Source organism: Pleurodeles waltl, chromosome 6, assembly GCF_031143425.1.
Source record: "Pleurodeles waltl isolate 20211129_DDA chromosome 6, aPleWal1.hap1.20221129, whole genome shotgun sequence".
Taxonomy (NCBI): domain Eukaryota; kingdom Metazoa; phylum Chordata; class Amphibia; order Caudata; family Salamandridae; genus Pleurodeles; species Pleurodeles waltl.
Genome location: NC_090445.1, coordinates 153979758 through 154101653, shown reverse-complemented (window position 1 = coordinate 154101653; position 121896 = coordinate 153979758). Strand labels below are relative to the sequence as shown.

Here is a 121896-nt window from a genome sequence, read left to right as displayed (position 1 = left end):
ACCTTCATGTCTGTGATTGCTTTTTAATAACGGGATGTCTTTTAAAAAATAAAATGAAAAGTTGACATTTCATTTTTTAAGAGTAGTCCCGTGGACCACTGCCTGCTCTTAAAAAGTATTTTTGTCAACATTCACAAAGGGGAAGGGGATCCTTACCTTTTTGCGAATGGTTACCACCACCCTTGAGGTGTTGGAAACAAATAAATGTTTTGCAACCATAAGATGAACATCTTCCAACCATAATTCGGTCACAAAATATTCATGCATACCACAACGATTCGGTATTAGGAAGGGACGCCCTAAACATGCCCCTTGTAAATACCTAGTCGCTAAACACAAACTGCGATCCAGTCACATATTACTGAATCACAATTTGTGTTTTATACATATGAAAAAGCATTTTTGGTGGTCGCTAAGGATCCAAATCTCAAAAATGCTTTTGTACATATGCCTCTCCTAATTTATTGCCTTGTCATTGTAGAGGGACCGCTAGCTGCACGTCGCAAACCCCCTTTTCAGGGGCTACTTGGAAAAACCCTCTGCTTCTTAGAGTGGCAAGAAGGAAACAGACTCGAGAAAAAATCACAAGTGCATTTTAAAACCGGGAGAGACCTGCGTGCGCCTCAGAGTGCTGGGAGTCTCACAAGCAAAAGCGACGGCGGGCTGAAGAGGTGACAGGTAAGGTACACTCTTTATAAAGCGCTCATTTCAAGAGACACAGCGAATGGGACACTAATTCTGCAGACGAGCAACATGGGGCTGGCCCTGCTGAACTGTGTGTAAAGCGGGCACTTGGGGACCTTATCCCAAGCTGTCGCTGGCGGGAGTGTGGGAGAGGAGCGCTGTTTCGCCCTGTGAAACGCAGTTAATGGTTGACTATGAAAGTACAACGTGATCAGCTGGCGCTGCAGGCTCGTGTGAGGAGCTGTCACCGCTATTTACCTGACAGTACATCAGCATTTCAGTGGTAGTTACAAGCAGCTGCAGCCTGACCTATGAAGCCCCGGTGACTGGGGCAGTGAGTGTGGTAAAGCACTAGTGTGGATGGTGGGAAGTGTGCACTTGTGTGAAGGCGCTGACGGACAGGTTGAGAAGCCGGGAGTGTGAGGGGACGGCAGCAGTTGTGGCTCATAGAAGGACTCACCGGTGGGCAGTGTGAGCTGATAACACATAGATAGGTTCTTTAAACGTGAGGATTCTCTTCACGTGTGACCATGCTCTTTAAAACGCGAGGATGCTGTTTAGATCTGTCCATGCTCTTTAAAACGTGAGGATGCTGTTTAGATCTGTCCATGCTCTTTAAAACGCGAGGATGCTGTTTAGATCTGTCCATGCTCTTTAAAACGCGAGGATGCTGTTTAGATCTGTCCATGCTCTTTAAAACGCGAGGATGCTGTTTAGATCTGTCCATGCTCTTTAAAACGTGAGGATGCTGTTTAGATCTGTCCATGCTCTTTAAACGTGAGGATGCTGTTTAAACGTGTCCACACTCCTTAAATGTGAGGATGCTCCTTAAATGTGACCATGCTCTTTAAACGTGAGTATGCTGTTTAAATGTGAGGATGCTGTTTAAATGTGAGGATGCTCTTTAAACGTGTCCATGCTCTTTAAACGTGAGGATGCTTTTTAAATGTGACCATGCTCTTTAAACGTGAGTATGCTGTTTAAATGTGAGGATGCTGTTTAAACGTGAGGATGCTGTTTGAACGTGTCCATGTTCTTTAAACGTGAGGATGCTTTTTAAATGTGACCATGCTCTTTAAACGTGAGGATGCTTTTTAAATGTGACCATGCTCTTTAAACGTGAGTATGCTGTTTAAATGTGAGGATGCTGTTTAAACGTGAGGATGCTGTTTGAACGTGTCCATGCTCTTTAAACGTGAGGATGCTTTTTAAATGTGACCATGCTCCTTAAACGTGAGGATGCTCTTTAAACGTGAGGATGCTGTTTAAATGTGACCATGCTCTTTAAACGTGAGGATGCTTTTTAAATGTGAACATCCTCTTTAATTGTGAGGATGCCTTTTAAATGTGACCATGCTCTTTAAATTTGACGATGCTTTTTAAATGTGAGGATGTCTTTAAATTGAGGATGTTTTGGACCCTCAAGGTAACTTGCTCAGATGTAAAGATTTTTGGTATTATATGTTTGTTTGAATTTTTTGACCTTGTATTTATACATAAGTGAGCTCCGTTACAGTGTTATATTCCAGGTCTTGTAGATTTTATTCTTGACAATGAAATATGTCAGCAACAACACATGGGCAGTGTGAAAACTAAAGCTGGTACTTCTGGGCAGACACCGACGTTGTAACTGAGCCAGGGAATATGGAACCCTAAATCTAGGGCTCGGAAATAGTAATAATGACTGCAAAACAGGGCCAGAGAGGGACACAGAGGCGGTGCCTGCCACCTGTGCTGCAGAATGTCGAAGTTGCTGAGACGGTCTAGTCTTGATTCCACCTCATGCCTTTTGTATCTAGCACAAGACTCTTGACGCTTATTTTTCATCCCTGCTTTTCTCCTTTGATCCCTCTTATTCCACTTTTCTCTTATTCTCTTATTCCTTCCTTCCCCCTTTTTTGCCTTGCTTTCCTTTGTTCTCTGTCAAAAGTCCGATGAGGTTAAGTAAGTCTTGGTCCCCAAGAAAGAGCTTTGCTGACGGGACCCACCCAGTGTTTATTTAGTCAAATAATGAGGGTGGGGCCCAAAGCCAGAGCAGAACAGAGGCGGCACCCCATTAGAGCAGAGGAGCGTCGCCAATCCCCTCCCCCCCCTTGCCAGTGCAGCAAATGTGAAAAAAAAGGTAATTACATGAATTACCATTTTATTTTTCGCTGCTCCCAGCTTGAGCAGTGTTTGGGGGGTGGGGCATTGCTGCTGATTGGCAGCAGGGGAGTGGCTCTCACTCCCAGTTTACACTGTGCATGGCAGTTTTCCCGGCTGTCTAGAGACGGACAGCCTCACATGCAAAGTGTAAACCTCTCCACTCATCTGTCTGAGACAGCGGGGTGGTGAGCAGAAACCGGCCCCGTGTGCCTGCTGGATCGTTGAGGCAGCCCGCTCAGCCAGTGCTGGCGCTGCTCTCATGCTGCTCGTCTGTAGCATGAAAGCAGCGTTGGGATTTGGAGAGGGGAAGTGCCCTCGCGCTGACTGTACGAGGGGCAGGAGAGTGGGTAAGTACATGTTTCCTTCTTTGGCTCACTGACAGGCACTGTGAGAAACTCACATTGCCTTCAGCTTTAATTCCAGCGCTCTCAGTCACAGCCCGTTATAATAACGAGCCATGATTAAGAGCTTTGGAATTTGAGCCTAAAGGTATTGTGTTTTTTTGTTACCGTGTCTGCCACCAGACTATAGCTCGACGGGCTCAGAAGCCTTCATCCGGGCGCTATTATGATCTTACACCTGCTGATGAGGGCCATACCAGTTGTTAAAGGCCCTGAACCCCAGTTGGAGGCCCAGGCAGGGGCCTATAATGATGGCAGAATGTTCTAAATTAAAAAAGAAGAAACAGAAAGACAAATATTGGCATGTTGGAGCAGAAGGCTAATACCAGCCATTATAAGCTCAAAGATACTTTTAATTGAGCTCTCAACATTCCAATGTTTTAATATCAGGACATCCAGTTATCCTACACTCTTCACATAACAAACTCTCCTCCTGTTTCGTAATAATGAAGATCATGAAAAAGATACTCCCCTTCCCACTCTGCAAAACAGTGGTTCAGGCACCGATCTCATCTTGCTTAGACTGCTGCAATGTACTTTTTCTTGGTCTCCCAGGCTATTCCCTCTCCAGGTCTCAACATATATAGAATGCCACTGCACACCTTACTCTTGGCATAAAACTGAGGTCCCAAGTCTTAGGGCATCTGACAAATCTATGTCAGCTTCTACAGTATATTTAAGCCTTTTGTGATAATTATGTACATGCACACTTCCCGAGCTATGCCAATTCTTATTTCACCAATTATTTCTCTCCTAGACCTCTCTGCTCCAGTTCCAACAATCTCTTGCCCATTCCTCCTTTTACTAAAACTCAGATGGTCCAAGTCTTCTCATGGTCACTAGAAACGCCCTCCCTGCTGACCTTCGATCATCCTCCTCCGTCCCAAACTTCAGGGAATTACTAAAAACCCACCTCTGCTCCGCCAAAGTAAGCTTTCTGCTCACCGCCAGGGAAGCCTCTGAGCGCCTAACAAATTTCCAATTAATTAATCAATAAGAAGTGATCATCTTTATTGTAAGAAAAAAAAAACATTTGCAACTAGATTAAAAATTAAATGGTAAATGCCTTCTGAACTGTGGCCATATATGAATAAATACAACAATTAGGTAATGTAAATTGTTGATCATTTGGAATTATGCTGCCGTATAAGGGTGTCTGATCAGAGAATCCATTCTACTTCTTTATTTTGAAAAAAAATGACAATAATAAGGGCAATTCTGATACTTTTTTTGTAACCATTTTCAGTCTCTTGTAATGATGGATCTGTACGATTACCAATGGGAGGTGATCCAGCCGGCACTTGAGGGAAAAAACATCATCATTTGGCTCCCAACAGGTTCCGGGAAGACCAGAGCAGCGGTGTACGTGACCAAGCGGCACCTGCAGATGAAGCGCAATGCCAAGGTGGCAGTACTGGTGAACAAGGTATCTTATTTATGGTGCTATTGTGGGGCAGTGAACAGTCGGTGTAATTTACCACTTCAATAGACCAGTGTTAGCTCGTGGATTACGAAAGTGATGGGGTGGAAAATATTAGATGAGTGTAATGCGCAAGTGCACCCAATGAGAAAACAACTTGTGTGTGGGGGCAAATTGGTTCTCCCCTGCAAGAAAAAATTGAAAAAAGTAAATTTGAGTGATGGATTTCCAAGGGAGAGACAATGGGGAATTGCACTGCATAAGTGCCAAGGAAACATTAGAAGCAGGTCAAAACGTTGCCCCACCTCCAAGCGTAGCACACATACCCACACATGGAAATAGGCACCCCAAGTGTTTCCTACCTGTAGCTTTCACCTCAGGGTGCTTTACGGCATAGAATACTTCAACCATGTTTGCTCCATATATGATAGGAAAATAAATAGAGGAATCATGGCCACTGGAAACCTAAACTGCACATCCTTAAATGAAAATGAAAGCCAAATATGGCTTCCATTCCCTTATGCATGCAGCCCTTGCTCTGTCCTTTATGGCACATTTTAATTGAATCATTATGATATTACATAACATAATATAAAAGATCTACTGTATCTTCTCAGAATATCTCAGCTAGGTCATCTGCTTATCTCAACGAGAGGGTAGGCGAGAGCACATAATACACAAATAAACAAACACACATAACCACAATGCATCACAATAGATTGCGTAACTGTTAAATGTTTGCATAACATTAAATGAATTTCCCCTTATCGAGACATAAGATGGAAGGAAATGATACAACTGTGATAAGCATTTGAATTAGTTTATGAAATGAAACATTATATTTAATTTTCAATGCAATTTAAATTATTTCCTAAAAATCAACTGTCCTCGTACGTAAGTTCTAAAGTTAACTTCATTACGAGGGAAAAAAACCGAAACAAATAGCTGCTGGTTGTCTATGGAAAATAAACCAGATCAATTAATAATTTCCTTCTTTTGATTACCTTCGTTTTCTATTTTTAAATAGCGTCACAGTTTCTCAGGTTCCTCTCTCCGAGGCTATGTTGTATTTGTTGTTTAACAAATAAAGATTTAGAAACATAAATCTCAAAAAGGGGAAACCTAGTTGAGCATGAAATCTGCAAAACATGATTTTCCATCTCTAGGCTGTGATGGAATCAATGAGCGGTTGCTCTGCGGTCTTGCTAAATTTTCTGTAGATGTGTGTGCATCTTTTATGTGTGTCATACTTCTGAATGGGCAACCTTTAGGATTTTGTGGATGCTGAGGGCTGATATGACCCCCTACCCAACTGCACCCCAAGAACCCAGATTTGTTCTTTGCAGTGATTGAAGCCTTGCAGAATCAGTGCTGTGTGTGGACTCCATGGATGCATCTGTGGCACTGTGAATTTACTGCTCTTATTCTTCATTTCCACAGCACAAACATCTGGCTAAATTGTGGGCGGAGGCTTAAACAGCACTACTCCAAGTGTGTTGTGCAAGCGTTTCTGAACTCGGGGGACGCCAGGTTTAGAAATCATTATGGGTTTAAAAGCACCTGCAGTAGGCTGCCTTGGTGTGCAGAAGTTTTCAGGCAACACGACTCAGTCTCTCAATCTCTCATCTCTCCTACATGCCAGCTACCGGCAGAACCTCCTCTCAGAAAACAGCCTTACACCTCCTGTCACTCTTGAACATCACCCATCCTCACCCCCTCCAGCAACAAAAAAAGGACATTCTCACCAAAACGCGGCCATTTCCGGGGAGCCCCCTCACCCCATTCAGTCCATCAGAGAGCCCACTGATGGAAAATATGTTTTGCAGATTTTCTTGCTTAACTAGTTTTCACCTTTTTGAGATGTTTGTTTCTAAATCTTTATTTTGTTAAAAAATAAATACAGTATATATTCGGAGAAAAGTACCCGAGAAACTGTGACACTATTTAAAAATTGAAAATAAATCTAATTAAAAGAAGGAAATTAGTAATTGATCAGATTTCTTTTCTGCAGACAACAAGCCGCAATTTTTTGGGATAAAATTAGTTTTAGAATTTACTAACTTGGACTGTTGATTTTTAGGAAATAATATAAATCACATTGATATTTTTCCAGAAAATTAAACGTAAAGTTTTCGATAAGGCAGAATTCATTTAATGTTAATCAAACATTTAATAGAGTTATGCCGTTTATTGTGATGCAATGTGGTTATATGTATTTCTTTATTTGTGTATGATGTGCCCCCTCTCACCCCCTTACTGAGATAAGTATATGGCCTAGTGAGAAATTGTGATTCTGAGAACATACTCTTTACATTATGTTACGTAATATCGTAAGATTTCAAGTAAAATGTGCCATACTGGACAGCGCATGGGGTGCAGGCATAAGGGGTTGGAAGCTAGTATCTGCTTTTTTTCCAATTGCATATTGCTGTTGTCATTTTGTTTTTTTAGATATGTTTTTAAAGCACAAGGACAGACACTTCCATTGGCAGTGCTCCTTTAGAAGACACATTTCAATATGGCTTTCATGTAGGAATGTGCAGTTTAGGTTGTCAGTGCCCATGATTCCTCTATTTATTTTCTTATCTTATGTGGATCGAACTTGGTTGAAGCATTCTATGCAGTAAAGCACCTTGAGATGAACGTTACAGGTAGGAAACACTTGTGGTACATATTTTCATGTATGGGTATATGTGCTTGGCTTGGGAGTGGTGAGACATTTGACTTGCTTCTAATGTATTCTAGACACTTGTGCAGTAATATGTCCCATTTGGATCTCCTCTATTTTCAAAAATTTGTTCCGAACATAGGCTATAAAATCCATTGCTTGAATTAATTTTTTTCAAAATGTTCTTGCAGAAGAGAGCACACACACTGTTTTCAGTTCGAGCTTGTTTGGTGTGCTCGCCCATTTCACTCATCTAATTATTTCCTGCCCCACCACTTTCACAATCCACCAGCCGCCACTGCAAGAATTTAGGGCCAGATGTAGAAAACTGTTTGCGAGTCGCAAACGGTGAAAATCGCCGTTTGTGAGTCGCAAACATGTGTTTGCTATGCAGAAATGCATTTTGTAAGTCGGAACCGACTCGCAAAATGCATTTCCGACTCGCAAATAGGAAGGGGTGTTCCCTTCCTATTTGCGAGTCACAGTGGTATGCAATTCCATTTGCGACCGCGTACGCAGTCGCAAATGGAGTCGCAGTTACCATCCACTTGAAATGGATGGTAACCCACTCGCAAACGGGAAGGGGTCCCCATGGGACTCCTTCAACTTTGTGACTGGACCCAAAATTATTTTTTCAGGGCAGGCAGTGGTCCAAGGGACCACTACCTGCCCTGAACAAATCCGAAACTAAAGGTTTCGGGGTTTTTTTCTAAGTGCAGCTCGTTTTCCTTTAAGGAAAACGGGCTACACTTGGAAAAAAAAAACTGCTTTATTTAAAAGCAGTCACAGACATGGAGGTCCCAGCAGGCCTCCATCCCCGTGAGTGCCCAGAGTCGCTATGGGGGGACAAATTGCGACCCACCTCATTAATATTAATGAGGTGGGTCTTTGCGACCCCATAGCGACTCGCAGAAGGTCTCTGAGACACCTTTCTGCATAGCAAATTGCGACTTGCAATTTGCGAGTCGCTCAGACTCGCAAATTGCAAGTCGCAATTTGCAACGTACCTACATCTGGCCCTTAGTCTATTCTGAAGCAGGCAGAGGTCACTAACTCCATACTCATTCAAATCAAATCATTAACATTTATAAAGCGCGCGAGCCGTGCGGGTCTCAAGGCGCTAGGGGAAAGAGGGGGTTACCGCTGCTCGAAAAGCCAGGTTTTTAGGAGTCTCCGGAAAGTGGAGTGGTCCTGGGTGGTCCTGAGGCTGGTGGGGAGGGAGTTCCAGGTCTTGGCCGCCAGGAAGGAGAAAGATCTCCCACCCGCCGTGGAGCGGCGGATGCGAGGGACGGAAGCGAGTGCGAGGCCAGAGGAACGGAGGAGGCGGGTGGGGACGTAGAAGCTGAGGCGTCGGTTGAGGTATTCCGGTCCCTTGTCGTGGAGGGCTTTGTGTGCGTGGGTGAGAAGTCGAAAGGTGATCCTTTTGCTGACTGGGAGCCAATGCAGGTGTCTCAGGTGTGCGGAGATGTGGCTGTTGCGGGGTACGTCGAGGATGAGGTGGGCCGAGGCGTTTTGAATGCGTTGCAGGTGATTTTGGAGTTTGGCGGTGGTCCCAGCGTAGAGGGTGTTGCCGTAGTCCAGGCGGCTCGTGACGAGGGCGTGGGTCACGGTTTTTCTAGTGTCGGCGGGGATCCAGCGGAAGATCTTGCGGAGCATGCAGAGGGTGAGGAAGTAGGCGGAGGACACGGCGTTGACTTGCTTGGTCATGGTGAGAAGAGGGTCCAAGATGAAGCCGAGGTTGCGGGCGTGGTCTGAGGGGGCCGGTGGGGTGCCGAGGGCCACCAGGAGTCATCCCAGGCGGACGGGGTGTTGCCGAGGATGAGGACTTCCGTTTTTTCAGAGTTCAGCTTTAGGCGGCTGAGCCTCATCCAATCTGCGACGTCCTTCATACCATCTTGTAGGTTGGTCTTGGCGCTGGCGGGGTCCTTGGTGAGGGAGAGTATAAGTTGGGTGTCGTCGGCGTAGGAGGTGATGATGATGTCGTGCTTGTGTACGATGTTGGCGAGGGGGCTCATGTAGACATTGAAGAGTGTCGGGCTGAGCGATGAGCCTTGAGGTACACCGCAGATGATCTCGGTGTGTTCTGAGCGAAACGGAGGGAGGTAAACTCTTTGGGAGCGGTTTGAGAGGAAGGAGGCGATCCAATCCAGGGCCTGGCCTTGGATCCCGGTGGAGCGGAGGCGGGTGATTAGGGTGCGGTAACAGACGGTGTCGAAGGCAGCCGAAAGGTCGAGGAGAATGAGGGCGACTGTTTCACCGTTGTCCATCAGTGTTCTGATGTCGTCTGTGACTGAGATGAGGGCGGTTTCCGTGCTGTGGTTGGTTCGGAATCCGGTTTGTGAAGGGTCCAGCAGGTTGTTGTTTTCCAGGAAGGTGGTCAGCTGTTTGTTGACGGTCTTCTCTATTACCTTGGCTGGGAAAGGCAGGAGAGAGATGGGGCAGAAGTTTTTCAGGTCGCTCGGGTCAGCCGTAGGTTTCTTTAGTAGGGCGTTGACTTCGGCGTGTTTCCAGCATTCGGGGAAGGTAGCAGAAGAAAAAGAAGAGTTGATGACGGCCTGGAGGTGTGGGGCGATGATGTCGTCGGCTTTGTTAAAGATGAAGTGAGGGCAGGGGTCCGAAGGGGCGCCGGAGTGGATAGAGTTCATGGTGGATTTGGTTTCTTCAGTGTTGATGTGGGTCCAGTTGTTGAGGGTGATGGCCGGGGGTGCGGGTTCGGTGGTGTTTGGTTGGGTCTGGTGCCCGAAGCTGTCGTGGAGGTCGCAGATCTTGCGATGGAAGAAGGTGGCGAGGGATTCGCACAAATCCTGTGAGGCCGTGACGGCGTTGGCGTTGGGGTTGGAGAACTCCTTGACGATGCTGAAGAGTTCTCTGCTGTTGTGGCTGTTTTTGTCCAGTCTGTCGGTGAAAAAGTTCCTTTTAGCAGCGCGGATCAGGTGGTGGTGTTCACGGGTAGCGTTCTTGAGGGCGGTCATGTTGTCAGCGGTGTGGTCCTTGCGCCAGGCCTTCTCGAGGGCGCGACAAGTTTTCTTTGATTCTTTGAGGGTGTCAGAGAACCAGAGAGGTTTTTTGGTGTTGGTCTGTCGATGCGTGCGTTTGAGGGGAGCAAGGTTGTCTGCGCAGTTGGAGATCCAGTTTGTGAGGCTGAGGGCTGCGTCGGTGGTGAGGGTGGGTTGGTTGGCGGCGAGTGCGGAGAAGAGTTGCTCTTCGGGGATCTTGTTCCACTGTTGACGAGGGATGGGTTGAGTGCGGAGGTGGCGGGTCTCGCGTCGTAATGTGAAGTGGACACCGCTGTGGTCGGTCCAGTGTAGAGCGGAGGTGTGGCTGAAGAAGATGTGTTTGCTGGCGGAGAAGATAGGGTCAAGCGTGTGTCCGGCGATGTGGGTGGCGGTGTTCACCAGTTGCTTGAGGCCGAGGTTGGCGAGGTTGTCGAGCAGGGCGGTGGTGTTGGGGTCGTTGTTCTGTTCCAGATGGAAGTTGAGGTCGCCTAGGAGGATGTAGTCCGGCGAGGCGAGGGCGTGCGGGGAGATTCCAATATTCAATGTCTCAACCAGCCCCGCCCTCGGCCCTTTTGTTTAATGCAGCCTTGTAATCCTGCCCTGTGCCATTGTTGTTAATGCCAGAAGGTAAATCTCATAGCTAACAATAAAATCCACCGCACCCGCCACTGTGACATCCTTGCTCTAGCTTATGATTCATGGGAAATGTCACACGGCCAGTGGCAGTGAATGCACAGGAGGCCATCCCTCCAACCAATCCCCCTTCTCCTACATCCCAAAGACCACACTTTGCCTCCAGTTGCTTGTGTTCCGTTTCAACCTCTTGTTAGTCTCCCAGGGGTGTAGGACGAAGCCCCTCACGCTCATTAACACCAGCCATCCCAGGATTCTTGATACACTTTGCTGCCCAAGGTAAACTCAGTAGGCAGAGCAGGTAAGGCCAGACCCTCGTGCTTGTGCTGAACTGTTTTATTCATGCGTACGAGTATCTGGCCCTTGGTGGCTCGCATACACAGCTTATCCACCAAATCTGAAGTTCTCCCGCAAGAAGTCATGGCCCTTCAAAATGACGTGAGCCTCGGAGCACCAGCCAAACCACCTCACCACCTTTCAGCTGTTTGTTGCTGCTTCATGTAATTACTCCACAATCTCTTTCCGCCTCCCCCCAAGCATTCTGTCCATGTGACAGAAGACCCTGGTCCTAGCTACTTTGGTTCATTCTTCATCTTCTGAGCTCTGCTATCATCTATAGTCTGTAGCAAAGTGCCACAGTGATGAAATGTCATGCTTGTGGAGATTAGAGTTCGTAGTCAGTGTGCTGCAGTCGTGTGTTTCCTGTCTGTTCCCACTTCTGCTAAAGAAGGTCAGAGTTTAACTGACTTCTCATTTTTTGTTGTGACTTCTCCTACTTTCCTGGACCATTACTCCCCTAATTGGCAATTTACTGATGGGCTTTAATCCCAGTACTGTGTAGAGACCTTGAAACGAGTACTTGTTTATTAAGAATAATTTTATTGTGAAGACACTGACATGCTTATGATAGCGCTCCATATTGCAAACACAGGAGATGTAAACCCCATTTCCTCAGGCGTTTTACGCAGAGGAAAAAGAGGTGCACTTCAGTTTTGTTTACCAGTGAAACACTTGCTGTTCTATGTTTGTGAAAAAGCAATTTCTCTCTGCCACCTCTCTTTGTTTTCTTAGGTTACCCATTCTCCTTTTTACCTATGTTTTAGGGTCGGCTCCTGCTGTTTAAACAGACAGCGGATTCTGAGCACTATAGGATTAGGAAGGCTGATGACAAGGTGATTAAGAAGGCTAGTATGTCGACCCTCTGGTGTACAGCACCATGCCAAAGAACACTAGATCAGACCTAGCATCCACATTATAAGTGCAGGCAGTCAGATATTCTGTCTAGAATTTGCCTTTCTTTAATCATTGCTAATGTAGGGCAGCAAAAATGAAGCACAACATTATTCTTCCGGAATATTTCCAATGAAACATCCTCCTACAGAAACACTGTGGACAACATATTGATTACCAAAATACTGTGATGGCAATTATACATAGGTTAGTAACTCCACTTCTATGTACATTGCCTTGAAGGTACGGAGAGTTAAAACAGTAAATCAATACTTACCTTCATTATTTATGTACCTTCATCATATTTTGGTTTTCAATATTTAGGCCACAGTATTTGCCACAGTATATTTGTGGAGAAATGTTTATTTTCTCCATGCCACCAGCACAACCCAAAATAATTGGAAACTCTTAATATCTGGGGATGAGGTTGGGCTGCAAGCAGCTTATGTAGAACTTTATCACTAAGATGGTACATTCAGAATAAGATTCACATCCATAGACAGTATTATCCTATGGACAGTGATCCCAAGTCTCCAACAGTCTCTGGAAAGCTTTGGGCAATGTTACAAATTGATTAAAGATACTATACTATGTTTTTGCCTTTTCACTACTTTTTTCAGCTGGCCTGAGTTCAAATAAAGGGAGTTCAGTGAGTTTGAGGCAAGTTGGGTGACATTTTGCAAAGCGTCTACACAACTCCATTCACCACAAAAAAGTGAAATAGGATTCACAGACCACAAGAATAATCATTTCAGGTTGGCACAGAAACCGGTTCCAAAGTCACCCATGCAGTATCTAATCAGTACGTCCACTGGACAGCTGGTAGCTGTGACTCCGGATGCATTTCTTGAGGACCAGTTATACCTCAAAAAGATGATAATTCATTGGGGGAACGACTGGTGCTGAAAGGGACTGAGAATCCAAAGTAGGCTTCTGAAGGAGTATTAGGCTCTACAAGCTGATATTCCTTTAAAGTTTGGCCATGGGCAGACATTTTCAATGATGGGAGCACCCATGCGACCACTGCTCTAGGTTTAAGTCCCTTCCACTCATTTCAACCACATCATCTATGAAACCTCATGTCCTAGACACAAGGATCAAACTGTTCCAGAATCAGATTTGGCTGCCCCGGATAATGGGCTGTACAACAAGAACCTAAAGTAAAGGGAAAATACCACATGCCTTCTTCAGGCTTGGAGAGGATTACTCTGAGTCTGATCTCCCACTTTTCCTTCAGGCCACATATCCGCCCAAAGTAATTATTTTCCTTCTCCACTTCTTTACCATGTATCCTTTTCTATGTAAAGTCTTGGAGAAGGTTGACTTTAACCCGTTCATCCAATTCCTGGACCAATATTGTCTTCTGTCGCTTCTACAACCTGAATTTCACTGTGTGCATTCTACAGAAACTGCACTCCTCTGGTCATTTACCTCACTTCTGCTCTCCATGCCAACAGTGTTGTCTCCTCATTTTCCCAGCACTCTGTTGCTTTTGACTTAGCGGATCACTCTGGATTTCTTTGTGTTCTCCGCTATCTTGGCCTTTCTGAGTCTGCAGTATCTTTGCTCTCATCTTACCTGTTTGTACGCTCCAGCATCCTTATCCTTTCTATCTCTGCTGTGGGTCCACACGGCTCTGTCCTTGGCCCTGTTTTGTTACCTATTTACACTGTCTTGCGTCTCCTCATTTGGACTACCACTTCAACCCCAGTGGCTCACAGATTTATATCTGTTTTCCCTCCTCTCGCTCTTTCTTCCCTCCATCTCAGTCCCACTAAAGTTGAGATTCTTTTTTGTTCTCTTAACCCCATCTATTCCCTTCCTGCTTCTCACTCTTGCCTGTTCCCTACTGCCCTTCATCTTCATGTGCTGGTCTTCTCTTTCCTGCTGCTCTCAGATCCCATCTGCTCCCTGTACCTATCGCTTCTAGCTGTACAATCTTCATATAATCCACTTCCTCCTCACTTTACATGCAGGTAAAATTCTCTTCTCAACCCCTTCATTTTAATGGTTATTCTACTGCTCCTCTTGCGTTGTTTAATTTAGTGTGTTCCCTTTTGCTCCCACGCCATCTATCAGTACCACTTCTGTCAGACGTCTTTTTCTATCCACCACTCTCTTAAGTGATTAACCCTTCCTTAGCTTCTCTCTGCCAGCTTCCAAAGTTTCTTACCCTCAGTAAGAGTCGGCTCAATATATTGTGTAATTTGTTACTGCCCATATTGCACTTAGATTTGAGCACCACACCCTGCATTTTAACAATGGTAATTTTTGGCAGGTCACGTCTGCCGAAATTTACCAAGGACAACATCACAAGTAAGTAAAGGGGCAGGTGGATTTTGGTGCAGTATGCACCTAAATTCCCATGTCATTCCCCATTTTGAGGGCAGTAATGGTAATTGGTGCTATTTATCCTACCCAATAAACTCCGAACTCAGCGTGTTGAAATATAAATGGTGCAATATGTAATGCACCAAATTCCAGACCGACTATAATCAGGGCCTCTATATCCTCTCTCGTTTTCTAAATATTGTTTTTAAATATACTTCCATTGTGGCTTGTCCATAGTACTAACCTCTGCTTAACTTACAGTTTTTGCTTGTGCCCAGTGCTTAGTTTACACAAGTGAATGCCAGATGAGACAGCCAGCATTTATTTATGAGAACCAAGATATTTTCTGATAACTGCAAACAACACAGTAGTTAATAATGTATGTTCGTTTTATAAAGAATTGACTGCCTCAACGAGGAAGCCCATACAGCGGCTGTCTCATAGAACATGTCACCAGTGTACTTTTCTGTGGTATACATCGACTTCCTTGATCCGTGTGGCGCTGGTCTGTCCACATCTGCCTCCAACTGACTGGTCGTGATCCAGCTGGCTGGTTCAGTTATTTTGCCCACGTATGACCAATGCTCTTGGGATCAGCCAAAAACGCCAAGTCAATCATATACAGACCTGTGGCAGTGTCAGCGCCACCTTTGCCACTTGTTGAAGCAGGACGGAAGTCACATAAATCTGCATGCACCACATCCTGAGATGATGTAGACTCTATAAACTATGACCTACACATATAAGAGGACTACGTGCAAGGGATGTGGCAGGCTTCAGATTCATGTTATCAGGCTAATGGGAACACCATCCGGAGGATCAATGTGCCTGCCCGCTTCATTCTCCTGTCTAGGACAGGCTTGTACTCTGCCCCAGCATACTGGTGCCAAGTGTTTATGTCACTATGTCTTGCAGAGCAGGTGATGTCCTTCCTGTCACTACCTTTCCCAAAGTCATGCCTCTGGACCCAGGAATTCACTCAGAGAGTGTGTGTGAGAGAGCGCAAGACAAATCTCAGGGGACTTTAAGTGGAAAAAGAGGATTGTGGCTAGTGCATTGGGCACACACAGCCCAGAGCCCCACTGTGGATGCAACATTTGCAGTTCCTGTTAAAGAATTAAGCAGAGGACACAAATATTAGGTCAGAGCCCCCATGTAGTCTGCGAGTGGTTACCCACAGTCAGGAGCAATGGGGTGTTCTTTGTCCTTAGCCTGAATCCATGTTCTCCTTCCCCAATGTCATATGCTTTGTCATCGTCTTTCCTCTTTGAGATGCTGTAGGGGGTTAGAGAGTAGTTCTTAGTAGCTGCTTTAGATGCATTGTTTCTCCAACTTCGACCCTGCATGATGTTGTTCTAGATCAAGGGGGAATAGATGGAAAAGCCCAGCTACCTTTTTTTTTTTTACACTTCTTAGTGTGCATTCTAATGGTGTTCTGGCAGTGGGTGTGCCAAGATCCACCAAAGAAGGCGAGCTCACCTGCAAGATTAGCCGGGGTGTTGGTTGTGATGGTTTTGTAAATGATGCAGATGGTTTTAAAGATGATGGTAGTGGCAAGTAGAGCCAATGGAGTGTCATCAGGACGGGAATAATGAGATCATGTTTCTTCAGGCCCTGGATATGCTGCAGCATACAGGATGCCCTTAGGGGGTGCCACTGTAGAGTCTGGGAGGCCATGAAATGGGGCATTGCCACCATCTAGATGCAAGAGCACTAGAGCTCGAACAGCAGTATTGTAGTCTCCTGGTGATCGCACTGGTATCCTGGCAGTGGATGGTGCCAGACATGTTAGCTTCCTATAATACCTAGAGCCCCTGCAATTACTTATTTAATAATTCTATTTTTACAAATTAAGTACTGCTGTTGTAGTTGGATGGCAGGGGCTTCACACTAGAGTCTGAAGCTGCTCAGTAAGTAAGTTCTTAATTTTATGTTATGCCATTTGGTTATAGAAAAAGCCCAATAGGGCTCCTTCCTCACTCTAGGTATGATCATCCACTGGGCTTCGCCCAGCACACATACATTCCATGCCTCATCACATTCTCACAGAATCACACTCAACATTCAACAGCATACCTGTGGAAGTAGAGTCGAGGGAAATGAAGGCTTCAGTTGTGGAAAGTTGGGAATAAATAGTAGATGTATTCACCGACAAAAACTCCAGCCGCAGGGGTAAACAACTCCCTGCTATTCATCCATCCAACATTTCAAATGGTAACATTCTCAGATAGAACTAAGGGAGAATAATACAATACCGGGTAAAATAGAAGAGGGGAAAAAGGAACATACCCTCATGGAGACTTTAACAAAGATAAAATAGTATGAGAGATACCACACTACCTATGCAGCCCATGTACACAGACACAATACTTCACAATTTCATCCATTTGCTTTACACGCAGGACAGACAGATATGCCACCTCACTACAACTGCTCCTTGCCCTTCTTATGCCTAGTCATGTTTTCATTCTTTCTAACTATTAGCTGCTTAACACTGGATCGCTTTACCTCTTCTTATTCAATCTACTCCCACTCTTTGTCCCTTTCATCACATTCTAGAGGAACATCTTGTGTTCTCCTACTTGCTATTAGTCATCGAACTGTCTACCTACTTAATATTGGAGCCTTTGCTTATCTCGTGCTCAATGCTTTGGCACAACAGCTATGCATGTGCAATAACATTAAAATAACATTTGGAAGTGAGGCAAGTGTGAATCGCAGTATAATGTCCTGCTCCCTGTGCCACAGTCTCTTTTGTAATAAGAATGCAGTAGCTTCTCTCGTTGATTGTAAGTTTCAGATGTTGAGTCATTTACCACACCCAATAAATACCCTAACACTGGGATAACGATTGTATTTATGAATTGCAGGTTTGATGGAACAAGGTGAGGTGTTCACCAGAGTTGGTAAAAGCAGTTTATTAAATATAAAGTATTTACCAAGCCTGGTAAATACCTCCTATTTCGAGTTTTCTACTTGAAAATGACACACAGCACGCAGAACTCTGCATGTTTTGCCTTTTTACACGTATTTTACCTCGATATATTTTGGCAAGTTTTACTTGCCATCATCTATCCGAGGAAAGCTGCAAGGGTGTAAAAATGATCACACGATTCACACACAGATCTGAACTTTGCCCTAAAATTGTAATAGGGTCAGGGATAGTAAGCAGTGCATAAATGCAATTACAAAATACCACAACACAGTACACTGAGGAGTGCCAAGGTGTGGTAAGTAGCACTACATTTTCTGACGGCATTGGGGCTGTTTGAATTACATAGATTGATGCTTGTGTGATCCAAGACTGGCATCTTGTGGCCATACATGGGAAATGTGTCATAACTGCACTGAACAGAATTCTAGGGTTAACTCAAACTCCCTGTCCTTTGAGGATAGGGTTCCAAAGAAGGAGTCCAGATAAATTCTCATATTCGAGATATGCTCTTAGAAGACTGATTTTTCTCAGCAGTTGACAGCTGAAATGCAAAGGCTTCGCTTGGCTTGCATGTTTTTTACAGGCCATTCAAAGTCAATTAATATGCACCATTATGTGCTAGAAAGTTTAATGTAAATATTCTTTGTAGCATTGAGACTGCTGCCTTAATTTGCGCTTGAAAGCTTCAGAGTGGGTTCCGCTCGGCAGAGAGCAGACGCAAGCATGGTCAAAACTGTCTCATCGTGAGTATTCCTTTAGTTACTTCTATAGCGTGGACCAGGGCCCGTGGATGACGAAGTGCTTCATCAACGATTGGTGGCCTGTAATATTGATGGTAGAAGCCAGCAAAGCCTCCAGGTCCAGGCTCACTCCAGCCCCATTGGTGGGCTTGTGACGAAGCCATGTAGATTCCTGACAATTCATGTCTGCAGCAGATCATAGCAGTTGGGGTCACTGTCCAGATGTATAGGCCCCCAGCAGGCATGTGTGACTCCATAGCAGTAACAGGTGCTGACCTAACTTGGTGAACCTTGTAGCGAAAGCTACGATTCCCTTGCTAGGTGGGCGGGAGATGACAAGGCCCTCGAGGACCGGGGTGTGGATAGAGGGGCTCTAAACCACTATTGGCATGAAGAAATCATAGCAAGCCTTGGGATCTCTCACATGAGATTTTATCAGCATAGATGCCAAGTTCTCCGCATGCATATGTGTGCTAATTCTATATTTGCAGTGTGTGTATGCGTGATTTTTGTAGGAGTCATCTGTGACATTTGTAGTGACACTTTACCGTAAGTGGTGCAATCATTGTATTGCATGGATTTTTTTTAGAGCATTCAATGGCGTTGTTTTGGATTCATATGGAAAACATCAAAAATACATGTCCCAGAATGCAAAGGAAAAAGTAATAGCTGGATGAACTGTTCACTCCTGATATGGGTCAACTGTGCTGTCTGGAGTTGTGCTATATCAGAACCAAGCCTACTGTTTTCTTACTTAGACACATATGTTTCAAGCAAACCTACTTCCTTGTACTTTTTTTAAAAAAACATGTACAACCACGAGGCCTCAACTTGCTCCATGAGATGAGTGAATCGTTCATCCAGTCACGTTTTCCACACCTTCTCCTTAGAAATGCAGAACTGCTAATGCTAGAATGCAAAGTAAGAAAAAAAGACGTAAGGCCTCATTTAGATGTGGGCAGTAACAGGTCATATACCAAAAACTGGTGGCCGTCCTGTTCGCCCAACTCTCGTTTCACTTATTGACTGACGTTGGCAGAGATGGTGTCAGAGGGCTGTCCTTTCGGGAGGAGCCCTATCCATGACTTATCGGCTGTCGTGTTCTCGCCAGGCTATGGCAATCCCAGACACGAAAGCCCTTACATTTTCCCCACACACAGGATGACAACACCCTGTGCATGTGGGGCATTGATTAAGGCACCTCCAAAGGTGGACCCCTGCTTTGGGGGTCTATCTTCGGAAATTGTGAAAGTGCCAACAGGTCTGTTACACTGTCATGGCATGGGAGACCTGCCAGAACTCTTTTGTCCTCCGAAGCGGCTCCTGACATGGAGGTAGGTGCCACTTCAGAGGGAAAAAAGCCAACAGCTCTTCAGTAAATATTGTGAGCCGGCAATGGTGGTGGAGGTAGTTACATTCGCCACTGCATCCATTTTGCTCTGTAGTGTACTTTCTCGTGGCAAAGAGGGCTCAATTCATATATGGACTGATTTCTACTTATGTTTGTAAACGTTGAAATCCACTGAAAACCTATTTTATTACTCTAGCATATTAAATGTGCACATTCACACACAATCCTGGAGTCCTGTTATACTGCATTGATACGTTAGTTAACTTGTTAATCCTTTTAAAAGAACATCGTCATGTATTCAAAGATGTGGTTTAATACTCACTTTATAACTTTCAAGCCCAAAGTATCTAAATATTTTGAGAAATATACACTAGGGTGTTTAGAGGAAAATAAACATTCTCAAAGTTTTCATTAGCTTTTTGCCTAAACTATGGTGCTGTCAGCGTGAACATTTCTATTTGAACTCTCACTTTCAAAACACCATTCATAACATTCTTGAGTAAAACAATGACAACTTTAAGCACTGTTTGCAAGCTAAACTAACTACAGCCCTCTTAATAGCGAGTTTTAAGATTAGACCTTTAGCTATAACTTGATCTTTGAGTCTCTGTCTTTCTGACAAAACTTCCAATGTTGATTACTAAAACACGAGAAGAGATAAATTGCAGGAAGAGCAGCCTAGGAACAGTACTCCCCAGGAGCACAGAGACCTCTAGTAGAGAAGTTGGTTCCAGCACACCTCAAGCTGACTCAAATCTTGAAAACAATTGTGACAAAACCACTGCTCTCCGGGGATGTGGGAATGTTATGTTATGCTAACAGTGTTTTTATAGCAGAGTAATCACCTTTGAGGGTATCCAGGTGCTCTGTAGTGGGTGTGTGAGACCACCTCTGGAGGCTTTACTCAAAAAGCCAGGTCTTCAGCTTCTTGTGAAAAGAAAAGAAAAGAGGAGGAGTCTCTGACGTGTTGCGGAAAGTGGTTCCATGCTTTAGGAGTCAGGTCACTGGTGTAACAGAGGCCCCGGCAGCCGCTGCAGTGGAAGGTTGGGGGGAAGGCTTACCCACGCTGGAGGGGGCTCCCTCAAGCCCTACTGATGAGTGTGGGGAGCCCCTTCAGCATATCTTGTAGGAGGGGCCCTCACATTTTGTTATGCCACTGAGCCAGGTATGAGAAGGGGAGTCCCTCTGCTCTGCTTTAGTGTGTGCACGGGGTGTGATAAAGCAGAGGTGTCTGGAAGGTTGGTAGAAGGGAATGCTTCTTTTCAGATAGGCCAGTGGAGTGCTTTGTAGGTGTGTGTGAGGAGTTTGAATTGTGCACACTTGTGTAGCAGAAGCCAGTGTAGGCCTTGAAAAATCATAAAAATGTTACTAGACCTGCCGGTCGACTAACTTGATTAATCTACTTGACTTTGAAACTGGTTTCAAATTGTGTGATCCTATGCAAATGTTTTATTTTACAGTGCCACCTTTTTCTTCATTCTCACATATGAGTGCACCTTCAAATATGTGAGTACAGCATTTCTGCTGGACAAAAACTTGTTGTTTGATCTAATAGACTAAGGCCCTCATTCCAACCGCGGCGGTCAATGACCGCCGGGTTGGTGGACCGCGGGAGCACCGCCGACAAGCCGGCGGTGCTCCAATGGGCATTCCGACCGTGGCGGTAAAGCCGCGGTCGGACCGGCAACACTGGCGGTCTCCCGCCAGTGTACCGCCGCCCATTGGAATCCTCCAAGGCGGCGCAGCTAGCTGCGCCGCCGAGAGGATTCCGACCCCCCCCTACCGCCATCCAGTTCCCGGCGGTTCTCCCGCCGGGAACCGGATGGCGGTAGGGGGGGGTCGCGGGGCCCCTGGGGGCCCCTGCAGTGCCCATGCCAATGGCATGGGCACTGCAGGTGCCCCCGTAAGAGGGCCCCGCTAGTATTTCACTGTCTGCATAGCAGACAGTGAAATACCCGACGGGTGCCGTAGCACCCGTCGCACCTTCCCACTCCGCCGGCTCGATTACGAGCCGGCTTCATGGTGGTAAGGTCGTTTTCCCCTGGGCTGGCGGGCGGCCTTTCGGCGGCCGCCCGTCAGCCCAGGGGAAAAGTCAAAATACCCGCCGCGGTCTTGCGACCGCGGTACGGTATTTTGACGGCGGGACTTTGGCGGGCGGCCTCCGCCGCCCGCCAAGGTCCGAATGAGGGCCTAAATGTTTTTTCCATGTTTAATAAGATTCCATCCCACAAACAGAGAGTACACATGATCTCTGACTTTACTAATAGCATTGCCATCAGGGCAGGGGCAGGAGTGTCTCTCAGTTCATGTTTAAATACTCACTTTTAATCAATATATTACTAACACATCATGTGGTAGCACACTGTCATTTATAAACAGTAAATTTCCAATTGAAATAGCCGAAAACGATCACACTAACTTGCAGCATTACTGATACAACTGTATAGTGTATTAACAATAATCTGTGTAAATTCTGTTTCAGAAAACATATTTATCATTTGCACATCACCAAGTAAAGTGTTCTGATTTCTTTTTGTCCTATTAAAATATTTTATCATCAAACATAAGTGCAAAAAAATGGGCTTTCACAACTGCTGAATTATGTTTTGAAATGTTTGTACAGTTGACGTGTTAGCTATTTAAAAGTTGTGTGTTAGGAAAAATCTGACACTCTACAGCCTTTCAATTCACACTGTTTGTACAGCAGGTCAGGCAGTTCACTTTACAAAATCCTGGAACTCTGCAGTCAGAGAAGTAAACTGACTTGACCTCTATCTCTGAACACAGAACAAATGTGACAAGATAAAAACAAGATTTAACAGCATCTTTATTGCTCATTCACATTCTGAGTGAATACAACACCTGTTCTTTGTCCACTCACCAGAACGGGTGAGTAGGCCCTAAATATAGTTCGACCTGATAAAATCTGACCCGCCATAGCAAGTGGGCGAGTACATTTCTCGAGGCCTTCAGTGGAGTTCCCAAATGTGTGATATGATGTGCATATGGCGTGAGAAGTTGAGGCTGCTGTGTTTTGGACGATGTGCAGTCTTCTTGTGAACTGGTTCGTTATCCCTGCATACAGGGTGTTCCCATAGTCTAGTCTGCTGGTGATGAGGGCTTGGCTGATTATTTTTTCTGGTGTTGTTTGGTGGCCACTTGAAGATTTTCTTCAGCATCCTTAAGGTATTGAAACAGGACAAGACCACTGCGTTGACTTGGGTGGTCGTGTTCAGTTTGTTGTCTATTATGATCCTGAGGCTCCCCACTTGCGAGCAAGGCATGTTGGTAGATCTGAGGTCTGTGGGCCACTAGATGGAGTGTCATTGCAAGATGTCTTTCCCAAAGACTACCACTTTGGTCTTGTCTGAGTTTAGTTTGAGGAAAGTGGGCTTCATCCAGGTGGCCACTTTGGTAAAAAAAAAAAAACCTTCCGCAGTATCATGTGAACCAATCTAATACCATAAATGATGATGATGGCAAATTGAATATAACAGAAGTATGACAGAGAGCAGTATTACATGTGAGACTGTCATCTTTGCTGATCATTCTGACATCACATCCTGCTAAAAAGCAAATCTAATCTATTTACGTGAGTTAAGGAGGTATTTAAACATGTGCACTGTGGTTTACAGCAAAAGTTTTAATCAGCTGCAGGCAGACTTTCACAGTCTTGTGGTTTTTAAGAAAAAAATAGCACATGGATTCCCACTCAGCTAAAAAGCTGGATGAAAAAATAACCCACAGAATGTGAACATTTCATTTATTTTGTATGTTATATTTAGAGCTGGTGCTTCCAGGATTTCTGTAAACAAAAACGCAAAATCCTGATAGCCACAATTAACCTATGATTTGCCTCCTGAATTTGCAAAAAAAAATTATTATTTTTTTCCCCCCTTTTTTCAGGTTCATTTGGTGGAACAACACTACAGCAAGGAGTTTAGTCCACACCTCAAGGACGAGTACCGCCTCATCGCTATTAGTGGGGATAGCGATGAGAAGAGCTTCTTCGCTGAGGCAGTGAAGAGCAATGACATCATTATATGCACTGCGCAGATCCTGCAAAATGCGCTGAAATCCAAGGATGAATTGAAGCATGTGGAACTAACTGGTAAGGAGGGATTGCCTCTTTGTATTTTGGCACTGGCCTGTCTGGAGCTCGTGTGTTAAATTGTAGGGTTGATGTACACTCTGTCCACAGTATAATAACACAATAACAATTGATCAATCAGTAGATTTGTAGAGCACTTCTTGCCACCTGTGAGGATATCAAGGCGCTTGTAACACACGTACTGGCCTCTTCCATTTCCTCAGATGACTGCTGAAGTTGTTCCATGTATGGCCCAGAGATCCTGGTCCAGCCCAGCCTAGTGGTTCAGTGGACTAATTCATCCACTACAGGGATCTGTTTTTGACCTCATAGACACAAGTTCAAAACCCAGCAGGTCCACTCAGCCTTTCATCCTTCTGAGGCTGTTAAAATAAGTACCATTGAGCTTGGTAATAATGATCATCCATTATCTGTCCATAGCGCTGAGAGACTTCTCAGTAGTGAATTTGGGTTATACAAATACACCTGCTATCTTATGCTCTATGGGCTGAGGAGTGACAAAATGATAAATGTGATGCATCAAATTAAAATGAATGGCATCCAAGAATAGTCTGTTAGCATTTTAGTGATTGATTACGAGAGGGAAATATGCTTCATTTCAGCGGCAAACTACAAACTAGTGAGCACTTTAACTTTGCAGAATTATGGCTGAAAAGGGGAAGGAGTGAAACATGAGCCAGAAGTGGTACAAACAGTGGTAGAAGGGGGTAATGTCAGAGTACCTTTATCAAGTGAAGACAACAGTAAGAAACAGGAGGTAGTGGGAGGTGGTAGGAGAGGTATTGTGGATATCCTCAATGCAGTGCTTAATGTGAGCCAGTGGGGGCCTTGGGCTCTTTTTTTTCAGGGACCGGCACTTATTTTTCTGCATCAGACATTTACTGAGAGTCAAAGTGGGAAAAAGAAACAAAGCAGAACGAAGGAGGTAGAAATAGACGTAAAAACCGTTGAAAAAGGACGTGCTGGTAAGAGTCTGGCTGAGCAGGGATGCCTAGAGGGTTGATGGAAATGTATGCAGCTGTTGAGGTAGTTTAGGCATGAGTTGTGTAGTGCTTTGCATGTATGAGTGAGAAGCTTGACTTGTGCACCCTTGTTTATCACAAGCCAGTGGAGCTCCCGTACATGTGGTGTGAATTGCATGGAAGGTTGACAACGAGTCTAGCAGTTGCATTCAGAATGGTCTGTAGACTCTAGGTGAGTTGCTTTGGGATTCCTACGTAGACAGAGCTCCCATAATCCAGCCTGCCGGTTAGCTGGGCTTGAGTGACGGTTTTTCTGGTGCTGTTCGATACCCACTTGTAAATCTTTCTTAGCATCCTTAGGGTGTGGAAACAGCACGCGGTGACTGTGTTGACCTGGGAGGACATATCCAGTTTATTTTCAATGTTGATTCCAAATTTTCTTGCTTGTGTGCTGGGGATGGGAGTTGACCCAAGGTCTAAGAAATCTAATTATCTGACCTGCTTCCAGTATTCATGTGCTGATGAAATATAATGTATTAACTTAAAACTGGGCTGTTTGCTAAAGCCAAAATCCACCACAACCAACGTAAGAACCCTCGAGCTGTACACAACCCACAAAAATACTACACACCCAAGCAAGAACATACTAACATATACCTCTGTTGTAAGGGCTCTCTGCCATCCCCAGGGGAATCTGAAATGTACAACACTGCATAAAAGATCGACAGCACTGGGCAAATCCACTCACCCATAACCAGAGACACTGGCTTATGTGAGTCCCAGATCCATACATTAGTATTCAAACCAGAAATTTCACTGCGCTAAGAAGTGACACTAATTACGGTGCTGCAGCATATGCATTGTGTCTGTGGCTGAGATCTTCAGACAGTCTTGGTCCTCTAAAGCTGTGTCCCGTTTGACTGGCTCTCAGATTTCACGCTACTGGTAATCGATGAATGCCACCATACACACAAGGACGGAGTCTACAATAAGCTCATGGAGTCGTACACGGAGAAAAAGCTTCGGCAGGAGGGGAAACTTCCTCAGATTCTGGGACTCACAGCCTCTCCTGGCACCGGCAGAGCCACCAACATTGACAGCGCCAAATTGCATATATTACAGGTAAGCCTTTGAAAACTGTGTTCCCTTTATTCATTCATTCAGGTCCATTTGTATACACAGCAGATGGTGACAGGTGAAATTTGGAAGATGAGCACATATAGCACACCAGTGGATCTCCCATCCTCTTACTGCTTCATCCTTTCTAATAGAAACAAGTTCACAGTTATCATCTTTGTCATATGGTGGAAAAGGGGACCTAGATGCACCGGACACATGATGGTGGCATTTTCTCATTTGATGGCTGCCCCTGAGCACAAAATCACTGCCTTTTTGGTATATGACGGCTATTGCTGGACACAAGATGGTGGCACCTAGCGATGATATGAGGTTGTAGTAGGCAAGTAAAACTGTAGTTGGCATATGACGGCTGCCCCAGGGTATGTGTAATTACACTGGACATGTAAGGCTGATCATATACGGATGCTTCACTCCAATGCTTTTTCAAAAATAAATTCCTTGTACCTCTTAAGTATGCAAACCCAAATCCTCACCTGTTGAGACAGGGGTCAGACAAAGCTCCTTGTGTAATTTTAGCTGGTGAGCACATTTTACATACCTATATGTGTTCTTGTTTAACAGAATTCATCATGAACTAAAAGGGTCAGAATCAAAATAGTTTTTGTTGGCGTAAGTTTAAACATACAGTACCGAAACCAGTCATGTTGCCCTGGACAATATCTATCTAATAACAAACACCAAAATTCTTATTTATGCAGTTGGCATTTGAGTAGTGTCTAGGAATTGCCGAACTCTCTCCGTTTAGACTGTATTCCACCTGAGGGCTATATGTAGAAAATAAGGAAGGACAGGGGTGTGTCAGATGGGGTGGTCATGGAAAATATGTGGAGCACAAAACGTGACAACTTTCTGGGAATCCAGATATATTTCTAGCCAGTCACATTAAATGAGCACTCCTCGGTTGTTAATTATCCTTTCTGGTAATTCCAATACATATCTGTGCTGATTTGAACTGTCCTCCTGGGTGCAACAGGCGAGACCTAAAAACTGACATAAAATAAAAAAAAACTTAAACTATAGTACCAAGAACAAAAGCACACTTCAAAATTATGAAACATACTTAACATTAAAATAACAACATATTACACACAAACTAATAGAAAGCGACCAAATAAATAAAAAAGATATTATGTACAACTAAACTTCAAAAAATGATATTTTATCTATATTGTCCCACAATATTTTTGACATCACAATATTTTGGACACAATATTTGTGTATCACAATATTTTTGAAAAAATATTTTGGCAGCATACCATAAACTATACACTATGAAAACACATGCCAGGCATGGGTTAAGGTTTATTTGGAGCGTAATAGTGAAAATGTACAAACCTCTTTATAAATCAGTCCCTATATTCACAGGGCCTATGTAGTTAGCCTGAACCGTGAGTGTCAATCAAGGCTGAAGCTAATCAGTGAAATGTAAAATAAATATCTCACCCTTCACGTCCTGGTGTTGTAGTTTCGCAGCTGCAAATAGGCGTGCAACGTGCAATCAAATGTGTTCCTGGTGAAGAGTCAAAAAACAATATCTTCTGATGGGTCACTACATATATCTATATATCAATATTGATACCTATATTACCTACAGGTGGTCGCTAGTAGGTAGTTATAGTTAGGACCTAGTTTCCGTGGGAAAAGCTTTTTTTGTTTTGCCAAGAACATTGGTGGTGATTGACGAATATTCACAAAATGTTCAAAACCACTACCCACTTGTTTCAGGGTGATTAATCAAGCGGGCCGAGAAAAAGGGGAGGGGGTCTGAAAATGCATCTTCCCCATGCAATTTCTCAAAGGGATTTTAGACACAACTACAGCCTGAACCGCTTGAAAGAATTACACCAAATTTGGTAGAAAGCTAGCTCTTGGTCCACAAAGAGCCCTTTTTGTAATTTGGTAGTAATTTCAGTAGCTGTGAAATGATTACAGGAAAAATTAATTTGTATATTTAGGGATGCTGATCCAACAGATCTCATGCCGAGAGCTGATTGACTGCCAGCACTTCAACCAGGAAGTGCTGGCAGCCATCTTGGGACCCATACTCAGCTGAGTCCCAAGAAAAGAGTACAAAAAACCTAGAAAGAGTCAAGGGAGGACTACCCTGACCCTCTAGGCGTGGTAATGGGGTCCTACAGGACCTTGCTGAGGCCAAATAAGGCATCCTTTAAAAAAAAATCTTGCCACAAAATTGTGGTGGATCCGCGAACCTGCTGCAATAAAAAAAAAAAAAAGGCCTAACTCTCCCTGTGCTGCTGCAATGCTCTCGCTCCTGTTTTTTCTTGCTTTCCCCCCGTTTGTTTTAGAGACTCCCCTTTGCTTTTTGTGTGTTCTTACTGCTTTTACCTTGCTTTTTTCACCTGTTTTTTTGTGTGCCCTCTCCTTGCTTTTCCCTTGTTTTCACTGCTTTCTCCTTCCTTTTTCACCCATTTTTTGTGTGCCTTCTCCTTGCTTTTCCCTCATTTTCACTGCTCTGTCCTTGCTTTTTCACTTGTTTTTGGTGTGCTTTCTTCTTGCTTTTCTCTCATTTTTACTGAATTCTCCTTGATTTTCACCCATTTTGTAGTGCCTTCCACTTGCTTTTCCCTGGTTCTCACTGCTTTCACCTTGCTTTTTCACCCATTTTGGAGTGCCCTCTCTTTGCTTTTCCCTCGTTTTCACTGCTTTCTCCTTGCATTTTCCCCCTATTTTGTGTACCTCCTCCTTGCTTTTCCTTTGTTTTCCCTGCATTCTCCTTGTTTTCCCCCTGTATTTTGCGTGCCCTCTCCTTGCTTTTCCCTCATTTTCACTGCTTTCTCCTTGCGTTTCCCCCATTTTTATGTGCCCTTTCCTTGCTTTTTCCTCATTCTCACTGCTTTTTCCTTACTTTTTACCCCTGTGTTTTGTATGCCATCTCCTTGCTTTTCCATAGTTTTCACGGCTTTCTCCTTGCATTTCCCCATGTTCTTGAGTGGCTTCTCCTTGCTTTATTAGCTAGTGGCATGGGGTTGGATGCACACAAAGGCATGTGTGGCGGGGGTTGGATGCACTGGGGGGGGGGTTGGCTGCAAGGCCTACCTGCCCGAGAGGCCCTGTAGCCAACCATCCCCTGGGTTAAAATAAACCATAGAAATCTACTGAAACAGGGACATTATAGTTAGGAATTAGAATTTAAAAACCCTTAGAAAGTCATTAAAAAAACTAAAAGTTACAGGGGGGTCATACAGTTGGGATCAGAATTTACACGCACAAAACCATAGACATTCAGCTGTTATAGTTATTTGAAGTAACTATAACTCGTGCCCTAAGGTGACTACAACTCGCACCCTCCCCATGCACTGCCAATTACCCCACAAATTACATCAGCCATTGCATCTTCTATGACATAATTGATATCATTGGAACATTTGCAGTAAAATTATTGATCTGAAAACTGCATGGCGGGGAGTGGAAGAGGATATACCTGTGACAGGGTGAGCAACAAGCGTCTGATCAGCTTACGAGCTTGTGTGTGAGGCAGAAACACATTTATGAGACAAGCGCTGAAGTAAGACAAGCATATGCTCAGTTGAGGCAGCTAGCGTGAGCTAAGGCCGTGAATGGTACCGGGCGTGGAGGACTGAAAAGTGTTGGGTAGGGAGGTGAAAATTACCTTGAAGTTTTTGAAGTTTGAAATGGTTGGTTTCATAGGCCGTAGTTAAAACGCGCTTGGTGTAAAAACCAGCATCGAAGTGCGTTATGACAGGTTCACCAGGACTGTCAGGTCTCCGCATACGAGCGATCTGTGACGGATTCTTTAGATCTGACAGGACTCACAGTTTTGGCAGGTGTTGGAAAAGCAAAGCGTCAGTCTTCACACCCTGCTTCACATAGGGTCACAATCCTTCCATGGTCTGTTAAATGGATACATTTCTCCTGAGGTTTTACTGATAGTAGAACCTGTGGCTGGCCCTCCTTGCCAAAACTGTAGCAAACGAAAAGCGCACCCGCTGCAGTTTTATCAGGGAAGTTTAATCTGTCAGGAGAGAAACCCCCACAACTCTATGAAATTACAAATGCCCTACATGGAACATATTCCACACAGCTCCCCAGGACTGTCCTACACACATGTATACATGTATATATTACCTACTGGTGGTCACCAGGAGGTAGTTATATTTAGGACCTGGTTTCCATCGGAAAATCTATTTTTGTTTTGACAATAACTTTGGCACCGTTTGACAAATCTTAACAACATTTTCAAAACTAGTTTGCTCCTTAGTTTGGCTGCAGTCCTGAAAGTTTCAGGATGATTTGTCCAAGAAAAAAAAGGGGGGTGGGGGGCTCAAAACTTATTTCCCCCCCTGAAATTTCAACATGACTACAGTCTGAACCACTGGACAGAATTAAGCCAAATTTGTCAGAAAGGTATCTCTTGGTCTAGAAAGAGCCCTTTTGGTGATTTGGTCTAAATCTGTTCAGTAGTTTTTGAGTAATTACAGGGAAAACAAAATTGTATACACGGGGATGAAGATCCAGCATATCCCATGATGATGTCTAAGTAGCTGCCAGAAAGTTTTGGGGGCCATTTTGGGGCTTCAACTCAACTGTCCCCCCCCAAAAGTTAAAACAAAATAGAAAGGGGCAATGTACAAATTCCTGGACCCCATAGGCCTGGTGGTGGGGTCCGCCAGGGCCAAAATGTTCCCACAAAACCGCAGAGGGTCCGCAAATGCTGGGAAATATTTTTTTTAAAGCAAAGAGCGATCTCCTGCGCTTGTTTCTAGTTGAGTCCCTGTGTGGGCCAGGTCCCGGGAGTATGTGTAATTATTTATTTTGAGGAGGAGGGTGCATGCCCTTCCCCACCTATGGCCGGTATTGGCCCCGGGGATCATCACCTTCTTGGGGCCAGGCTAATGTGAAATCATGAGGAGTGGGGCCACGTGGCCCCCTTCCATAGGCCTTTTACGGCTCGGAGACTGCCACTTCCCTGGGGAAAGGCTATAATAATATATAGGAGGGGGCTGCGCGGACCCCCCTCCTGGGTCTATAATGGCCCCAGGGACCACCACCTCCCCGAGGTAAGTCTCGATTACAGTAAGGGGGAGGGTGGTGGCCTGGCCCGTGCTTGTTTCTAGTTGAGTCCCCGGATGGGCAAGGTTTCAGTGATATGTGTAATTATTTATTATGAGGAGGGGGCACATGTGGCCACCCTCCCCATGGCTGATATGGGCCCTGGCGACAACTACCTCCCTGGTCATGCCTGTATTCTTAATGCCGGGGGGGCATGTGGTCCCCCTCCAGGACCGTTTTTAGCCCTGGGGACCAACACCTACCCGTGGCAGACCCTGCTATAAGAAAGGAGGGGGGCGTTCACTCCCCGCCCCTCCTGGAGCCGATAATGGCTTTGAGGACCACCACCCTCTGGGGCTGGCTCCCATTGCCTGAGGTGACTGCCCTCGGGACACAGTAGTGGGAGCAGGGAAACTGCTCCTGCCTACTGCGGGCAGGAAAAAAGATGAGAGTTCCATTTTGTGCTGCTCCCTGCTTGTGAGAGCAATGCTGGCTCCTACTGGAGGCAGGGAGTCAGCAGGTTCCACCGGGGATGAAGGCTCCCCTGTGGTCCCTGAGACTGCACACTGGGTCCCCTGGGTGGAGCCAGAGCACCCAGGAACAAGTTGCCAGGCCTCGAGGGATGGGGTTTTCGGGGCCAAAATCAGCCTAGGGAAGGGGGCCATGTGGCCCCCTCCCCATTTTAATAACTGGCAGCGCCCTGGGGATGTGGGTACCTGTGGTTAAAATCAGACCAGGGAGGGGGGCTATGGTCCCCCCCTTTCATTACTTGGCTGGGCCCCGGGGATGGGGGTGCCAGGGGCCAAAATTACCCCGGGGAGGGTCTGCATGACCCCCATCCCCTTTCATTAATAGTCTGGGCCCTAGTGGATGGTCCTTAGGGCCAGAATTCGCCCAGGGAGGGGTGCCACAGGACCCCCTCCCCTGTCACGAACTCAACCAGGCCCTGAGAGATGGAGTTCCTTGGGGCCGTAATTTGCCTGGGGAGCGGGGGCTATGTGTCCTCCTCCCGGGTTGACTACACATGCGGGTGGGCCACAAGGTTTGGACGCAGGCTGAAGGCCATGGAAGGCATGGAGGTGGGTGTCTGTGGGGGATTGGCTGCAGGTGGAGTGGAGCTTGGTGCCTACGGGTGGTTGGCCCTGTGGCCATCCCCCACGGCCAAAGACTGCGTGGTTGGGTGCAGTTGGGTGGGGGGGGTTCACAGGGCCCTGCGGGCAACCCCGCCGCACACGACCCAAGGGCACGCATGGCCTGGGTTTGGGTGCCTATGGGGGATGGTGGTGGGGCAGCGGAGTTTGGTTTAGTGTAAAGTAATTAAATATCACTTAACATTAAAAGAACCTTAGAAACCCCCCCTTCCTTGCGCGTTATTAGGCCCTGGGGACCCCATCCCTAAGGGCTTTTTTTATGAAGGGATGGGGACTGTATGACCTCTCTCCCCAAGCCTTGTTAGGCCCTGAGGACCCCATCCCTTATGGCTGTGTTTTTAATTAAAGGGAAGGTGGGTATGTGGCCCCCTCCTTGAGCCTTGTTTTTTAAAAGTTTGCAGCAGATTAGCAAATCCACCACAGTTTTGTGGCAATTTTTTGGGGACCCCACCACCAGGCCTAGGTGGTTAGGTTACTTCTACCCTGCTCGCTTGGGTCTTTAAAAAAAAAAAAAGTTTTAGGACTTGGGACCAAGTCCCGAGTCCTAAGATGGCTGCCTCCACTTCCTGGTTGAGTTGGCGGTTGAGTCTGTTGGGATCCGCAGAAGCTCTGTGTCCCTAGATATGCAAAGTATTAGAGCCAAAAAAACTACTGAATGGATTTACACCAAATTGCAAAAAGCACTCTTTCTGGACATAGATGTAGCTTTCTGTCAAATTTGGTGTAAATCTGTTTAGTGGTTTCGGCTGTAGCTGTGTCTTAACTTCCTTTGGCACTGCTTTTTTCACTGAAAAAAAAACAAAGGTTACAGGGGCATTATAGTTAGGAAATAGAATTAAAAAACATAGAAATTCACCTAAAAAACAAAGGTTTCAGGGACGTTATAGTTAGGTTCTGAATTTACTCGCAGAAAACCAGAGAAATTCAGCAGTTATAGTTCAGCAGCAGGCCAGGCCCTGCAGCCAATCCCCGACGCACACAGCCTTTGGCCATGCACTGCTAATTACCCCACATGTTATAGCAACCATGACATCTTTGATGACTTCATTGATAATATCAATGTAATATTTGCAGTAAACGTTTTGAGGAAAAAACTGTGCATGGCGGGGGCTCAAATTATAGTTACTTTAGGGCACGAGTTATAGTTACTTGAAATAACTAACTATAACAGCTGAATTTCTATGGTTTTGTACATTGCAAATGTGAGCCTAACTATAATGTCACTGTAACCTGTGGCTTTAAAAAAAATTGTGTATATATATATATATATATATATATATAATTATTACCTAGTGGTGGTCTCCACTGGATAGTTAGAATTAGGATCATGTTTCCATAGAAAAATAGTTTTTTGACTTGCATATATCTTTGTCTCTGTTTGAGGAATCTTCATGAAATTTTCCAGAAAAAGTGTGCCGGTGATTCTGGTTGCACATGGAAAGTTTCGGGGTGATGCGTCAACCGGGGGCTAAGAAAAAGGGGGTCAAAAAAGTTGAGTTTTCCATAGGACATGTAGACACAACTAAAGCCCAAACCACTGGACAGAATTACACCAACTTTGGCAGAAATCTAGCCTTTAGAACGCAGATTGTGCTTTCACTTATTTGTTGTAAATCCGTTCAGTAGCTTTGGAGATTATAAAGGAAATCCAAATTTGTATATCTCTGGCCACGATGGCTTCGCAAATAATGACGAGCTTATGCAGAGAAATGCACAGCTCTGATTGGCTGCCAACACTTCAAACCAGGAAGTGTTGTCAGCCACACTAAAAAATGTTTAAAAAAAAGAAAAAAGAAAAGGGACCAGGGTAGAGACACCCTGAGCCCTCAGCTCTGGTGCTAGGGTCCCAGAGGGACCTCCCCAGGGCTAAAAAGCATTTTTATAAACAATTTCATCATGACTCGCAGTGAATCCGTGGATGCAGCGAACATTTTTAAAAAATACTTACGCCCCCGGGTGAGCCAAGTCCTGGGGGTATTTTTTTCATTGTAATGCTGGGTGGGAAGCACCTGCCCCCCCGCCCCCGTAGGCCCACGGACCGCCACCTCCCCAGGGCTTTCATTATATGTAACGGGGGCACCCAGCCCCACTCCCGCAGCCCCGGGGACCACCACCTCCGCAAGGCTGTACTGGAATTAAATGCGGATGGCTACCCGGCCCCCTGCAGCCCCAGGAACTGCCACCTCCCCGGGGCATTTGTTTACATGTATGTGGGGGCCGATCCGCCCCCGCAGCTCTAGGGACTGCCACTCCCCTGGGGCATTTAAGAAATTTGTGTGCGGATGGGGCTGCAGGGCCCCTTGCAGCCCGAGGACCACTACCTCCTCAGGGAGAAATCTGTGTGTGGGGGCGGCGCGGCACCCCCACAGCCCCATGAATCACCACCTCCCTGGGGAAACTAGGAAATTGGGGTATGGGGGGGCTGTGTACCCCCCTCTCCCGGCAGCCCTGGGGACCACCACCTCTGCAGAGCAAATAGTAAACAATGAACAGGGAGTCCGTTTTGGACCCCCAAATCCCAGGGACCACCTCCTCCCCGAAGCTGTAGTGAAATTAAATGCTTGGGTGGTTGCCCGGCCTCCCCACAGGCCCAGGGACCACCCCCTCCCAAAGGGCATTTGTCTACATGTATGCAGGGGGCCGACTGGAACCCGCACCTCCAGGGCAAATAATAAAAAATGCCAAGGGGGTCTTTTTCGGACCCCCAAGCCCTGAGGACCACCAACTCCCCGTGGCTATTTCCACATTGTAGGGGGGCTGTGCGGCCTCCCTCGTGGAGCCTTTGATGTCCCTGGGAACCGCTACCCCCTAGGGTCAGTTCCAGCTATGTCTCAGGGTGCCCACCCCCTGACATAGCTCCTTGCTTTTGCGAGGTGGGAGCTAGGGCTCCCACCAAGCAAAAGCAAACAAAACTCTGCTTTCTGACAGCGGGAGCTGTCAAACAGATCCCGCTGTCAAAAACAGAGTTTTCATCTGTCTTTCCTGCATGCAAATATGCGGGCAGGGAAGACAGATGAAAACATTGCTCCAGCAAGCAGGGAGCTGCTATTAAAAGCAGCTCCTTGCTTGCTGGAACATTGCTGACCCGCAGGAGGAGGTGGGGAACCTTAGGGCCTCCCCGCGGTTCCAGATAGCTGGTAAAGGGCAAAAAAAGAAAAAAAAATCGGTTGGGATCGTGGGGGAGGCTTTGAGGCTATCACTGCGGTCCCACTAAGCCGTAAAGGGCAAAACATTGGGGGAGAAAAAAATAAGTTGACCTACTGGTTAAGGTCTCAGACCCTCACACTGAAAGTTGAGGTTTCTACTCCAGGCGTGTCCGTGATCATTTCCCTCATTTAATTTCTTTCAAACTTCAAAAGTTTAAGGCTCATACTTAAAGGTGATGCCACTCTTTTTAATTGAGAGATACATTTTTCTTTTCAATTTGTCCAGAAATATCTCATTGTAAGTATATCATCCTTCAAAGCCTAAAAAAATATTTCTCTCTCTCCCTCTCACTCTCTTTCAGACTTTCTCCCCCTCACACACCCACTCAGACCCTTATGCACTCACTCACAGCCCCACTTAGAACTTCACGCACCCACTCACAGACCCACTCAGACGCTCACACACCCACTTACAGACCTATTCAGACTCTCACACACTCTGACATCCTCATGCACCCACTCAGAGACCTGCCCAGACACTGACGCATGCACTCTCACACCCAGGCAGAGACTCTCACAGCCACTCTCATCCACAGATACACCCTCTTACACCCATTCTCAAACCCAGAGAGACGAGCTGTGGCCAACTCCCGCCGTGCACGGTCAAAGGGCCGTGTGCAGAGTACGGTTGGGTGGTTAGGGGGTTGGCCACAGGGACTGGCTGCAGGCCAAGCCTTGCAGGCAACCCTTGCCACACACGGGTGATGGCCTTGCACGGGGCAAGGTTGGGTGCTTATAGGGGGTTGGCCTAAGGGTTTGGCCACAGGCCAGGCTCTGTGGCCAACACCATCGTCCACAGCCTTCAGCCATGGTTGGATTTGGTGGTTAGATTAATGTATAGTAATGAAAATTACTATACTTAAAAAAACATAGAAATTCACTGAAAAAAACAAAGTTTACAGGGACGTTATAGTTAGGCTCACATTTTAAACGTACAAAACCATGGAAATTCACCTGGTATAGTTAGAATTATCTCAAGTAACTATAACTTGTGCCCTAAGGTAACTAGAACTCGCGCCCTCGCCATGCACTGCTAATTACCCCACAAATTACGGCACTCATTTAAAAAAAGTGAAATCAACTTTCGTATGACCCTTAAACATTTGTAATATTAAAAAAAAGAGGGAATCGAGTCCAGCTGGACCTGACCCCTCAACGCTCAGTATGAAGGTCGGTGACTTCCACACTGAGCTATTCTTTTTTTTTTGCTGACTATTTTTTTTAGACCTTTATCGGCTATCTGGGACTGCAGAGGAAGCCTCAAGGAGTCCTCAGCGGTCCCATTGCTTCAGCAACCAAGGAGCTGCTTTAAGTAGCAGCTCCCTGCTTGCTGAAGCAAAGCTTCATCTTTGTTCCCTGCATGCATACATGCGTGCAGGGAACAGAGATGAAAGCTCTGCTTTTTGACAGCAGAACCTGTTTGACAGGTCTTGCTGTCAAAAACCGCAAGGTTCATTGTGACCGGAAACCGAAGTGTTCGCTTCAAAGCTACAGCCAAGCCACAGCTAACAGCTATGTCCTGGGGGTCGGCACCCCGGGACATTGCAGGAGCTGGCCCTGGGGGGTGGTGGTCCCCCAGACCATCAGTGGCTCCACGAGGGGGGCTGGGCGGCCCCCTCCATCTTAGAAGAAGCCCCAGGGATGTGGTGGTCTCTGGGGATTGGGGGTCCGAAACGGACCCCCTTTACATTATTTAGAATTAGCCCAGGGAGATGGTGATCCCTGGGGCTGCAGGTGGGCCCAAGTGGTCCCTTCGCACACAATTTCTTAAATGCCCCGGTGGGATAGTGGTCCCCGGGGCTGCAGGGTGGCCCGAGCAGACTCCCCGCACCCTATTTCTTAAATGCCCAGGGGAGAGGGGGTGTAGTCCCCAGGGTGTGGGGAGGCCATGCAGCCCCCCCACTCATATTTCATTACAGCCCCGGGGAGGTGGTGGTCCACGATGCTGTGGGGGGAGGCCATTCGGTCTCCTTCATGTTATAAAAGCATTTTTGACCCAGGGGTCTTGGTCCCTGGGGTCTGGGGGGTCCAAACGGCCTCCCCGTTCATATTTAATTATAGCCCTGGGGAGCTGAAGCTCCCCGAGGCTGTGTGGGAGGCCTGATGGCCTCCCCCACTTTAAAAAAGCATTTCTGAACCCAGGGGTGGGCGGGTGGTGGGGGGGTCCCCCAGGTGCTGCGTGGCCCCCTGATCATATTTCATTATAACCCCAGGGATGTGGTGGTCCCCGGTGCTGTGGGGGAGGCCATCAGGCCTCCCCCATGTTATAAAAGCATTTTTGCCCCAGGGGGTGGTGGTCCCTGGGGTCAGGGGGCCACGCAGCTCCCCCGCTCATATTTCATTATTCGCCCCAGGGAGGTGGTGGTCCCCGGGGCTTTGGATTAAAAAGAAAAGAGTGCCTCCGGGACCTGGCCCACCCGGGGACTTATTTTTAAACAAGCACATTTTTTTTTTTTTTTTTACTGCTGATTCGCGACCCCGTTGCAATTTCATGGTAAAAATGTAAAAAAACACAAATGCTTTTGAGCCCTGTGGGTGGGATTCCTTTGGGCCTCCGGCACCAGAGCTAAGGGGGTCAGGGTGTTCATAGACATTTTTTATTCTTTTTTTCTGGGGCTTGGCTTCAGCCAAGTCCCAAGATGGTTGCCAACACTTCCATGCTGAAGTTTCAGCAGCCAATCAGATCTCAGAAGGAGAGTAGTCACAAATCCTTTGTGTCCTAGATGTACAAATTTGGATTTCCTTAAATTTCTCAAAAACGACTGCACAGATTTACACCAAATAACAAAAAGGGCTCTTTGTGGATCAAGAGCTACATTTCTACCAAATTTGGTGTAAATCCGTTCAGTGTTTTTTGCGCTATCACTGTTCAATTTTTCCTATGGAAATTAACATTGAAAACGTTCTAAATTTCATGCCCCCCTTATCTCGGCTCCCGCTTGACAGATCACCCTGAAACTTTCCAGACAGCAGCTCAGGTGATTGTTGAATTTTTGGGGAAATTTTTCTGAAGATTTGTCAAGCAGCGCCAAAAATATAGACAAGCAAAAAACATATATATATGTATACATACATATATACATACATACATACATGCTTAAGTCTGCCGTTCATTAGGTCTACTCCATGCGGTGCTTTCATTCAGACTGGAATCCAGAGAACTGTTTTGTTTCTCTTGTTCTTTCTTTTCTTCTATCCTACAAATGTTCTCATTGATTGAGTCCCTTACTTTGCTTGGTAATACTGCTGTTATGACTGTGAGGACCATATAATGCTCAATCGCAATTTTGTGCTTATTACATTCACTGGCAGTCATAATCAGTGAACATTTTTTTACTTTTGCAGATCTGTGCCAACCTCGACACTTGGAAGATTATGTCACCAAAGGAGCATCTCCCTCAGCTGGAGGAAAAGGCACACCAACCACAAAAAGAGTTCAATCTGACCGACCAGAGGCCCCGGGTAAGGATGTTCTTATTAAATATTGTCTTGTGGAATGTACAGCATTGAAATGCTAGATTTATATCTGCTCTTGGGCACATGGGGTATTTGAATATAGGTAACGAGTTTTCCTTGGGGCAGTCAAGTAGGGAAATCTGTGAAACAAGGCAAAACTAGGCTGAGCTTATGCTAGTTGGAAAGGTTTTGCAGTTTTAAGACAAAATTGCAAGCATGCTTACAACGTTTTTAATAATAGCACCAAATAGTGCATTGTTTTAACAATAAGAAAATCAATAAAATAAATGGTTGAGGTCTGGCTTAAGATGCTAACCTATTAGTGATTTCCCCAAATACCATACTGTTTCCCAACATTGCACTCCAACTCCATCCAACTCTCTGTTCCATAGATAGATAACTAGATGGATAGATAGATAGATAGATAGATAGACAGACAGACAGACAGACAGACAGACTGTCACACGTCTGCCCGAAAACATGTTGGTGCTCAAAGTCTAGCCTAACCACCAGGAGCAGTAACCATACAAAAAAACAGCTTTGGGACATACTTTATTCTGAACTTTCATGTTCTTGGAGCCAGCCATTGATTCTTGATAAAAACATATAATTTAAAGTAATCTGATTGTATATTACATTCTGGGATGCATTACATTTTAAGTACAGAATTGGGGGGAACAAATGTTACCAGCCCACCCCTAAAAACCCAGATGCTGCAGCGTGTTGTTAACACTTGGGCTCTCATTACAAACAGGCCGGGATTCTTGATTGGGCAGTACTAGAGTGTGCACCTGAAGAGGGATTACAATTGGTACAGTAAACACCACACTTTTCCCCTGCACAAATTTCAAGGGACCTGGAGTAATGTATTTGGGGTAGTACCATACATTCTGATTTTTTGAGCTGGGAATGGGGGAAAGCAAATGGTAGTATGGAGGTATCCCCTACTCTGAGGGGAGGCGCTGTCACTGGTCTCAGTGGTACCGGTACGTACCAGGAGAGGTATCATTACTACAGTCCGTAGAATGAGGCCCTTTAGTAGTGTCATTCAAACAATATATTACATTCCAGAACGTCTACACTTTACATTGTATTGTTGGCTATTTATAGAAATATTTGTAAATATGTTACGCCTTTGCCCACAGGATCCTTTCGGTGACAGACTAAAGCACATCATGAATGCGATACATGACTATCTAGATGATGACGAATTGCAGGGCACCGAGCTCGGTACCCAGATCTATGAGCAGAAAATCGTGGAGCTAGAAAAAGAAGGTAAGGACCTTCAGGCACTCAGTGCCAAGGAGTAGCGTGACAGGCGTGATGACGTGTGAGGGGAGGTCACCCCTTGTGATTGGATGTGTTTTTACTACACCTTTCTTGCTTACTATTCTGCGTAATACTACATAGCATTTCTGAAAATTCCTGATTTCCCTGGCAAACTAAACCATACTTTGTTCCTGCTAACTTTCTCCCAGTCCAGTGATTTTTATGTTTTTTTTACATGCTGAGTAGAGATTAGCAGTAAGAAAGCACACTTCTGCAGTTACCTTTTGGCCATATGTGATAAACACTGGTCTGAAGCATCTGTGGCTGTGAAGTGTAACGTTTTCTGGTAGTAATGTTCTAATTATGGAATATGAGCTAGTTTTGATGCATTTATATAGATTCAATTTTACTAGGTTTGACTTATTTAAAGTCCACATACATTCTGTTTTAAATGCTGCTTTGGTATATCATAAACACATAGGGTGTGTCTTAATAAATATATTATTTTTGAAAAGAACAGTTTACCTGGTGCCCATGTCACCCTGTGATCATTTCAGAGCACTTTTACTTAAACAATGGGAGGCGCTTCATAAATAATGTAACCGTCCTCCCAGGAATGCGCTTTAGGCCTTGCGAAGAATATGAGAAGCAATAGATATATACCAGTTAATTACAATAGAGAGGTGTAGTGTTAGTAGGTACATTTTAATAAAGCATAAGGTGACCCTAAGGTGTATATAGAGTCCTTGTCACTGGAAGTTATACATACAATCCCAGCTCGCTTCCACTGGGATAACCGTTTGGGAAAAGAAGTCAATGCGAGTCGGTTGCTGTCGGGTCCCTGTGTGTAGTTTGAAGTGGAAGGAGGCTACGTAGGGGATACACGTTCCCTACATTTCAGCTCCCCATTCAGGAAGAGGCTTCTTTGAGGATTTTGGTCCTGCTCAAAGAGATTGGCTGCATGTTGTCCAAAGTCTGTGTCCATGCATTCCCAGTGTCTTTTCAGCTTGTGTTTCTGGAGCCCATACCCGAGGGTTGGAACACACTCCGGGCCTGATTTAGAGTTTTACAAATAGGATACTATGTCACAGATGTGACGGAGAATCCTGTCTGCTGTATCATAGATACGTAATATTCTGTGGCACTTGTAATACAGTGGATGGCATATCCATCATGTTTGAGACAGGGTATACCATCTGCCAAACTCTAAATCAGGCCCTAAATCTGTTTTCTCTTACGCACATTAGGGGGCTGATTGTGAGTTTTCCGTTGCAGGGTTTAGTCACCCTCCCTGGACCTTCTTCTCTGTTAGTCTCATGAGACTCAGTTGGAGGATTTTTTGAGAGCTGACTGCTGAGAGCTGACACAAAATGCGGGGAGGTTCTAAAAGTAGCACAGTCCTTTGTTCCATACATGGCAAATGTCCTTGAATTTGACCCTCGTTGCCTTTATTATCATTATTATCATTTAACTGAAATCTCCACCCTGGCATTCAGTGGCAAATATCCTAAAACCACAACCTCTTCATATATTAATAAAGTCTTCTGATTTCTGTAGGGAGTAGGAAACCCAACAGAGAATCCACTGTTGGAACTATCTGCACCATAATATCTCTACATGGGAGGAAATTCTACTGGTGGATTTTCCTCTGTGTTTAATTCTTCATCCAAAAATGAGAGGATTTTCATTTATTGCCCAACTCCAAGCCAAGCTTTAAGTCTGCTGTCTGCGGCTGTTTGGCTAAAAATACACTTCCGGGTGAAAGCCGAGCATCCACCCTTGTCTTGCTGGCCATGCACATTCTCCAAACCCTTCATGATGCTAGAACTGGAACCAGCACATCCTAAGCCTTTCCTCTGCATGTACATGGAACAAGATAGGGCAGCGGCTGGGATTCACTATGTAATGTATACGCATGTGTAAAATAGCGTATAAAGTGTTTTTTAATCAACATATGCTTTTTAAACTGTCGGGGCATCCCACGCCTAACATTTTCATACAAGAAAAACCTGGAGTAGTTGTCATGTCAGAGTGACAGTCCCTTTGAATACCCTGTGCCATTGTTTGGGAATCCACATCCTTCAACCTTTTATTGCCCATTTTAAAATGGCTTCCATGTTGCTGTGACACGGCTGCCTTGTGCTTCTGTTCCCCAGGGGCAGTCGAGGCCTGCAGAAAGAAGAGGGTCTGTGCACTGCACCTACGAAAGTACAACGACGCACTGCTGATCCACGACACCGTCCGAATGATTGATGCTTTTAACACCTTGGAAAAATTCTACACCATCGAGAAACTCAGAAGAACACAGGATGACCCCACAGAGCAGTTCTTGTTCCGGATATTCGATGGTAAAGAAAGTATTTAAAGGGAAAATCACAGTTATCATTTAGTCAAACCCAATAGTACCTAATCTCCACCAGCCCTCTGTTCATCCCACCAGTCATTTGTACTATGCCAAAAGGCCACTACTAATGATGTCATATAATTCATATAATTGAATTTATTACAAAAACAAATGAAACTAAGGTAAATGCATGGAATGGTTTCTCTGTCAGCATAAGACTAAACCCAATAAAAGTAAAAAAATTGACCACTGGATTTAACCACTAATTTTGGGTTCTGGAGTGCCACTCCCCATAAAGCACTTCCACGCCCCATAAGGGGTAGTGAGCTCTCTATACATTTAATTGCTGTGCAATGCAATAGAATCAGTGATTTGCCTATGGCTGCATTATGATTCAACAGATCTTACGGTAGCAAGTAAACACTTCAGATCTGTGGAGCGTGTAAGGTATTTTTTCTCGCATTTGGTGCCCATTTGCAGGATGCTGCCAGGATAAACAAACAATTGCCAGAGAGCCCAGGCTGGGATTCCACTGTTGAAAGCAGACGTATGAAGCTGCATAAAGTGCTTTAGTGAAAACGGGGCATTTTGAAATGCTAAGGGCTTGATTTACAGTTGGGTAGTCTTGGAAAATTGGTCAATTTCAGGAATCAGAGGACGCTGTTGTGGCCAATCAGAAGTGGAAGTATTCCAGCAAAGACAGCTTAAAAGCGTCTTCTCCAAAGAAGACAAAAACAAAAAACTGAAAGGAGGGACGGGTTTTTTTCTATATTTTTTTTGGCAAGTTGGACATGTGTGCCACTTTTAACATCATTCCTTTTTCAGGGGAGGAAGTATTGTGGAGAGGTTATACCTGAGATTCAAAGATGTACCACATACCATACCGCCAATAAAACAATTGAAATATGTACAAAATGCAACAAGCAAATGTCTTTAATACCATCATCTTATTCCCCAGAAAACAAACAAGCACTGTCACGGTTGGCTAACGACACCAGCTACCAGAACCCCAAACTGCAAATGCTGGAGAAAATCCTAATGGAACACTTTGGCTATTCTGCACAGTCATGTGGTATTATCTTCACCAAGACGCGACAGTCCACGCACTCTCTGCACGAGTGGATCTGCACATCTGATGGGCTAAAAGGGCTGGCCAAGATCACCGCTGCTCTGACCGGGACAGGATCAAACAGCCAAACCAAGCACATGACACCAGTAAACTGATTTAAATAATATATAGCCTTATTAATTAATTTAATTTGTAAATTAATGATTTAACCCAAAGTACTGGTTAATAGTTCGGAAACTGGACTAGCAAATCCTCAATACATTTGTTGTATATCCGTAAAAAGGTTTGTCATTTACAATAGGCAGAGCATTCTTAATACAGCTCACAAAATAGTTGTTACTTGCAAATGCCTTGATCCACCTTAGTGAAGTATTCATTTTTGACCATAGCGATGTTCAGCCATCTAAATTAATATAAGAGCTATGGTACACCAGATCATTTAGATTGTGGTTTTTATGCAATATGGGCACAAACTGTACTTATTCCTGTTTTTATACTAGCTCCGACTAGGACCTGAGCACAAATTGCTCTCTATTGTTTAACTGACTGTTTAGAAAGTATATAAATGGAAATTCACAAGTTATCCTTTCTGCAAATGTCCTGAGCACCAGGTAATTGTTGGTGGTTATAACAAGCACACAACTATTGAAACGCTGGTAATAAAGTACACATCATGTGTACAAAAACTATTTATGAGCATTATTTGCCCCAGCTAATAAACTGGGTGTAAAAACAGCAGACGCACTGGTGAAAATGTTATTATATCGCTGTCCTTGTCGACCCAGTGAGCATTAAGATCCACTCAGGGGTTAGAATATCCATGCTGAACATCACTTGGCCAAATGTACAGGTCCTGAGTTTCAGTAGAGATTGTTTGTACATTTGTTGTTTAATCAGAATCGTTTGACTAGGTGGAGCTTTCCAGTTCAACAATCTGAGCCTTACTTGAGGCCTGGTGGGCAGTACAGTGGCCTTTCACCTGTAGTAGTTTCCTTTCTGTGAAAAAGTGTGTGCCTTTCGTTCTGCTCATAGACCGCAACAAAACAGACACAACATATGGGAAGGGTATAGATTTTGCATACTTGCTCTAGCCTTTCTTACAGGCCAAGCTTTGCTTTGCCTCCATGTCATTTGAGCCATTTCATTAATTAATTCCCATTATATAAAACATTAAGAATTAATTACAGCTGGACCATTCTCGGCTTCTTTTCCACTGAGCAGACCTAAGGGATATAATAGACCCTTGATGTCCCTTAGAACACTGAGGTGGACAACTCCTAGATTATCATACCTACTATGTCTGCAGTATTATTTGTGTATGTGCCCTCCCTCTTGTGAGACCTGATGTCCCACCACCCTATCCTTCCCTTTGCTGCCATGCCCTCATTTCCTTGATGCTGAAATCAAGAAGTGAATACTCGGCAGCACACTACCTTCCCTTGTCTCCATCTGGGCCTTCCTGCATCCCCTCTAATCACTAGGGCCTTCACTCTCAATAAGAGTGAGGAGTGGATGACTTGCTGTCAGCAGCTCTACTGTAGCAGCCGTCCTCAAACATACGGAGAAATCACCAGTCGCACGCAACTCTGCACAGGCTAACTGGAGGCAAGTTGTTGCTTGGAGACACCAGAGTGTCATCAGCATTTCTCCCATCTCCGTGGGACCAAGGAAGACCCAATGGAGGTGGAGGACATGGAAGTCTGTCACCTGCCACCCTACCACCTCTTTCAGGTCTCTGGAGATGGAGGATTCATCCACCACCTCAGAGTTCATGTTTTTGCTGCTCTGATGTTAGAACATTGAAAGCAAAACTTGATCTCCACTACTCTCATATGAGATGAGTTGAGTATGATGTTATGGATAACTGCTTCTGAATGAAGCTGCTCTTATGGAAATATTGAACAGTGGTTTAGATAATGTAATGTTATGGAGTCCAATCCATTAGTGACTGCTGTGCAGAACTTTAGTTAAGGTACTTATAGCGGGATAGAAATTGAGCCACCAGTAGAAAATGCTTGACTGTAAATCAAGACGTAGCGCACCACAGTAATTTGTTGTGGTTTGTTCTCTCCTAGCATGAACAACAAGCAGTCATCCAGAGGTTCCGCCAGGGAACGCTGAAACTCCTGGTCTCCACCAGTGTTGCTGAAGAGGGTCTGGATATACCAGAGTGCAATATTGTCATCCGATATGGGCTGATGACGAATGAGACCGCCATGATACAGGTGCCCAGTTTCATCATGTGTCACTCACTACCTTTGTCCTCATCACCCTGTATGGCTCCCTAACTCACTTCAGGTTCTGCTCCTGAATAAATTGTGTGCTGCATTGCATAACTGTGTAGTTTTCGTACAGGTTGTAGGTCATCCATGAACTCATGTGACATCGAGGAGTTGAAGTAAGAATTATGTGTTGCCCCATCGTATCCTTTTGGTTCTGAAAGATGGGCTATCTTCATCTGCCCACAAAGTTTTGTTAGGAATACAATACTTTTTAACCTCAGCAAAGCACAGTATTCCTTCTAAAAAGTCCCACGTTCTATTTCAATAGAGAAGTGCTCTAGGTGTTGGATTATATTGCTAACCTCTAAAGAAAGCCTACTTTTACAGTGGCAAATGAACAAATCCAGCTAGAGATTAGCAGATACAATCCTGCTATCTACTTTTTAAAATGTATTTTCTTATTCTTTCCATGTCTTCTTCTCATATTTTGCCATTTTAATGTTTTTTTCTCATTAATGTCTTTATTACCCTCTGTTTTAAACTAGATTTTTTTAAAATCAAATATTAGTTTGAAATAACTATTTTATCTCTACTTTCCATAGGCTCGAGGGCGTGCCCGAGCACCTGACAGCACATACTCCATCCTAGCTGCTAGAGGGGGGAAAGAAGAACGTCGAGAGTGCACCAATGAATTGCTGGAGCAGCTTATGAATCGTGCCATTGAAGCTGTCCAAGCCATGCCAGAGGCTGAGTATCTGCTGGAGGTACAAGTGCAAATGCAAATACTTTCTCAGGCTTCATTTGTTTTAATGTTTGCTCTTCGGTGATCTGTTAATGGTGGCATCAGTAAAACCTGATTGCAGGGTTAGGGGGTTTCTACACTACCCCCTCTTTTTAGGTGTATTAAGTTTTTTACATCCATCTTTCATTTTCTTCCTTGGTATACATATCCATGCTCTTTGTGGAGCTCTATACTGCGGTCTCAGCAGTCACCATTAACCACCATGGAAATATGAGTGTAACTAGGGGTAAGAGAGAGGGTATAGCATCCAAAGTGGAATTATAACTATTACATTTTGACATATTGTTAATGACTATGGAGTTAGGTGTGAAGATGAGTCACTGCATTACATTTTTAGTGTCTCGGGGTCAGAGCTGTTCCCCTGGGCTCATGTTATTGGGATTTAAAATCCATGCAATACGTAAAGGAATCTTAACACTGTAGGAGATCAGTAAATGCTCAGCCAACACTTTTTGAAGAAAACCCAAACAGATAACAATGATATTTTAGATTTTCAGGCTTTTCGTGAACTTGATTAGGTTTGGTTCTCTACGAATAAAAACTTATGTCACTTGGAGGCCAGGATGACTGAAAAGGCTTTTTCCATTGAGTCATCACTAGCCTTAAGAATCCAGACCAGACAGTGGTTAGAAGATCTGGCATCAAGTGTGGGTCAAGTAAAAGTAGGCCACCTGGTTGGTGGTGACAGCGCTTGATTATGGTGCACTGCCACTTTAAATTTAATCAGTCGGGTAATAAGTAACCAGTCTGCTGGTTTCAATGTTGCAGTGATGTGACTAAGATGAATAAGGTACACTAAAGGCCAACAGTTGCATTTTGCATGAGCTGGAGACCGTGGTTGATCAGGCTGACTGCTTTGCACTCAACTGTAGTGTGCTTTCAATGATTACACCGATTCCAAACTTTTAGCAAAGGTGCTGGCTAATTGTTTGTTACAAGTAATGGCTTGTTGGTACATAAGGATCAGTGTGGGTTTATCCTAGGATGCAGCACACATACTACATTTTACATACGCAGATGGATGTCAAAAGCGCGCTGGTAGCACTAGACATCGAGATAGGTTTTGACGCGGTGAGCTGGGAGTAAATGTTTAGGGTGTTTACTGCGGTGGGATGTGGTTCCATGTTTCAGGACTGTGTTTGCCTCTTGCACACAGAGCCTAGGGCCAGGGTAAGATTAGGTGGCACTATATGAAACAGTTGGCGAGCGGAGAGGGACGTCTGCCATGGGTGCCATCATTCACTGTTGCTGTTTGCATTGCTAATAGAGCCACTGGCAATGAAGCTCCGGGAGACCTTAGGAGAATTCGGGATTCAGGCTGGCGATGTGCCGCAAGTAGTGTCCATGTACACAAACAACACTTTGATTTTTCTCAGAGAGTCTTACAGATCACGATCCGTGCTGTTGGGTGAAACTGATAAATTCAAATGCAACTGGCCTACGTGTGTTAATAGAGAGAAGACAGAGGTGTTCCTCCTGCATGCTCTGGTGGTACTCGCTTGATCACTGACAGATGTTTGACCCCTTTAGATACCTGGGCATACAGGCCACACACTCACCGAAACAACAATATGATCATAACATCGGCAAAGTACTGCAGGGACTGTGCAAATCAAGTGAATTCTGTAAACTGCTCCCGCTCACTATTGCCAGGCGCATAGCACTTGCAGAGATTATCTTCTTTCCCCGATGTCTACGTCACTTACAGAATTCCCTGAATGTACTTCCCTAAACAACATTCACAGAAGTAGATATTCTCTTGACTTCAGTAGAGTGTGCAGGAAAGAGGTCAAGAGTAAGGTTAACAGTTCTCAAAGTGGACCCTGTAAATGGCAGTCCAGGCTTCCCAGACCTAGAGCTGCATTACCTGGCAGCACAAATACAGCATGCAGTACAGTGGAAATGAGATAATGAGATGAATGTCAAACATTACTCAGTGTATATTGCCACAATTTTTTTTAAACAGACTTCATTGATTTTCAATACATGTGGTTGTTGCCAGCTTTACAAGCAGAATTAACTTTTCTTTACAGCAGGGTACATCCACAATAGCATCGGCAAGGAGATTTCTATTGAACATAACATCCACAATCCTCTCCCCCTCCCCCTAAAGTCGTGACCGGTAATACGTAAAATCATGGGAAGCAGCTGTCACCCACCAGAAAGAGGGTAGCCTGTGTATGTGTAAAGGAAAAACCCAGAGGGAATTATGGTCAACAGTATCTGATGGCTCATGTAACTAAAAGCCAATCATCTAGACCACGCAAACACTCTAAGGTGTATGTCCCGAGTGGTCGGTGGAGGGGGTTTTCAGGGTGTTTCAGGGCTTCTACCAGTACCTACCATGCTTGAGCCATATCTAATGATACCCGCCCCTGACGGGCTTCTCGGAGAAATACCATGACTTCATAATCAGTTCATCGTTACAGTTCTTTCCACCAAACCTGCAGGCGGGGATCCTCTTGCCTTCCAATTCCTCGTGATCTCTCATTTTAGTAGTATAAATGCCACATCCTTGAACCTGCTAGTAGCTTTTGTCTTAGCAGTGTGGGGGAACCTACTTAGGAGGCAATAGGCCAGCTCACACGGGATTTCCCTTTCAATAATCTCAGAGATCACGGTTGCAACCTCCTCCCAGTAGTCTAATCGGGCAAGTCCAGAAGATGTGGAGAAACTCCACTCCCATCTCCTCACAACGAGAACCCTTGGCCTCTTCCACATTAAAGAACTTCATTATCTTGCCTGGTCACCAACCAGCCTACGTAGGTTAGTTCTAGGCAAGAAGATGGTGAAAGATGCTGCCTCCAAAATGGTGGAGAAGGAGTCGTGACTCCAGACCCAAACACTTCAAGGCCTCAAGCTTGATAGCAAAAAACATCCAGCTTTAGGATGCACATTTACTTTCTTCAAATAGAGTTCAGTTAGAGTTCAGTTAGCGAGAACTCAATACAAAGGTATTACATCGCTTTAAAAGAGCACTGGTTACATTACGCATTCATTTTTGGTAGCAAGGGGATATTAGTGATTTGCCCAGAATCACAGGATGTTGAGCTGGCGCTGAGACCCTAACTGTGTTTCCCAGCTCCAAGGTCGGCAGCTCTGACCCTTAACACCACATCCTCTTCCCTAGGATTCTTTGTCTGGTGCATGTTAAGGCAGTCTGAGAATAACTACTTTTTTTTTATTTTTTAATATATGGCGCTTGGTAATACAGGTTCTGCCATTGCATAGCGTGGCAAAGCAGGTGCCATTCTTAACAAAATTGCTATAACTCATTTGCATCAACCTTGCAGAGCTGAAGAGGTAAAAAAGCTATGTCAGGATTTTGATCTGTGACATTCTCGCTTTGTCAAGACCTCTGCAGTGGCTGCATTAACCAACTGACTACTTAAGTAGAGCTTAACACTGGGCAATAGCACGTGGTCTTAATAACCTCCAGAGGGTCACCAACCAAGCACATAGGTTTGGTCTAGGCAAGAGAATGAAGAAAGGGGTTGTCTCCAAAATGGTGGAAAAGGAGTTGGGACTCCAGACCCAAGGACTTCACAGCCTCAAGCTTGATAACAAAAAACATTTAGCCTTTGGATGTAAATTGTGCCTCTTCAGTTAGTAGAGGGAGCCATTTCCTAACCCTGTATCACAAAGAAGCGAACACAAGTGTGCCACAGTGAGATGAGCAGCGTATCATAGGGCACAAAAGTGGAGCAAACTCCATCACCTCCTCCTCTCAGAATTCACTGGTGTCATGGCTTTGCCAGTCCCCTCACAGCTACTGCGACCTTGCAGATGCCACTTCCAGAAGCGAAGTCTAAAACAGCGCTCGAATAGCACTGCTTCCTGTTTGAAGAGACCCCATCTCGAATACCCCCCACACTTGCTGTCACAGGCGCAGAGCGCTTCCCTATCACCCGCTGGATGCCTGTGTGTAATGTCACAGCCAGTCTGTAGGAATGAGTCAAAAACACTCCTGAGATGGCAGCCTTGTTGTGTCCTCTTTCCTGCAGTGACAGGCCTGGAAGGGTTGCTGTGGCACCAGGGATACATCCACTACACTCCAAACCAAAACACACAGGTAAAAGACATGGTGGGTCATTCTGACCCTGGCGGTCCAAGACCGCCAGGGCCACGAATGACGGAAGCACCGCCAACAGGCTGGCGGTGCTTCCTAGCCCATTCTGACTTCAACGGTAAAGCCGCGGTCAGAAAACCGGGTCCGGCGGTTTCCCGCCGGATTTCCCCCGGCTGGGCAAATTCGACAGGGCAGCGCTGCAAGCAGTGCTGCCCTGGGGATTCTGACCCCCTTCCCGCCAGTCTGTTTCTGGCGGTTTTCACCGCCAGGAAGAGGCTGGCGGGAACGGGTGTCCTGGGGCCCCCTAACAGGGCCCCAGCCAGCTTTTCACTGTCTGCTTAGCAGATAGTGAAAAGCGCGACGGGTGCAACTGCACCCGTCGCACGCCCGCAACACCGCCGGCTCCATTCGGAACCGGCTTCTGTGTTGCAGGCCTCCTTCCCGCTGGGCCGGCGGGCGCTAACATGGTTAGCGCCCGCCGGCCCAGTGGGAAGGTCAGAATGCCGGCAGCGGTCTTTTGACCGCAGAGCGGCCAAATGGCGGTTCCCGCCAGGCGGGCGGCAACCGCCGCCCGCCGGGGTCAGAGTGACCCCCATTGTCATTTATAACGCCAATAGCTCTAATTCTCACAAGTGTTAGACATATTGTATTGCAAGTGCTTGTTTAAAAATCCTGAGGCAAGTTTCTCTGTGCAGCGCGTGCTTTGCCAGAGTGAAAACATGTTCATAGGCTGCCATTGCATTTAAAGTTTGTGTGGAAAAGATATGTGAAAAGATGTCTGGGCGTAGGGAGAACTGAATGCAAACTTTCTGCTCGCCATACAGTGGCTCAAAGGCCTGTATTTGCAGAGTTTTTTCGACATACGTTTTGTACAAGGGTTAATTCTCATCAGACTGTCATCATTTGCTTATTTCGTTCTGCCATAAATGTACTTTGAATAAGTCTCAGTTAAAATATTTATCCTCAGGGTTGCTTTATCAACATTCATTTGTATTTGGAATACTGTCAACCAAGCTCAGAATTTGATGATTTTTCTCAAGCTTAAGTATTGTACTCTGAATAGTTCTTGGTATTTGCTGGGTAATTTTTAAATAATAATTTCTGGACTTGGACTGATCACTAACAGCTGCCTTTAACCAATTTTGGATACCGTCTTGAAAATCCTTTGATCAAAAAACACTGTTAGGTAAGATTTCATATCGAAGCATCATTTCATAAACATTTTATGTAATTTTCTGAAATTTCCCAAGAAAATGTTTTGTCTTGCTAGACTTAGAATGAAGCTCTAAATGTTTGGGTGGATTTAGGGTGAGATGTTGCTTCTAGTGAAGGAGGTTAGGCTACTCTCAGACAACATCTAGTGTGAACTCACTTTCAGGGGTGAGTGGGAAGCACATACTCTGACCTTTTCATCTTTTCTCCACTACAGAGACTGTCCACAGGTGTCCCTGTTTTGCTGTAGTGGATGTTGTATATAAACAAGAATGTTTCAATTAAGACATACTCAGCTATCCACGCCCCTGTGTTGTACCTTTGTGCATGTATGCTGCTGTGCCATGCATGCTCAGTATCTTTAATTGGCTGCATTATAATATTCTCGATTTAGATCCGGAAACTGCAAACAGAATCAATAATTTCCAGGAAAGTGAAACAACAGAAATTAGATGACAAGAAAAGAACATACCAACCACAGGATGTTCGACTTTACTGTAGGAACTGCAATGAAGCAGTCGCCCACGGCAACGACCTGCGCACGATTGAGAACTCACATCATGTCAACATCAACCTTGATTTTAAGTAAGTGTTAAGTTATGTTCTTTTTTTTAAATATATTTTATTTTGGTAAAGAGCTCAACCAAACATTACCCGTGCTAGGAAGAATAAAGGACAATGACTGGACTCTTAAAACCAAAGATTATGCCTCTAATAAGCAGAAGAAAAGATTATCATTGCTTCTCAAGAATAAGGGAACAACATTCCATAAAGAGAGAGCCGATGTAGAGAAAGGCTCGCTTTCCACTTTTAACAAAATGTTGGAGGATCTTAGAATTCTTACAGGTCCATACCATGCTAGATATCATTGGAGGTAGAGTGTAGAATCTGTCATCTACATCAGATACATTATTACAGGAAGCTAGTAAATCTTTTTCAATAAAGGAGTGGCTTGACTAAACCTGGGAACATAATAATGCATGTTGCACAGCCACTTCAGTTGTAATAAACGAGCTCTAACATCTCTTTGAAATTTAGTTTTTCAGTTGGAGGGCTGTATCAGTTTTTATTCCTGGATTGTTACTAGTCCTGTGTGATAAACTCTGCTCTGCCGGTGGAGGTGGCAAAGTTCTGGCCACTCCAAATTATGCATGTAACGCGGAGTTCAGGCCAAACTCTGCTGACCACCACTTGGTGGAGTATGTTCTTGTACGCGGCACGCCAATGGTAAGTTGGCGAGCATTCTCGAGGATTGGCATCCTCTAGGATGATTTTCAGGTGCTAAGGGAGCACAGCCAGTGCGACTGTTCCCAATGAGGGCAGTCGGTGGAGGTTGCAACTGTTCACGTTGGGAAAGCTGCCACTCAAGTAGAAAATCTACTCAAGTGACGGTAAAACCAACTCAGGTGGCAGTCCCCTCTAGTGCACCCTGTGATGCCATTAGCACTGGTTTTTCAGTGCAGAATGAGCTCTTGGTGCTGAAAATCAGCATAGCATGCTGATTTTTTCCTGCTCGCAGATCTCCACAGAATCTCGCAGTGTTTCTATGCAACTCCACAGAATTCCGAAGAGGAAAATGCTGTAAATTCTGCCCATTGCTACTGCCTTGTGGCAAACCTCCATTAAGAGGGTTGTTTACAGGACTGCAGAGGTTCATGCTTCCATCCACCAGCATTACCTATTTTCTGTGTTTGGTTTAAACAAGCGTTTCCTCATCCACTCTGTTACTCCCAAAAGACAATTTTGGAAGATCTTTGCAGATGCGCTATGGCTGTCCACCTATTCAACAAGCTGCGTGTCATCAAAGAAAATATAGCTATGGAGACCAAGAGAGAAGATGAATATTGGCAAAGGGAGAGATATAAAGCTTGGAAAGGAAATATGAAAGCATGAAACCGAGGACAATGAAAAAAGTAGTGGATATTGTCTTATAGGTAAAAAAGGAATCATGAAGACTCCCTGAGGCTGGTCAGCTAAAGCTAAAAAGAATATAAGCCAATCTAGAGCTAGACTTTCAATTTCGTGCAATGGTCCACTCCAGCAATTATAATGTTGGTGTGCTACATCCTTGGTAAAATCCCATTTCAGTGTCATTCAAAATTGTTATTTTCAAGCTTGGCACAGAATTGGTTTGGAACATGCTTTGCAAGTAATTTAGCCAAACACGGAGCAGGGAGGTATGGTGTCAACTCACAGGACCCGGGTAACGAGACTCACGTTCTTCAGTAAGGGCACTTCTTCTAAAATGGAACCATGCCCAGATACGCAGCCCCATTAATAATGCTGAGGCACTACTGTTTCATTGAAATGACTTAGTAGTCTCACTGGGTATGGCTCTAAACTGATTCTGATTTGAGCAAAGAAAGAGTGTAATTGATATCAATCAGATACATGATTGATATTTATAGATGTATGTCAAGTTTCTGTTGGCAGGGCAGAAGAATAACTGGATGGATCATAGTTTTTACATGTAATGGTATCTTCAATCAATTCCACCTTGGAAACAATAAAAGAGACAAAATCCCCACAAAGTTCAGCAAAGGCCAAACAACAGTTTTTTACTAATACTAACTATGACATGTAATTTTAGGTTTTTGCAGGCTTTTTTAAATTTTAGCCCAGCTTTATGTGCTTTCAGCAAGATTGTATAGGTCTGTATATCTTCCAATACAAATCTGCAACACCGTTTGTGTTCTACATTTCTAGTTCTAGTTTCAGGAGTAGGTTTCAGTATATTACAAAGTTACTTAACAGAATAAGTTAATGTAAAATCACACAACTCACCAAATCTTAGTATCCCAACTCCTTTTTGTTGCCAGTAAGAGGAGCAGAAGTCTTTCAGTAACTGACTGTGCCGAGAATTTTCACTATTCACACAATATTCACAACAAAGAAAGAAATTTGGCCTTAGACTTTAAAAGGACAATTTTAAAGCAATTGGATAGTGATCTGACCAAGTGATGCCTACTGTACAGAGTATGATGATCAATATTTGTATAGTTTGTAAACAGTCTGTAGCAAACAATATACATTTGTGTTCTACAACCTCTGAGTTCCTTCCAGCATTACAGAGGGTACCTGAATCAATACTACTGCTGCTGGGAAAAACAACATCCAACTCCGACCATGCCCTGTAGAACCAAACCACAATATTAAAATCTCTGAATGGCTTGTCTATTGTTGGCAAGGCCGATTTTGGAACGGAAGCTCAAATAAAGGAAGTTACTGTCAGCCAAAAAGCACATACCTTACGGAATACAAAAAAACAAAAGTCCAGTCAACTCAAACCGGTAAAAAAACATCAAAAGGAAACAAAGAGGATGGGGCTAGAATAAGAACTGTTTATTCACAATGTAGGTTATTTACAGAACCATCACTTGATCTGAATGCAAGTACTGAGATAACTGATCCTCCCTGTTTTCCAATATTTAATAGCCTCAATGGAGTTAGTGCCAAAAAACCTGTCTTTGACCTTCTCATCATTGCAAGAAGCAGACTCAATAAAGGATGTTGGAAATGGCCCTTTTTGCAGGGTTACCCCATACTTTATGTCTCTAAACACCTGTTTTTGACTGTGTGCTGCATTTCAATTTTGCTGGTTTTAGGACTCTGACCACTTTACCAATGCTGAGCAGTGCTAAAGTGCAAGTGCTCTCTGTCTAAATTATACTGGTGATTGGTTTCTCTATGATTGGCATATTTGATGTACTAGTAAGTCCCTAGTAGAGTGCACCAGTTGTGCCCAGGGACTGTAAATCAAATGCTACGAGTGGGCCTGCAGCACTGATTGTGTCACCCACACGAGTAGCCCTGCAAACATGTCTCAGGCCTGTCATTGCAGTGTCTGTGTGTGCAGTTTTAAACTGCAATTTCGATCTGGCAAGTGCACCTACTTACAACTACAACTTTGCCTTCGAGCATTTATTAAAACATTACTGATAATCATGATTTAACTTAGATGTGCATTCTATCATATTTATGACACAAGTGCACCCACTTGCCAGACCCAAACCATCCCTTTTACTACTTGTAATTCACTCCTAAGGTAGGCTCAAAGCAGCCCCATGGGCAGCGTGCAGTGTTTTTAAAAGGTATGACATGTACTGGTGTGTTTTACATGTCCTGATAGTGAAATACTGCTAAATGTGGTTTTCAATATGGCAAGACCTGTCTCTCCCAAAGGGTAACATGGGGATTGCCTTGAAATACTTTTTAAGTGTAGTTTCCCATTGGGGGAAGATAGAGGTTTGAAGTTTGGGGTCTTTGAACTAACAATTTAAAAATACATCTTTTGGTGAAGTTGGTTTTTGAATAGTAAGTTTGAAAATGCCACTTTTAGAAAGTGGGCATTTTCTTGCTTAGCCATTCTGTGCCTCTGCCTGTCTGTGGAATACGAGTCTGGGTCAGGATGACAGTTGGGCTGTTTGTGCATTCACTCTAGACAGTGACACAAAGGGAGCTGAGCTGTGCCCTGCATATCCTGATGGCCCATCACCAGGCAGATGGGTCTTCCTGAGCTAAAGGGGTAGGAGGAGCTGACACTTGTGCCTGAATAGTGCTGTGCCTGTCCTCACCCAAAGGAGTCTCCAACACCATGGATTGTCTTTGGGGCCAGGTCAGGGCCTTGTGCACTGCAAACACTTCTCTTTGAAGTTTGCCTAATTCAAAGACAGAAATGGGTATAAGTATTGGACCTCTGACACTACATAGTTGGGCTGTGCCTGTCCTCACACAAAGTAGTCTCCAGCCCCCTAGATTGTCTCTGGGGCCAGGTCAGGGTCTTGTGCACTACAAAGACTTCTCTTTGAAGTTTGCCTAATTCAAAGACAGAAATGGGTATAAGTATTGGACCTCTGACACTACATAGTTAGAATCTTTCTGGACTGAGGACATTCTGCCAGGAAGAATAGCTGGATGCTGTAGGAGAGACTGCCACGCTACCTGTTGCTTTGCTGTGCTGGCCTGCTGCTTCTGTCCTTGGAGTGAAAGGACTGGACATTGCTTTCTACATCCAGCTTCCAAAGGTTCTCCAAGGGTTTGGACTGAGCTTGTTCTTGGTAAAAAGTCTCAGGGACATCAAATACTTCACCTGCCAGCACCTGGGACCTCTTGCTGAGATTCCTGACTTGCCAAGTGGTGCCAAATCCAGTTCCTGGTCCCTTGGGAGTCAGTTCTGGTGTAACAAGGAAGAAACAAGTGCATCGATGCCCAGAACAACTTCAGGACTGGCGCTGCTCTCTGATTCCACACGGCTGCCTGCACCGGAGCCAGGTTCCCCGCTGAGTGCAACGACCGCGACCTCCACTGCAGGACTGACGTGAAAGCACCTCCGCAGTCCCGCCATAGCGTGAGTCTAGAGTGATGTGTCACTAACGCCCATAGCACCCGACCAAAAAGAGATTATGTACCAGGGCACACCGTAAAAGTCCAAAATGTCCAATCCTTAATGCACTTGCAATTCAGCGTGCAACACGAGTATATAATGCGTCATTTTATTTATCCGCTGTCATATGTTTCCAATCAAAGCAACCGACACATGTTTTGTCAATATGACTTCCTCAAGGCCAAAGTCAAAGTGCTGAACCATATTGCACGGATTCTGGCAACTATCCTATGTCCTGGACATACTGAGAGTCCAATGTAAGAAGTATATATGGAGCGTAAGAATTGCTCAGGTACAGTACAATTGACCGCGTTCACTAACGTGTGATGGAACCCGAGTACCACGACTTATCAAGGTCGTAGCTCTGTACTGTACATGAGCAATTCTTACGCTCCATATATACTTCTTACATTGGACTCTCTTACATTGGACATTGGACTCTCAGTATGTCCAGGACATAGGATATTTGCCATAATCAGTGCAATTTGGTTCAGCACTTTGACTTTGGCCTTGAGGAAGTCATATTGACGAAACACGTGTCAGCTGTATTGTCATTGGACTAGCTGTTGCTTTTATTGGAAACATGACAGCGGATAAAAAAAAATCATCATGACGCATTATACACCTTTGTTGCACGCTGATTTGCAAGCACATTAAGGATTGGACTTTTTGGACTTTTACGGTGTGCCCTGGTACAAAATCTCTTCTTGATTGAGGTTGGTTGTTTCAACCAACACAATTGCACCTGAAGTGGTTGGGTGTAGTACCGGTTGGCACCCTTGGCAGGAGAAAGCATATTATATAGACAATACTTTTAGATGCATACTTAAGGAGGTGCGAACCATTAGCATAGCCACTACTGTGTGTGTATCATAGTCCATGGCACCACGAAGTTGACGCCTCACGTCTTGACCTGCAGGATCCATCAACCCCGCCTTGTCACAAGGAACCTAAGCCTCGTCTCCCCTGCAACCGTAAGAAGCCAACGCCTCCCATCCCCTTTCTAGCAGTAAGGAACCAATGCCTCTCCTCCTTGGTGGCAGTAAGGAACCCATGCCGCACCGGCTCCTGTGACGCCTCACCTCCCCGACTCTGTGCATTGTCTTTGTTTCCTCATCGTTTTCCTAGGTGCTTTAACCGGGGTCGGTGCAATTCCGTGACTGGCCTGCACTCCCTCGCGAGTGGCGTCGGACTGTTTTTGAGACGACACCATCAAGATGTCGTGATAGCCCAAGTTGGAGATATTGTGTTTCTAAGCGCTATACTACATTTATTCTTTTAAAAAGTGTATCTTTACTTGCGAATGTTTGATTTTTGTAATTTTGGTCTTGTTTTACTCAGATAAATATTGGCTTTTTTCCTAAACTGGTGTGGAATACTTTTGTAGTGTTTTCACTGTGTTAATGTGTATGTGTGTGTACAAATACTTCACACATTGCCTCTGTGATAAGCCTGACTTCTCGTGCCAAGCTACCAAGAGGGTGAGCAGGGGTTATCTTAGCTGTGTGACTCCCTTGCCCTGACTAGAGTGAGGATCCCTACTTGGACAGGGTCCAGACCACTGCCAACTAGAGACCCCATTTCTAATAAAGGCTAACACAAATAAGATAAAAGTAAAGAAGCCTGTGAGGAAAAAGAAAAAAGCAAATCTCAGAACTACTAAGAGGAATCCCTTAGAATAATGTTTGCTCAAACAGATTCTTCTATTAGTACTGATGTAAGTGGAGTAAGCCGTATATAAATAAAAAGGCAAATCTACAGGATGTGTAATTAGCTAATATGTCCCACTCTGAAAAAGAAGCAGAGACACAGTTAAATCTGATTGCCCCAAATTTTACAACCTCCGTCTTACCATCTGACTGTAGGTCCCTTTTTGTGCAGACGCAACAGCAAGCCAGTGGTTCCGCCTCCTGGCTAGAGCCAACATTCTTTCCTTGAAATATCGGATCTTTTTGCAAATGGGACTTTCTTTCTCAACAGGCAAAGAATCTTGAGTCGTAATGAATATGAATGTAATAATGGACCCGCAAACATGCTTACCATATGCCTGAATGAAGGAGGAAGACAGATATGGAACCAAAGCCTCCCCAAAGCGGATCATGCAATAACAGATGCCTCTTGGTCTTGGCTTTCGAGGAACCTAATCAAAAACAAATTAAGCAGTGTCTCCAGACTTCCTGTTTAGTGATACCCTGTTGATTATCGCTTGGAATTTGGCTGAAATATCTAAATTGCACAGCCTGGTGAGATTTTCTCCACCAGTTATTTATCTCCAAGATACTTGGTCTGTAGCAAGTTTTGACTGGAATAACTACATTGTTATTGATGTTCTTGCGATAAGATTTAGGAAAGGACATGCCAAAGGTGGCCTTTCTATCCTCCTTACAGTTGAGATACACTGGGACTATGAAATAATCCGATTTCCATGCAATAACATGCAATGTATCAAAATAAAACTTCCCAAAGAAACTGTTTATTCAGCAGGCACTTTATTTTTTATTTACCATCTGTGCCCCTCTTGGCCCAGAATTCAACTCACTGATGACTGAGATATTTGACTTGATAGAATCTGTCCTCCAGTCAGGAGGAAATTCTCAAATGATAATAATGGGAGACTTTAATGTGAAAATGTCAAATGCACAATAACAGCATTTAGAAACAAGGATCTAGAAGAAGCCTGTCACATTCCCGATCCTGCTTTTCCATCTAAGGCAAAGGCGGACAAACGCAGTAGAATGTTATTGGAATAATTGAATGAAATAAACAGTATGATTTAAATAGAAGAACGGACGGAGATGTCCAGACTGCTTTTGCCAGAGAAGGGCTCACAGGCCACTCTATTATTGAATATATCATAACCAGCTACAACCTTTATCAGAAGTCCTTGCTCCTGAAGGCTGAGTTTGTTCAAGGTAGTGATCATGCATTACTATACTCTGAGAGCCATGTTTACAAGAAATTACGCATTGCTGCAATGCAACATCGCTGCGTCAAAAACAGTTGTGATGTGAAGGAATCCGTTACGACACCATGGATGCGCCATATTTACAATATGAGGAATCATGGCACAAAGACCCAAGGTGCATCAGAAATTCTGACGCATCTTTGGGAACTTTGACGTAATGATGTCAAAGTGGCACATCCCTGAAGTTGCTGTTAGAACGGCCCAACTTCAACGATGTGTCAAAATGTAAAGGTGCTTCATCAGTTTGAAATGATGCAAGTAGCCTAATGTTTGAGGACCAATGCAAAAGACTGTAAAATGGTGGAATATCACCATCTACACTTTTACATTCATCTTGGATGTAAGAGTCTGTACATGCAGTATGTATCAATCAATCAAGGATTTGTAAAGTGCGTCTAATCACACATAGGGTCTCAAGGCACTGAAAGAAGGTGGGCTGCTCAGTCGAAGAGCCAGGTCTTCAGGTCCTTCCTGAACTGCTTCAGTAATGTGGTCTGCCTGAACTTAAGGGGAAGTGTGTTCCATGTCTGGGCTGCTAGGTAGGAGAAGGATCTTCCTCCTGCTGTACTTTTCCAAAACTTGGAGATGGCTGCAATGGCGAGCTGGGAGGAACGTAGACGTCTGCTGGGTACATAAAAGGTGAGGCGGTGGTTGAGGTATGCTGGTCCTATGTTGTGCAGTGCCTTGAAGGTGTGGATCAGGAGTTTGTATGTGATGTGCTTGTTGACCAGGAGCCAGTGTAGGTCTTTGAGCTGGAAGGAGATTCGGCTGTGTCGGAGGATGTCCAGGATGAGTCCGGCTGCTGCATTTTGAACTCGTTGTAGTCTTGATTGAGTTTCTTGGTAATGCCGGCATATAGTCTGTTGCTGTAATCCAGTTTGCTGGTGATGAGTGCATGAGTGACTGTCTTCCTCATGTCGAGGGGAATCCATTTGAAGATCTTCCGCAGGAGACAGAGGGTGTGGAAGCTAGATGAGGAGACGGCTTTAACTTGGCGGGTCATCAATAGAGTGGAGTCCAGGATGATGCCCAGGTTGCGCACATGGTCCATGGGGGGGAGAGGTGTTACCCAGTGCGGTGGGCCACCAGAAGTCATGTCACATTACAGTGGGCATAGTGTACATATGTTTACGTAGAGACCTGGGTATGTGTGACATAGTGACTGATAGTGTAATGTAAGTGAACACAAGTATATGGTATAATGTAATGTGGCAATGCATGTATTACCTACCTTATGTATACCTAATGTATGTACTTATCATTTGTCCTATCAGAGTACGTACACCTGGGCTTGGGGAACCCTTCATCCATGGATAAGTGACAATCCTAGCCTGTCCCTTGTAAACAATACACAACATCACATAGCCTTGCTGCAGAGGATGACGGAATCTTAGGTGCCATAGTCCCAACTTGGCCAAGGGGTCCTACACCATGAGTGCCACATGTGTGGACCCAGTACTAGTGTAGTGGAGGGGAAGTGAAATACAGACATATTCTAGTGTGTAAAATGACTTCAGCTAGTCAGATCACTATTGAAAACCAACTGCATCATTATTACGCCTGGGTTAAGCAGGCATAGGAATTTTGACGCATTTTGGACATTTGCCAACGCTGAGTCACTTTCCTAAAACCTTGTAAATATGGATGCGTCAGTTCTTTATTTGATCTTAGGAGGTAATGCCTACCTTGCATATGATTAACTTAACCTGACGCAGGCGGTTGTAGTGCTGGTTAAAAATGACACACGGGAGACAAAAGTGACACATTTCACCAAATGTGTCACTTTGTAAATATGGAGCAGTTAATGTGTCATTGCTGCGTAAAACAAAATGACGCAGTGACGGCGCAACTGTCTTGTTAATATTTGGGCCTGAATGTGTACTTCATTTACACCCAACTCCGTCTTGGTCCATAGCGGGGAAGCTCACATAGCCCACAAGCAAGGTTGAATCACATGGAATTTTAATAATATCACTGAGATGAATGCAGAAATATCATCAGTCACCTGAAGGAAGAAACCCTATTCAATTTTTTGAAGGGTCAATCTTGGACGCTGCCTATATGATCCAGAGGACGCGTAACCCATAAACCTGTTATCCCAAAAAACAGAGTCAAAGGAACCCGAACTTTCTCAAAAGTTGAACCAACTCGTCCAGCGCCAATTCATCACTTTTTCAGTCACAAGTGGCAAAGAAATTCCATCTCTCCGTAGGAAGAGGAGACAATGCTGCTCCTTTAATAGTAAAATCATCATAGATAAGAATTGAGTAGAATTATAGCAAGCAGCCTTCTAAAAAAAAATAGTATATTTTTTTGGCACCTTTTCTCTAATTTCATAGGCAGGAGGGGAAAACCGTCTGCAATTCCCATCCCACAGCAGGAATGGATTAATTATTTCTCTGAATTGTATGGGACTAACCTGTCCCTGTCAAATGGTGAAGAGTTCCTTAAGCCTGTTTCTGAGCTTGATGAACACATAGTAGCTCGTGAGGAGAAACAGAATCATACAAAGCTAGATCCTCTGCTGCAATGAGACCTGACAAGATTTCTATAATTGCATTACAGAGTGACCCAGAGGGTTGGAGTAAGTTTCTTACTCCAGTTTTTTCTTATTGTTATGCAACGGGTCAAATTCCAACTTTATGGTCTGTAGCATAGTAGACCCTCTCCATAAAAAAGACTTTTGCCATTCTTCTGGAAACTATCTTCAAATAGCACTTCTTGAGGCAACAGGGAATATTTTCACCTCAAGCATTCTGAATCATCTTAAAGACTGAGCTTTTTAGAAGGGCGTGATACTGGTAGTCTAAGCAGGCTTTTTGCCTAAACACTCTGTGATTGACAGTATCGCAAACTGTAATTGATACGGATGTGGTGGCCAAATCACAAGTGGGTTATTGTGTGTTTGTTGACTTTTCTGTCACTTTTGATAGAGTCGATAGACCAATCCTATGGAGGAAGCTAGTGTGATTAAGGATTCCTAGTGCCTTATTAAGACTCATTATCGCTTTTCATACATCTACTTGGTGCAGGGTCCTAATGGGAGGAGATAAGGGGTTGACTCCTAAGATTTTAACCCAAAAAGACCTGAAACAAGGATGTATTGTAGCCCCACGTTTGTTTTCTTTATTTCTTAGTGACTTACCTGCCTGTTTTAATGATGTAAATAAATTTGCCCCAAAAATTGCACTTCAAAATATATATGTTTTAATGTATGCTGATGACATGGTCATTTTCAATCTTACACCTATTGGTCTCCTGCGAAACCTGGACATTCTTTCTAAGTATGCTGAGGATAATGTTTTGAAAATAAACATCGCTAAAACCAAGGTGGTACCTTTTAGAGAGTAGAGGCGATATTGCTCCTTCATTTGGAAGATAAGTGGAGGCACATGCAGGTGGTGACAACATATACATACTAAGGGAGGGTTTTCTCCCAGACATTGGAAAGCACCTCTCACTTTTCCCATGTAGGGTCTAAGGCCACTGCTCAAATTGGTGCCCTAAAAGGATTTCATTGTTCCACGGGCAGGAGACATTTTAAAATTCTTTAAGACATCTATCGGGTGAAGATACCCACCATTCTTTCTGATGCCCTCGAATATATCCCCAAAAGTAATTAGTCTATTTTAAATTTATATGGTAGGTAAGGTAGTTTCCTTGAGTCAGGCAACCCCGTCCAGGCATCGCGCTTAGAGTTTTCCCTTCTCAGTGCTTACTCCAATTCCCTGGTTAATGTGTTTAATGGGTTTACAATGTTCTGCAAGCTTTTGTGGGTACCTTAAGAAACCCCTGAGGAACGTAACTTTTAAGGATGAAGTAGGTCCTTATACTTTCAATAAAAATCTTGAGATCACACTAGTGAATTTTCAATGCACTGTTGCCCACTTGCAATCATGGACACCAGGACAATTAAAATTGTTTTTGAAAAACATGACACCTAGATTAAGCTACACGTGGGATACTGCACATTGTTCCCAGTTTGAATTTTAGAAGCCCAATACTGACAACCTATCATTTAAGACCTATCAAGTATATTTGAAGTTCACATTGGACCACAGCACTATGCAATTCGTGATTATGTTAAGGTTGGGCATTCTACCATCAAATCATTTTTAAAAGCATTGGGCGGGTATACGAGATAAGACTGGAACATGTGATCATTGCAGGGGTGGGCTACAGGATCTAAAGCATGTTGATTTATCTGCCCCTGTAAGATAGTGCTTGAAACGAGATTTTTGTTTTTACACCTTTGTGCTTTAAATATAGTCTGTTCAACACTGACTTGATTGCTTTAGCTAAGTCTCTTCCTGATGAATGTGTGTGCTATAATTTGTGTCCATTGTTAAAGCATTTTATTTGTATATTAGCAGTGTTTAAATGTGGAGTTTTTTCTTGCCTCATATGAGTCTTTTAATGTACGTATTGTGACTATATTTATTGTTGACCTCAGATGAGATCTAAATTAATAAATTGAAAATTTAATTGAATTGAAGAAAGATATCTGGCCATAAGCTTTAAAGCAACAATTTTAAATCAATTGGATAGTGATCTGACCAAGTGATGCCGATTGTCCAGAGTATGATCACCAATATTTGTACGGTTCATAACAGCCTATTGCAAACCATTAACATTTATGTGCTTTACAAGATCTTTATGTTTCTTATCCTTCATAGCTTTTAGGAAATTGCAAATATGGGTATTGCAGTTGTCTATAATGGATGAGAACATGTGGGGCCTTAAAACAAAGAAGGGATAAATAAAGAAGCTGAGCCAGGAGGTTGCCATACTAAGACAGAAAAGCTTGTATAGCACAGAGAGAGATATCAATAGTAATACAACTTTGCATCCAACAGGATGCAGATTCTGGGAATAGTAGGCACTACAAATTGCTCCCGACTGGTCAATGCAAGGACATTGCTATTTTGCCTGTCCTAAGTGACTGAAAGTAAATCCCACTGGTACTGATTGAAAAAGAGTGTGTGTAGACCTCCCCTTAAGCCTTGGCCACAAAAAAGAGAACAACAAAACTTTCTGTCAAAAATAACATCATGGAGCTGTAAAGAGGCACCATATGGTTGTTACAGAAAAAAGAGATTTTTTTTTTTAAATAAAGGTAATGCATACACATGCATTAGCCCTTTGATGTGATGTTCTGCAGCTCTGATACATCCATCTCACCAGTTCTCTTCTCTTCGTTGTAGAATCTACTACAGTGTGTCCGACAATCCAGTAGAACTTGGCAGAGAAATGATAGACTGGGTGCCTGGTGGACTGATCAGCTGCACATGCGGACAGGTGAGTTCTGCATGTTTCCATTTTATTAAGGAGAATGTGTGAGCTTGACCTGTGCCAAAGCTGGCCTAGATTGATGTCTTGTGTCATATCATCAGACAAGATGGGCAGACAAGTGATAAGTCTTACCTCTCATGTCATTAACAGGATGTAGACACGATAAATAATAATTTGTGACAAATCTGTTCTTTTTTTAGTTGCTTAATAGTAAAGAATATTTAGATTTAGGAGGACAGAATGTTTTAACAAGTGGAGATAGAGCATATGTAGATGTTCAGCTGCTGCTACTTTGCCTTCCTGGACCACACACCACACTGCAGTACACCTCTTAAACAGTGCTTAATTTATCAGTAGAAAAGGTACAGAAGCCCAATGTTTTCATTAAGAGCCCATCATGAATTCGCAGATACCATTACATGCCTCTTTCTTCTTCCACCGTTCACTTAAAGCCTCTTTGTCTCACACTTGCAGGCTGTTTTTTATCCTGATTACTTCCTTTGTCACTGTTTTCTTTCTTTTTCTAGTTCCTCCTTTCTACCAGTTTTGCCTTTCTTACTTGCACATCAATACCAGACCACCAAAAGTACAACATGATTCTTTCTTTAGTCTTTGAAATCCCTTCGTGTCCTTGATGCCCGAGTTGACTAATTCTCTCCCAGACTTGACTCGGAGGCACTAACTTTCTGCCTCTCCAAAGAAGATCATCCTTGACAGAAAGTTCATCATGCACATTCCAATATTTTTGGCCATCATCACACAACACATTCTTAGTGGACCACCCAATAGAAAGTTTTACTAAAACTTTCTGTAATATAGCATATTCTGCAGACAATGCTTTCCAAACCTCCTCACTTATCACCCCTTCAGTGATTTCACAGATGCTAAAGACTTCTATTTCCCACAGGTCTTCTTTAGAATCACCCTCAGTTGTTGACTAACAAGCCACGAAAAAAAGTCAGTGACCTTATTTCTGGACCCAGGAATATACTCAACTCTCAAGTTGTACTCCTGTAATGCAACCACCCACTTGCAGATGTGAGAAGGAACAGCTTAACATTTTTTTTTTTTTTTAAGAAGATTTTCCTCCAGGGCTAATGGCCAGACCTGACCACAAAGGATGCACCCCAGAGAAACCTCTTGAGTATCTCGATGGCCCAGTAGATACAAAGAGCCTCCTTCTCAGTCACTGAGTAGTGGTTTTCAGGCCCCACCGAGACCCTGGACAGGAACATTATAGTTTCCTCCTTTCTCTCTTTAACTTGTTTGAAAACTGCCCCCAGGTCCCTGGCACTGGTATCCGTAACCAGAATGGATTGTTTTCCAGTGTCAAAGCTTCACAAAGAGGGAGCATTGTGTTGTGCGTTCTTAAAAATTTCATTCACACTGAGCACACCAAGAGAACTTAACACCATTCTTAAGGAGTGTTCTCATGTAGTAGGTGCGACTTGCAAACCTGGGCAAAAATGTATTAGAATATTCAGCCGTGCCTAAAAAAAGTAACCAAATCATCCCTGCAACTAGGAGTGGGAAGTTAGGTTCCTTGGTCTAACCCCATCTTTGGTAAGCTTGTGACTAAGATATTCAATTTCGGAAAGATTGAACCGAAATGTATTCTCCCTCAATGTAAGAGCTTTCTCCTAAAACCTGCCCAAAACCTGCTTAATTCTGTCATGTTCTTCTTGAGTAGTGCCAAACACCACCGGGGTTTAACCTATGGTTATGAGAGAGAAGCCTGTAAGAGCCTGGCAGGAGGTGGCTTTGGATATTCTGGTGCCCGTGACGGGCAAGACTGGGCAGTATTATGTTTTGGTCTTGATTGACATGTATTCAAGATGACTAGAGATCCGTGTCACTCAAAGTGTAGAAACACGGAAAGTCATTGAATTTCTTGTTGATCTGTTTAATGGGGAAGGGCTACCTGAATGCATTTTGACGGCCAACAGCATTCTGTTGGTTTCCAAAGAAATGGAAGAGTTTCTGTCTGGTGTGGCATTAGACATAAAAAAAATCTCTTTACCACCCAGAGACTAATGGAATGGTAGAAGGATTCAACAAGGTCCTGAAGGAAGCTATACAAATAGCGAAATCTCAGAACAGAGACTGGAGGTCAGAAATTGTTGAAAGAGTGAATTTATATCGTCTCACCCCTCATTCAGTCACCAACAAGGTGCCTTTCGAGTTGTTCAGGGATTGGAAGCCTATCCCTGTTATGTGTCCTAGGTGGAGCTGCAAAGGTAGGCAAGTGCCCGGTCTCAAGTTCGTTAGACGCGTGAAAAGGGTGGATTCTTACAACACTGACTTATGTAAGCTAGTTGCTACGTGTAAATTTGAGGGGCTATTCGAAGATCGAATACATGACCACTTCATGTTAGGATGCAATGTAGAGAAGATCAATGATGAGCTTTGGCAGAAACACAGCCCTAACTTAGATGAGGTGCTATGTGTGGCCAAGTGCATCAAACACTCCCTTGCTTGTGTTGAAGAACTGAAAAAAGCTAATGGCATAGACTCCTCTGAGAAGGTGCAAGCTATAGTGGGCGTCTATGAAAACGTTCAGGAAGTTCTATAGCCAAATCAAGCAATTCCTCGTCTGTTGACTATAAGGAAATAGTTAGAGGAAAGTGCTTTCATTGTGAAAGCAGTGGGCATCTTGCTAATAACAAATCCTGCCCTGCCTTTTCTGTCAAGTATCACTGTTGTGAGAGTAGTGATGTTGACTGTGAGTATGATGAGTTACATTGTGGTGAAGATGTACTTCAAACAGATCATCACAAAAACAACAGTCCTGTTGACAGTGTGTTAGTGTTCGGTCTGTGAGGATGTTGTTTGGTTCTGGGGCAAAAATTTCACTAGTCCCAAAGAAGTTTTATTTGGAAGAACTTAAAGGTAAAGTTCAGTTATTAAAGCCAGAAATAAAGCTGGCTGCCTATGTTGGCCAACCCGCTAAATTGTTAGGATATTTATGGGGTGATCTGGATTATAAGGGTTGTTTAGCTGTGGGTAAGGTTTATGTCTCATCTAAAGGAGATAGCATCATCAGTTGGGTGCACCAAGGTGATCTGGAGATTTTGTTAGATCCAAGTAGTGAACCCAGCATCATTTTGAAGGAAAGATACGTAGATTTATTTAAGTTCATCATTGCAATGGAAAACGTCCCATTCCATGTCACCTGCTGTAGTCCAACTGACTCGCATCATTCTACCTTTTCCTACATTCTATCTTAACGCTCTAAGATCTATCTCTAACAGTCCTGTCTAAATTACCAGGCAAAATACCACAGGAGGTTATCATAACCCAACTAATTGTATATCTTGTGTATGTTAAGTTGTCCTTTCGAGGTGCCAGTTACCACTACTCTGTGAGTGTTCATTTTATGATAAGGGCACCTACAAGTAGTACAAAGGGCAGTCACTTATGTCCGTGGTTACTCTCCAAGAGTGAGAAATTTGTTTGCTTGCCAGCTAAATTACCTTTCCACTTTGATATATTACTCCTTCTTCCCACTGTGTTTGCTCGAATGCCCTCCCACCACCTAGCAATGTTTTGTCTAGGATGATTTTAACCACACTTTAGCCTCCCACATTCCCCTCCCACCCTCCTCATTTTCCTTGCTAACTTCTGCATTCCTATCCTCCACACCTATCACAGTTGACTTACTGCTCTACTACCCCCCTTTCCTCCCCTCTTTCTCATTCAGTACACCCTTTTTTAAAGTGTGTACCTCCTTCCCACTCTTGAAGCTAGTTTTTCCACCTACACCCTTTCTTTATCCTGAACTACCTCTGCACCATGATGTGTTCCTTTGTTCAGAGGAGCATTCCTCCATGTCCTTATTGTACACCTGGCACCAGTGCTTAGTTTGTTAAATAATAAGGGCTTATGTTCAAAGTTTTGCTCTGAAGCCTGTGGCCAGCGCTATACTATGTCTGCGGCCGAATACCAAGGCAGTGTAGACTTGATTCTGTCCCATGTCTCTTTAATCCACCACTACACACACACTCCCAGCCCCTGTATCTCACTCACTCTTCCTGCTTTCTCCATTTAGCACGTCTTTTTTCGTCTCTCTCTTCCTCCTTCATTCCCCCTTGTGTGTTTTTCTCTCTCTTGCCCTGGGTCAAAGTCTGATGAGGTAAAATAAGTTCCGGTCCCAAAAATAAGTGTTGGTACCCCCCACCAGTAACCACCAGATCAAATTTAGCACTGCCTTCCATCACGGTGCCCATCCCACTGAATCTCTGCCACGTTCCCACGCTGCTCTGCCTCTCATTTGTTGCCTGCAGCTACACTCCTGCATCACCCTGGGTCTGCACTCTCATTATCTTCTAGTATCTGAACCCTTATAGGCTGAAGATCTGAGATGTGCTCTTCCTATGTTTCGGTGGCAAACTACCTTTGTAGTAAGGCCTGTGCCACCCTAAATCGCAAGCAACTTCAGTTAGTGCTCTGGCGCAATATATTAATCAAAATGATGACCTACTGTTCTTTTCCTAACGTACAGTTCACACACATGACATCTTTCTTGTGACACAGGAGTGGGGCATGGAAATGCTCTACAAGGCACTCAATCTTCCTGCCATCTCCATCAAAAACTTTGTCGTGGAGACATCTGATGGTCAAAGGAAGACGTACAAGAAATGGAAGGACGTGCCATTTGAGGTTGAAGAGATGGACTACGTAGCGGTGTGTGAGCTGCAGTATTCGGACCTGACAGATTTTGACTGATGGTGACTTCATCCACTGCACTTGCACAGCCTCAAGAGGCAATATGTGTATCCTGTGTTCATCGCACTCCAAACCTCTTGAAATCGAAGGCCATGTGCCTTATGATATTCTTCGGAGGAAGGTAGACACTGAAAAACTTTTAACACTGAAATTCTGCTTTTTTCCACGTTGAACTGTATTTATGTGTTAGCAGAAAATTAGTCTTCTTTTATGAACACAGTTTCTAACTCTTTCTTACGTATGTATGTGGTAGTTGTGTAGCATGTACATTCAATAAGTCTGTGGGGTTATGCCGCACAGTACGCACTCAGCGGGCCACAAAACTCCATAGGCCTGATGCAACAAAGAGGAGGGTTCATGAATTTTACCAGAGGCATAGTTTCTTCTTTTTTAAAATTTGAAGAGCAATCACAGAGCATCAACCCATTTTAAGCAGTATTTAAAATATTTAGATCTTGTAAAGTACATTGAGGTATTACCGAAATTCTCAAGTGTTCAGTTTTATTTGTAAGAAATGAATGTCAAAATGATAATCATTCTTCAAACTACTTCGCAGAGTACGTAACCGCAACTGTTCACTGAAAATGTCACCCTTATCTATAGCAGTGTGCATGGTTTTGTGGTGGGTGTCCCCGCAGATAAAGCGATGTTCTGAATTTAAGGCTGTCTTCAGAATATGGCTGATGTGGGCAGACATGTCATCCTACAAAGGCCACAGTTGTGCTTCGCCTGGATAGTTAACTGAATGGATGCTTTCCAGACCATACTGTGATTTCACAACGTGATTTCATCCCAAATCAATGAATCGGCCACTGGAGCTTTTGAACGGTCTTCATGGGATGCCTGTGGGTTATTCATAAAGTAATTTGTATCTCGACCTGTGGCTAGTGATGCTGTCTCAATTCAACTTAATTCCCATCTAAGCAATAAAAGGGTAATGGAGGTGCCCCTTTTCACAATCAAGGCCTCTTGCTACTAGAGATTAAATTAGATTGTGCCGCTCCTCATGCGCAACCTGAGCACAACATTTGGCGTTACAAGTTGGTGCGAGTAATCAAGTGCTCATTCCCTTGCTAGACGTTTTATGTAATTCAATATTTTGTTTTATGGAACTTCTGTAGTGCAACTTACGCTCAATGATTTTTGGTACTGTAGAAAAACATCTGTGGGAAGAGCTCGGTTTTAATGCCTTCTTCACATTTCCATTGTTTGTCTGGTTTCTGAAAGGTTTTGCCAGTGTCCGAAAACTTAACCCGGTGCCTAAACATTCTGGAGGATATAAGGACTAATTTGAACAAGGGGATCATATAAGTCTCAGATCACTGGAAAAAGTAGAGCATATTTATGTGGATCTGGAGGTTCGGGGGACTCATGCCTCCGCTGCAGGGATCTGTGCCTGACCCCAGGGTCCCAGGTTTGAATACTGATGAGGTGGGCGATAATCGGTATCTATCATGTAGTGCAAGAAACCTGTAGGTGAACGTGCACTTTACACATATACAAGTTATGGTTTGGGAGGTGACGCACATTGAACTGTGAGTCCACTGCAATCAAAGGTATTCAGAGCAGTACTTCACTTCCATTGGTGTGCTAAAAGCCAATTAAGAGATGATGTAATATATAGTGGTGCCAGGCTTGACCATCTGAGGTCATATTCAAGGTGGGGACTGCATTCTGAATATAATGGGGAGGGAACAGTGGATCAAGCTGGTAAACTGTGATAACATTCAGCTGCCATAATGCGGGGAAGATGACATTGTCGTGTTAACCATGTTCACCAGTTCTAGAAGGAAAGGAATGGATTTTGCACCCCAGACATCTAGATTGGAAGAAACAGCTGGTGGACACAAATCCAGTCTGAACATCCAGACTCCGTCCTGCCTTGACAAGTGGTCCAAGTTTCCTCTTATTCATTGTTGGTGCATGGGACAGGAGCCAGTCCTGGCGAGCAGCATCTATTACCTGAGAGAACAATCTTCAGATTTGTGATAAGGGTCACGGACTTTGCAGCACTTAGTAGGACAACACCTTGTAACATATAGAAATGCTGTAGGGCAGCTAACTCCCCTTGCCATGTCCTAGAATTGGTGTTTCTTGCAGGATCCCTGGGCATGCCCTGATTAGTTCTCGGTCAACACAGTAAGTGGTAGGTGGTGGTTAAGTCATGGACAAAAGACTTGTTTTCAAGAATGGGTCCTGTTCTTGCAGTTAGGAGTGACTGTCCCAGCTCAGGGGTGGAACATGAGCATGGCCACCCAAGAATGCAGTCACATGTGAGAGCACTTTTGGAAGCTTCAAGCTGGTGACAGCTTCTCAAAATGGAATTCAAGACTGTGGCAGGTGGAGGAAAATAACACAGAAATATGAAGTTTGCAATATCTAAAAGTATAAACATGGCTTTGACTGTTTGCAGCAATGTCTTTTTCTGTAGTTCTAAATTCTTCCAAAGCCTTTCAGAGGGCGAAGAAAGAAGGGGTGGGTGGCCTGGGGCTGAAATGTATATATTCGTTCTTCCTCCGTTGAACATCCTGTAAGTTGCACACTGAAGAATCTCACAGCTACTTCCGGATGGGTGAAGCACGAGGGTAATTCTGGCCGTGGCCTCATCTGAACATGAGAGGCATGTTGGTAAGGCATCTGTCCAAAGTGCACAGTTGTATCCGGGGGAAAGCTGATATGAATAACATGTACCTCGTTTTAATTTAGTACTAAACTGAAAGTACTGAGCTTACAACACATTTTAAAACATTGTACAGCCGCATTTTTCTTGTTTACATATTGTTTACAGGGGAATAAAAATCCGAACTATGTTTTGATTTGCCTTTCTGTAGCCTAGGCCACTTTATGCATTGTATGGCACTTGTCACTGCATGTTCTTGTTTTCAATGTATACTTTTATTTTCGATCAGTACTTGAAATAAAGATGATTGTTTGAGTAATATGTAAAGACCTTAAAATTATTAGTAAAAATATGTTGTGATCTAAATTTACTAAATTCGCCGTTGTGATGTCGGTGTTTGCTTATCGTTACTGCACGTGCCACTTTTGTTCTATAGGCGGACACATTATGGAATGAAACCTTAACCACAGAACTTTGCCTTTCTAGTTCTCTCTCTCTCTCTACATTTGTATATAAATATATACACACACACGCACTCACAAACATATACAGTTATTTATACATTTGTAAGCAAGTGTTCATTCCTGAAGGTCCTATAATGTCACCAAGGTATTATGGTATAATGAAAATAGGGCGCTATGTCTTCAGCCTCCCGAAAAACCCCAAGATGGCATTTTTGGACCATGAAATATTTAAAGCGCCTTCTGTTTTTGTCCTCCAGTTAGTTTGTATGTATAATGGAAACAAATTAACATGATGCTTTTGCTTTATGATTTTTGAAACCACTGCTGTTTTTTAAATAATAATTCTTAATGCTTATAAATTTATATATATATTATAAATTGACCAGTATCTGTAATTGAATTAGCAAAACTCAATAAGTGAATAAGTGAGAACCTGAAAAGAAAACCAAGAATGAATTGTTTTAAAATGTATTTTTCTATTTCTTTGAGAAGGTACAAATAAACTGTTAAAGCTTGATGTGAGTTCTCCTTCCATGCTCATTCACCCACAGCTTTGATTTATGGCTGTACGCTGTTGCTGGTTTCTCTTTTCCTTTATAAAGTTTGGCTTTTTGTCCTTTCCTGAAGCCCCTTCTCAGTGGATACCCTAGATATTCGTTCGTCATGAAGTTACGATGTAGAATGGGTGGTAGGTAGCACTGGGATATATGTTGACAACTTGTAAATCAACAGGGGATGTATTCAGCCTCATGCATGCAGGGGCAAAGAGAAGCATATGCAAGTAGACCAGGCCTGATGTTATCAGGAGCTCAGCCCAGGTTTCACTGCCTAGCGATAAGCACCACTAAACCTGCACCACACACAGCTGCATGGCAGTCACCACATGGGAGCTTTATCCTACTATTTAGTAATATATTTGCCATTCCCCTTTACTTTCTTGAGTGCTCCATCTGCACATTCACAGTGGATGTGGAACAGCAAATTACACTTACGTAGAGGTAAAATCGAGCTCACCTAGCACGGAGAATTGCAAACAATTCTCTGAAAGTTTTTAAGGTTTGGGTTTAAGCTAAATTACAGTCCTCATCTGTTTCATGTTCTACCTGCTAAGCTAGAATAAATGCCAGATACATAGATAGTGATTACATCTGGGAGGGAATTTAAGGGAGATGGTAAGCAGTCTGCTCGTAGCAGCGAGCGTAGATTTCTTCAAATCACCACTAGATGGCAACAAATACTTGGCTATGAGAGTTTCTCTGCAGCGGCGTTCACATTAAGTCACTTCGGATTATTCCCTTGACAAAAGCTTCACTTGGATATTTACGTGTTTTATGGCGCCTAACTCCTTCGCTGCCAGGCCTTTTCCCCCTTGGGTGCCGAGCCTTTTTTTGGCTGTGGTAGTTGCGCTTAGGCCCTCATAACTTTTTGTCCACATAAGCTATCCACGCCAAATTTGCGTCCTTTTTTCCAACATCCTAGGGATTCTAAAGGGACCCAGAGTTTGTGGAGTCCCCTGAAAGAGACCAAGAAATTAGCCAAAATACAGGTAAAATTTCGTTTTTTTTCTCGGAAACATGGGAAAAAGTGCTACAGAAGAAAGCATGTTGTTTTTTCCCTGAAAATGGCACCAACAGAGGGTTTGCGGTGCCAAAATCACCATCTTCCCAGCTTTCAGGAACAGGCAGACTTGAATCAGAAAACCACATTTTCAACACAATTTTGGCATTTTACTGGGACATATCCTATTTGTTGGGCTATCAGCCTCCTTCCAGTTAGTGACAGAAATGGGTGTGAAACCAATATCCTGGACAGCTAAACATTTCTGAAAAGTAGACAAAATTCTGAATTCAGCAAGGGGTAATTTGTGTAGATCCTTCAAGCTTTTCCTACAGAATGTAACTGCTGGAAAAAAAATATTGAAACAGAGTTGGAAAAAACAGCCATTTCTGGCCACGTTTTTTTCTGTAACTTTTTCCATCTATGGCAGATTTTTTAAAGCAATATACTGTTACGTCTGCTGGACTCTTCTGGTTGGGGGATATATAGGGCTTGTAGGTTCATCAAGAACCCTAGGTACCCATAGCCAACAATTGAGCTGCATCTTGCAATAGGTTTTGATTGTATACTGTGTAGACAGCAATTCATTTGATGAAATATAAAAAGTGAAAAATAGGTATCAAGCAAACCTTTGTATTTTCAAAATGGGCACAAGATAAGGTGTTGCAAAGCAGTGGTTATTTGTACATCTCTGAATTCCAGGGTCCCCATACTAGCATGCGAATTACAGGGCATTTCTCAAATAGACAAAATTGTGTGGGTAGGCCTAGTGCCCGCGACAAGAAACGCAACATCGACACATCACATCTTTACATTGCAATCTTATGTGTTCTGTGGAATTGCCTAGCTGCAGATTTTGGACTCTATCTCAGCCGGCACCAAGGGAAACCTAGCAAACCTGTGCATTTTTTAAAACTAGACACCTAGGGGAATCCAGGATGGGGTGACTTGTGGGGCTCTCACCAGGTTCTGCTACCCAGAATCCTTTGCAAAATGCAAAATTTGACAAAAAAATACTAATACTTTTCCCTAACATTTCGGTGATGGAAAGTTCTGGAATCTGAGAGGAGCCACAAACTTCCTTCCACCCAGCATTACCCCAAGTCTCTTGATAAAAATGGTACCTCACTTGTGCAGTAGGCCCAGTGCTCACGTCAGGAAGCGCCCCAAAATGCAACAGGGACACATCAAATTTTTACATTGAAAACTGGCGTGTTTTTTGGAAAGTGCCTAGCTGTGGATTTTGGCCTCTAGCTCAGCCGGCACCTAGGAAAACCCACTAAACCTGTGCTTTTTTGAAAACTAGACACCTAGGGGAACCCAGGATGGGGTGACTTGTGGTGCTCTCACAAGGTTCTGTTACCCAGAATCCTTCGCAAACCTCAAAATTTGACAAAATAAACACTTTTTCCTCACATTTCGGTGATGGAAAGTTCTGGAACCTAAGAAGAGCCACACATTTTCTTCCACCTAGCATTCCCCCAAGACTCTTAATAAAAATGGTACCTCACTTGTGTGGGTAGGCCTAGATCCCGCAATAGGAAATGACCCAAAACACAATGTGGACACATCACATTTTTCTAATGAAAACGTGTTTTTTGCAAAATGCCTAGTTGTGGATTTTGGCCTCCAGCTCATCGGGCACTTAAGAAAACCCCGTTAACCTGTCCATTTTTTAAAACTAGACACATAGAGAAATCCAGGATGGGGTGACTTGTGGGGCTCTCACTGGGTTCTGTTATCCATAATCCTTTGCAAAACTCAAAATGTGGCTAAAAAACACTTTTTCCTCACATTTTGGTGCTGCAATATTCTTGACTCTGAGGGGAGCCACAAACTTCCTTCCACCCAGCATTCCCCCACATCTCCCGATAAAAATGGCACCTCACTTTTGTGGGTAGGCCTAGTGCCCGCGACAGGGAAGGGTCCAAAACACAATATGGACACATCAAAATTATCTATTACAAAACTACCTGTTTTTGCAAGGGGGGCACCTGCGTTTTTGGACCTGGGCTCAGCAGCCATCTAGAGAAATCTACCAAACCTCATGTGCATAGGGGGAGGTGAGAGGGGGGGGAGGTGAGGGACGCATGACTTGGTGTCAGGCCAGGCCCTGCCCCCAACTCCACATGGGAGGCTAACCCCTGGCTGTGCACAACCTTCTTATCAAACTAGTCTCTGTCTACATACAAACTGTGGTTGCGAGTAAAAGAGGTAGGATGCATATTTTTATTTTTGATTTAATTGTATACAGAAGCACACAGACAAAAAACTGATGGGAGGGAGTAGGGTGCAGGGTAGCAACATGCCCTCAGAGGGCATGCCAATAGGAGGCATCGCAGAGGGAGAAGGGAAGGGGTGAGGCAGAGGCACCACGCTGACCATGGATAGCACGCCACCATAGATAGGAGCAGCAACCTGACCACAGAGTGGAGAGAGGGAAGAGGCTCACAGACAGAGAACAGAGGGAGGAGGTAGCAGCAGGGTCAGTGAACTGACCAGAGATGGAAGACACCTCAGACACTAGCAACACAAAGCACCAGAGAGCAGGATGGAGGGGGAAGGTGTATGCACATGGAGAACAAGGGGCAGGAAACAGGGGTGCAAGGGTAGGTGCAACAAGCTGACCAGGGACTGCGGGCAGCAAGTGCAGTGGCAACAAGGTGGACAACGGAGGGCAGGGACAGTCCCAGTCCATCCCTGAGCAGCATGCAAACTAAAAGGGCCGCCAAAGGGGACAGTGATAGCAGCACAACAGATCACAGATGGTAAGCAAAAGGGAGCAGAGTCTCACACACGTGCAACACAGGACAGAGAGAAGGGATCAAGAGCAGTGGCAGCAAGCTGACCAGATACAGGAAGCAGCAGGAGTATTGGCGAAACAACAACGTACAGAAGGCAGGACTTAGAGGCAAGGGCACTCACATAAAGAATGGAGCGTGGAGGGGAGGTCATGGGTAGGGTGAGGTAGGCATCATAGGTAGTAGCAACACAATGGAAGGCAGATGACAGGAAGGTGAGGGCAGGGGCACAAACAGAGAGAACAGCGAACAGGAGGGAGGGGGTCAGGTGCAGGGGCACAAAGCTGGGCACAAAGCTGGCCACAGAAGGCAGTTTGAAGATGGAAGGTGCATGTGGAAGCACAATGGAGGTTAGGAGTAAGAGAGGTAAAGGCAAAAAAACCCACATTTTTTACAGTATTTTTGGTATTTTGTAAGGTTTTTAACTTAATGTAATTTTTTAATGTATTTTATTTTTGTTTTTTACTTAATTATATTTTTGATACAAATTGTTGTGGTGTTCTTTTCAAGTTTGTGTCTATCGCTTTGACAAACGCTGAAGACACCATCTAACACCATCTAGTGACATTTGTTGCACTAGATCATGAAATACTGCATATTAGATTCTTGGTCCTCCTGCTGGTGTTTTAGTACATCAGCAAGTGTACTTTGTACTTCTTTCCCTGCTGCATGTTCTCTCTGGTACTCAGCCTGGGCAATCTCACTTGGTTGCATCTATATGAGGCGCTTTCAGGCACTGATTTTTTTTTTCCCCCTGGTGGAAATGTAAAACACGGCCTCATAACAGATTTCTTCTTGGGCCTAGACAATGGTAGTGTTGAAGATGTTGTGGGCACCACAATTATATATCCATCCTGATATGATGGTGATAAGTTACACCTGGTGCTTCCAGAGGTCGATGATTCCTTCTCCCCAGTTTTGCAAGATGCCATGATGAATGTGGATATAATGGCCCTCATTACGAGTCTGGTGGTCCTAGGACCGCCAGACTTGCAGTGGTAGTCGGACCGCTGCCAATGCGGCGGTCCGGCCTCTAATTTATGACCGTGGCAAACGCTCCACGGTGGGACCGCTGGCACCACACCTTTTACGCCAGAAGACCTGGTGGTGCCGGCGGTCTTAATCCGCCAGGCCAGCGCTAGCCTGGGGTTTACGAGTCCTCTGTCCAACGGCTTTTACATGGCAGTTATACTGCCATGTAAAAGCTGGAAGAGATGGGGTACCGGGGACACCATGGTAGCCCCTGCACTGTCCATGCACTTGGCATGGGCAGTGCAGGGGCCACCATGGAAAGCCCTGTTGTGCTTTTCACTGTCTGCTTAGCAGATAGTGAAAAGCACGACGGGTGCTGTTGTACCCTACGCACCACAGCATTGCTGCCAGCTCGATTACGAGCCAGTGTCAATGTTGTGGGCTGTTTCCCGCCGGGCCAGTGGGAGGAAACCCTGTTTCTGCCCACTGACCCTACAGGAAACTCATAATAGGGGCTGTGGGAAGGTCGCTGCACTGGCGATGACCTGACCGCAGGAGTTTGGCGGGCGACATTTTCCCCCGCCAAACTCGAAATGAGGGCCAATATCTTTTCAGGTGCCTCTCAAATACCAATGGCAAATGGTATACATGAGCTTTCTTTCTGTTTTTTCTATAGTCACTAAGATAGTTTTAGCTACAGTTCTCTACCTGATCAATAAAATGCCTTCCTTCATTTTGTTTACCTCCCTTATGGTACCACAGTAATCCTGCTTGAGCTATAGAACTAATGAGGGAGTGCTGCATCGTTCCTGTGAGGCCTTTACTACCTTTTCCAGGACCCACGGGAGTCCTTTGGGACCCGGAAGCTTTAATAAAGTAGATGTATTTACTGTGAAGGCTTACTTTATTATACAATTTTATCCTAGTTGTTTGCTCACAGGCCCAAATAAATAGGACGTCTTGAAGTTTTTGGTGAAATTTCTATGTGTTTAGCTGTCACTGTACCAGTGTTCCTGTGACTGACTGACAGAAACACGATCTCTTTAGCTAATATTATTATTCTGATGTATTTTTAGGCGTTTCCACCCAGTTTTTTTTTTTTTTTAAATCTGTTTATTAAGTATTATGCATGCACATCAGTACATTTCACTATTAACATTTTTTTTTGATCTGTTTACACACATTTATAAGCTTGTACAGTGCGATTGCGTAATGACGTGCTGAAATACAACTTAAAACTGTGCAACAAGTGGGTAGAGTCACAACTGAATAACGAATAATGTATGCTGATATCACACATGGTACTGGTGTCACCAATTGGATGGTAGGAGGGGAAGGAGAAAGATACAATTGCTGTGTATGGGAGCTGCGAGGTCAGAGTTGAGGTATGGATTGCAGGACAGAAAGGCATGCAGAGCCAGTAGTGTAGTGAGCAAGACTAGGCGTTACGTTGTTACAGTGAGGAGGGGAGTGGAAATGTTAAATCAGAATGATAGGGGGGCAACTGGAAGTTGCGTGGTATAGATATTGAACGGAGGGATAGTACATATATAAATGCAAGTTTAGGAGGGGGTATGTGTCATCCCTAGCTTCTATTGCTACCACAAAAATATCCCAGGCTTCGGCACCATCTTGTATTAGGCCTTTATGTTGTAGTACGCGTAATGTCTGAGCTTCGGCTTGTGAGCGACTATGTAAGTCGCTGAGCCAGGCAGAGTATGAGGAAACGTGTGGGGCCTTCCAGTGTGTGGCGATCAGGTGCTTGAAGACAACAAATGCTAGGTCGATAAATCTGTGAAGATGTTTATCACCTTTGGCACGGTGTCGTATGCCGAGTAGGCAAGAGTCCGGGGTGGGTAAAAGGGTGTGGGACGAGATGTCTGCTGTAAAGTCCGTGATGCGTTGCCAGGCCGAGTTTATTGAGTGGCAGCTCCTGACCATGTGGTAAAAGTCTGCTGCTGGGGTAGCGCATCTAGGGCATACCGGGTTTGTGTTCGGGTACATTCTTTGAATGCGGGCCGCGGATAGGTATGAGTGGTGAATATAATTAAATTGGATGTATCGCAATCTGGGATTGCGGGATACTGACTTGATCGTTGTGAGAGCCGCGACCCAAGTTTTTTGTGGTAATGGTGAGGCGAGGGCAGAGTCCCAGCGTGCTTTAGCAAGCGGCAGGTCCAAGCAGACTTCAGCTAGGAGCACTTTATATAGTTTAGTTATGATGCCTTTTGTACTTCCTATAGTAAGGATAGTGGTGAGTAGTTGGGGTTCGCGTAGTTTGTTGTTGCCAGGTCCCCATAAGTTATTAAGTAGTCGTTTAGTGGCACTATATGTCAGGAAGGCTCCAGTGTGCATTACCCCAGCGGCCACTTATTATATGAAGGTGCGCATTGTGGAGCTTGAGTAGTAATCGCCAACATTCAGTGTACTTATGTCTCGCGTATCATGGTGTAGTGAGAGTGTTTGGGTACTTGCCAGTTGAAACAACAGTAACAAAGGGGAGTAAGGAGGAGAGGGGACCTTGCTTTGAACATATCAACGCCAACAGAATCCAGCTGCGTCCAACAGTATGGGTTTTGACGGTAAGCGGTTAGGGCCGGATAGTAGTGAGGTCAGTATCGTTTATGGAGCTGTGTATGCCCGTAACATTATGCATTCGGGAGGAGGAGTTTCCCTGAGCCATGTGGTTAGCCACAGTAGCTGGGCTGCTGCATAGTGTATTTCAAAGTTGGGCATGCCCAGTCCACCTGCTTCTTTTGCGGATATTGTGTAATAGATCACGCTACTCTGCGTCTATCTTTGCCCCAAAGCAGGTAGGTTAGTAATGAGTGAAGTCTGTGAAAAAACGAACTTGGTAGGCATAATGGAAGGGCGGTAAAATAATATAGACACCTAGGAAGGATGAGCATTTTGGCTATGGCTACCCGACCCATGGGGGATAGAGGGAGTGAGCTCCAGAACGGCAGTGAGCTGCGGGTGGAGCTGAGTGCCCTGTCGATGTTGCCCTATTTCAGATCGGCAATGGAGTGGTAAATTTGTATCCCGAGGTATTTAAAGGTAGTGTGTGACCATGGCAGTTGATATTGCGGTAGTGCCATGTGAAATTCGATTGGTACGGGAGTGAGTGGGAAGATACTTGACTTGGACCAGTTAACACGTAAACCAGAGGCGAGTGTGAAGGAGTCCAGTATTAGCATCACTCCTGCCATGGAGGTGGAATGATTGTGTAAGTATATCAGGGCTGTGCGCGGCGTGAGGGTAGGTCCACGAACAGATTCTGCAGAATCGGAGTTTACATCGTGGTCTGGTTCCCTGTCAGTTTGAGTGGACAGGGCTGTTGGCGATGTGTTAACAAATCTAGATGTGGCTTGCAGGAGAAGGGAGCATTCCGTTTGTGACTGTTCAGGTGAGGGTTTACTGCCTTGCTTTTTACGTTGCCTGCGCCTTGTCTTGGGAGAGGACCAATTTTCCCCCAAGCTGCTTGTATCTATCGGGTCGGCCAGGCCCTTTGCGTGTAGCCAGGTCCAGGCGTCTTCTGGTGTAGTGAAGAAGAGTGCCCGTGTATCGTCTTGTACACGGAGTCTAGCTGGGAACAGCAGCGCATACTTGATGTTGTGTTCGTGAAGGCATTCTTTAACACAATAGAAAGAGCTCCGCTTCCTCTGAACTTCTGCTGTAAAGTCTGGATAAGCTGTGATCTCGGAGTTTTCAAAGCGTATCGGTCCCGATTTGCGCAATAGGTGTCGGATGAGGTCTCTGTCGCGGTAATTAAGGAGTCTTGCTATCAACGGGCGAGGCTGCGCTCCAGGTGGGGGGGGCTGGGGGGGGTCTGCCAGAGACCCTGTGGGCTCGCTCTACGGAGAAGAACTTCAGGATATTGTCTTTAAGAATTGTTTCCGTGAGCCATTGTTCTACGAATAATTCTGTGCTGGGACCTTTGACGCGTTCAGGGAACCCCACCAAGCGAATGTTGTTGCGACGGGACCTTCCCTCTGCATCCTCAGCTCTATGTTTTAAGGAGTCTACTTCGGTTGTTAAGTGAGTCAATTGCGATTGGAGGTCTTTCACAGATCGGGGGAGGGATACGGTGTCTTTTTCCAGTTCAGACACCCTGTCAGTCAGTGCGTGTTGGTCCGTGCGCAGTATATTGACATCTTCTGCCACCGAGCCTATTTTGGCTTCCAGGGTGGACTTGGTGTCAAGGATGGCTTGCAATATCTTTTCAAACTGTGACGTGTGTAATTGTAAGGTAAGTTCCATTTTCTGCAAAGCCAGTTGCATGGTGACGTGGGCGTCAGAAGAGGGGAGGGTACCGGAGTCCATTCTACCCGAAGGTGCGCGTGGGTTTTTTGGTTTAACCATTTGGTGAGTGCAGTTCCAGGTGGTCACTAACGGAGTAGGACCGGCTAGGGGCAATGCGGGCAGGGCGGACAGACAAGTAAGCTGCGGCGTTGTGAGTGCCCGGTTCCAGAGTGCTATGGATAGCTGTTGAAGGCCAGAAGCGACATGCTAGAGTCAGTTGAGTGTCGCGCAAAATTTGGGAAATGCCGCGACCGTCTCCGGGCCCAGTGTACAGATTTGTGGTAGTAAAACAAACAGACTAGTACCTGGTGATTAGCAGAGTGCTTTAGCGCTACGCCGTATTCACGTCGTGTCTCCGGTCTCCTGTCAGCAAGGGGACCAAGCGTGTTATACACCTGTATCCACGCAAAGTGGCGAAGCCCAGCACCGTGCAGGGGCGCCAGAGCAGCAGAAGTGCAGGAAGTGCCGTATATGGCCGAATCAGGGGGCGCACCGGTGCCGCAGCTCAGTTCAACATGGACGCTGAAGCCAAACAGAGCGATAGCAGGTCAGTGAAGGAAGATGGGTAAGGGCCGAGTGTATTGGCGGTTGCTTGCTCGGCTTAGGGCTGATTGCGCTGATGGGGAATTATATGTAGGGCCGGAGGGTCAGAGGCGGTACCTCATGTGCCTTGTTAGCGTCTCAAGCTGCTCCGTGTAAGCTGGTCTGGGGGGAGGTAGTTGACCTATTCTCACGCCGCAACTCGATTAATGTCGCCGAAAGGCTCACCTTCTTTTGGTGTGCTGTGCTGCGTGGGCTCCTGTGGTAAAGTGAAGCAAGTTCCAAATGAGGCACCAGAACTGAGATCTCATTGGCAGCATCTAAGACCCTGCTGTCAGGCCCAGCGTCAGCTTCGAGGCCTCACCTCCAGCAGGCCACTCACAGGCAAGTCACAGCCCCTCCGAGCCTCGGGGCACAGATAGGCGCCGGATAAGCCCACCCACAGTGAGCGGGCAGCCGGGGCGCGATCGCCAGCGGCAGCGCCTCAGCCCACAGGCCGCAGGCGGCAGGAGCTCATAGCAACAGGCGGGGCGCGGCACAGCGGCGGGCCCAGCCACGCAGCGGCGCCGCCGCCCCCACCCCAGAAAGTAAAGAAATAATGAGCGCCTGCCTCCGGCACTATCCACGGGGTTGGGTCTCCCCCGCTGCCGTCAACAGTCCAGGCGCGGCTCCATCATCCGACACCGAGCCCTAGGAGACGGCCCGCGGCTCCAGGCGGTGTCCGTGCAGGCTGCAGCCGTGGCCGTGGGTTTGGCAACACGGTTATCCGCTCACAGCCTGCAGAGCGGCCGCGTCGTCCGATTGTAGCCGCGGCTATGAATATAGGTCCCGGGCGGCTGAATAGGCGATGCTTACCACCTGTGAGAGGGGGATAGGCGCCGCTAACAGGATAGATGAAAGGGCCGGGATCGGAGCTGCAGTTTATGCTGGCGCTCCAGTCGCCCAGGCGTTTCCACCCAGTTAATGTTATTAGAGAGTGGCACATCTAAGAACTCACACTCCATTCTCTGCTTGTTTTTTTTTCTCCTTGCAATTGTTTTGAGATCGTACCAATAACAACGGCATCTGCAGAAGAAATCACAAAACACCAATAAGAAGAAGAACAGGAGGTCCCATGGAACACCTCACAGTGCATTGTTTGGGACTTTTCCAGAATGGTAGTGAGCGAAAAAGCAGTCTCAGCACATGTGGTGACCTGCAGCCTGTGCGATTGCGATTTTTCCAGGTACTGAAAAAATATTAATTTGGTACCTCTGAATTGCTGAAACATTTAAAGGTTTGGCACAGCAGGCCAAAGACTGCTGCAAAGAAGAAATGCGGGGATGGTTTAAGCAGCTTCCATAGCAGGTGCTCCACTGTACAGTGAACAGTGTGACAACACTGTGGGGGTCATTACGAGCCTGGCAGTCACTAGACAACCAGACTCACGGATGGCGGTCCACCACATTACAACCCTGGTGGTCAGGCTGCCAGGGAACTGCCAGCTCCGCCAGGATCTCACGGTGGTGGCGGCCCTAATCCGCCAGGGCAGAGCTGCAAGCAGCACTACACTGGTGATTACGACCCCCTTCTCCACCAGCAGTTTCATGGCGGTACCACCGCCAAGAAAATGCTGGTGGAGAACAGGTGCAGGGGGGCCCTGCACTGCCCATACACTTGGAATGGGCAGTTCAGGGACCCCCCCCACCCAGCACATTGCAGGCAGTAAACATTGTGAGGGTGCTGGTGCACCCTGCTGGCTACAGCATTGCCGTCAGCTGAATTACGAGCTGAAGACAATGCTGTAGCCTGTTTCCCGCTAGGTTGGCGGACGGAAACTTAGCTTTCCGTCTGCTGACCTAGCCGGAAACTCTTATTATCTCCAGTGACAGGATCCACCCAGTCGGGAGTTTGGTGGATGGAGTTTTCCGTCCGCCAAACCCAAAATCAGGCCCTGTGTTTTCTGATGCTGCAGCTGCCGTGACCCACAATGTCTGACCACACTGCTTCTTCTGATGATCCACCCGTCGTGACCCGCGATGTCTCAACCCCCTTTATAATTGGATCACGTTTTAGTGCCCAGATTTCAATATTTGTACCTGTTGGACAGCACTGTCCCCAAGCTTGTGATCTGTTCCTGACTGCTCATCAGCAAGTTTGCAAATGATAGTTTAAAAAAAAAAAAACTTTTTGGATCCATGGTTTGAGGCTCCTTTTTTCCAGAACAGGGGTTAAAAACAGTTAAAAAAAAACACTTTTCCAAGTGAAAAGATAAAAAAATGTTGTTTCTTATATCTGTTTGTTATCTTCTTGTTTGTTAATATTAAATTACTTTATATTACTGCAGGCTCTATTTGCCATTAAATGATCATACTAGTGTTATAAGTCTTAAGCTAAGGTGAATGCCTATAACAAGGGAGTGGGACTCTTATGGATTCCATTTCCTGCTACAGCAGACTATAAATCTATAAGACCATTCTGCTCTGTGACGACAGTGTGTCGTGATATAGCCTTTAAGCCCACTGTTGCAGGGCAAGGGCCTACAAAAACGGAGCAAGTCTTTAAGGGCCGGCTTAACCCGCTATAGAACGCTGTAACTCTATTAGAACATTCAATCAATCAATCACAAAGTATTTGTTAAGCGCTGCTTTTCCCCCTGAGTGGGTATCCAGGCACCTGCTGCCGGTGATGGTCGAAAAGCCAGACTTGAGTCCCTTTCTGAAGTCAGTTAGTGATGGGTGCGGACATTCCTCTCCATGAGGTCGGAATGTCCTAATTAACAACAGAGGCATCCTGGGAGGCACAGGGCGTTCAACTCCATATCTAACCAGAGCTTTTACTTCACAGCTCTTGCTGTGATTACACACTCACACAGGGCCACAGCTGTTAACTGTTGAACATACACAGCAACAACTGTGAAAGGAGGCTGATGCAACTCTTGACTCAACTTTGTAATCTTACACTTCAGTACTGTACAAGCAGACCACTTTTCACATTCTTTGTAAATGGCATTGTCAAGGGGGTTCACATGGTTTTAGATCCGATTTCAGTCGCAAGAAATGAGGGGAAAGTAAACAAATCTCTAGATGTAATACTTTGCAGCTACCTGATAGCCAAGTCCAAATGACAAAGGTTTATGGGTGTCGAGTTTAAATGTACAGGTCAGATAGAAATTGTGGAACGTGTTGAGTCTTGTAGCCCCGTCTGTACATGTCCAAACCCAATGGTGGAAAAAAACAATCTAACATGGAGTTGGTGCCCGTGCGCTTTGCCAACCAGAGGTGGAGTCACATTCCACCCTATGACTCCAAAGCCTTTCTTTGAAGAGAAACAACCTGTAAACATCCAACTATTAAAGCCACAATTTCTCACTTTTATACATGTTATTTTAATTAAATTTTTTAAAAGAATATTTGTGTGTAACTCAGTACTCCTGCGGAGCCAGGTGAATTTCAGTTTGGCCCATTTCCCCCAGGTGCCTCCCTTCCCAGTACCGCAGTAGTATGATGGTACAATTTGTAAACCAAACAAACAAAACATATATACCCATCCCCTGGGGAGGAAGGGACAGGAGAAGCAAAAGATGGCACTCAAAGCAAAGAGGTAGTGGCAGCATAAGGGACCAGGGATGCAAGTGACAGGGGCACACCACACTGCGAGGAAGGAAGGGGTGGAGGGGCAAGAGTAATGGAAGCAAGGCAGGGCAGTAGCAGCATAGTGGCAGTGGCAGCACAAGGCACCAGGGAGGAAAGCAGCAGGGGCATGAGCATCAGCTCGGGTGCTATTGGACCTGTCTGTCGCATTTGACACAGCCAACCTCAAAATCCTGGTTGACTGTGTGGAAGAGGCTGGATTTCAAGGGTCCACTTTAAGGTGGATCAAATCCTTCTGATGGTCCCAGCCGGTTCAATTAGAAAACTATTCTGAAGAGTCAATTGGCAAAGATTGTGGAGTTACTCAGGTGTCTTATCTATCCCCTCAACTCTTAAAAAAATAATTATATATATCTATATATATATACACATATACATATTTACTTATTTATCCTGGAAAAAACAAAGGTTTTAGGGATGTTATATTTAGGTTCACATTTTTACCCACACAAAACAACAGAAATTCAGCAGTTATATTTATACTTATAGTTATACTTATGTTTAGAAACTATAACTCGGGCCTAAATGGCATGTTACAGTTTCTTCAGATAAGTATGACAATAACTATAACTGCTGAGTTTCTGTGGTTTTGTGTGGGTAAAACATGAACCTAACTATAATGTCCCTGAAACCTTTGTTTTTTTCAGTGAATTTCTATTTTTTTTAATGTAAGGTAATATATAAATACTGTACATTAATACAACCACCAGCGCGCATGGCCTACAGCCAGGCCCTGTGGCCAACAGACCCCCACGCACATGCACCCAACCCTACACGGTGCACAGCCTTTGGCCATGTGCAGCAGGGGTATGGTGTGTGAGTGGGTGAGGTTTTTTTTTCATTAGCTTTAGATCCATGGATTTGTGTTCCTGGATATCAACATTTGTTTCATTTAATAATTCAGGTACTACTGAACAGATTTGCACCAACTAACAAAAGAGGATCTTTCTGGACCAAGATCTAGCCTTCTGCCATATCTGGTATAAATCCATTCAGCGGTTCGGACTGTAGTGTTAAAAAAAAAAAGGCAAAATCCCCATAGACATTGCGTGGAGAAAAAATGTTTTGGGACCCCCCCCCTTTTTCTCAGCCCCTGCTTGACAAATCACCCCAAACTTTTCAGACAGCAGGTGAACTAACTAGCTTACTAGCTTTGAGGATTTCGTCATGATTCGTCAAATGGCACCCAACTTATTAGCAAAACAAAAGGTAGCATGAGTCACAACCATTTAAAATTGAATACGAACAAACCAGAAATTGTCTTCCTCAACAATAACGTTCCTCCTGGCCCATAGAAAATGGTCCAGCACCTGAACTCAAAGCTCTGGCAAAGAGCCTAGGAGTCCAAGTACTGACCTTGAATCCACAAATAAGGTGCTGGTATCCAAATGCATGTTCACAATGAAAGTACTCTGAAAAATATTACCCTTTCCAGTGGAGGCGTGCGCTGTGAATACAATGCTTGCCATCTCTAGGCTGTACTGTGCCGATGCGGTCTACTTAGGGTTACCCACAAAAATTCCTCCTAGGCTCCAAACCATTCCAAATGAAGATGCAAGATTGAGATTTCATCTCCCAAGATGCACTCATGTCAATCCATTATCACAAAAGTTCCATGGGCTCCCTATAAGTCAGGGTATTCAGTTTAAAACCTGTTGTTTTACATTCAAGAGCATACATAATTCTTCTCAATTCTTAATTAAAAAGATTAAAAGTTGCACACCCCCTCGAAACCTAAGATCTGCCCATTCCAGTTTTTTTATTAATTCCCATTCATTGAAAGAGCAAATCAGGAGGATGTATCTTTTCAGTGAAGGCTGCTTCAACTTGGAACACAAGTGAGGAGGCACAGTCATACCACACAGACAGCAAAAAGGGGAAAGGCTATCCAGGGAGGATAGTGACATCACATAAGCAGTAGCAGCACAACATATCAGTCGGGTAGGGAGCAGGGGCATCCCACAAGGACAGTGAGTGGGAAGAGGGGCCGGGGCAGAGAGAGAGCGCTAGCAGCTTATGGCAGTGGCAGTGTAATAGATCAGGGAAGGAGGCAGCAGGAACATACCACACAGGGCCGGCTTTAACACTGGTGGCGCCCTATGCAACAGTCTGTTTTGGCACTCCCCACACCGTGACCACCTCCTCGGATTCCCTCACTACCACCTGGCAAAAGTGCCCCTCATCTCTCCATAGCCCCCCTTTCACATACATTCATTTGTTTAAATGTGCTAGTAAAGGCTGGCTTTACTAAGCCCCTCAGCTACCTACATAAAATATAGTTCTGTTCTTTGCAGCATGCACATGAACCCTCTAAGCTACTTTATGGTGAGTCAAACCTGCCACTAGACAAAACTCACATCCCTAGTAGAAACATTAATCACAAGAGCTACCTTGACATTTTAATTGCTTCCTATAGGCTGGATGCATAAGGACTTTTCAGCAGGTGCTTTTAAATCGCAAGTTTCATACGTTATTGCTAAACACAGTGCTCCCGTTGAGGTCAGCACCCCCTAATCCAGATCCCGGTGTGGCAGCACCGCTCGCACCCCCCTAAAGCCGGCCCTGATACCACATACTAGGAGCAGCCAGCAAAGGCAGCACAATAGACCAGAGAGGGTGCACAGCATGTCATACAGACAGCAAGGGGTGAGCACCAGGGACAGCAGTAGCAACACAGGGGCAGAAGCAACACAAAGTGCCAGGGAGGGAAGGGTATCCAGCCCCCATATCTGTGTTTTTGAAAAACAAATTCAGATCATGGAGACTGAGGGCCCTATTTCGAGTTTGGCAGATGGGAATGCCCATCCGCCAAACTCCCAATAGGGTGGCCACCACCTATACGGTGACCTACCCATTGGTATTATTAGGAGTTTACCGCTAGGTCAGCAGACGGAAACCTGAGGGCCTAGCGGGAGACAGGCTACAGCATTGCCTCCAGCTTGTAATCGAATCAGCGGCACTGCTGCAGCCTGAAGGGTGCACCAGCCTAATTTGGTGTAATTCCATTCAGTCATTTTTTTCTGCAGTGGTTCCCAAAACTTTGTATGGGAATTCACATGAGAGAACAACATTTTGAGGCCCCCTGTTTCTTGACCCCCGGCAACCTCACTCCTCCCCACCCCTTGCATGATGGATCACACTGAAGCTTTCCAGGAAAAGAGCTGAGGGGGTAAACTTTTATGGGAAAATTTTCTGAAGATTCGTCAATGGGCAATAAAGTTATTAGCAAAACAAGAAATTATCTTCCTATATGCACTCTGACCTAACAATAACTATATGTATAATAATGTATTACATGTATATATTAAAGATATAATTTATTATGTTTGGGGGCTTTTATTGCACAAAATGAAGTGATATAAAGACTCATATTTTAGAGGAAATAGAGAAATATTGACGTTTTTTAACAGTCATCAGGAAAGATAGATTTCATCATTTTAACGAACGTCCAACCCGCTATGCTGAGCCATATTTAAGGGGAATATATAATGGGTAACTGTGCAATATGGACCTCTACGGCCATAGAGGGTTTCTAGTGACATATACAAACCATGAGGCTGCAGGGTTCATAAATGTCATCTGAATTGCAAGATGGCAATATAGTCTGATATTACATGTTACGCGTTATGTATTTTTTTTTCAATTACATAATTTATGAATTGATTTAGGACTGTTTAGAAAGATTTAGAGCATTTGAGCATCATCCATTTAATAGTCATTGTTTAATTAAAACTGCAGATATGTTCGTCAGCATTTTATGGTGTGTTTTTGATGAGGATAATGTGCTAATATTTTAAATGTGATTTATGCAACAATGTCTGCTATTAACATTATTAATTTTAAATGCAAAGCACACTGTATGGAAATTAAAAACATGAATACTAAAATTTGCTTTTCTTTACTGGTATATTGTAGGTTTAACAAGACATAAAGAAAGAAAATAAAGTGAAATCTGGGGCACTGAAGCATTTTGCTTACAGTGTTCTACGTTTACAGTGTTTATTTTCACGCAGTGAGGAGAATTCATTGGTCGAAGATTCTATCAAGGATATGAGTGCATTGGTGAGCTTGTCACTTGTGCTGATTATTGGTCCAGAAACAACACTGTCAAAGCGTTTTTTTACCAGCACTTAAAGAAAGATGAAATGCTGTGTTTAACTTTCTTTATTTGTTTAAGGAAGCTAAATATCCTGCAAATGAATTCAGCGCTATGAATTAAAGGAAACAATTCACAGTTAGAGCCCTTTTCTGTGGAATACAAGCTTTGAAACCAATGGCAAGCATTCAATAAGAAGGCTTACCCATGTGATTGATATTATATATAAAATAAGTTTGACTTTACAAAATTCTTGTCTGTGCCAGCACCTGGTTAACCTTGAATTTTAATGCCTTACAATCAAAGATGTAACTGCAATAGAAGTCAAAACTGTGTAACTTATTGAGCTGCAGTAATAGGCCTGATGACTATATCCTTAGGGACACATTTACGAGCATTTTGTGCCATGGTTGCACCACTTTTGTGGTGCATCCATGACACAAAAGGTTAGTAGATATTTACAAAGCCATGTAAGGGGCTATTTGCGCCGCTTTACCTGGTTTGGTAAAGAAAATATAATGCAATGCAGCAGTTTGCTCTGCATTGCGTTACATTTAATTCTGAGAGGCGTTCCCTGGGTGGAACATGGGCGTTCCTATGCATCCACCCATGGATTTCCCACAATCCCAGATTTACAAAGGTTTGTAAACCTGGGATTGCATGAAATCGCTATGCCTCCCAGAGGAAGGTGTAGCAAGGAGAAAAATATTTTTCCTCTAGTTATTTCCTTTTTCTGCAGCACACATAGAAAAAGGAAAATGTCTTGAGGGATAGTTTTTGAGCAGGAAGGTATCCCTTCCTGCACAAAAACAATTCTCCTTGCAACGCAGGCACCCTGGCACCATGGTGCAAAGGGGCCTGCTTCGGCGCTAGGCTGCCTGAAGTGTGCCAGCACCAGGAGAGAGAAGAAATGCTCTGTGTATTTGTAAATATGGAGCATTTCTGCCCTTTCACGCAACGCAGCGCAGCAACTTTGCTTGCTGGCCTGCGTTGTGTGAAACTTAGTAAATATGCCCCTTGGTTTTTTCCACCAGTAACCCATTACAGGTGGTTTCCCCAGCAAACACTGAACACCAAGGGCATTGTGAACCTCCTGCTTTACCAGCTACAGTGGGGGTTGGTTTCTTGATCGGTCTCTTTTTGCAACTTGGCAAATAAAAGCTTACAATTTAAGCAAAAAGGAAGAAATAATGATAGGCTGAAAAGAGAAAGGCGGGTGGATGAGTGAATGCATGAATATGTGTAAGGATGGATGAGTGGGTGAAAGGATGGGTAGATGAAAGGATGGATGGATAAATGGGTGTACGGATGGGTGGATGGAAGGATGAGTGAAAGGGTAGGTGGATACAAGCATGAATGGATAAGCAGGTTAAAGGATGGGTGAATAAAAGGATGGATGGATGAGTTGGTAAAAGGATGGGTGGATAGAAGAATGAGGGGTGAAAGGATGGATGAATGAAAGAAAAGGATGAGCGGGTGGATGAGTAAAGATGGATGTGTGGGTGAAGGAATGATTGCGTAAAAGGATGGATGGACAGGTGGTTGAAAGGATGGGTGAAAGGTTGGATGGATTAGTGGGTGAAAAGATGGGTGGGTGAAAGGATGGGTAGGTGAGTGGGTGAGATTATGGGGGAATGGGTGGACGAAAGGATGGCAAACCCCATGGAAATCTCAGAGGATGGATAGGGGGATAGAAAGATGGCAGAGTAGCTGGAAATCTCAGCGAGATGGATGGATGGATGTCAGAGTAAATTGAAATATGAGAGGATCGATGGATGGATAGATGGATGAATGGATGGACAGCAGGCAGAGTAAATGGAATCTGAGAGGATTGATAGGTGGGTGAAAGGATGGCAGAGTAAATGGTAGTTTGGGAGGATGGATGGCAAAGTAAATTGAGAGAGAATGGATGATGGATGGAGAAATGGATGGGCAAAATTATCAATTGATGGATGAAAGGCTTTATTGATGGATGGGTAAGTAAACTGTTGATTTACAGATGGGTGGATGTATAGATGGATGGATGGATGGAAGGAATGGTCAATGTGTGGATGGAATGATGAAAGATTAAATAAAAGAATGAATGGATGACAGAATGTAAAGGTGAAATGGTGGATATCATCTGGTGGAAGGGAGGGTAAGAGGATGCATACATTGATTCTTGGAGGAAGAGACAAGGGAGCTCTTCTACGGAGGTATGGGCTTGAAATGCCTTGTTGGTTTTGGTGCCATCAGAGCTTGTGTTGAAAGTGTGGGGTATTTTAATTTTATTACAAGATCGGAGGCCCATATTATGCCTTCTTTTCTTGCTTTAGTAAAACAGCAGCCAAGAAAAACTACAAACCCCAGAAACCCTGGGAGACAAAACAAGTTACATCATAATAGTATAACCAATCACATGTTGAGTATGAGCATAACAATCTTGACTGAGAGCAACAAGCCCTCTTTTCTTGCTGCTCGCAGTCAAGATAAGTATTCTGCTCGCCATATTATGTATTTTTGGTTATGCCCTATATTTTTTTTTTTAACTTTATTTTCAGTTTCACTAACATAACAATGCAGCCTAGAGAAGTCACAACTACAGTACATAACAAATACATACATCACAAATAAGACAGATTCGATGACTGGTGAGCATCTAAATGCCGTTCCACGGGGGGAAATAAGAAACATACAGAAGGCTAGTACATTTACAATCGTTACCAGTAGTAAAGTGGGATTGAAACGGGGTTCTGAAGAACATAAACCTAAGCCACAGGAGTATACCATTTACATATGCCGGTCTACGATTCACCATCGCTGTCTGATCCCGCCTCACAGCCTTATTATACTAGTAACATACAACATCAGTGGGCTATGACTCCTCACTCTCGCCTTCAGTCTCCTGGGCTCTATGCAGCAAGTATTCCTGGTATGGGCCCCATATATTTCGGGGTCGACTGCGGGGTGGCATAAGGTTGTGATATGCATCTGACTGTGTGTTACAGTATGCCATGTCATCAAGCCATTCTGCTAATGTTGGTAATGCTCCTTTCATTCAACGCATTGCAACCCCACGCTTTGCTAGTAGCAGTCCAACAGCCACATGGTATATACATACCCATGGAACATCACAATCATAACCTAGGAGTGTCAGCATTGGTATAGAAGGGAACGTCACACCAGCAATCTCACTCAGGGCGCCAATCACTAACATCAAAAAATTATGGACACCTGAGCAATGCCATGCCATATGCACAAAACCAGACTCCTCTACATCACACCTAGAACAACAAGAATTCTCACGTAGCCTGTATCTGAACAATCGGGTTGGAGTGTAGTACACTCTCTTAAGATATTTAAAATGCACCAGTCAGTGACGGCCATTCAGAGAGATAGTTCGGGTTACAGTACAACAGTAGGTCCCTAGCTGTCTGAGATATCAATGCTGAGCTCCGCCTGCTACTCCAGGTATGCCCGGGAGGTAACTGACTTTCTAACCGCTTGTGCAGAGGTGTATAAATTTGATACTGCAAGACGGGGAGATTCAGCCCGCAACAAATACGTGAGGGCAAGGGCCTCTGGCAGCTTGGCCAGCTTGCCATCCAACAGTGCCCTCCATACCCGGCAAACTCTATAATTCTGAAACTGTTGAAGGGCGGTAGGTGCCGCCAAATATGATTTTACCTGTTCCCAATCACGAATCACCTCATTCTCGAAGAAATCACCCATGTGGTTTATATTGAGCCCATGCATAGCTTCTAATATCGCACACTCTTGACAAATGGGGAGCCAACTGCACCATTCCAAAGGCAGGGAATACAGAGGTGATGTACACTGTAGATCCACCAGTTTTTTTAAGAGATACCTCGTAGTGCCGACAAGATCTATTATGTGATAGTGTTGTAGCGGCCTGTTGAGTAAACAGACGCGTTCACGTTCCATCCAAAGATGTGGCAGGTGAGGCGGGCTGTGCTTCCAGTAATATGCAAACATAGGCGGTCTGGACTACCACGCCGGCGGTCATTACCGCCAACGGCATGACGGTCCAGACCGCTATATTCTGAACACAGTAGTGAACTGGCTGTATAGCAGCCAGTTCACTTCCACCCACCGCCAGGCCAGAATCGACTGCTGGGTCGACTGTAGGTTCATTCGACCCGGCGGTGGGATTATGATCCCATTTCCACCAGGGATTTCCCTGGCTGAAAGCACATGGGTGACAGGAATACAACTCATTCCTGTCACCTGTATGTGACACGCCAGCCCCCCGCTACTACACCCACCCACCCAAACCCCTACATCCGCCCCCACCTCCTGAACCCCGAAAACTGACCCCCCAACCATCCACCGCCAACACCCCATGTAGGCCCCACAGCTCAACCCTCACCATCCCCCACTCCTACATACAGGTCCCCCCCAACACCCACATCCTCATGCAACCATTCACCTACATGCACACACGGATACATTCACTCAGACAAACATCCCCCCCCACACATACACTCATGCACACTCCGATGCACTTGCACACTCACACACACACACACCCCCCCCCCTTCCCTCTCAGACAGCACTTACCTCTTCCGTCGTGCTGCTGCGGGAGGGAACGGGCTCCCTGGATGCTGATCCGCAGCCATCACCACCTCTCCATACACTGCCACGCAAGCAGCATCCACCCCTGCCACCGACCGCCAGCATGGCACATGGCAGCCCTCACTGCCATCAATGGCGGTGAGGCTACATGCGTCATTATTTGGCGGGATGCCGGGCGCCGCCACTGGCGGTCTTCCGATGACCGCCGGCACGGTTGGTGCCGGGGCATCCTACGAAATCAAAATTACCCCCATAGTTTGCACTGCTATGTAATATGTCTCAAAGTTGGGTGCATTTAGGCCACCAGCTGAATATGGCAGCGTAAGGATATCCCACTGCATGAGGGGCTGTTTACCAACCCACGCTAACCGCAACATCGGTGTTCGCAAAGCACAGAACAATGTATTGGGTAGTAAAATCGTATATTAGTGAAAAGGAACAAAAAACGGGGGAGCACTGTCACCTTCATGATGGCAATTCGACAGAGGAGAGAGAGAGAGGAAGGCGAATCCAATGATCCACTACCTCTGCAAGTCGATGCATAGCCTTCCCATAATTGTCCCGAATGACCACTTCAGGAGCCGTATGTATCTGTATGCCCAAGTAACACGCCAGTTCTTCGATGCTCTTTGAGTAGGAACGCGCTTTATAAATCTCGAATTACATTACATTACATTACAGTTCAGGACCTCCAGCCGCACAGGCAATGTGGCCTCAGTAAGTGGAAAAATAAGTGATTTATCCCAGTTTATGCGCAACCCAGAGTGACCACCAAAGCACACCACCTCTCTGAGGACCGGGGAAACATTCCCTTCCGGTTCACAAATCTATAATAGGGTGTCATCAGCATACGCTGAAATTATTCATTTGTAGGGAGGGAAACGAACACCATGATGGGCATGATATTCATGGAGCGCACAGGCCAGGGGTTCCGCAACCAGGACATACAAGAGCGGGGAAAGCAGGCAACCCTGTCCCGTGCCGCTAATAGTAACAATAGGTTCTGACACCAAGCCATTAAGTCACACACGAGCAAGTGTGTCCTTGTATAGCATGCTAACAAGCTTCAGGAAAGTCTCACCCACACCTACACGGCGCAGCACCACCAGCATGAACTCCCATTCAACAGAGTTGAATGCCTTTGCGGCGTCTTAAAAGATGGCTGTGGCTCGTACAGTGGGATCTATGCGGGAAATCACTCCAAACAGGTTCCGAAGATTACTGCTTAAGGAATACCCTGGTATAAAGCCCGATTGTTCTTGGCCCACGATGTTGGGTAGCAATGGTTCTACCTTGTTAGTCAAAGTTTTTGCAAATAGCTCCGCATCTGTATTAAGGAGTGAGAGTGGCCAGTAGGATGCGCACATATTAGCTGGTTTACCTGGTTTTAACGACGCAATCAATAATGCTTCTCGCATAGTTGGTGGCATGCATCCATCTCGGGCAATCTGCTCAAATAGGTTTACTAAATGAGGGGTAAGCTTGTCCTGATATGCCTTATAAAAGGCAATCATCAGTCAGACTGGGGATTTACCATTTGCCATACCCTTCAGCGCCACCGCAATCTCCGCAGGGCGGAGTGGTGAGATAAGGCGCTCCCTATGTGCATCAGATAGCCAGTTCATGGCAATATGTTCAAGATAATCAGTTGTGGCTTCTTCGTTATAGGGTATTTGCGACTTGTACAGGCCTGAGTAATATGCCCAGAACTGTTCCAACACTTGTGGGGCCCCATTTACCAGCATCCTTCGCTCGTCCATCACAGACAGTACTCCATCCGCCTCGCGATCACACCTAATGAGGGTGAACAGAGCTGCACTTGGTCTCTTGCCCTCCCCATAAGTCCTGGCAGTAGTATACCTGCCTAGATGTGTAACTTCATCCTGTGCTAGTGCATTGTAGTCCTCTATTTTCATGCGTATCTCAGCTAATAAGAAGTCCTCTGGTGTTGCTGCATGCACCCTCTCAAGCTCTGCCAGTTCAGTTTCTAATTTTTGTAGGCGGACGCGAATAGAGCGAAGCACTCCAGCATGCTTTGAAATAGTTACCCACGGATATAAACTTTAAAGGCTTCCCATATGGTAGCAAATGTTGCATCAGAGCCCAGGTTAGTGCAAAAAAACTCATCTTTTTCTTGCGCAAGTTTGTCACGAAATGCCTCATCCAGTAATGAATATTGCGGGAACCACCATGCAAAGGCACGCAATGGGATGCCAGTTAGGTTCAGTGTCATCAATAATAGTGAGTGATCTGAGTAAGTACGGGGCAAATGATCACACAGGCGGACTCTGGACACTAGCCCATGTAATATAAGCCAATAATCTATGTGTGTGTGAACATCATAAATAGTAGAATAGTGTGGGTAACCTCTATCCCACAGTGAATGATAACACCAGATATCTACCAACCCATTATTCATATCTACAGACGCTTTGGCTCAGGCCACCAGCAAAGGCCGCCGGGGAGGACCCCAGGAGTGGTCCCCCACTGGATCCTGCACAAAATTGTAATCGCCCCCCACCCCATAACTAAGGGGTGTTGCCATAGACAGACAGCCTAGTCTGAAGTGAATAGTAAAACGGGGGGTCATCATAATTTGGGCCATATATCCCCACTAGAAGTACCTCAAACTTATCTTTATGGCAGTATGCCACAACATAAGGGCCACTGGGATCAACACATACTTCCTGTAGTTTAATCCCTGACCCCTGGCGCACCCATAGAAATACCCCTCTAGCATGTGAAGTGACCCACCCCACATCACAACACTCCCCCCCTCATCCATCACACGCTGAGCACCCTGGCATTGGGAGTCAAATGGGTCTCTTGAAAAATGGCTATGTCAACCTGCTGTCTCTGCAAATATAACACCACTTTACAAATTTTGCGGCTATTGTTCAATCCCGGTACATTCCAAGTCAGAAAACTCAATTTAGACATCTGTGTAGCTGAAGCAGTGATATCCCACATCATGCCCTCAGATGCAAACCAATTTCGCCTTCCAGTAGATGTTGCATGTCATGTGATGCATAACAAACTTCAGTTTACGTAATGTGAACATCTGCATGATGCTGTCCCCTCCCCCCACCCACGCTGTGTACCCCAACACTTGACACAGCCACTTAGTCCTCACCCCCGTCCCTCTGGAGCCCCAATTACCAAACCCAAGAAACAACACTGTGGAACACACATGGGGGCAGCTTATACCTGCCCAAAGCTCCTGTTATACACAGGTGTATGCAGGCCGTTTCAAGTATTACATTTCTCCAAACAACATGCCAAAGCTTTGGTGCATCATGAACAGAACATGCGGCTCCAGGCATTGCAGTGCTCAACTATCAACCTTGTAGCTCATCTCTATGGGTCATCCAGGAAACAGACTACGATCCGGTCTAGCAAACCACTGGCAATATACATATGAACAGTCACACAGGTGTAATCTAAAGCAGGCATCTCTCGTGGTCATGTACTTAATAACAGCATAGGGCAGAATAATCAAACATGTGAACTACCAAGTGTGGCGCATGCAACCTACACCACAGGTGGCAAGGAAATGCATATGAATGCAGAGCAGGCATATCGCAGGTATTAATCCTGTTCCTCAAGTTCATGAAAAGATGTTGCATCTTCGTCCGCTCGCAGTGGTGGGCCACGATGAGGCTTTGCGGGCATGTGCTGCCCGAGGAATTGCTTTTACTGGAGCGGCTCCAAGTTTTTCTGATGCCCTTTGCTCGTGTTGGAGCGACCCTGTCAGGTTTTTGTGAGCGCATGCTTCTGCTTCTCTTGCTGCTGTTTGCTCTATGGCCCACCCTTAGGCACACTCTTAGCCATCCCCTGCCCTGCCAGACCCTCCCAATCAGCCTTTTCTCCAGTTTAACCCCTCTTAGTCATTTTGTTTCTCATCCCTAAACCCGATTCTTTGTTTTTAAGCACATTTTGCCAATTTCTGGAGGAAATTACGCATTTAGTTAATTTTTTTATTAATTTCACTGCACATTTATATATATTAAAATGTCTGATGATGAACAGGCTCAATCTATGAAGGATAATTTAAAATCCTTCATCAAGGACTCTGTAAAGCATGCCGTATCAGTTTTTATGATGGACAATTCAAAAAATGTAGAAGCTTCCATATCCAAAATGTTACAGGGAGCTAAGGTTGTTCCTATTAAACAAAGAATGACACGTGTGGCATCCCACAATGTGCCTTTTAAAGGCGTTTCCATAAAATTTTGGCCTTCCACTCGAGAGGCAGATCTTTCAGGGGGTCCCTTCCTCCCCCTCAACATTGTTAATTTAAGAGACACTGACAGTGGTGGGGATGATGTTTTAGATGATGTTAGATCTTGTTTTAATTTTAAGGATGACATCTCTGATAATGGGCCTTTGGAGAAAAGGCGAACAATTTCTCCCTAGGATGTTTCCCCCAATCCATTGTCCAATGATCTCATAGATCATTTAGGGGAGCCCTTGTTTGACCCTGTGTCAATTCATCACCGAAATTCTTCAGAATGGTTCCTCTTTCACCATGTCACAAATTACATTTCTTTTTATTTAAGACATGCCCTTGACAAATCCTCTAGGAATAAATTGAAATTGGAGTGTTCTCGCTGGTCCCTTCCCTTTAAGGTGGCTGATACCCCCACTATTGATCTCAAAATGTTATTATTTTTTACTAAATTTGGAAAGGATCCCAAGAAGAGAGTCAACAGAGCCTGGTCTAAGTGCCAGGACAGACTTCTGGACCTGGTTGGTCCATTGACTAGAATCTTGGACTTGGCAGAAGAGGCAAGAATGAAAGGGGAACAAGTTGACCCTGATGCACTTTCGAACTGGGCACAGCATGCAATTTGTATGTTGGGCTATGCTAATGCCTAAATTTCCCAGGAAAGGCTTAAAAGTCTTCCTTTAAAAATTGACCCAAAACTAAGTAGTTTGGCAACCAAGGCAGAGTGTCTTAAAGATGATGGCCTTCTCTTTGGAGACTTTTATTAAAGAGATGAGCAAATATATGGTCACATTTGCAATTACTGACAAGGCCCAGTCTTCAATGAAGAAGATTATTTCCCAACGTGTTTTTGGCAGGTTTGTCAAAGGGTAGGGGTTGATTTGCCAGCCATTATTCATCAAGAGGGCAATCCCTGAGCAGAGGCTTCTTCAGTCAAGGCTTCCAGCAGCACTTATATCAAGGACTCAAGCACCAGTTCTACCTCTGTCGCTCCTGTAGATTCCGCAACATGGGATATAGAGCTAAAGGAGACCAGCCCTCAGGTAAGAACTTCCAATTCTGGCCCCTCTCCTACACAAGGTAGACTAGGGGATTGTCTAAGTGCTTAGTTGTCCCTTGATTTATTCAAACTGTTCAAGGTTACTGTATAGATTTGTATCACATTCCGTTTCAGAGTCACCTTCCCCAACCTCTACATTTTTCACAGGACCATTTTCTTTTGGTTTAGGAGGAAGTGTAGTCCCTACTGGCAAAACTAGCTATAGAACAGACTACCTTTGACCCTTCAGGCTTCCTCAGTACCATCTTTCTAGTTCGGAAAAAGAACAACAAACATCGTCCGGTGATAAACCTAAAACTCTTCAACAACTTTGTGGTTTACCATCATTTGAAGATAGAGATAATTCTTTATCTTAGAGATTTTCTCGTTCAGAATGATTGGCTGGTCCGTTTGGAGCTCCAGGACACTTACCTTACAGTTCCCGTACATCCTTTTTACAGGACGTTTCTTTCATTTCAATGGAGAGGCTCCTTCTTCCATTTCAAGATTCTCCCCTTCGGTCTTTTGTTAGCCCCTTGGTGTTTCACCAAGATTCTCAAAACCGTGGTGGCCTTCGTCAAAAGTCAAGGTATAAGACTAACAGTTTAACTGAGTGATTTTCTAATCATGGCTCAGGACACATCTTTTCTTCTGGCACATCTAAATCTTTGTCAGTATCTTTTGTCAAGGCTTGGTTTCCTGATAAACTCTCAAAAATCTGCTCTAGTTTATTCTCAACGTCTCGAGTTTCTGGGTTTCATAATAGATACTGCCTGATCAGTCCTCCAACTTCCTCAGCAAAAAGTGAATTTAATAGAGAGGGACATATGCCATGCTTTTTTCTATTCCTCTCTGCTCCCTCAGATCGATATCTCGTCTAGTTGGCCTTCTTCCTCCATTCAGGCCATTTTTCTGGGGGCTCTTCCTTACAGAGCCCTACAAAGATTGAAGATTTGTCATCTCCACAAAGGGTTAGCTTAGTCGGATCCTGTCCTGTATTCAGAGTCCAGAGAAGAACTGATCTGGTGGCTGAGTCACTTAGACGCTTAGAGCTGGAAAAGGATTTTCTCTGCCGCCCCAGATCTTGTCTTAGAGGCGGATGCAAGACGGACAGGATGGGGCACAAGATGTTGTCATCTCTCGACTGGAGGGACATGGTCCATTCAGTAGTCATCACTGCACATCAATTGTTTAGAGATGCTTGCAGGTTCCTTTACCATCCAGTCCTTTAAAAAAGACAGAATAAAATGCACGGTTCTTCTAAGGATGGACAATCTGTCGGCGGTCAGATACATAAACCGTCTGGGAGGTACAAGATCCAAACCTATTGCATCACTAGCCAAGAGTCTTTGGGAATTCTGTCTCTCAAGAAAGATCTCTGTCAAGGCAGAATAACTTCCAAGCAAGATAAACGTAGTGGCTGACTGATTTTCCAGACAGCTCTATGATTCAAGCAACTGGAGACCTCACCCTTTGCAATTCAATCATCTTTCTTCGGTCTTCTGGACCATGTCAATAGACCTCTTTGCTTCCCGTATCAATACTCAACTTCCCTCTTTTTTCAGTTGGAGACCGGATCCACTGGCCATAGCCACAGATGCGTTCCTTTAGTCTTGGCCTATTTCCCTACTCTATGCCTTCCTTCCATTCCTTCTCATTTCCCAAGTACTTGCTCAAGCCCACAGACAGCAATCATCCCTCGTTCTGATCACTCCTTTCTGGTAGTCCCAGCCTTGATACCCAGAGTTATTAGAACTAGCCTCGGACCTCTCAGTGCTGATTCCTCCTTTTCCCAATTTTCTCTTCAACCCTCAGGGCCTTCATCACAATCTCATTTTAGAGGGCTCCCTGCATCTCATAGCATGGAGGATTTCCGGCGTCCTGGAGAACCCCAGGAATTCTGGAGAAGGCTGCCCAGTTTATCCAACAAACCTGGGCTCCATGCACAGCAAAGGTATATAAATCAGCCTGGTGTAGCTGGTGTTTGGACAGGGATTCAAATCCCCTTTGAGCAGATGTGACCTTGGTGGTGAATTTTCTGGCTTCCCTGGCATCCCAAGGGAAGGCTAATCATACTATTAATATCTACATATCTGCAATTTCTTCAGAACATGTTAGAGTGCAAGGAAGACCTGTTGGTGAACATCCGCTGGTTTGTCGCCTTTTAAAGGGATTAGGTTTTGCTAAACCTCCGGTGCCAATATATCATTTTATGTGGGATGCTGAAAAGGGAGCCTGATGGGTAGTAAGAGGCAACTCCAGGGGCTTGGGGTCAAAGTTACTAACGGCCCCTAAGCTAGATCCCTCCTGCTGAGGCAGAATAGGTGGAGGATTGGCCATGACCTGGGTAGATGCGCTAGAGAGTGAAGAAGAGAAGGGGGAAGAAGTTACCAAAGGAACACCTTTGCAAGTTCGGGGACGCCAGCTGAGCACGCAGTAAATCAGCCTCTTTGCCAAGGGAGTCCCCCATTCCTTCCAGTTTAAACGCTCTCTGTACAAGGGTGTCTGTCGCCCAACAACTTTCCATCTTTGTAAGAAATTCCAGAGAAATAAATACATCATGTGCTACAGGCAGATTACCCCTTTTCCTTCCTTTCGTCTTCAGTTTTGTTGGGCGGCAATCTAGTGAAGATGACCCCATAGTGTTTTTGTCCTCGCCTCCCCTCCTTTTTGGCAACTCTAGTCGAGTTACAGGAGCTATCGCCAACTAATTGGGGAGCAGGGGAAAAGTTGGTCTGAACTGACGAGTCAAAATGAGGACAACTTGTAACAGGGGACTGTGACTGCAAAACGATATCTGAACCTTTAGGGGTATGGTCTGCCAGGGATGGAGAGGCACCGTAAGCCTGCTGAGTTTGGACAAGTTGTTCCTCTACCTTGTGAATCTCCTCTGTGAGTGCACCCACCGCACTAGTCAAGAAGGATAAGACGGTGTTATTTGTCCTGGGGAGTTTATCCCTAATGTTGATAGACTACTTTCCTTTTGTCCAGATTACTTGTCACACGTGTCCTGGGTAAAAAAAGGAACAAGAGATCACCTTTGCAGCAGCAATATACTCAAAGGGTTCCCCTTAATCTACCCAACAAGAACAATGGTGGACGTTACACCTAGGACAAAGACTTGACATTTGCTGGCCAACCAGACACTAGTACTGAGACCAAACAGTTAAAAAGCCAGTTCCAACTGACTTCATGGGGCAGATTTATGGAAAGTGGCGCTGCACTGAGTGCAGCGCCACTTTCTCTGCACCGCTTAACACCCCCTTACCGCCACCATGTGTGCACCGTATTTAAAATACGGCGCACCATGGCACAGGGTAGAGGGCAATAGCATCAGTTCACATGACGCTATTGATGCACTCTGTAGGAGTAGCACCAAAATATTGGTGCTACTCCAGCAAAGTACATAGGGCTCCATTCTGAAGAATGGAAGCCCCCTCTTAACGCATGTTCTTGAGCAAGCGCTAAAAGTACAATACAAAATGATGCCATTTTTCAGGCTCCCCTAACGGGGGAACGCCCCCTTTGCATACATTTTGCCTGGCGCAGGCATAATGCAGCGCAAAGGTTTCCAGGGTGCCGCAATGCATGCATTGCGCCTCCCTGTAAATACGGCGTAGAGATTTCGGCCTTGTTGGGCCAAATTAACGTCATAAATAATGACGTTAATGTGGCACAAGGTGGCACTAGGGGACTATAAATATCCCCCCAAGTGTCTTGTGAAAAAAGAAGGAAAATAAACGCAAGGGGGTGGCCCTGCCCTGCCTCTTCCTGTCATTGAGGGATGCAGGATGAGCCTGCCCTTGGCCCAGGCTTTGTCCGGGCGCGTCCCGTGATGTGGGATTGCAGAGGTGCTTTTAGTGCTATGCAGAAGGCCCTGCCCCCTTGATCCACAATCAGCAAACGTGCCTCCTGGCTCAAAGGAAGGTGGCAGATGGAGTCCCCAAGGGTCGTTGGGCTCCATGGGAGTTAGTGACCCCAAGCTCAGAGAGGCCCGCCCTGAGGGATTGAAGAGGTGCTTTTAGCGCGATGGAGGAGGCCCTTCTCTGAAGAGTCAATTGTTTACCATTATGGTTGTGCTTGTGAGTATCCCCATGGGAAGGTAATAATACTGGCAAGTGATGTGGCCTGCTAAAGGAGCAATAGAATAACAGCACTTTAGAAATAGGGCGGAAACGTGGCCATGTGAGTATCATGCTATGATTGGCTATGATCCTAATGTTTCACCCTTGGTCCTGGATCTTGGTGAGAAGAGTTCTGGAGCTTCTTGGCCTCTTAGCCTCATACACCTTCGACTATGCCAGGTGAAACAAACAGGTTCTGCAATGGAATCTGAAGTTCCAATAAACCCAGCACCAAGGCAATTTTTCGGATGTCTTCCAGATTTCAGGAGAGGGCACGCAGTTTAAAGTGGTAGCTGCTAAAGTGCAACTGGTCCAGCAGCAGGCTCATTTCCCTTCCCCAAAAATAATGGACTATAGCAACAGATTTGTCCCTCCTGGGTTAGGGACTACATCAGTGAGAGTTGGAGATCAGAGGACTCTGGTCTCCGATGGAAGCCCAGATCTAATCAATGTGTTGGAGCTGCAGGCCAGGTGCTGCCCATTCATCAAGTGGAGGCTGGTGGAGGTTCTCAGGAACAATACTATTACCATGTACTATTGCAACAAGCAGAGTGGAGTGTGTTCGGTAGTATAGTGCCTGAAAGCTCTGTGCCTATGTAGTTGGTTGGAGAGTTAGGGCATTTCCCTGGGTGCAAACCACTTGGTGGGATCCTTAAATGCCAGAATGGAGGACCTTAGCAGACAAATGGTGTCTACATCCCAAGATGGTGCAGGGCATCTTCTGGCTGTTGGGCAAACTGGATAGATCTTTTCTCCCATCACCGAGAACGTGCAGTGTCAAAGGTTTTGTACATTGCCGTATCCAGAAGTATGCTCATTAGGAGATGCACCCAGGCTGGATTACAGCATGAGACTCCTCTATGCATTCCCGCCCCTGCCTCTCCTGCCTAGAGTTCTGAAAAAGATAAGGAGCAAACGGGTTCAAGTCATCATAGTGGCTCCGGATTGGGCCAGGAGAGTGTGTTAGCCAGAAATTCTGACCATCTACATCTGCCCTGCGAACAGGCTACAACTTTGGGAGGATCTTCTGCCACAGCAGCAATGCAGGGTACTTCACCCAAACCCACACAATCTACATCTCCACGTGTGGTGATGGGATGACAGTATGTGTGCAGAGTGGGTGACAGCAGTTGATTCCATTTGATCTGGTGCCTGAAGTGGTGAATGTCATTCTTGCCACCAGGTGCCCTTCTACAAAGTCTATTTATGCCACACTTTGTGACCTAGTGTGGTATCTGCAAGATGAACCCTCTACACGTAAAGCTGTTTTTATGTTTGTTCTTGTCTTTGGCTCACTAAGGCCATGCAATGTGGACTATTAAAGGTGTTTTGATGGCCCATTCAGCCTATCTACACTTTCTGGACAACTCATCCTTGTTTCAGTCACCTGTCATAATGAAGTTTATAGAAAGTTTGACTCACATGCTTCCTCCCAGACTTGTGATGCCACAATGCAACCTTAATTTAGTCTTGGCGTTTCTCATGTGTTTGCAATTTGAGCTGATGCATTGCTACTTGATATGTCTCCTGACTTTAAAAATGGTCTTCCTCATTGTGAGTTACTCCAGCTTGTTGCATGAGTGAGCTCCAGGCACTATCAGGACAACTGCCCTTCACCACCTTTTGTCCTGACAAAAAGGTGCTGAGGAATCTGGCAGCCTTCTTGCCTAAAGTTGTAGCTTGTTTCCATGTGGGACAATCCATCATACTGCCCACGGACTCTGTCTACCCATGGAAAGAGGAAGAGTAGCTTCATCCATTGGACCCAAAAGGGCTTAAAGTTTTTATACTAATCATACCAAAGACCACTGTGTGGACAATCAGCTTTTTGTGGTGCACTCCAGGGCAAAGAAGAGAAGGCTGGGTAGAAGAGGACCCCCATTGAAGTGGATTATCCAAGATTTGCTATGCCCTGGCATATACAAAAAAAAGTATACAAAAAAGTGATGGCTGGAAAACTTGAATTAACCTCAGTCACTGGTAATTACTCGGGCCATGTCTTCTCAGTTTGGAACCAGCAATATGCAAATCAGCTTTAATCCTGCTCCAACGCGAATAGTGCAGCCTGAACAGCCAGCCCCAATCCTCCTTCAACTGCAACACAAGCAACCCAAGAACAGTTTCACTTTGACTGTGGCTCATCAGTTGGGTGCAGCTTGGTTCCAGTGGTACAGTGGGTAAGAGACGCACATCTGGGCATACCCGTCATGCTTAAGGTGTTACACTGAAGTATACAAAAAGTGATGGATGGAACACTTGAATTCATCTCAGCCACTAGTAATTACTCAGGAACGCATTCCAGCCAATAGTATTTTACACACCATGACACCTCTGTTCGGCTTTGCACTTGTTCCTATGATTGCAGGCACAGCCATTTTAAAGTGCATCACTATTTAGGGGTTATGAAGGTCATGGTTATCAGCCAATCGGCCCATGGGTGATGAGGTACTCTTTGAATGAACTAGATGTGTGTATACTAGCTCTCTTCCAGAAGTAATTGGGGGTGCAGTCACTCTCTGTGGGACTAATTCATCTTGTCATGACAAGCACCAAGCATTGGAGTCAGTGCATTCTATACGGAGGCCATATCCTGAGGGCCCGATGGTTGGCGATGTGACTTGGAATATTGCTAGGACACACCTCCTCCTGAGCACTTTCCTTATGTCTGGTTTGTAATGAGCACCGTACACAAATGCACAGCAGTTTGGACATGCTGTAAACTACAGATATTGTTGTAATGTACTGCTTTATTCTCATAACAGAGGTTGAAATATTCTGGTGGCAACTGTTGTGCGGGCCCCTAAGTGTGTGAGGAGTGCCACAGCCATCCAGTATGTGTTGCACGATAGACAACCTATTGACATAGACTGAGTTCACTTTTCTGTTTTTACACCAGGTGCATTAATCAGATGACTGAGATCCTGATGAGACCCGACAATTTTCTCTGGGTCAAAACGTCAACACCCCTTAACTTGGTTGTTTCATGACTGAATTCTGAAGGGGATATTGTAGACACACGAGATCCTATCCCCTTAGAACATATGCTCTAAATTATTTAGCAATTAGGCTTTGTACAGTGTTTTTTTAATTGTTTTTGTATGTATGTTCATTATTTGAGCAATCTATCATCTTCACTATTTTTGCAGTGTACATACACTGAACTGTGTTTCTAGAAAAGCAAATTAACTTAAGAGAAACGTGTCCAGTACTTATTCTGTTCCAATTCTATAATGGAATCGTGGTATATAAAATGCATAATTGAGTTACATGCCTCAGGGATCCACAAGGGATATTGTTAGATGTGAGTCACACGGGGCAATTACTGCAATCAAATATGGCTACCCTGGTCCTCTGGCGCATATAGGGTTATCCTTGTATTGTTTATACTAGTTGCCATCCAAGTCAACCACTATAATTCTGGATCTATTGATAATATTGGTGTGGATCGTTTGGATTTTATCTTGGAAATTCTTGTGATTTATTTTTGCAGTGATATGGGTAAGTGTGAAATGACACATTTTTTTAAATCATTTATATAGATGGAAAATATTTCCCTTCTATGGGATTTATTTCTGCATCATAGTACGTTGTTGTGTGGGGATATTAAACAGACGTGAAATAATTTACTAGTGCAAAGTATCTAGCCATTTGCGCTTGTAATGTATATTTACAAACACAAATGTCTTAGTTTCTAAGGGGCAGATGTAAGAGCCCCTAGCGCCTCCTTGTGCCACATTAGCGTCATTTTTTTTACGCTAATGTGACCCAATGAGGCCAAAATCGCTGCACCAAATTTACAAAGTGGTGCAGTGCGCCACATTGTAACCCTTTGCTCTACATTATACCTGTGCCAGGCATAATGAATGCAAAGGGGGTGTTCCCCCATTGGGGGGGGGGTGGGGTGAAAAAATGGTGCAAAGAAATCTAAGAGCTTTCTTTGCATCATGTTTTTCAGCACTTTTAATGCCTGCTTAGAGCAGGCGTTAAAAGGAGGCTCCCATTGGTTTCAGTGGGCCTCTGGGGGCTTTGCAGGATTAGCGGCAGAATTATTTACGCTAATCCTGCAAAGCGCCGAACTAACATCAATAATTCTGACGCTAGTTCCCTAAATACCACCATGGTGCACCGTATATTAAATACAGTGCCCACATGGTGCCATTAGGGGGGCACTAAGGGGCGAAAGAAAAGTGGAGCAGCACTAACTGCAGCTCCACTTTTCATAAATCTGTCCCTAAGATCCTTTGGCCCAGATTCTCAAAGCTTTAGTGTCAGTTTAGGTTACTTTTTTAATGCTAAACCAACACTAAACTTTTTTGGACATCCACAAACCAAAGCAAGTAGGTATTTGCGTTGATTTTTGTGCCAAAGTAACGCAAAGTAGCTCAAAACGCTGGTTTGCGTTACTTTGCATCAATGGGGCGTTACATGAGTGGTACATGGGGTACCCATGCTACCACCCATGCTTTTTTACTCTAAACCCTATTCTGAAACATAAAAAAAGAGTAAAGCTACAAAAATAATCGTCTTTTAAAAGTTGGCGCAAAAAGGAGAAATGTTTTTATTTCTCCCTGCTTTTCCGACTTTGCATGTGTGCTGAACTGTACAGCACACATACAAAGTAGGAAAAGCATTGGAGTAAATGTGTTTTTACATTCTACATTAAAAATGGCCCATAGATGGCAGTGCAGGGCTGATTATATATGAAATTCTGAGCCTAATACCGTTACCCTAAAAAATGATTAATTCCTGTATAATTACAAACATTGCCAAACCCACGAAACTATTTCGGCAAGTCGCCTTAGGGAAAAGAAAAAAAAAACCCATCAAATTGTCTTCTATGTCACAAATGCTTTATACTGCATTTGTTGAAATTGCAGTACGTTACAGTATATATAAGTAGCCTTTGTGGACACTATAATTACTGAATTAAAAGATGAGTACTTTTTTTTTTTATTCATCTAAATGGTTACTCCAGAGAAGTAGCTGATCCATGAATATGTGTTATATAACGCCTAACATTTGAAATGACAGACAGCATCAATTGCGGAAGCCCACTCAGTACATGTCTTGCAGCACAGTCGAAACGTTGCACAGCGTAGTACTATTAACTGTGGGCAATATGAAAGTTATGAGTATGTAAGGGTACCCCCGTGACGGAATGGTAGAGGCTAGTCTGAGTTTCCTTACCTTAGTCATGTGTGTGCGGCAAGGTCCGCCGAACAGAGATGGGGGAGACAACAAATTAACAGGGAGAGCCGAGCAAATGTTTAGTCGAGCATCTGACTTGGCTCTAAGAGCCTGTGCACGAGCCGAGCCATATATTTGCCATGCAAATCATGCAACAAGCATCTTGTAAAGTACGATAAAGTCTCTTCGAAATAAAAAAAAAATGTATTTCTTTAACATAAGGGAAGTTTTACACCTCAGTACATCAGATTATATCACTGCGTTTTTGAGTAACATTTATTTAAAAGTGATAGTGTTTAAACGTGAACTTAGACTCATTCAGCCCCCCTAATTACAATTCCAAGGTGAACCAATAGGCAATGCACTTATCATATGTACCCTATATGTATCCTGTATGTGACCTAAATTCTTGCAACCATGAAGCAAGATTATAACCTACTAAATCAAACATAAGAAGTTTTTGTACAGCGCACATGCTAATCTTACATAACTAAAAGTACTTAAGTGAAGAAAAGGGAGGCTCGTTTATTTACCTAAATCACTTGATACGATTCTCGCAGGCTATGTGGTTTTAAATTACTTGCGTACAGTCGAACCACTGAGTCCCCATGACTCGTGGCTTGTTTATGGTTTGCAGCCAATGTGTTTCACTAGTTCTTTCAACCACTGCTAGATCTCTTACTTTGATCGCTGATGGTTCAGTTGACTTTGCCTCTTGTATAAAGATGTAATGAATGACAGAGTAGGTGTGTCTGGAGCAGTCAATTGTATGTAAAAACATGTGCATTTTTGTCACAAATCCCTCCATCATTTAACCTCTCTTGCCCACTATTGTAAATTCATGTAGAGGTGTGGGAGTGGCCCGAGTGGTCCGATCTTCTAGGGTTTCATCTTTGCCTCTGGTCCAGTTTCCTATTCTAGTGGGATCATCCCCGCAACTAATGGTGGGGCTGTGGGTTGGGCACTTTTGTTTTTCTGGAGTTATCCACCTGAAGTCTTTTCATGCAGCTTCCACATTGATTATGGTGGTGCTATGTCTGTTTTTATCTCAAGAAAAGGCCCCTGCCGGTTGGACTGAGATCGGTGAAATGTGCTGTACTGCAGCTCAAACACAAAGAGCTGGCGGCTGCGGCACTCTGGCCCTGGAAGTCAGCAACAGCTTGCCAGGCCTTGTGTGTCTTTTTGTACCTCGGCAGTGTTTTTCCTACCTTGTGTTCTAGGTAGTCATGTAAGCGGTTACAGGAACAAGAATCAAAGAGGGCTAGAAAAGTATTGTTTCTTCCAGGCCCTCATCAGAAAACTTGAACTTTGTGAGGGGATAAGGCGTGGGTAATCTTGTTGCTGTATGGAAGTTGTGAGATTAGCTACTTTTGCAGGGACCCATGTGCCCTAGTTAGTCATGTGTTGTGGTTAATGTACACATCTTTAAAGGATGCACATGCCATACAACAGTGTTTGATGGATCTCTAATGCACCTGGAGTACAGTAGTGGTTAGTGTGCAACAACCAACATTATGTGGTACTTTAAGGAGGTTTTTTATTAACAAAGTATACATTCAGGTACAAGGCAAGCCTTACATTAAGCAAACAGCGTAGAGACCAGGACCCATCTTGTCTTCAGCAAAGCCCTCCCTCATCTTTCCAACAGACAATGGTAGAATCTCCACTCACGCACTCCTCGTGACATCATGCTCACCACAGAGTATTGACATCAGGATAGCAGGACAGTACAAAGGATCAAAAAAACAGGATATGATGTAGAGGGCAAAGCATGTGTGATGTTGACAGATATCAAACGATGTGTGACATCACTTTGGCTACCCCTGGCAATGTGGTGACTTGATATCCCTAACTCTGGCACTTACACCTAGGATTACACAAATTGTTCCAGTGGGAAAGCCAGGAGTGGTCCCAGGTTTTCTGGTTTCACATTATGTAAGCCATAAAATGGCTATCTCTTGCTCTCCCTTTTAATGCCAAAGATGTGTGCATTGTTTTTCTTTCTTGCGGCATGATGACAGAGCATGGGTGGCAGGCAAAGCCACATTGTGGGTGGCAGACAGAAGCTACATTAAAACTCGGCTGGTTCAGGGTCCAAGAGGACCCCGACCTCAAGCTGAGCTAGAGTCAGGCATCTGGCTCAAGCCTGGCTCTAGCCTTATGTGACTCACCCACCTCCAGAGGGGCGTAACCACCTGCTCAGATTTCCACAGGTCGTAGATAGGTAGTTCAAGTCCTGCAAGAAAATATGAGTGGCGTTCTCTTCCGCAGAATTTTTTTAAAAACAGAGGACAAAATGTTACATTTTGTACCACATTTTCCAAAATAAACCAGCATGTTACTCGTCAAAGGGCAATTCTGTCACATGCTTCCAAGTATGCTGCAGCTTTCTCCTCCCCTCGCCATCTTCTCAAGTCCAATTGGTACTGTTTATTCCCCCATCTTCATTTTTGCTTTCATTTTGTCCATACCACTTCCACGTCTTTAACTTTCTTTATTCACTTTATCATTTTTTTACTTTGCCTCACTGCCGTCGAACTATTCTCATTTATCTTCCTTTCCGTCTTTTCCTTTCCATCTTTTGATTTAAGTTCCCTCTAGACAACTCTACTTTGTTTAATCCTCCTTTTCTCACTAGCCCTTCAGGTCCCCTTATTTTTCACACCCACATTCCTCATTTACTCTTCTGGCAGTCACACTGTATTACATCTCTTGTACCGTCCCGGAACAATTTGCATGACATTTCACCCTGGAACACATCTCTCTCCTATAAAAAGAAGGCATTCCTTGTCAGGATGAACAGGAACTCCCATAGGTTCATAATCTTACCCAATGATGGCCAAACAAAGATTACCCTATTACTATAAGAGACCTTCACAGAGAAGCATAACGTTCTTCGACACAGAGCCACAAAACTATAGGACAATGAATATTTACTACACAGCAGAAAATCTCACATAGAAACAGCAGGCTTGGGACATAATGATACCGTGCCCATTTACACTAGGGTGCTATATAGAGCTACATTATTGTTAGATTGAGCTTGGTCATATTGTAAAAGTGTACTTTTTTGTTATTTTTTTACGTGACAGACAATGCTGGTATGTGACCAAAATGCAAGGTTCATATGTTGTCTACAGTACACCACTGGCGCAAAACAAACTGAAGCAAAATAGCAAATCCTAATTCTAAGGCTCAGTAAATTAACTCTGGAAGTTGTCATCATCGGTAACCTGTAGTTCATAAATTCGCTTCACAGCTAGGTCAGTAAAAGGTGTCATTACATGAGTTAGTAACACTTATATATAGCGCTTAAAAGCAGCAGCAGTCCGGCATAAAGAGCAATAACAAGATATCTAGTAGGATGGCACCTGTCTGCTTAAAGAGGAACAGTATTATTATAGATTAAAAGATGAAAATGAAGATTAGAACAGATCAGAGTAGTTTCGATGTCAGATATTATTTAATGGCCAGATCGAACTTCAGTATAAAAGGTGCAACATAACTTACCTCAAAATCATATATATATCTCCCACTGGCAGTCGCCACTTTATATTTAGGTCAGCATTTCCATTGGAAATGCGTTATTTTGTTATTTGTGTTGCTAATAACTTTGGGCCCCATTTGACGAAAGTCCACAAAACTTTCTTTAATAGTGCTCTTTTTTTGCCTAGTTTGTGCGTGGAAAGTTTCGGGGTGATCCATCAAGTGGGCCGACAAAAAGGGAAGGTCCCAAATTTCAAAATCCTCATGCATTTTCCAAAGACTTCTTTAACCCCTTCGCTGCCAGGCCTTTTCCCCCTCTGGTGCCAGGCCTTTTTTTGGCTATTTGGGGCAGGGCGCGCTTAGGCCCTCATAACTTTTTGTCCACATAAGCTACCCACAACAAATTTGCATCCTTTTTTTTCCAACATCCTAGGGATTCTAGAGGTACCCAGACCTTGTGGGTTCCCCTGAAGGTGGCCAAGAAAATAGATTTTTTTTTTTTTTTTTAAACAGGAACAAAGGGATGCAGAAGAAGGCTTATGGTTTGTTCCCTGAAATGGGCATCAACAAAGGGATTGCAGTGCTACATTCACCAGCTTCCCAGCTTTCAGGAACAGACAGACTTGAATCAGAAAACACAAATTTTCAACACAATTTTGGCTTTTTACTGGGACATACCCCATTTTTACAATTGTTTGTGCTTTCATCCTCCTTCCAGTCAGTGACAGAAATGGGTGTGAAACCAATGCTGGATCCCAGAAACCTAAACATTTCTGAAAAGTAGACAGAATTCTGAATTCAGCAATGGCTAATTTGTGTAGATCCTACAAGGGTTTCCTACAGAAAATAACAACTGATATAAAAACATATTGAAATTGAGGTGAAAAAAACAGCCATTTTTCTCTACATTTTACTCTGCAACTTTTTCCTGCAATGTCAGATTTTTTAAAGCAATATACCGTTACGTCTGCTGGACTCTTCTGGTTGCGGGAATATATAGGCCTTGTAGGTTCAACAAGAACCCTAGGCACCCAGAGCCAATAAATGAGCTGCACCTTGCAGTTGGTTTTCTTTCTATACCGGGTATCATTTGCTGAATTACAAAGAGTGAAAAATAGGTATCAAGAAAACCTTTGTATTTCCAAAATGGGCACAAGATAAGATGTTGAGGAGCAGTGGTTATTTGCACATCTCTGAATTCTGGGGTGCCCATACTAGCATGTCAATTACAGGGCATTTTCCAAATAGAAGTCTTTTTTACACACTGTCTTATATTTGGAAGGACAAAATGTAGAGAAAGACAAGGGGCAATAACACTTGTTTTGCTGTTCTATGTTCCCCCAAGTCTCCTGATAAAAATGGTACCTCATTTGTGTAGGTAGGCCTAGCGCCCGCAACAGGAAATGCCCCAAAACACAAAGTGGATGCATCACATTTTCCCAAAGAAAACAGAGCTGTTTTTTGCAAAGTGCCTCCCTGTGGAATGTGGCCTCTAGCTCAGCCGGCACCTACGGAAACCTACCAAACCTGTGCATTTTTTAAAACTAGAGACCTAGGGGACTCCAAGACGGGGTGACTTGTGGAGCTCTCACCAGGTTCTGTTACCCAGAATCCTTTGCAAACCTCAAAATGTGGCTAAAAAACACTTTTTCCTCACATTTCGGTGACAGAAAGTTCTGGAATCTGAGAGAAGCCACAAATTTCCTTCACCGAGCGTTCCCCCAAGTCTCCCGATAAGAATGGTACCTCACTTGTGTGGGTAGGCCTAGTGCCCGCAGCAGGAAATGCCCCAAAACACAAAGTGGACACATAACATTTTCTCAAAGAAAACAGAGGTGTTTTTTGCAAAGTGCCTACCTGTGGATTTTGGCCTCTAGCTCAGCCGGCACCTAGGGAAACCTACCAAACCTGTGCATTTTTGAAAACTAGAGACCTAGGGGAACCCAAGACGGGGTGACTTGTGGAGCTCTCACCAGGTTCTGTTACCCAGAATCCTTTGCACACCTCAAAATGTGGCTAAAAAACACTTTTTCCTCACATTTCGGTGACAGAAAGTTCTGGAATCTGAGAGGAGCCACAAATTTCCTTCACCCAGTGTTCCCCCAAGTCTCCCGATAAGAATGGTACCTCACTTGTGTGGGTAGGCCTAGTGCCCGCGGCAGGAAATGCCCCAAAACACAAAGTGGACACATCACATTTTCTCAAAGAAAACATAGGTGTTTTTCGCAAAGTGCCTACCTGTGGATTTTGGCCTCTAGCTCAGCCAGCATCTAGGGAAACCTACCAAACCTGTGCATTTTTGAAAACTAGAGACCTAGGGGAACCCAAGACGGGGTGACTTGTGGGGCTCTCACCAGGTTCTGTTACCCAGAATCCTTTGCAAACCTCAAACTTTGGCTAAAAAACACTTTTTCCTCACATTTCGGTGACAGAAAGTTCTGGAATCTGAGAGGAGACACAAATGTCCTTCCACTCAGCGTTCCCCCAAGTCTCCCGATAAAAATGGTACCTCACTTGTGTGGGTAGGCCTAGTGCCCGCGACAGGAAATGCCCCAAAACACAAATTGGACACATCACATTTTCTCAAATAAAACAGAGGTGTTTTTTGCTAAGTGCCTACCTGTGGATTTTGGCCTCTAGCTCAGCCGGCACCTAGGGAAATCTACCAACCCTGTGCATTTTTTTAAACTAGAGACCTAGGGGAATCCAAGACGGGGTGACTTGTGGGGCTTTCAACAGGTTCTGTTACCCAGAATCCTTTGCAAACCTCAAATTTTGGCTAAAAAACACTTTTTCCTCACATTTCGGTGACAGAAAGTTCTGGAATCTGAGAGGAGCCACAAATTTCCTTCCACCCAGCGTTCCCCCAGGTCTCCTGATAAAAATGGTACCTCACTTGTGAGGGTGGGCCAAGTGTTTGTGACAGGGAAGAGCCAAAAACACGTCGAAATTGGGGGGGAACCAAAGTGGGTCCAAAAGGGCAGTTGGAAAAAAAAAAATTTTTAGGCTGACAAGTGCAGCAGAAATTTTATTGGTATAGATGAGACAATGCTGGGTGGTAGGAATTTTGTGGATTCCTGCAGATTCCCGAAGGTTCCATCACAAAAATGTGGGGAAAATGTGTGCTTTCCAGCAAAGTTGCAGGTTTGCAGGGCATTGTGGGTAAGGAAATGGTGCGGGGTGCATGTGAAGCACACCACCCTGGAATCAACTAGATGTTTAGTTTTCAGATGTGTCTAGGTCTTGTCGATTTTTCTACATGGCAGCGTTCCAAAGTAAAAAAAACTGCAGCCCTCACCATTCCAAGTGGGACGATTCTGAGAGTTTCCAAGCTCTCATGGCCCAAATGTAAAACAAAAACCAAAAATAATCAAATGTCTTCTTGCTTGCCATGGGATAAGATGTTATAGTGTGCGGGGAGAGCTGAAAGGCTGTTAGCCCCTTCAGTTCGGGTGGGGGCATAACCAGGCCCATACTGGTTGGTAGCCACCACCCCACTATTATTATTTTTTTTTATCCCCTGGCATCTAGTAGACTTTCTGTCGCCCGGGGTGTCGATCGGGGGTAATTGCCCAATCTGCCCACTGGTGGGCAGAACAACTTTGGCCCCATTTATTTGGGGTGGGGGTATGGCCATACCCCCAACCTCTTATTTTGGAGAAAAAAAATCTTCCCTGGTCTCTGGTGGGCTTTCTGCCCCCTTAGGGGCAGATGGGCCTTCCAAAAATAGGCCAATCTGCCCCCAAGGGGGGCAGTTATGGCCAACAGTAATGTGCCCCCATGGGGAGCAATCCTTGCCCAAGGGGCTGCCCCCTCCAAACAAAAAACACACATACAGACACACCAATCCATGGTGTCTAGAGGTTTCTGCCCCCCCCCCACCTGGAGCAACCCTTGCCTAAGGGTTCACTCCCCAAACATAAAAGTAAACAACAAAACAATGTATCCCTGGTGTCTAGTGGTTTTCTGCCCCCCCTGGGGGCAGATCAGCCTAATAATTTTAGGCCGATCTGCCCCTGGGGGGCAGAAATGGCCTAAAAATAATTTGCCCCCCTGGGGAGCGGCCCTTGCCCAAGGGGCTGCTCCCCTTATGCGCAAGTACGAAAAAAATAAAAATAATCCCTGGTGTCTAGTGGTTTCTGCCCCCCCGGGGGCAGAAATGGCCTAATAATAATCCCCCCCCCCCCCCCCCCCCCCCCCAGGAGCGACCTTTGCCTAATGGGTTGCTCCACAAACATTAAAAAACAAAAAAAACAAGAAATAAAATTATCCCTGGTGTCTAGTGGAATTCTGCTCCGGGGGGGGGGAGGGAGGGCAGAAATGGCCTAGAAATAATTTCCCCCCCCGAGGAGCTCCCCTTAATTGAAATAGCCCCCCCCAAAAAAATTCCTGGTGTCTAGTGCTTTCTGCCCCGCCCCGTGGGCAGATCGCAAGGCCGATCTGCCCCGGGGGCGGGGAGGGGCAGAAATGGCCTAATAATACCCCCCCCCCCCCCCGGGAGCGACCCTAGCCCAAAGGGTCGCTCCCCAAACATACATTTAAAAAAAAAAAAAAAAAAAAATATCCCTGGTGTCTAGTGGATTTCTGCCCCCCACCCCCCCGGGGGCAGATCAGCCTAATAATATTTGGCAGAGTAATGGCCTACAAATAAATTGGCCCCCTGGGGAGCAGCCCTTGCCCAAGGGGCCGCTTCCCTTATTTCATATATCAAAAAAAAAAAAATGCCCTGGTGTCTAGTGGCATTTCTGCTGCCCGATCAAATCGCGATCGGGCAGCAGAAATGCTCAGAGAAGCCTGAAAGGAGAGGAAAGGCCTTTCCTCTCCTTTCAGGCTTCTCTGCCCCCTCCATGTGATCGGAGGAGAAATGCATTTGCATTTCTCCTCCGATCGGCGCTGGGAGGGGAAGGCCTCTGATGAGGTCAGCGCGTGATTGACATCATCAGCCGCCACGGGGGCGGGGGTGGAAGGGGAAGCGATTCCCCTTCCATCCCTGCCCTGGGGAGGGGGTGCCTGGCCATCGGGGGAGCGCTAGCGCTCCCCCCGGGGGCACATAGCAGGATGAGAGTGTAATGATGTAACATGGCTCCATGCCAGAACACTGGAACCAGCTTGTTCTGAGGTTCTGTCATGCAGGGTTCTCTGCATGACAGTTGATATGCTGGCTGTTGGTTGAGGCTGTAATAAATACCTCCTACCACATATCTTCATCTGGTGTGGATTCACTTTATTACACTGGCGACGCTTGGGCGGAGAAAGGAACACAGAGGAAGGGACAGCCTCAACAACAACAAAGAAGGAAGAGCTTGGATTATTTAAGAGAAAAACGGAGATAACTTACAGAGACGTGCTGGGAGAGGATTGAGCGTCTTGCAGCATGTTCTAGCGGAGAAAAGTGTGAAACTGCGGTTGTAGGGGCTTTGTGGAAAGCTGTTTGAGCATTTACTGAGGATCAAAGTGGTCTCTGTATGCTTCACGACGTCAGATGGTCAGTGAGCAATTGGAAAAGGACTGAAAGCTGTGGGAATTGTTGGCGGCCATCTTGAGTGTGGTGGAAGGAGAAAAACAAGCCAGATTGACTGAAGAAAATAGACTGGATGTTTGGTTGCGGCCATTTTGAGTGAGGAAAACGATCCGAGATTGCTCAAAGAGAAAGCAAGCCCAACTGCCTGAAGAAAACGGACCAAATGTTTTGTGGCGGCCATCTTAGATGAGGAAGAAGGAATTTTTTTTATATTTTAAAGAACATCGACGGTCTATTGGAAGTTGAAACTTAGACGGAGACTGGATAAGGATCACTATATTGGTTTGTGGTCACGGGAATATACATTTCTTTGGAAACTTTATTGCACTTGTGGAATACAAGTGTTGGGCGTTGTAAAATGAATTAAACTGAAAAGGTCGTCTCTGCGGTGACAAACATACCTGAAGACCCGTGTTTGATATAGCGGCATCGTGCTGGGACATACAGTGACTGGCACACCTTTTGGACTTTAAGTACTTTTAGCAACTAGTAGGGTTTGGAATAGATTGTGGGGAAGAAGTGTTTTACACCTCTTGTGAGTATGCAGAATGTTACGGCGCCGCCGTTTTTCTTGTCAGATCCAGGAGAACAGGTTATGAAGTGGAAGAAATGGAAAAAGATTTTTGAGAATTATGCCAGGGTGTGTGGTACGAATTTGAGTGGTGAAAGGAAGCAGGCACTTTTGTTACATTGTTTAGGGGGTGAAGGACAGGAGGTGTTGGAAAATCTACCTCCATTGTCGCAAGCTGATCAGAGGGGGTTGAATGAATATGAAATATGTGCAAGACAACTAGATTTACATTACTTGCCAAAGATTAGTACTATTATGGAAAGGTACCATTTTGGTTTGCGGGAGCAAGGGAAAGAGGAGAGTGTTGAAGAATATATTACGGCTTTACGGAAGTTGGCTTCAAGTTGTAAATTTGGGGCGTTGGTAGAAGAAAGGATTAGAGATCAGTTTGTGCTGAGGTGTTGCAGTGATAAAGTGAGGGAAGAACTCTGGCTAAAGGACGAGCCACCGTTGGATGAGGTTGTTAGTATTGCAAAAAGGGTAGAGCATATGTTAAAGTGTGTTGGAGAACTAAGTAAAGCACATAAAGAAGACAAGGTCAGTGTAAAAGCACAAGAAGTGGAGTGTCAAGTCATACAAAAAGATGAGAAAAAAAAGTATGAGGGTGTCCGTGAGAAAGGTGTTGTAATAGAAAATAGCGCAGGAAAGACAAAGGGGGATAGGAGGTTTGCAACACCTTTTCAAGGAAATTGCTACAGATGTGGAAGATTTGGACACATGGCTAATGCAAGTGAGTGTCCTGCTAATAGGATTACTTGTAATGTTTGCGGAAAAAGAGGACATTTTGGAAAAAATTGTAGGATGAGGAATAGGAGAGATTCTAGATCAGAAATAAAGGAAGTCAGTTTTCAAGTTAGTGAGAGTGAGGTGGAACATCCCTCTGAATGGGTTTTGGTGGGGAATGTTAGAGTCAAAATGAAATTTGATTCGTGCTCTCACATCACGTTTCTCTCAAAGGATTTTTTTATGAAGAATTTTCAAGGAAGGAAGAAACTGTTCAAACCTAATATTAAACCTACGGGTTATGGTGGGTTGCCAATTAAGTTATTAGGTTATTTTGATGACTGCATTGAGTACAATGGTAGGTTCACTGATGCTAGGATTTATGTTGCTGAGAGGGGTGATAATTTGTTGAGCTGGAGTCATCAAGCACGCTTGGGTGTCATTCTCAATCCTAATGCACATCCATCTGTTCAGGTACAATCTATTGAGGGTGACGAAAACAAGTTTGTGAGAGCTTTTGGTGAATTGTTCAGTGACACCTTGGGGTGTTTAAAGGGGTACAATCACCATATTAAGTTGAAACAGGGCGCAGTACCAGTTGTGGCAAAAGTTAGACGCATTCCCATTTGTGTCCAAGACGCTGTACAAAAAGAGATAGATAAATTGTTGTCCACTGGTGTTATACAGCCTGTAGAGGCAACGGAGTGGTTAGCTCCCATTGTTGTGGCACGTAAACCAAATAATGAAATCCGTCTATGTGTGGATCTTCGTGCCTTAAATAAAGAAGTGGTGGTTGACAAGTTCCCACTTCCCAATATTGAGGAATTAGTATCATCGTTGGATGGTGCTTGCTATTTTACCACTCTGGATATGGCATCAGCATACCATCAGGTTCCGTTGAGTAAAGAGTGTCAAGAATTAACGGCTTTTATTATGCCAGTGGGGGCCTTCAAGTTTTTGCGTATGCCGTTTGGGCTGGTTTCTGCGGCCTCAGTATTCCAGAGGATTATGGAAGATCTTTTTAAAGGCATTTCAGGCGTAAAGTGCTACCAGGATGATGTATTAATATGTGGGAGAAACGTGAGAGAACATGATGAGAGGGTGCATGCTGTGCTTAAAAGGATGCTTGATGCTGGGTTATCTCTTAGGCGAAGCAAATGTAAATTTGGAGTCACTGAACTGGACTATTTGGGTCATCATATTTCACGGCAGGGGGTGAGTCCTAAAAAGGATTTGGTGGACACTATCGAAATGTTAAAAGAACCGTGTACAAAAGATGAGGTTTCTTCATTCTTAGGTATGGCAGAATTTTATAACAAATTTATACGAAATTTTGCAGATAAGACAGTAAATTTAAGGAAGTTGATGTGTAAGAAAGCAGAGTTTGTTTGGACGGAAGAGTGTGGTACAGAATTTAAACAAGTAAAAAATGATCTCAGGAATGCACCAAACTTACAAGCTTTTGTACCTGGGAATCCCACTTTCATTGTTACTGATGCGAGTATAAAGGGGCTG

General features: G+C 44.6%; 1 protein-coding gene across 1 annotated transcript; it reads left to right on the top strand.

The window, feature by feature from the left end:
- The first annotated feature begins 530 nt into the window (after positions 1–530).
- On the top strand, positions 531–73544 carry DHX58 (DExH-box helicase 58). Its single transcript, XM_069237675.1, has 13 exons — positions 531–678; positions 4477–4656; positions 23441–23645; positions 25539–25729; positions 38481–38597; positions 39737–39866; positions 42017–42208; positions 43163–43419; positions 45349–45498; positions 46098–46259; positions 51973–52163; positions 65131–65224; positions 69752–73544. The coding sequence occupies exons 2-13, from the start codon at positions 4486–4488 to the stop codon at positions 69941–69943; spliced, it is 2052 nt and encodes a 683-aa protein (XP_069093776.1). The 5' UTR covers positions 531–678; positions 4477–4485; the 3' UTR covers positions 69944–73544.
- The last annotated feature ends 48352 nt before the right edge of the window (positions 73545–121896 follow it).

Excerpts from the sequence above, each read along its gene's own strand:
- DHX58 (XM_069237675.1), top strand. The coding sequence starts at position 4,486 with ATGATGGATCTGTACGATTACCAATGGGAGGTGATCCAGCCGGCACTT. Across the intron at positions 23,646-25,538 it reads GAAGCATGTGGAACTAACTG|ATTTCACGCTACTGGTAATC; the intron begins GTAAGGAGGGAT and ends ACTGGCTCTCAG. Across the intron at positions 39,867-42,016 it reads CGTGGAGCTAGAAAAAGAAG|GGGCAGTCGAGGCCTGCAGA; the intron begins GTAAGGACCTTC and ends TCTGTTCCCCAG.